Source organism: Tetrao urogallus (assembly GCF_951394365.1).
Source record: "Tetrao urogallus genome assembly, chromosome: 7".
Taxonomy (NCBI): Eukaryota; Metazoa; Chordata; class Aves; order Galliformes; family Phasianidae; genus Tetrao; species Tetrao urogallus.
In genome coordinates, this window is record NC_136820.1 from 6703057 (window position 1) to 6847235 (window position 144179).

General features: G+C 40.4%; 1 protein-coding gene across 1 annotated transcript; it reads right to left on the bottom strand.

Annotated features, from left to right (window-relative positions):
• Window positions 1–26795: 26795 nt before the first annotated feature.
• Window positions 26796–97187, bottom strand: STAC (SH3 and cysteine rich domain; the record flags this gene model as incomplete). Its single annotated transcript, XM_079538607.1, has 11 exons — window positions 26796–26894; window positions 34913–35050; window positions 35181–35232; window positions 39186–39274; window positions 40181–40245; window positions 45177–45249; window positions 49102–49217; window positions 50980–51061; window positions 53568–53668; window positions 74463–74739; window positions 97071–97187. 11 exons carry the CDS (start codon window positions 97185–97187, stop codon window positions 26796–26798), a joined length of 1209 nt encoding a protein of 402 aa, XP_079394733.1.
• Between the last annotated feature and the right edge of the window lie 46992 nt (window positions 97188–144179).

The window sequence follows — 144179 nt, forward strand, 5'->3', positions numbered from 1 at the left end:
CTAATGATGGCTGGCACTGCAGAACAGTCCCGTATTAAATAAGAGATTAATGTGGGTTCCCATAATCTGGTTCAGCACATAAGAATGTAAATCTGGCTTTCTCTCTGAATGCTTTGCACATTATGAGCTGTCGTTTGTTTCTCCATCTGCCTGAACTGCCCTCATGGGATCTGCAGCTCCGTGTCCCTCCTCCCTGTGCTCCCCTGCTCTCTGGCCAAGCGCCCTTTCTCGTGCTGTGCTCTTCAAGGATTATAACCATCATAAATTGCAGACCTCTGAGCTCAGCACCAGAGCATGAAGGTGAAGAGTGAGGACGAGCAGAGGGGGAGGTTGCATGTTACCCTGGAACCTGAAGCAGCCTTGCGGTGCCTCTGATTCCAATGCCAATTCCTCCTTCACACAGCTGCAGGCAAAACATATGCCTTTTCTTTTGCTAACAGCAAAACAAATGGAGAAACAAACCAAAACAGAATATTTCCCTGTTTACCAGTTCATCCAAATCCCATTTTCCAGTGGAAGGATATTTAATTCCTAAAGTTTCCAGCCAACCTTGTTACTGGCTGCCATTTCCAGTTCCCTTCCCATGATATGAGCAGCGTGTGTATTTCACCCTAAAGGTGTGCTTTCATCAACTCCTTAATGTACGTGAGTACATCTTACTGGAAATTACCCAGGCTTTTTGCAATTTGTCTTTTGGAAATGATTTGTAATCTTTTCTGTGTGGCCTCAGCTGCAAAAAAAACCCCTCTTAAATCTTTGTCAAATAGGTAATAATGAAGAGAATACATTTTTATGCAGTATGGACCTGCCTGCAGCATGCTGTAGTCTCTGACTCTCCGATGCCCTTGCAGTGCATTGAAATGTCAATCACTAAAAGACCTGAAGAGCAGAGAAGAGGAGATGGAGAAGAAGAAAATTCTCATATTGAAGTGAAAGTAGATATGTTAGCTAACAGAATTCTAGTAATGTTTCATATCCTAATAAAGATCGCTTCGAAATGTCCTTAATGGCAAACAAAATTAGCAGCATATGCTTAATTTGGATCTGGTTAAATTGACATTTGTTCAGAAAACACAACCCTGCCTTGAAAAATCAACTTACAACAGCATATCTGTTCCAAGTTGTCTATAGAGGAGCATCCATGCATCAATACTTGTATCCACAGCATGAAATTTTTGCCACTTAGTGTTCCTTTAGCCATTGTGTTGTTGAGATAAAGTCTTGATAACAAGTGTGAATGCGCTGTGCATATTTTCATGGCACTTGGTGCACAAAAACTGTGCAGCAACCTTGCCTTTACCTGAAGATGTTGCAGGCGGAAGAGGCACCAAAGAAATAGAGCAGAAGTGTAATGGCAGTGAGAATATTTGTTAGCATTGACTTGCTGGGGGCTACCGAGCTACCTAAATCAGTTCCATTTTGGTGGGTGCCAGCAGCTATGTTTCTGTAATGATGAACTAACCACAAAGAACTGTGGATCCCACCTTGTAATTCATTCAGCATTTCCTGAGTGTTTGCAGGAACTAAAGAAACTCTGCATCCCATGCATGTGTTGTGTATTGAAAGAAGGTGTTCACTGTCAGTAAAATCAGCCTCTTGGCAATACAGGCCAATGCTAGAGACCAGTTTCAAGGCATATTGGTGCATCTTGGAAGACCGGAAGCTTCAGTCTCCAGCTCTGTCAGTAAGGTATAGTGATGAAACTTCATTTTTCTCTTTTCAAGTGTCATATAAAATGGTTCTCACTTGCATGCAGTATTTAATATACAACTTATTGCTTATTGTTATTTCTACATCAGTAGCCATTTAGATTCCCAAACCTGCAATATATAAATATATATATTTCCCCCTGAAAGATGTGCTACTGTCAGTATGATATTTTTGTATTGCAAGGCTTCTCTGAAAGCTTAGGGCTATGGAAAATCTGATTTCTGTGTTAAAAGAAGAAAATGCTGAAGCAAGTGACATGAAAAAGCACACATTATTAGAAGGACATGAAAACAGGGAAAGAAAATATTAGCTCATATTGTGGGTCTTGTAGAGCTGTTTGTCTGTGGTTTCCTTTTCTTGTGCACCTGACTCATCTGTAAATACAAAGTTAATTGCTGTCTTTATATGGATAAGACTCAGATCAATCTCTCTGTTCCCGATCCATCTCCTTGTGTCCAAATGAAAGCTCAGCCTGCCTGTCTTGCATTTCCTCCTGTTGTGTCATCCTCAGCTCCAGTTCAAGGAAGAAAAAAACCTCAGCTGTTCATCCTTCATCACAACTCTTAGCTGTTAATCAGCAATCTCCCCCTCTTTTGGAGCAGCCCTGCTGTTCTGTAAGTTGATTATTTCTCATATTTTTGGAATACTTTAGGGCAGCTTCTTCTCCTTTGTCTTCACATTTAGGAAATAAATGTATGCAAAAAAGCAATCTCGAATCTTTTGTTGAATCCTCCAAAAACACCTTCATTTGCTGTGAACCCAAAAAATCCCCTACCCCCCACCCTAAAAAAAAAGCAAGAACTTAATGAATACTTAAAATATCAAGACTTTTCTGTGCATTTTCTTTCCTAAGATGAGGCTTACATTATTCAGAATTTTCTTGAAACTTGGTTGTATTTCCATTTGAGCAAGAAACTGGCTCTTGTAAAAGCAGTGTGATTTGGGAAAGAGAACAGCCTGCTGCTTTTCACTATTAATCCACCTACTGTTAGAATAATAATAGATGGAATTCTTCCTCCAAGGGACTCCCATGGCTAATGGCAACAAAAGCAGAACTCAAACTGGACAAAACACCAGTCTTTTTTATTAAATCCATCCTTGATCTGATCCCTAAACACGTCTGTGATTTGGCAACCTTCTCTGGCTGGGCAAGGGAGCTGTGTGGTTGCATTAGATCTGCGTCACCTGTCACTGAATTTGTATGATTCTGCCTTGTATGGGGTTTTGTGGCTACAGTTACAATTTGCAAAGATCACTGTTTTCTAATTCATTAATTTGCTTGTAGCTGTTACCATGGTGCTTGTATTTGGCAGGCACAGAGAACTCTTAACAAGTGCACTGAAGTCAAGCTGGAATTAATTCCTGCTTTCTTGCTCTGTCTTTTCCTTCCCCCTCTGGTAGGGTGGTATGGAAGGAGACAGAGATGAGAATTTCTTGCAGTGTATTCCTCACTCAGCCATCAGTCACAGCTGAACCTCTGCTGCCTTACGAGGCACGAGAGCACAGGAATAGCTCTTTTCCATCCAGTGTGCCCTGGACTTTCTGAGCACTCGTAGGAGCAGGATTGAGCACAGCTTTCTCCCCAGCTCTGCCTCCCATCTCTTGCTTTTGGGGCCACCAGGGTGTTTTCCCCAGCTTTGCTACATCACTGTGCTATCAGGAATCACTGTTGTCCTCTCTACCCAAGTGACTTTTCCCAGTTTTTTTTTCAATACTGGAAAAGAAATATGCCTGCAGGCCTGCTCTCATCAAGACATCCCAGCTGTGGTCCTACAGCACGTCCTGGGGCAAGGAGGATGAACCTTCCTTCACTGACCAAATCCTGTGCTAATGGAGAGGAACGGCATAGCTGAGATGTCAGCAAGGAGTGACAGGGAGGAGAGGAAAGTGTGAGATTGAACTGGAAATCAGAGAAGTGCTGAACCAGTTGGGAGGTGAACACAAGTCAGTGCCACTGGAGGGTGGCTGTGCAGCTTCTGCTTCTGGACTGGCTCAGGAGGAGCCAGCTCAGACACCTCTCCAACAATGGGAAGTTGATTAGGCAATCTGGTTCTTACCCTGCTTCATCACCATTCCCAACATCAGAAAATTTCACCTTTCTGGAAGGTCAATTTACTAAAGCATATACTAAAATAATTTAATTAATGCGAATCTTAACTTTTCCAGTTAATTATGGAATTAATTAAGAGGTAATGCTGTCATATTGGAAGAGATGAAATGCCCTACGGTAAGCAAATTGCAAGAGGTCTTAAACCTGCCTCAGATGTGTGTGAATGTTGCACACTGTGTCCAGGAACTGTGACTTTTACAGGAAATAGCTGCTGTTGTTTCTTAGGTTTCTGCCTACTTAGGGCTACCGCAGAGTGAATGTGGGAGAATTAGATCTCCAAAACTTGGCCTGCTTGCATGTGTTTGAGCTACATATGTGGTTTTAATGTGTAGTCACAGCAGACTGCTCGTGAGTAGCAGACTACCAACAGACAAGTATCTGAGTTGGTTTCAGTGCCAGATCTAAACTATTTTAGACCTTATGATCCTTTCTTCTACATCAGTAATTACTATCCAACTGTAAGCAGTCTTCTAAACTCCTTTGGTATCTTGACACCGTGTCCAAGCTCCTAAAACCTCATATTCAGGCAGAATCTGACCATACCCTTCATAATTTGGCTTTGTATTGCAGCTTGCTGTCATTAACCTGCATTCATTGTTGGCTGACCAAGATTTGGTCCAGGTAGCAGAGTTCACATCCAAAGAAACTGGAATTAATGTTGACAGTATGATTTTGTGACACAGTACTGGAGGTTTTACAGAACTCTAGTGTGTCATACTTTCTCTCTTGCCCTTGTCTGTAACATTTTTCTTGGTATTACCTTACCTCAACACTTCTTGATGTCTCTTGCATCTGATGTCTTCCATCCTTTCCATCTTTCCTTTTTTTTTTCTTCTTTTTTTTTTTTTTCCCTGAGAACCTGCCTTGTGGTAATTATAACAGTAGGACACCTACTCCTGTGTTTATTATAATACAGTGGAGTAATAACAATTCTTATGCATCTAGATGTATTGACTTGCTTAATAAATATGTTAATAGAAATTACTGAGTACACGGAGCATGTCACAAAGTTAGCCCCACATCTTGTAGCACAGCCCTTAATTATGTAAACTATCCACACACAAATTGTCCCATTGGGCTTAACAAGGATGCATGAGCAAGTGAGGATTTCTCAGTAGGCATTCCCAATTGAACCCAGTGTACAATTTAATGAGCCTGTATTATGGCAACAATAACTAGCAAGATAAAAATAGGAAGAATAGATGGTAGAGGAAAGAAAAAATGATGAATACTTATCCTATTCACATTTTTGAAGCAGTTTGAGTCTTAAAATGAGGCCAAGGAAGGACAGAATTTCCTGGTAACATCCTTGCTTGTCTTAAGAATCTTTGTTTTCCTTGGGGGATCAGCTTCAGGGTTTTTTGGTCATTAATTCAAATAGCAGCAATGTATCAGCTTCTATTATGGATAACATCACCTGAATACTTACTGTATGGGGTTCTATTTTCAGTTCAGTTCCTATCATCAGATCTTTATTCCAATTCCACATATTTATTGCTATTAGAAAAAAAAAAAAAAAAAAAAGTATAGGTAACCAAAGTCTCCCATTGAGAAGCTAACCTAATTGCCTTTGCTCCTGTAAATTGATTATATTGATAGCAATCTCCATTCTGTAGCCCCTTTCTTGGGCCAGATCCTTTTGGGAGCACTACACAGTTACAAATCTGGAGAGAGTTTTCAATTTAATGTCTCCTGGAAACGGGCATTGTGAAGCTATGTGAGTCTCAGTTAATTTGCCAGGTTTGCTAGTGTTACTGTAAGTAGTGTGGTCTGTCATCTCTCCAAGGTAATTAGCTCAATGTTTAGGGAATGAATGAGGAATCTTGAAATCCAAACTCCCAGTAGAGTGCAAGATCAGTGTGAAAAGGGGCACTGGGGATATATTATTTCCCTTGACTGTAATACTTGAAACAGCATTGAATAAACTGACTGACGGTGAGCAATATGAGACTTCCAGTGCAGCAGCCTGAAGTGTCCAGAGCTCAGAAAAGCAGAGTAAGGATCTTTCCTTGTTTTTTTTCCATATCTTCATGACCACTTGGTTCTTCCTGTCGGATAAAAATCTGGTACTCCTATAAAAGTGAGTTTTGCTCATTCCTATTTAAGTGATTATTTCCATGATTATTTCAGTACAGTGTTGCTTTGTGTTACAGAACAACAAAGGTCTGCTCTCTTCTGGTTTCTGTCTTCCATTCCTACAGGACAGTTCTTCCCTTGCAGTGAGCCAAGTGGCTGTGGCAGAAGATAACTCAGCCTCAGGCAGAACAAGTTTTCTTTTCCTACTGGCCTTGCTTGACTTTTTCCAGTGTTCGCTCAAGGTCCAGCAGGTACGGGACTCATTAAAGTGAGGAACAGCACAGGGCAGGTTTAGATCTAACAGCCACAGTTCTTGGGAAGAGTCAGTCTGAAAGCTTTACCAGAATTTCATCTGAGCTGGGGATTGTGGAATTCAAAGGGAGAATAGTTACTAGATTACAGTAAGAATTATTAGAAGCGAAATAAGAGAATTTCCATTAGACCAAAGGCTGCTTTTAATCAAATTGTTTTTGAATAAGAGGGGTGAAAAATATATCACAAAGCAAAAGATGTGAATGTGATTATTGTGGAAGTATTACAAATAACCTCCAGTCATTGGAAGCTGCCAACTTTCCTTAAGATTCAGGTATTTACAGCTTATGGGAAGGAAACAAGGTTTTCTATTTATTTCTTTTATCCCTTGCACTGTAAGCCAGATTTTCTTGTCATTTATGCAGGTGGAGATCAGCTGTAGTCACAGAAACTGTATTTCATCTAGAAGTTTGTAATAAAATAGTCATTTTAAATACACTTGATATTAAATGAAATCTTTTTCCATACCCAGTCCTCTTGCATTAGATCACACTCTTCTCTTTACGGTCAAATCATCTCCTGACAGCATGTGGATGGATTGTAAATATCTAGTATATTCTGCACTAATTTATTTGATCAGTGATCTCATCTATTTCCCAAAACACTGTAAGGGATGCAATTTGACCTACAGTTTGACTGTGATCAAGTGAATTAAAGTGATCGCATTCAAAATGGCCAAATGTTTGTGCAAAGACCATGCAGCCCATCAGCTAAATTGGTTCTTCCCTGAGATCTTGCATGTCATAATCAATCTTAGAGAAAATACTTGTGTGTCTTTCATAACTTTAAACCACTGGAAATGTACTTTCTCCAAAGGAGAGGCAGACAATAATGGAAGGAATGGAGTTTGGCTCCCTCCAAGGGTCCAGGGAACTGGAGATCTGGATGTTTCATGGTGAGCTGTTGGCTTTGAATTTTTTTTTAGTGTCTTGGTTGTTTGAGACAATGTTTTATCGTCCTTGTTCTTTAAATTTCTTTGGTTTTCCTTTCTTCCCCTTACAAAGGATAAGGGTCACATAGGGCCACAGCTCAGATATTCCATGAGGCAAGTTGTATTAATGGGAGAAATGAACGAGCTGTGCGCCTTGTTCATCAGCTTCATTAAATGAAAATTAAATCACACATATGTTTTTTTTCAATAGCCAAACCTGAAATGATAGATTTCTATCATGCCTGTCTTGTTTACTGCTGCACAGCCCACAAGGCATGGAGGTCATGTTGCAAACAGACTTTGCTTTGAAACAGATGCTTATCGCACACTCACTGCCTCTTTACAGCAGAGAGATGGAAAAACAGCTCCTGAATTGAAGAATATCTCGTATGTCGTGTGAACTGACCCTGTTCTTCTCTGTATTTCAACAGGCTGCAAATCTAATTATAATTACTGGGATTTGTCAAGACTGTGAAGTGTTTGTGGATATGCGTCGTCTTGTTGGACTGAAAAAAGAGGGCTGTGCTCATCTTCCATTATTTCCAGCCCCATGAGCCCCATGGGCTCACCATGACAGGTATATGGCTGTGATATCTGGAAGAACAAAGTGAGAGGATGTTAGCAACAGGTCACCGGGCACAGAAAACTGTGCTGTCAAGAGGCCCAATGATCAAAGTCAAGTAAATGCTAAATTCAATCACAGATGCAAATATTTTATAAAGCTCCGTATATGGACAGTAGTGTTAATTGTGCACCTTAAGAAAATCATGTTACACTTAAGATCCCAAATTCAGTGTTTTCATATGACATGTTGTCATGCAAATATAGAATTGCATACACCTATGGAAACCCATATGCTCATAGTTTGAATGATGTTAGTTCAGGGTCTCTAAGTGCCATGAAGTTAATTTATGGGTAGAAAAACAGTCATAGATTTCTTTTCCCTGGGATCAGCACAACTTCATGGTCAATGATGTTCATTCTTCTGACTTCTTGCAGCTAATGTATTTTACAGTGCTTATGTCCAGAGACCCACGAGGCTGTATTTTCATCCCACTTGCACAAATGAAGATAAATCACAGCTGCTAGGAAAAGATGAGTTAATTCTGAATATGAACAGCAGTATAGTCAATGCAAACTGAGCTACTGTGGAAAGGCAGAGAGGAGAAATGATAAGTATGGCAACTCACAATCATCTTTTTTAGTCATGCTTCAAAGATTTCTGCCACATTGAACCTGAAAGGAAACAGCTATCGTTCCAAAAGCTTTGGATAAAGGTATGGTCATGATGTCAGAAATGTGTGGGTGTTTCAGGGAACCAACACAATTCAAAGGACAGACATTAAAATACATTTTTAACTATGTGGGACCTGCTTCCCCACTCCCATATGTTTCGTAGATCAATATTAGCTCCTCTGCAGTCAATAGAGCTCACTGATGTAAAACTGCTGTGTGCATGTTCTTAATGATTCATAGTTTTGAAGCCTAGCCAGTTCTATAATTCAACCTTCGCAAAGGCAAACAGCCTCCTGCCAATCTGCCCTTTATTCTCCCATCCTGTTATTTGTTAGGCATCTGTAGCCCATTAACTGGCTTACTATGGTATTAGTATGTGGTATAATTATTCATAGTCAGATCTGCTGATAAGAAATCGAATGCTCCGGTAAACAACTGACTGCTTTTTTTCCATGACATCAACAGCAAGTTAAATGGGGTACTGGAAAAAAGATAATTCCCAGGATCATGTTAAAAGATTACGTAGTTCTGTAGCAGAAGGGAAAATCTGTTTCCAAAGCACGCATTAGGAATTTCCAGCAGACACACAACAGCGTGTCTTCTGCTCTCACCAGGGGCAGATAAATACATGTGGCTGATGAGTACGTACTGGATCTGTCTGACTTACAGAAACAGGTGGGACTTCATGGTGTAATCCTCCTCTTTGTTTCCAATCTCCCTCTTCCCCCTCAGTAGCAAATTTGTCTCTGGCCAATACTTCCTCACTCCTGTCCCCTTAAGATAAAAGATTAAATCTATGATGGCTCTATTAGCATAGATCAGTTTTTCAGTGCGATCAGTGATATCCGAGGTTGCAAAATGTAACTGCAAAATTAATATACAGTATACAATCCAAATGTTAATCTCACCCACTCTTGGGTTAGTTGGGGCACACATAATAGCAGTGACAGAAAGACAGGCATGCATCTGACCCATGGGGACTTCTATTCCCCTTGTCCCTGTGCTGCTATAGGCTCACATCTGGCCAGGTCAGCACCTGTGACTCAGAAATGGTGGTTACACCTGCAGGGGTGGTCACAGGGCTGGCCATAGAAGGAACCTGCTTAAGCTCATCATCTTCTGAATAAAACCAGTTCCTCAGTGCCTATTGGATTGGTTCCTGGTACTTCACTTTAATGCCTCTTTTTCAAGTGCTTGGTGCTGCCCACCAGCTATTAGAGCTGGGTTTCTGTAAGCCTGTTGCCTATGCAGAGGTGGCTGAGCAGATGCCTGTTTGCCCAGATAGGAGTGTTTCTCACTGCTCTTTGTCACTGTGCCAGTCATATTGGCATGAGTACAATCCCCCGAGTCAGAACATGCCTTCCCACATGTTTTGCACTACCGTGGCTCTTCTGGCTTTGTTAGGGCTGCTCTGCACCGACACTGGTGTGACATGAAGATCCCTTCCCTTTGCTTCCCATTGGCTGGCTAACTAATAATGGTTTTTGAGGTTGAGATTAACTGTGATTAGACAACTGAAAACTGATTAATGCTGCACACACTTGGGCAACGCTTACTGAAAAAATAAGTGCCATCTTAAGGCTTAAAATAATTTCCAGTCCTTGTTCCTGGATAACACGATTGCTCCTTTTTGTTTCTCTGTAGTGTGGCCAGTAACTTAGTGCAAGGCTACCTCTAATGAAAGATCTCTTGAATACTTTGAGTGATTCACTCCCACTTTGTACTCCACGTTAATGGTGATTTTCAACAACAGTTCAGAGACTTCAAGTCCAGTTTCAGAACCAAACCTTATAACACCTCCCACATACCCTTTTTTTCCCCCTAGTTTTGTAGCGTTACTTCTGTCTTGAAGCTAAAGTTTTGGTACTGGTACTTTTTCTCAGTCATCTCTTTCCTGGATGGAAATTCTGCCATTCTAGCATCTTGTCCAAAGGCCAGCTACCCTTACTTCTCAAAATGCGAGTTTTATTTCTGGTCTGAATTTTTTTCATTCGTCTTTGAGTCCTTGGTGCTTTATTATGTCTGTCTTGGAATAATGACCCTGTCACTGGCCTTGGGCTTGTTCTCTGAAAGTAATAACCCCAGAGGAGGAGATTTCTCTGAAACTATCCTTTCAGTGAGCATCTGAAAGACTGGGAGTCATTTTTAACATCTCCAGTATCATTTTTTGATGCCTTTTCCAGCAGCAGTTTTTTCTCAGCACCTAAATTGCAGGAAGTTCTGCAGCTCATGTTCATCTTATCTGTGTTGTCTGCATGAGTAACACAATCTCCAACACAGTCTCCCTTACAGTTGGCCATATACTCTATTTTTTTTTTTAATGTATCCTTGTATCTTTCCTAAAAATCCCTATCGCATCTCACTGAAGTTTCTTTTGTGCTGTGTGTAAACTCTATATACCTTAAATCCTTTTCACTGTGTTTCGGTATGCAGCTGTCCTGATCTGTAGGTTTGTGTTTTCCCTAAGAGAAAAATGTCTCTGTTCATCAGTCTGGGATACAGCTTGCACCTGTGGGTGCATGCGCAGAGCATATTCAAATTCACACAGGGCTGTCCAGCCTCCCCAGGAGCCTTTCTCAAAGGAAGATCTCTACCCTGTCTATTGATTTCCCCCAACCACTACTTTTCATTGTGTTTTATTGGAAACAGTGCTATTTCTGGGTGGGTAGAACCAAGCTGAATAGTTTGGGGAGCAAACAACTGTACAACAAAGGTTTTGAACCAAACTTGTATTCCTCCCCAGGAATGAAATCAGATTTAATATCCAACAGACTTTTTGCTGCTGGTGATTAGAAAAACATTGCAACTCTCATGTGAGTGAAGTACCTTTTGCCATGTAATTAATAGAATTGTAGAATGATAGAGTCACAGAATCATAGAATGGCCTGGGTTGAAAAGGACCACAGTGATCATCCAGTTCCAACCAACCAGCAGACCAGGCTGCCCAGAGCCACATCCAGCCTGGCCTTGAATGCCTGCAGGGATGGGGCATTCACAGCCTCCTTAGTTGTAGAACATTTCCAAACAAATCAGATGTGCTTGTCTAGCACTAAGCTGAAACTTCAGCATTGACATTAGCTCCAGTTGTTAATAGATAAATATCACTCCCACTCTGGCTGTAGGATCTCCTGAGACAGGTATACATGCATTTCACCAGATCCACTATGTTTTGCCTTAAGGAGAGCGTATGTAAGCATTCAACTTAAAACATTCATCTAATTGTAATAGTGTGCATGTTGCTCATTATCTCAGTACCATGTTTTCTTCCAAAAGCATCACCTCCTGTTGCTTTCTTCTCTCCATCCTCCATCATGTATTTAAATTTGCTCTTAGCCTATCCTGTTTAACCTGCTCCTTAATCCTTTCCGACTCTAGAATGCAGACAGTGGGTAGCTGAATAGCATTCTTACAGGGAGACTTCAGCTGACTTCCATGGGAGCAAGACTAGGATCAGTGCAACTTCCATCCTGGAAGCTGGACCTTTCTGTTCACAGAAAAGCCTCCAATACCACAGGGGATCAATTCACTGGAGATGAAGATAATCATTTAAAACAAGGATGGAGTCTACACATTTAATCTACTCCCCTGGGATTCTTCTGGGATTTCCATCTATAGGAAAGATGGTGACTACTGCTGGTGCCCAGTTGTTTCATGGGTGCTGATGAAGTGCTGTTTACACAGTGAAAGAGACAGTCTTTTTGGTGGTATTTATTCAACAAAAGATGTCTGTCAGGTGGGAGGACATGTGAGTGTGCCAGTACCAGATGATTTCCCCGTGCACCTACATCCCAGCATTACTAACAAGTGTTTCTGACTTGCTTCTGACTACTGAAAGTGATACAGAACAAAATGGCAGATGGCACACGCTGTGCAAGTCTAGTATGCCCAATAGACGACAAATAATACATGAGTTGCATGAATCTTTGCTTGCAGAGCTGTGGCAATTTGAGTGTGAAAGCTTAATGCAACTTACAATAACATCAGATTATCTTTTGCTGGAATGGTGCCCTTGTTCTGGGAAAAGTCATTATGAAGCTATTGTCTTCTTTTAATTTAATTTGAAACCATCCACTCTTTTATAATGTCAGCCGCTGCATCTTACTACCGAGAGAGTCAATTTGAAAGAAACCCACAAAATGATTATGTATGTATGTATGTATGTGTGTGTGTGTGTGTGTTTATCTACAGATCCAGTGCATCAGCAAGACATTTTAGAGGCCTTCTTTCTCTTTGCTCACTGATATCTTCCTGATCTCTTCCTTGTTTTCCTCCCAGTTGCCAGAATAGAAATTTCTTGGGCTCTCAAAGGAAGCAACAGAGATAGTGAAGTGTGATCTCCTCTACTTGTGCATTTGTACAAACAGACATAGACACAGGAATGATCAATCTTTTCCTTAAATCAGAACAGTGTTATCAGGAATGTATTTATTAGTTGTAAGCAGCACCTAGAATCATCCAGCAGTATGAAAGACACCAATTACTAAATATGACACTCGTGTCACAAACTACAACAAAACTTCTCACAAGTCAGACTTGAAAGTAAATAACAATAATAAATAGGTAGGAAAGCAGTGCTTACACTCTACTGAATGACTCTACTGAATGACTGCAAGGGCAAAGCCAGACTGCAGCTTTTGTCCCCACTGTCCTTCCTAGAGTTGAACTGAGTTTGAGGCTGCATGGGGCTGCAGGGACTTTTGGCACAGTGGGCAGAGCCAGAGAGCTACCGGTTTGGCTGTGAGGAATAGAGATGTGTGGGAGGATAACTGACAGCCCTTGAAAAGAACTGTGGGAGAGGTGCTGGGGAAAAGGCTCTGGGAAAGATGGGGAGTTTGGGAGAGAGGTGGATGGAGTCAGGATGCATCTGAATGCACCCTGGATCAGAAGTCCTGGTAGACAACATCTAAGGATCATAGGGGTTAGAAGGGACCTTTGGAGATCATTTTGTCCAACTCCTCAGCTAAGGCAGGTTCCCTTCAGCAGGTTGCACATGAAAGCATTTGGATGAGTCTTGTATATTTCCAAAGAAGGAGACTTCACAATCTCCCTGGGTAGCCTGTTCCAGTGTTCTGTCACCCTCACAGTAAAGAAGTTATTCCTCACTGTCCAATCAATGAATATACAGATGATAAAGTATATCCAGGAGTTGGCTGATGTAATTATTATACTAGAGTAAGAAAGAAGGACACGCACACTATCCTAGGCTTGTGTGATAAACTCCAGTAGAGTGGATCTGCAGAAGAGATCCTTCCCCCCTGGCAGTCAGCTCTTAAACGGGTCTAGGAGAGGTGCAGCCAGGCTCCACCTCATCCTGCAGCGCAGCTGAATTGCCTTCACCTGTGCTCCCGTGGCTGCCTCATTGCTCGCCTCAGGTGATCAATCGGAGGTTCAGGCCATGATTCAGCAGCCCCATACATTCACGTTTGTATGAAATTTCTTGTATTCCAATCTGTGCCCATTGCCCCTTGTTCTATTGCTGCACATCACTGTAAAGAGCCTGGCCCCATCCATTTGACTCCTGCACTTCAGATATTTATTAACAGCGTAAGATCCCCTCCCAGTGTTCTCTTCTCCAGGCTGAACAGTCCCAGGTCACTCTACTTTTCCTCGTGAGGGAGGCGCTTCGGCTTTGTGGCCCTCCACTGAGCTCTTTCCAGTAGTTCCCTGTCTTTTTTGAACTGGGAGCCAGGAACTGGACACAGCATTCCAGATATGTCCTCTCCTGCGCAGAGTATCTGGGGAGGATCACCTCTTTTTAACAAACCCAGGATATCATGGGCCTCCTTGGCCACAGAGGCACACTGCTGTCTCATGGCCAACCTCTTCTCCACCAGGACTCCTGAGACCTTCTCCGCATGGTTTCTTTCCAGCAGGTCAGCCCTGACCTGTACTGATGCATGCAGTTATTCCTCCCCAGGTACAGGACCTTACCACTTGCCACTATTGAATCTCATCAGGTTCCTCTCTGCCCAACTCTCCAGCCTGCCCAAGTCTCACTGAATGGCAGCACAGACTTATGGTGTGTCAGCCATTCCTCTCAGCTTTATATCAGCAGAAAACTTGCTGAGGGTGCATTTTATCCCTTCATCCAAGTCACTGATGTAGATATTGAACAAAACATCACAGATATTGCAGACTCAGCTCATTTAACTGTGGATACAACAAATTTTTCTGCACCTTTCTCTCTCTCTTACAGTGTGATTTTCAATTTAGCTGTAACTCCTGGTTCAGCAGTTAAATGCTCCAGAGCCATGTGGTACATTTACAGCATTTTGCCCTCAAGTTTTCCTTTGGTAGCTGCCCATGAGTGCTCTGTGATTAGTTGCACCACTGAGGTATTGTTGCCTACCATTTTTATTATTCCAGCATACCAGGGACTGACAATAAGGCTGTACTGGGGAATATACAAGTCTCTGATCCTTAGCTATCAGCACATCTTGACTTGAAATCAGACAGCCTCATGCTTCACTTTTTTTTTTAATTATCATCTCACACTTGCCATAGGATATTAGGAAGATAAAGTGTGTCCACAGTCCATTACCAAGGGCTACATGATAGGCCAAAACCAGCTCTGAGACATCTAATTTGTATGCTCTGGCCCTATCTCTCTATACTATTATTTATTGTTGTGGCTTTCCCCCTTTAATCTCAGTTTTCAGAGGTTCAATTTTCCCTAGCTATCATGTGTTGTGATGTATCGTGATTCACGCTCCCTATACTGTGCAGTAATAGTGCATGAGAAGAGAGTTGAGTGTGCCAGCCTCATCTGGAAGAAGCATTGTTTTCAGAAAGCTGAGTCTGCCCTGCTGCAGCAGAGCCAGTGTCAAGTTTCCATTCCTGGATGAAGTTGCTACCTGAAACTCTGGTTTCTTTTGAGATTTATTTTGAACAGATGCCACTGCAACAGCACTGGTATCTTTTATGATGGCAGAATCATTTTTTCTCTGAAGCCAGCAGCTCTGTAATTAGTTTAATGTCCACTAAATAACAGTCCAGTGAGTGAACTTTAATCACAGCTGCTCTGGGTGTTATTGGTCCTTCAGGACTTAGACTGAGCCAAGCCATGCAGAAATGGTGTTAATCTTGCACTGCAAATGTGATTGAGAGCTTATTATGAACTTCTCCAATTTCCTCAAGATTGATGCTTTAGATCAGCCTGGCTAGGTGCTGAACTGGGTATTTATGCAAGGAAATTATCATACCAAATATTGAACTTTGATTAGAAGTCATCAAAGATATCTTAAAACTGGCCTTTTATTCAGCAAGAATGAAAAAAATCAAAACTGGATGCTCCACACATGTGGCACAGGGAGCAGTTGCCAGCTGCAGGAGGTAAATGATTTTTATGTATTTTGCCATCTCTTGCAAAGGCAAGGGTGCCCTTTCAGAGCAGTTTGTTTCAGATGAAGGTGCAAGGGGGGATGATGCTAAGAGGCTGCTAGTTTACCTGGAGACCACCAGCTGGAAAAGACTGTTCCAAGGTGTATTTACCAAAAGACCTTCCATGGCTTGATGTCAGGATTCACAGAGAGGCTGAAGACAATGCTGGGTACCAATGCCCCACTGTGAAGACTGTGAGTTGCTCTGTAATAAGCAGGAGAGAAATTCTGACTTCTGAACGCATGGTTGTCTCTGAAATGAAATTCACTCCTGTTTCCCTTCTTCCCCCACAGAGTAACAATTCATAGCCAGCTGATACTATCAGTAAATTTAATTAATTTTTCGTTTGGAAATCCTTCCTTTCCTCAGTTTTCCTCGGAGATAAAAGCTTGTTTTGACAGCTGCTCAGGTGACAAACTGGGATCCTGTCTGCTCTCTGGTGTGATTGCTGCCTGTAGCAAGTGGACCTCAGCCAGAAATCCAAACGGGCTCCATTGTGAAGCTTGGCAGACCCTGCCAACAGAGCCTGACACGCTGCAGCCCTGCTGTGTTGCTATGAGGTCTGGGTATTTAAGAAGCAGCACTTGTTGCTATTGCTGCTGAACAAGGTAGAGTTCTCCTAATGCCATCTCTCCTACAGAGACTGCAATGTGTAAACACTGAAACGTTTGCTGTGAGATTTTGTTTACCTTAATGAGACTTCAGCTCTGAATGTGTCATGGGGAAACTGTCTCTTGGGCAGATATAGCAAGCTTAACAAAGAGGTAGAAGTAACCCACATGGAAACTGAAAGACTTATGTGTTGGACAAATCATACCTCCCAGAGACTCCAATGAATTCAGGCTTTTCACCACAGAACACCTGTACTCTACTCCTAGTTGTACTGATCATATTATTGCTCTGTGTCAGCTCTTCAAAACAGGTCCAACTTGCGGGGAAAGCTCCTTCAGCAAAGCATCAGAACCTGACGGTGTTCTGGTGGCACTGCCTGCCTCTGTACATCAGCAATGAGTGCATCCTGACCTGAGAGAACAGCGTGGAAGCAGAAACTTCCTGGGATTTCATTCACACATGGGTGTGTGAGGAATGTGGTGGAGGGGATAGTGAGTGCCAGAAGGCCAGGGTGGATTGCATGTGAGCAGCAGCTTGCTAAAGAAGCCTAGTGCTCAAGCAGTGGAGTCTCTGACGCTCTCTGTCATACACAGTACGGCTTTAACGCAAGCACACATCATCAAAAGGATGGCATCCCTGAGAGATCAAAAAACGGATTGAAAACACATTTGTTTATGCAAACAGCGGATTTTCACATCAAAAGAGGTAAGCAGAAACATACAGGCATAACTTTGCTGTGTGGTAGGGAGACAGGATGCACATAACCAGCAAAAACACAATGAGAGCTCATGCAACCCTGCAGCTGCAGCAGTCCAGGGCATATATCTGCACTGACTCCAGAGTCTAGCAGAGACAGAAAACTTTGTCACAGAGATGTATAATGCAATTATTGTCTGAAGCATCCTTCTTCTGGAGCCTCAAAGTGGTTGACGTTCAGCTGATACTGCTTTGTCTGCGCAGTGCCGACATGGCTAACACGGTTAGGAGGAGAGATGGGGCCAGAGGTTTCCATTTGAATAATTTAAAGCTACAAATAAACTGGGCATTATCACCTTGAGCATTTTTCTCCATTTCTGTATTGTTGTTTTTTTTTCTTTTCATAACTCAGTTTTTACTTTTCTTTCTGGTTAGCCAGGATTCCTCACTCAATTTTTCTTAATATCAATCCAAATCTGCTATCTATCACCTGCTACTTAGTTCTGCATAAAGAGTCTCTCTTCATCTTACTCATTTCAATTAATTGCCATGCTTAAATGATCTTTTCCAATCCGTGCTAACCCCAAGGCAACTCTTATCTGCTGTCTCAATAGGTGATTAATGACTTTCCATTCCTGGAACCAATGTGAAAGACAAAAGAGAAAGAAGACAACCCAGAAAAGACTCCTCCTAACCTTCCTTTCATCTCAGTCTTTCAGGAAGGGAGGCAAGAAGGGTAATAAATGTTTCACTCTTCGGGGAACACCGACTCTGCTGGTGCTCAGTGTTAATTACCCAAGGAATATTTAAATGAATGAACACAACTGATAAGAAGAGTCATTTTCTCTTGCCAAGTTGAGCTGATGGTAAAAAGAGATTTTGTGTGTGTTGATACTGTGAGCTTGTTTTGCCTCCTTTGAGGAAGATCTTAGCTGCTCCCCCAACCCAGCCCAAGAGCAGGAACAATGCATCTCACAGGTGTGATTTTATGCCTGTGTCTATGACCCTGAAACTAAAGTAATTTTGGTCTGTGGTGATCTACGAAGTGCTTCTTGCAGCTGCCAGACATCTGTGTTGAGATCATGCTTTGGACTTCAGCACTACCTTGGGTACAAGATTCTCAAAGTGCTTTGCAGACATAAATCACTGTAATGGATTTTTATCCAGACTGCTCATTTGTTCTCAGCTCCTGGATGCATGAACGAAGGTGGATCCAAGCACAAATAAAGTCCAGTTGTTATTATGGTGTTGCACTTGAACTTGCTCCACACAGTCTACCTGGTTCCCTTCATCCTCCATAGTCAAAAGTCAGGTCCCCAAACTTGTTGATGATTTGTCACGTAAGGCTTTACAACAGGTGCCTAGCTGTGATTTCACACAGGTGCTGTTTTTCTGCACTCCTGGTCTCCCTGTATCATTCTGACTGCAGTTCTTGTATCCAATCAGGCAAACATCAGCTGGGACTCGCTTCTTTCAGCAGCCTCAAGCCTGAAGGTAGCCAGCACATCCCTAGCGTGCAGATCAGCATGGAGTCATTGTTCCTCTGCAGCTCCATGCAAACGTGAGTTTCTGCCTGAAGTGTTTACCAGCGCTGACAGAGGCTGTTCCCATGTCCTGACTTGGGATTTCATGCAGTCCCAGCAATGCAAAAGGTGTGAGATCCAGCATCGCGTCCAGAGGAGCTGGAAATGGACTGAGAAGGTACTGGGGTTGCTGCAAAGCCACATGGCTGGGGAGAGGAGGACTCTGGTTTGGAAATAAGGGGCTTGTGATGAAGTACAAGCTTAGAGGCAGAGTCTCATGAAGCAAAAGTGGCATATCTATTTTATTTAAAAATGATTTATGATCTCATTTTCAACTCCTGCTGGGACTCCCACAGTGTAAGGGCAGCCTTAAGGATGGCTTTGATATTGCCTAGAGGGTTTTGGTTTGAGCTGTACCAGCTCATTTTATGACAAGCTGTGTCTGGTGTGGCTAGGGGGGGTATCATGCAAAACGGCTAGCAGGTGTCTCTAATAAAGCAGTGAACCGTGAAAGCAACATCTGTCTCATCCTACTCATGTTCTCAGATGATAATTGCATCACCTGCTCTGAGCCTCATTAGCACTGACAGCCCTTGCTCCCAAGACAGTGGGGGAGGCACTTATCTAGTTTGTGTTTTTGGGGTTCCGCTAAGCAGGCACTGAGCCTTCGCCTTCCATGGAGAGCATAAAAGGCTACAAAAGCACAGGAAGTGCTGCTCCCTCTTTCTCCCAGATCTGTCCTGGCTGGACTGAGGCCAGAACCACGGTGGTGTTGTTTAAAAGGAGATCAGATCATGGAAAGCTGGCTTAATTCAGACAGAGAATCACTCTGTGGGAGTTAAAGCAAAGATTGCCATCCCTGTCTGGACCTGACAGGCAGAGGGGCTTGTTGCAGAGGCTGCAATGCAGGCAGGATGCTGCTCTGCCTCTGGCCTACTGGAGATTGTTTCATTAATTGCTGTCGTTAAATGTGACAAGCGTGCTAAATCTATGAGGGGGGTTAATTGGGACACTGGAGCTTCAAGATATTGTGGACTTTCCTTCTCAGTTAGCAACTTTTGTGTAACAAAAGACTAGGAGTGAGCACAGCACTGTCAGAGAAGGACCACCTGTCTGCTCCAGCATCCAATCACCATCAGCAGCTGTGCTATTCTGAGTTAATGTGGTTTTTTTGTTTGTTTCTTTTAAGGAGGGAAGGGATATTATAGACAGGCAAACTATATTTTTGCAATCTTTACCAGTGTCATGCAAACCGAAATAAAGGCTCCTGGGATTTTGGAGAAGCGAACCTAGAGCACTGTGACCTGGGAAAAAAAAGGAATGTAGAAATGGTTTTGGTAGTCTTCATGAAGAAATCTCTCTTCTGTTTTGGGAATGTGAGACCTTTGGCTCTTCTAAGAAGGGTGGTGGAAAATGTCATTTACTTCATAGTATGGGAATTAAACTGCTTATCCTTTCCTGGGAGTTTTTTTTTCAGGATGTGAGAGAAGCAGGTTTGCCTGTCATTTGTGCTAATGGTCCCTATGACAGTGGCCTCTAGAGGTCACAGGACCATGCACATCTCCAGAGGAAGTCAATCTACAGCAGTTCAGGAGCTGCTGTGTAAGACGATGGCTAGGAGCCAGGGAATAATTTTGAATTGGGCTACTTAAACGTAGCACAACGCAGTAAAATGCTGCAAACTAGGTAAATACTGATGTATGAGTATGATGAGGATGTGGAGTGAGTGCAAGAGAGAGCAAGGGCAATTTGCATTCATGTTGCATTTTTGGAGTGAAATATGTTGACAAAGTAATAAACAACATGAACAAGCTGGTCACAAAAGTTTATTTTGTTTCCCATATTTAGTATGACCCATGTAACACTTGGGCCTTAGGGAACCAGACTTCTCTCAGAGGGTAAAATAAGTAGCATCTGGTTTTCCCCTTCCATTCTTGATCATACAGGCGTGGTCTCTCTCCATCCCCACCTTCAGTGAGAGCTCCTAACCCATCTGCAGAGGGTGCTTCTGTGGGAAGGCTGCTTGAATTTGGAAAGAGAGTGAGTGAGTGTTAAACACTGGGTAGATGGCCCTGAAAGGCTTTTCTCAGTGGGACAGAGCATGAGATACCCAGAGGGCTGGTGACAGAGGTGCTGCAGGGAGGTACCAGGGGGTGGTCACTTTGCAACACATACAGGAAAGACTCAGCTTTGGGGAGCAGAGCCACTCTATCTACTCTGTCTGTCTTCTGCTTGCTAGGGGTAATTTTGGCATTCTTCTTCTGCCCTACGCAAGGGCATGCAGTGGCTGGCCAACACCACGACCATTCCCTGAAAGGAAAGTGGTGGATGGAGCTCTCTGCCAGCTAGGGTTGGGCAGGTTGGGAGGGGCTGGGGCCAGGGCGTGAGGCTGGGGTTGCTGCCATCCTCCCCAGATCCCCACCCAGGACAGGGCTGCAGGAACCCAGGGCACGTTGAAGGGGTTGCTTCAGTGCTGCTATTGGGCTGTGTCCTTTAAGTCAGTTTTCGCATTCAGCTGCGTCTTGGTTTTTCCCTGTTTGTGATGCAAAGCTGAAATAACTCCCACAGTCTTGCAGTTTCATATAGTCAACCTCTGACCCTACCAGCTGGAAAGCCACTGGTAGCATAGTAATTACTCAGATGATGATTTTCTTTATTCTAATGAAGGTAATATATGATCTCTCTTCATAGTGTGACTGACTGACTGCTTCTTTATTGTTGTTGTGTTTTGTTAATTTGAAGCCTCTGGGAATGCGCCCTGTCTCTTCTTCCTGGCTTCCTCTCTTTCAAGTCTTCAAGGAGAAGTTATCCTTTATTTTCCATACCTCATTATTTGGAGGCACCTGGGTCAAAGAAGTGTGATTTACATCTTGTTCTGACACCTTTTCCAGGCTGTCCATTTGTATGCAGCATGCAGCCCTACCTTTGCTGGATAGATCACACACAGTTTGGAGCAGCAAGTGTCTTGACTGCCCTCAGTGCATTGCACATTTGCAGTTCACTTGCTGATAACTCTGAGTTTTTATGCTATATGCTTTGTCTAACACAGCTAATGCTTGACAGGGCTACACTTCTCTGCCTGTACAGCTCTCTGTCTCAGTACCTGTAGGGAGCTGACAACCATCCTAACCTGGTGCTGAGAATATTAAGATAAGGAAAAAAATCAGTTGTGATAGATTTTTAAGGGAATGTCCTCTTGCCTTCAGCTTCACGTTACTAAGTACTATTAGTGAATGTAATGAATATATGGAGAGATGCATATCAACCTAGCCTTGTGTTTATGTAGTGTCTGTTTGTACATATATATGAAATACCAAACGAATGTCATCTTATTTGATAGAATGAGTGATGTTAATTTTACTAGAGCTACTCAAGAAAAGGACATACATCAGAACCTGATGCAGCCTGATATAGATTTTCTAGGCCCCTTTGCAGTGAGCCTGCCAAGCGCTCATTCCCCAGGCACATGGCAATTTTCTATATAAAGAACAGTTTTAAAAATAACTTATATACCCCTTACGTTCAGATTTTTTTATTTTATTTTTTATTTTTTCCTGCTATGGAAAACTCAGCATTGTGATGACATGTAATCCCACGGGGGAAGGAGTATTCACCCTGCTTTACAACTTCAGTGCGCACAGTCTGGATAATAATTTGGGATTACATTCTTCTGAAATAAGAAATGAAAACTTGAACCAACCTTCCTGGGACTACAATCAATGTGTGTTACTTTTGCTTTCAGGACTTGTGGGCAGGCGCTATACTTGGAGGCAGACTTAGAGCCAGGCTAATATTTCCTGTGTTCTGTGTTTAAAATTAAGATGTTGTTAGGATCAGTTCAATATTGTATTAAATGCAACATGTCCTATTGAGAAGGCCACTCTTGCCCACCAGCTACTAAATGAAATTCTATGAAGAGGAAGCAGGGACAAAAATGCAGCTCTTTTTTCATTCCTAATAGTAATGACTAGTAACTTCTGAAGTGTTATAAAAAGCATCAAACAAGCACACAATACTCACATATATGTATTATACCTACATGTCCAGAAATGAGGGCTAGGAATTCCTCTGTCCTGATACAGAACTTTGCTCTGCAGAGGTCTGCATCCCACTGGCTAAGGCTCTCATGATTGTTGATGGGTAGAAACGGGCACTTGAGAGGCACAATAAAACTCAAGCAAAAGCAGAAGGCTTCAGTAGGTCACATGGACCATAATACTGAAGTGCCCATAACTCTCTTTTCTGGGGAAGGAGGAAAGCCAACTGATTTACTAGCTTAGTTGTAGACATTTTCAGTTAGATTAGATAAATTACATCATAGAGTTTTGGAAGAATGATAACAGTGACCAGCCTTTGCCAGTGTAATAGATGAGCTTCACTCCCTGTGGCATTCAGAGATTTTTTTTTTTATGGTGAACTTAAATGAGAGAAGATTGATAAGCTGAGCTGCATTTATTCAGTATCCTTCAGGGAAAGAAATGTAATTTGAGTGCTCAGTAAATCCGACTTGTCTGCATACATTTAGGAAAAACGAGTAGGATTCATTTTCCAAATATTTCTGCTTAATGCCATTTTAGACAACATACACGGTCCCCAAAGGTTTCTTTATAAGGCATTGTTCTTCCAAGTCTCCAGTGTCACTGCCCACCACTCTTGCAGTCTCCTCAGTCTATAGTGGTACTTGGTGCAATGTTTAGTCAACTGAATCTCAACCAGTAATTACAAAGAAAAGGCTGGTGCTAAAGACACGTGGTGTTTGTTGGAGTAAGTGTCCTAGTCCCCCTGGTGCAATGAGCCTGCATCTGACCATGCACTACAGCATCTGTGACTGAAGCAAATGACCAAGACAAAGTGGCCAGTTGTTAGAGCAGGATGATGATACGCTGAGATAGATACTGTGCTGTTTGTGGATGGGAATAAATCATGACTTGGGCAGTTCACCCTCAGCTCACGTTGGTCAATCTCCCTAGCGCTTATGAAAATATTCTGCAGCCAATTTTATGCCGTGACGAGATGCTGAATGGCTTAAAATATAATCTGATCTGCCAGAAACAAATGATTGGGATAGCTGCACTGCAAAACTTCACTCTGAGTCTATGCATGCTACATACATTACAGAAGAACGACTTTAGAAATGGTTTGCTAAATATGGCAAATGTGAGTGCTGTAGATTTGAAATGGCAGTACTCAGTGATGTCTGTTGCTGATGACTGTAGTAAATGCTCTCAGAGGTGGCTGACTGAAAATGATAGCGGCTGAAGCCAAGAAACATACACTTCTATTCTCCTTCCAACCATTGCACATTCTTTATTAAGCAGAATATTGAGTGTGAACAGCATTCATCTCCTAAAGTTCAAATTTTCGGAGGAAACGTCAGATAAATTCCACTCCAGCTTCTTTTAACTGCTTGCTAATTCAGTATCTATTGCAAACTGCATATGGTAGGAAAAAAAAAAATGGGATACTCATCTGGATTCAGAGTAAGGCATCCAAAATTAATTTGAGGAAAATGTCCTCGATTCAGCAAAGTGCTTCAGCTTTAAGCGTGCAAATAGCTAATGAATCACATGCTTAAAGTAAGATTCATGTATGTGCTTCTTGCTAAATTAGGTATAAATTACATCTCCATATCAAACAGCAGCAAATACCCAGTAAAAAGGCAAAACAAAATACACAAAGAAAAGATAACCATGAAAGCTTTGGTTCAGAAGCAATGCTTACTCAGACGTAATGCAGCCAACATAAAGTTTGTTTTGTTTTACTCAATCACTTTATTATTTATTGCTCAGTATCAAAAGGAATCAAACTGACATTGATTAAAGGCCATTGTGAGTTGTAGGTAATATTCATATCTTTGAATTCTTTGAATTCTTTCTTTCTTGATGCACATTGTAGGGATAAATTAAAATCATAGAAGACTCAAATAGGGAATCACAGTATGATGCAATCATGTAAACAATAGCACATATGTATAGATTAATATTAATTAATATTCCTTTGCCCACTTGACAGGTCTGATCAAAAATAGCAAATATTTCAATTCTAACAAACATTTGAGTTTTTTCTTTGAACTAGTGAATATATATATAAAAATCATATAAAGCAGAGTGGATTATCATGACTTTACTTTTTGTCTTGATCTTTAAGGCTTGTCAGAATCCTCCCTCTTCCCACTAAGTTCACTGGTTACTTAGGAGAATGAGCTGAGCAAATGTTTTGTTTGCTCTGTAGAAAAGCCATTTATGAATTGCTGATATTCCCATAGAGGGAGATATGAAATCAGATACTTTTGATCAGCCAGAAGGATGTGAATTATTGGTGTAGACCGTTTGTATTATGAAGGACGATGTTTCAACAGTTGACACCCCTGTAACTTCCTCCTCAGCAATTAAGTGATAAGAGCTGCAAAATGCATCTGGAGAGGCTGCAGCCTGACCTGCTCTGTGAGCTTCTGGTCATGTGTAGCACAGCGCTGGATTTCATAAGGCTTTGCATAAGGTCAGCTGTTGGGCATCCCAACTATGAGACCTGGGCTGTGCAACACAGATTTGAACTGCCTCAATATAAGGAAGCAGACTGGACAGCATCTTTTTAGAAACAGTGTCAACTTTGCAAAGGCGTGTACTAACCTGGCGGCATCTGGATTTCTTCTTGCAGCATTGGCATATAGGACATCCATTTGTGGCTAATTGCAGTAGTATTAAAGACTGGCACTCAATCTCAGGCTGGTCAAATAAGGCGTGAATTCACCAGGGAGCTTTGGGACAGGACTTAATCTCTATGTCATAATATATACTAAGCTGTTTAAGTGTATTTGGTGCAATTACATCCAATTAAATGCTTGGAAATTAGGTTCACTGTTTTGAAACATCATAAGGCCCCTGCTCAGCAACACGATTGGCACCAGCTGACTTGTATAAGTTGGTCAAAATCCACAAGTCCCACAGACTGCTCTCCAGATCTTATACCCTAAACGTATTTGAAGGTGGAGGCTTACATGGACAAACCAGACACGTCTGTGCAGTTGCACTGGGACTGGGAAGGCTTATGGGAGGCTCACAGTTGTTAATGCCAAGGAGGTACTCATGTGAGTGCATTTACTGATGAATCTGCAGAACTATTTTAGCAGATGAAGACGACAACTTTGGTGGGTGACCACAATGCTAAGACACTCAGTGCCTTACTGTCACAAGTTCTGGGTTTAGGTACAGTCTTCACTTCTGTGCGCAGTCTGTCCTTTTCCTAGTGTTTTCAGTCTTCCAGGGGGTTAGTTAACTGTCTTTTTTTTATATATATATATATAAATAGGATTAATATATAAAATCTTATAAGTGCAATAAACACAGAAAAATACAAAACATTTCAAGCCTGTGGCTCTCAGCATTTTTCCCATTTTCTCCCTCACCAGATAAGGATGCAGGAAACACAGAGGGACACTTCCAAGAAGGCTCTTGAATCGCAGGGCAGGCCATTTTTGGGAGCTATGAGAGCAGCCGTCACACCTGGCACACACTGAGAGCTTTTGTTTGTATACAGAGAAAACAAAGGACATACAAGGTCGCTACTCTTTCATAAGGTAAGATTGCACAGAAAGAGAAAGCTGCTGACCTCCAGGGCACAGTGCACTTTTTTGAACTGACGTCCACATGGTGACTCCAAACTGCTTTGATATAAGACTAACATCAGGAATAAACGCTTAAACTGATCAGTTGATACAGGGGACAGAGCTGTAGAACCACAGCCACACTTTACTACAAGCATTGGGCTGTAGTATGAGGACAGTTTGACTGGTATTCTTCCCTCCCTCCCAAACACACATCTCCAACAAGAAAGTAGTCCAACAGTTTTCTAAGACATGAGACTTGAGTTTAGTCCTTTAGAACAGCTGTCCATTTCCATCAGGGTTGCAATAGCCATCTTGCAACAGAAATCACCCCAGACTTCTTTTTCTTACCTTATTCCTATTAGTTTCCAAGGGCCTCTCATTTCCCTAGAGGTTTCTGACTATATTTTCTTTCAATCATTCCACTTTTCTTATTTCTTAGTGTTGCTGCGGCAGTCTAAATGTCTTTTTCTTCTTGTAGTTGCAGTTTTCCCACTGTTTCCCTGAACATCTGCAAGACAGCCCATCTGGATTGACACAGTGTGAGATGAGGCAGACAGGCATTGCCAACAAAGGGCTCCTACTGCAGCAAGCGGGCTGTTGCAATCAGATGTTTTCTAAGACGTCTATGGGGACAAAGCCTTTCTTCTTCCCACTGTATACTTTGATGAAGCCATCGTGTTCCTTTTCTGAAGTCACGCAAATCTGGATGCAAAGAAGGTATAAAAATAAAAATCTCTTTGCTATGATGAAGAGATAAATTATTGAAATCTATTTGTCTGGTAGGCTGGACGCTGTGCTGGTTGCTTCTACAGGTAGTTTAGAATCACTGCTTTGACAAGAAATTCAAAGTCGTATGCTCAGAGCATTACCATTCCCCCTGACTCTCTGAAGTGCCACGTATGAATGAGAAATGTTAAAATCATTAACACCCTCCTACAGGATCAAATATTTTGAAGCTTGAATTACGACTTCAACCTAGTGTTACTATTATGATTTAGTTGTCTGTGTATGAGAGATGTGGGTAATTCAGATCATGAGCTACCAGGCTCCCTCAGCAGTTGATGAAAAATAATCACAGTGCCAAGGTGGGTCACTTGTAGCAGCTGATCTGAATGCAGGCATATTCTGTTTGGCATATTTAAAGAGCCAAAGTGCTTCTCAGATGGACAATGGGTCATGTTATTCACTCAGCTCTCTCACCTACAGGTGCCTGTGTCTATTTTGGATACCAAAGTATGTGACCTGAATACAGCTCAGCGAGTGTGTGTGCACAACTCCTGTGCCTAACAGAGGTAAGCGTGATGGAAACGGTATGGTCTTCACAATAGTGCAATATATCATGTTAAGGATCTGCATTTCCTGAAGACCTTTGTGAAGTCAGGTATTTCCTTCCATTTTAGGGCCCATCTGAGGCTACTTTGGCAGTGGATGAGCCATTTGAAAGCACTAGTACTTTGACTGGGCACTTGAGCACAGAGGCATAAAAATTAAGATTTTTTTTTTTCAAACATCTGTGCTAAAGAAAGATACATTTCCTACTACAATTCAATTACAGTTAAAAAATAGGCAGAAAGCTAATGGTGCTATTGAGATCATCTCGCTGATTTCTCACGATGAAAGTGCCAGGTCTTTTAAGCTCTGTATCTGGATTAATACTCACAAAGGCTTTATCTGATGGGTTTTTACCAGTGTTTAGTTACAAAAATTCAGAGAGTATGAAATGACCCTAAATGGCTAAAAATTTCCTGACTAAATGCATTTCAGCATGACTCTTACAAATTGTACGGTGACACCTAAATAACATATCTCAACTGTGGGTCGTATTGTCCTCTTATTGCTACATGCCTAAAATTTGCTTGCAATACTGATGCTGCTAGTTGGAAATGGAAGGCTATATGAAGGAGGTGAAGATGTTTCATGTTTGCCACCTCCAGTATTTGGAAATGGTCAGATGCATCTCTGTAGCTGAAAACAAGGGTTTGAAAAACATACATGCTCATTAATATTCTTAGGCTACCTACTTAATTCTATCTGAACTGCAATCCTGGGTCAGAATGACTGAGCACACCAATAGAGTTGACATCCAATTAAAACAAAATAATATATTGTTGTTTGGGCTAAATCACACAGAAGGAGAGAGAGAAAAGTATGCAATTGATGCTGTTTTTGTTCAGGTACTGTTGCAAAAGAGCCAAGCTAATTTTGTGTGATGGATCTCTAGCACAGTAGCAGCTCCCTAGGCAGTCACATCATCATTTGAAGCAGAAGTGCGTGAAGCAGAGCTGTACAGGAAGGTTCTTCTGAGTATTATGAGATGTTGCTCTGTCTTTGAGGAAGACTATGAAAACCTCAACAACTAGAGAAAAAGCCTACAAAGAAGCACCAGATTAAGGATAAACGAGCACAGCAGAGTGTTCAAAAGTAGGGAAGAGCACCTTGTTTGAAAGATGCCCATTCTCAGTTGATCCCTGCATGGGAAAATAAACTTTTGCAGGCTCTCTGTAATGGGCCTGGCTTGTTAAAAGGAATGCCTGACTCCATCACTATGTTACCTCCTGACTAAAAAAGTCTGACAGACCTCTTCCCTGATGTCTTGCACTGTCAGCAGAATGATTTGTGGGCAAAAGGAAAGTACAGAACTTTCTGAACAGAGGTTTTCTTTATCTTTGGAGTGGAAAAAGGACAGCAGATTTGAACTTCAAAAATTTTTTTCATTCTGCTGCTGTTATTCAAGCTTTCCCTGATATCAGCAGGAATGCTTTGCTATAGCAAGAACTTTAGATCTTCACTGGGTATGTGGAAGACAAGGTCTTTCTGCAAGATTTTCTCTCGCTCCTCATACTAATACATTGATACATTAATCAATCTGCACTCTCACAAACTCCAGCTGAAGTTCTCTCACACTAATACTCTAAGCCCTGCCTGTGCCAGCCCCTGAATGGCAGAGGCTTTTCCCACTCTTTCCCAAGGAAGGGGATGAGTGAAGGGCAGGTAGAGCCCGGCTGCAATATAACACCCTTTACTAATATGGTACAAGTCAGGAGGTCCCCAAGGCTGTAGCAGCTGCTGGAACTTTGCACAGCTCTGGAGATTCTCCAGATTCTGCACTTTCAGAAAAGGGGGAATGCAACTCCATCTTTGGCCACATTTGTCCTCATTGCCTTTTGTGAGTATTGCCAAGGGTTTCATCCACAAGCCTTGGGATCTGGGTTTCTTAGGTGGGTGTGAATCAGGAGGAGTACGTGGTGGTGTACAGAGTTTTGGGCTCCACCTGATGAATCAGCTGTCGCTGAGGACTAGTCCTGGTGACAGCAAGTGTGGTGGTTGTGAAGGCATAGCATGCCTAGCTGCCATCAGACACCCACAGTTCACTGCACCCAACTGGAAAATGCTTGAAATGACAGCTGCTCAGGCTGGTGTGTTCTGGGGGCAAGGTGGCTCAATTCCTCTGTGAATTCAGCAGTAACACAAATGGAGACAAACAGTGTGGGGTTTTTTTTTTAGAAAGAAAATAGAAAGTGCCCTGGCTCAAGAGATTATGAATGGAGTAAGTCATGGGATAAGCAATCACATCTCAGGCTATTTCTCAGTTATCAAGCGATCTACCGAAATAACTGAAAGTGGGATCTAGTATTATAAAGTCACTTTCTCATTCTTTCATCTCATTTTTCTAAAAAAAGAAAAACCAAACAAAACAAACACATGACAAAAATAAAGCAAACTACTGCTCAGATCCTGATTGATGTCTGAACTTATCAACATCTGCCCTCGGGATTTCTTTATCCCTCAGCAGGGGAGATAGAAGCAATCAGGAAATGATCCTTCAAGCTGCTCTCAGAACTCTCCAGTGCTTCTAAGTCCTGTGGCAAATTCTCTTTGTCCCAGAGTAACTTTGAACTTGCTCTAGTTTTCTGTAGCTGTCTTCTGCTTATCTTTTCCCTTTCACATATTTAACCTGTCAGTAACAGGCTAGTCGTGATGAGACAGGAATTTGCTTATGAGGTCAGCACAGCTTCAAGAGCTGTTCTGGAGCCTGGAGACAGTGCCAGGTCAAGAGGTCTGAAAGCTCATGCCTTCTGTTTGTCTCTGGCAGTGACAGCACAGGGACATGGTGAGTTTCCACATCTGCTTGTGTCTATGCACTGAAATTTTTGCCTAAAAGTAAGCTCTGTGGATAGAAATGGTAGATAACTCAGTTTTCATACTTATTTGGCTACAGTGCAAAGTCTGATGATAGGTTTTATATCAGCTGCTTCACTAGCTTTTGGACCAAGAACAACAGCTTGTTTTTCATATGACATTTGTTCAGGATTTTAAAGATGACCTGGATACAAAATGTGCTGTGCTCAGGTTCTAGACTCTTCCACAACTTGTGTGCCATTCTGAGTCTCTGAATAAATGTCCCAGTTAAACAAGACAAGCATCGGTGCAAATGTGAAATAGCTGGAGAGAAAGACCCTTCTTCCCTCAAGCCTAGCTGTGAAAAGTAGCATCTATTGCAGGGGAGTAAAACTTTAGCATCACTTTCCAATCTGGATTTGTTTCAGCAGTGCAGCCAAGTCATTCTTTAAGAAGTTCAGATACTTCTGGAGTACCACAGAATGAAAGATGTGGGGCCCTAATGTGATTCCCAGGCAGCAAGGTGAAAAGCCAGACACCAACAAAACATATGAATTAATGAGAAGACTTGAGGCAGGTGAATCCCCTGGGACCGGAAACCTGGGTTGCAGTCCTGCCCTGTTGAATCCACTCTCCAGGATGAGAGCCTGGATCAAAGTCCATTTCTGGGCTCTTGTCAGGTGGCTGGATCAGACCTGAATGTAGCTGCTGATATACACATACCTAAAAGTCACTCCTGCTGAATGGGAGCAACAAAAGGGATATGGATGCCGTGGGGACAGCAAGGCTGACAGCTCTGGTTCAGAAGCTGCAGCCATCACAGCTATGGCCTTTTTTGCAGTCACTGTGGAACCCAGATGGGAGATGCTTCCTGCAACAGGGCTACTTTACATCAATGGCATTTATAGAACACATCCATTGCTAAATGGATCTGTTGCACTGACCTTTATGTAAACTCACAGCCCACGTTTGGATGAGGCAGAGAGTTTCTGATTGCTAACCTCATTACAGATGTCGTGGTTTGGGGTCGTTTCTGTTTCACAAGATCACTTGTGCAAGTCAAAATCAATAGTGTTATTTAATCACAAAGAGCTCGGTCCTAATGTGGTTTATATTTGTATGCTTGTCAGAGAAGCTGCCAGTAAAGAGTGTGGGCAGGATTTTCTTAAAGAGGGCATTTCCTTTATTTAATTAGGGTGCTAGAAAAGGAGGAGCAACAGACATACAAACAATAGAATGTTATTTCTTCTTTAAAAACAAGGCTAAGTCTGCCTTTCTCCTGCACTTATCTGATTGAGCCCAGCCACAGAGCTGTTGCAAAGAGCCCAGCCACTTCTACACTGGTTTCAGGCACAGCACACCCTGAACTCCAAGATGTTGCTGTTTCAGAAGCAGTACTGCTTATTCCCACGCTGAATTTCCTATTTCATACTGAATTTTTCAAGGAAACCTTTGTGAAGATAAAGCCGTGCATCTTGCATAAGACGTGCAAATGTGCTGCTTTGTTTTTCCCTCAGTTTTCTCCCTGAGTATTGGCCTTGCCAGAAAGGTCTGCATGAAGCTGAAAACCCAACACACTATTCATAGGACATGAAAACAACAAATGATTCCAGAGAAAGCCTCACCTACTGTGCTTCAAACTTTGAAAATGTCTCTATTCACCTGAAATGGAGCCACAGATTCCTTTGTGTAAAAAAATACCCATCTTTTTTTTTGCCTCTTTCCTTACAAATACAGACTACCAACCTGAGAACATTCATGTAAGGTACAAAAGAGATGGCAACCTGCAGTATAAACCATGGATGTTATCAAGCATTACACTGAAAATTCATATTAAAGGAACAGGATAAGTTTTCCTGTTCGCCTTCATTGTAAGAATGGCTCTGAACTCCTGTAAAAACACTGCAGAATTTACCCCAGTGAATTAACACAATAAAATGAAGACAATCTGCCATTCTATAGTTACACAAATTTATGAGACCAGTTAATGAGTTTTTCTAGCTAAAGTGAGACTTGACAGGAATTGGTAGCAATGAATAATTTCTCCTCCTTGCTAATCTAAAACAAGTCAGTGCTTTGCATGTACTACATATATTGTGCTCCCAGGACTCTGAATGCTGTGAGACAGCTAAAATGGCTGCTTAGACCCCCAGAAATCCCTAATCAGAATGCAAAAAAGAAAGAATTCTGCAAAACTTTTTCCAGAAGTCCTATTCAGATTATTTTCCTTCTCTTTCTGTGCCCTCCCTTTTCTTTAACTCTCTCAATGGGAGAAATAAACACCGGGGAAATAAAGGATGGAAAATAAGAGAAACAGCTGAAGAAAGAAGGAAGGGAGGAAAATTGAGCCTGGAAATATAAAATAAATGTTTGAAGTAAAAAATTCCTGGTAACAAATACATTTTCTTTCACAGCACGTAGTGTTGTTCCTCAGGAAAGGAAGGACTGTTCTGTTGAAAAGAAGAAAAAAATAAATGGTACCCTTGAGGAAGTGATCTCTGAGGCAGGCACACATCCTGTGGTCTGGTCTGGCCCATGGCCCTACGCTGCTACCACATGCTGGCCCTATGCAGGTTGCCAGCTCTCACTAGGAACTGTCATAGGGGGCTCAGTCCCTGCATGGGACTACAGGAGCAAGCAGATGAGTTTTTGGAACTCATTCCATCTCAAAATTTCTCAAAATGGCCTTGAAGTTCTTTGAGCATCCCCTTTTTAAGATAATCTGTGAGAGGATGGAACAGGCTCTTACCACCCTGAGCTCACCTGCTGCTTCAACCTTGTCTCTGCCCCCCTGCTTTAACCAGATTTTCATTTCACATTAACCCTCAGCATTTGTTTAAGATAGATAGGGATAAATAAGAAGGGAAGGGACAGACAAATAGGATGGATTCATAATCCCATTTTTACCCCTACCACAGACAATGCCTCGCTCCTCACTGCAAGCTCCCTTGTGAGCCTATTAGGAACTAGGAAACAATAAGAAGCCATTGTGCTCAGATGCTGCTGCCAGACCTGCCCACTTAACAACTGTGGTCTTGTGAGAAATGAGGCAAGAAACTGCACCCTCACTGCCTGCAGGAGCAGCCAACTGACAGAGAGGATATGGTGTGCCTGCTGACAAGAAAGGACTCAGACTGCAGCCCTTCCTTTGTGCTGGCAAGCAAATCTCCACACTCCCATTTCCTCAAGCTTCTGCATTGTTAATCCTAGAGCACAAAAGGTGCCAAACCTCCAGCCTGGCTTTGGTAATGACTTCTTCCCTGTGTGCACAAATATAAATAATAAAAAGAAGAGCAAGGTGAAAAAAAAAGAAAAGGCACATTATCTCTTTCCAGTAACTTGAAGGTTGCCAAATGTAGTAAGTGCACAGGGCAGCTGAAATACATTCCTGTTACTGTATACTATGCCTTCCTTAAAAAGCTGTGTATACTCAAGGACTGTTAGCATTAGCACATTATGATGTGCCACAAGGCAGCAGCAAAGGCACGAGTTAACCTTACCCACTGCTGGAGTGATGTATTACAAAAGTTCTGAGTGGAAAATGTGTAATCCTGGAGTTCACCCTAATGCTGATTTCTGCTCCACTTTGCTAAAATCAATGGCTTTCCAGGCACTGAAAGGCAAACACCTCCTGGTGACGTTATATAAACTGCCAAAGGAAAGGAAGGTGGAACAAAACTGGGCTTCACAAAATACAGTGATAGAAAGCCAGCTTCCTGTTTTGTGCAGTGTTTGGAGAGTTTAGCCTGTGGGTGGCTGTCAGCCAGCCATCCTTCTATCTGCATGACCCTATGCCACACTGTTTTGAGCCAAATTCTTCTTTCACTTTACCACAGCAAACATTTATAGCAGTATTATCAGATATACGGAAAGACTGGCAAAAATTCTGTTTACAAGTGCACTTAAAATCAGATCAAAGGCATAACATTGGCTGTGGTTTCTACCTTGTGAACCCACCCGAATAACCCAAGCCAGAAGGAACTGCTGAAAATATGCCAGGTGAATGGACTTTGTGAATCTTCACTTTATGTGGTGTACTATAACTCCCACTTGCTGCTTAAATTATGACTTGTAGAGAGAATATGCAAGTAGCATCACAAGCTATTAATGACTAAAGATATTTTACAACCAGTGAATAAGGGATAAATTTAAGATTTACAGTTTTCTCTGTGATGTCTTAACTCTGCTCCTGCTGAAGCTGAAACAATGTGCTGTGTTTATGTTTAGGAAAGGTAAGGTCTGGGAAGGGAGCTACTCTGTTTTATTAGATTAGCTTAATAGCGTGGAGGAGAGCAGACCATGTGTTAGGCACTCAGGCCTACCCCTACAACTCTGTTTTCCAAGCTGTCCTTCTGAGGTGACATATAAATATCTTTATGAACATCTGTAAGCCTGTAAACTTAGGCCACAATAAATAGGAAGAATGTGTTAGCTGGTTAGTACATCATTACCACGTTAATGGTAAATCTTGAAAACAGCTGAACTGCAGTGAACAGCATCTGTCTGTGTCCATTTTGCACCTTCCCTCTGGTCACATCAATTTGACTGTGGGATGCTCAAGTCTGCTGGGAATTCAGCCCAGTGGGTCTCCTTGCATTTACCTGGTTCTCTTTCAGAGTTATCTGCCCCTGCTCCTTGCAGCCAATGAATGTCCTGATACATCTGTAAATCTTCTCATCATGTTGCACTCTTTGAACGAAGTTAGCAGGAAAAAATCCAGTTCTGTCATCAATTTTTCCCTGTGGAGAAAATGTATTGACAGAAGAAAGCTGTTAACACCAGTAGCTTTAATGCAAGCTCAGTATTGAAAATAATGTATTTTTTCCTTTTGGAAATGAGAGAGATAGATGCACAGTAATTAGAACATACCTTCCACCAGTCTTCATTGGAGTCTTCCAGAAGAGTGATCATATCCCCTGGCCTGTAATTAGAAGAGGAAGAGTGGATTAGGATGACTCTTAATAGCTATGCTGCATCGGCTCCCACAGTTACCTTCTAATAGGAAGGTGGTCCTTCCTTGGTCATTTTATCTGAGCATTTATTGCAGGTAGACTCAGTGGGGCAGAAAAGTTTTCTTAAATCATACTAAGTAAAGTAGGAAGAGAATTGCTGTATGTTGGGGCTAGATCTTTATTGTGAGACAACACCTTCTGTGAACAGGAATTTCTGCTTCCTGTTTAATAAGAAACTGTTTAAAATGCAGTCCCTATTTGTTACAGGCATTATCTTGTTACTTCAAGACATTTTGCATTGTTGGGACACACTACTTTATCATCTGTGTTTTCAAGCTGTGATTGCAGAAGGAAGGCAGCAGGAAAATGGTTCTATTTAACTGACAAAGGCAATTAGTCAGCAGGGATATAATTTTGCCCAGGAATCTTTTTTTTTTTTTTTTTTTTTTTTTTGAATGGGACATATTTACCTCTATATACCTCAATGCAGGGTTGTAATTGCTAAGTATCAGCATCCAGCTGACTAGTTCCAAAGCAGAGCTAAGAGAATAATTTGGCTGGAAATGCTAATAGTGAAACATGCCGCGCTGATTTTGTACAGGTAGTTGAACAGTTATTTGACTTCCTTTCCCCATTGGTGGCACTTCATTAATGTTATTGTGTGATCATAATCGCACTGTGTTGCAGAATGTAAGTGGCAGCCCATTTGCAAATGGATTAACCTCAGAAATCTGTCTGCTTGATAAGAGGCATCTCTTTGATCTTAACAAAATTAATGGTTGACCCTTAATTATTTAGCTTTCCTTGCATATCATGTTAGTCTCTTTGTATCAGTGAGGTATCAGCACAAGAGTCTGACAACACACTGAGGACATGTGATAAATAGAGAATTTAATGGGCTCTTGCAGAACGCACATAGAAGACATGCACTTGTCCAGCTGGAGAGCCTCTCTGGTCTATTTGCCCAACAGTTATCACTGCTGCTAACAAATGGAGATACAAGAATTTAGTCTTTCCCCTAACACGGCGGGGTTTGAACCTGAATTTTTAGGTTTCAAAGGTGCTATCAATAAGGCAATAGAGTAGGCTTTTCCCTCTTTGGGAAGCTGTTCCATTGTGCTTGGAATAATTAAATGTTCTTGCTGTGAGAAAGGAAGCTAGAGAAAAGAGATGACTTGGTACTCTTGTGGTAAAAAAATTCTTCCAAAGGAAGAATTCTGTCCAAAGGAAAGGACATACAAGTCCAGTTAATATTTAATATAAGATACTTGGGTTTTGAAGGAGCCTAACGTGTCACTCCAAAGTGAACAGGCTGTAATGTTACTGGCACCCTGACACTGCAAGGAGGAACATCTTCAACAAGAAAGATTTAGAGAATTCCACCTTTTAAATACCTTCCAGCCTGTCGAGTAGAAAAAAACTTTGAAGAAGAAAAATTTCAAGTTGTCAGAGGAAGAGGGCAACTGAACCTGAAGTCTTCCACATCAGTGATCTGAGCACTGAGATTTTACATACAAGACCTGCAAATTTAGCTGATACTTTTTAGTACAGGACTAACATTGATTTCTGTAATCTGAAAGGATTCATAAATAGAAGTTCCAGGTGAACCTCTATTACTTTTCCTGCATAGATTTAGGCTTCAAAATCCCTAATAGGGGGCAATCTGCTTGGTGTTTACTGCTTATTGAAACGGTTCTGTGGACTTACCCTATTTTTTTTAACTCTGCATCACAGCCCTGGACAAATACTCTGCTCTACCTCAGTGTTCTAGACGTCAGTAGGTGCCAAGATAGGTGCTTATAATGCAGTATCTGAAACCCTGTGTGCCTTACTCCAGAACTTACTTCAGGCACTGTAAAATATGGCTATCTCTTAGAATAAGCTTGTTACTGGACTATCCCTTTTTACTGAAGCCAGAGCTCTGGAAAGCAATACTGATTGCTTCTGCTGCTGAGGAAGGAAGAAATCAAGGTTATGTCAAATACGAATTGCTGCTGAAATCAGGACTGTCACCTCTCAGCTGCAGCAGTCTCCTGCCCATTGCATGCCCTCATATGAGTGCTCAGATCTCCACAAATCTCCCTTAACATTTCCTTCCAGCTCACCTCCTTCCTCTACTAGTTCTCTTCCTTCTATTAAGATGATCAGTGTCCAGTCGATCCCTGACTTGGGCTGCCAGGACAGTCCATATCAAATCTTCACAATACTGCTGTGCTGAACTCATCTCCAGAAACTCAACTTTGTTGAACAAAAATTCATCCAAATGACCTGAATCCTGCCCTGCAGATAGCAAACTGCATTACTAGCTATTCAGCATCACTTATGAAACAGTGTTAATCCATGTATTACTGAATTTCTGGTCATGGGACAGATAACTTTGCTGTAGCCTACTGACGATATTCCAAAGCCTGACTCTTGTCTCCATGGAAAGAGCCTGTCACTAATGACCATTCAGGTTGTAGGCCATAGGTTGTTTGGGCCTTCCCTAGGAGGGACAGGGGAATTTTGGAGAATGATGCATTTTCAGGTTTTCTGTGTCTGGCTGAGGATGCCAGAGGATATGTGTCTGAATGGACTTCCTCTCCAAGGGAAAATTGCTCAAACTGAAATACACCTATTAAGGACTAGGATGCAAAGCGGGATCCCTCAACCAGAGTGGCTGGCAAGTTGCACTAATGGTCACCATAGCCTGTGGTTATTTCCTGAAGAGCTGTCATGCCTAAAATAATGATCAGAAAATGCTACTAAAACAGAATGACAGGGAAACTTGTTATTTCTGCCTTACATCCCACCCATTCTTCCCAGAGCAATGAGAAGATACAGCTGGGAATACTAAAAAGGAGATGCTGACAACAGGGGCATTTCTCTGGCAATTCCTTAAATTTTGTGGCAAATGCACGACTGTTATCACGTAGAAAATGCCTTGGAGAGAACCGACACATTTAAAGTCAACAGCTCTGAGAAGGCCCTCAAAATATGAACAGCACGAGTCAAGCTTATTGCACTCAAAGAAAAGTTGCTCTTACACTTCGGTGAGTTTGGATTAGACCATGAGATGCTAGCAACTGATGCAGAACTGAGGCAGGAAGTGTTAAAAACTAATAATTGAGAAGGACACTTTGCAAAGCTCAGGATGCATTTTCTAGTGTGAAAAAAATGCCATCCATCAGCTGGAAATCATTCTTTTTTCTCATCCATAATCTGAATGAGGGGGAAAAATCAAACAGGACTTGCAAAGCATTCAGCATTAGGAGGACAGCGGGCGAGGAATTCCTAGTTGAAAATTTATGTTTGAAAATGACAAAGCAACTGAAAACTGTACATTTTCTAGTGGAAAGCCCCCTTAGTCCTTGTATAGGAACTGCTGAATCAAGGCCTGAACCCCTGATTGACCACCTGAGGCAAGCAATGAGTCAGCCCTGAGAGCACAGGTGAAGGCTGTGCTATTGCACAGCTGTGCTGATGGAAGGGGTGGAGCCTGGCTGCACCTCTCCTAGACCCATTTAAGAGCTGACTAGCACGTGGGAAGGGTTTCTTTTGGAGATTGCTTCTCTTGGAGTCTTCTCAGCAAGCCCGGGACAAAGGTAAGCTTTCTGTTTCTTCTTCTTTGGTGTGATAACCTGTTTAGCCTAACTTTCTTGTATATTTCTTAATTATAATATCTGTATAGTCATTGATTATACGCTCCTGAAGTGACATAAGTGCCTTTTAAGCATTTTATCTGTTGTGCCTTTGCCAAAAAAGAAGTGGTCACTGGATTTGTTCCTATGCCAATAAATTTGTGTCTGCAAGTACTTATATTTAAAAACGTCCAGGAGAAAGTCAGAATAAATCTCCTTTCCTCCTCTCTCAAGTCATATATAGCAATATAAGCCTTAATTTGCATGCATTAAATCAAATAATAAATATTTTGGGGCTTTACCTCATCTCCAAGTCTTCATTTTCTTGTGGTACAAATTTGTACAAGGCAACATAGGTGTTCATTTGTAACGTGCTTTTATAAAATGGTCCCTTGAAGAAAAAATAACAATGAGAAAATGTAAACATCTGTTTGTCAAATATTTAAGTGCAACATATGGCCCCGTATCTGGCGCTTATTGATAATGGAAAACCCAGGGATTTTGCTCACACTGTTACAGTGAGGAATCAAGTTCTGTAATTCCAAGAGATGAGCCAGAATCTCACAATCTTGGAGGACTGTAAATGTCTTCGCGGAGAAATAAGAGTTGTTGAACCCCCAAATCAATTTTCTGGCAGAAATATTAACTTGGTCTTTTGGGTGAGACCGAAAATGTGAGTTTGCTTTTTACTCCTTAACATAGGAATGTTGCAAGCCCAGCAGTATACTGGGCAGCATTATATAATGTGTCTATTATAAAGGTCTCTTTATGGATGAGTTCAACCTGTACAATGCACAAGTCCAATGAATAGAGAGGGAAAATCACTTTCTTAGATAGAAAGTTATTTGCACTGGGCTTCCTGCAGAGAAGACTGGCTACTCTTTTGCCTCTCTGCTGGAAATCTGCAGGGGAAAAAAAAAAAAAGCACTGAAACCAAATGCCAGGTAATCTTCCAAATTATGTCAGGTCTGTGATTTTTATGTTACTGCTGTTCTGTTGGATTGACACAGCCTCCACACTGGATATTTTGTGTTTATAACATGAAATCATAATAAACACAGGAATATAAAAAGGTCCTTTTTTGGTCAACCAAAAAGCAATCCAGTCCTGTATACTGCTTCCAACCAGGGCCAGGGGCCCGGAAATGGAACAATTACGTGACAGGCAGATATTAATGTTTGCTCTATGTAGTGCCCCCTGCAGTCCCACCACAATTTAACAGCTAAAAGTCCTCCCCAATTTATATTATACATGTCTTCCCACCCACACTGCGTTCTCAGAAAGTTTTTAGCCGTACCGGGGAATGTATACTTTTTGGTTCTTCTCCAAAGTGTTCTGTGCCATTTTCGGAATATGTAAACACTAAAATAAAGCAAACACATGACATTTTAGAATAGGTTAAGGCTCTTCACTTCACCAAGGCCAGCTTAGTTTTCGTTAAGCTCTTCCCTCAACAAAAACAGGTATTCCACTGAACTTGGCTGATGGCTCAAAACCATTTCTATCCTGAAGAGTTTATGGTCATGCTACATGACCAATTTTGATCAAAAGACCTATAGGTAGGTGCAGCACAGAACTTAAGTCTCTGAATTGCACTACTATTTAAAGTCCTGAAGCCTTTTCTTCACATTTGATGCTGTGTTTTCGTGTTTAAGAGCAGAAGAATTTCCATTTGAAAAGCAAGTGCAAAACATGATGGTTGTATACAAACATTGAGAGAATTTTGCAGCTAAGAACCCTTCTTCCTGTATCCTCTGTCTCCACATATTCGGTGGGCTTCTTTGCTCTTTCTCTTCAGCAACCTCTGCCTGGGTGCACTGGCTGTGCCCTCTCCATCTGATCACAGAGGGATACTAGAAACACCTCAACCATAAGTTGAGATGGGTTGTCTGTTTGAAAGATATACATATGGTCTGTATGTTTGAAAATGTCCTTCTAAGTTACTAAATCAGAAACTCCTGGAATAAACCAAGAATCACAGATTGTAACTGACCTGATTGGTACCTGATACAAATCAATTATGCTATATTCATAATTGCTTTGTGATATGACAGATATCTGTCCTCAGTTATCTCCTTGGAAAGACCACACTGGCTTTATTAAATTGATTGAATCCCCCTTTATGTTTTAACAATTGCTTGGTGTTTTATGCTTCTGGATAAAGTCTGAATATGATTGTACTACCTGGAGTCCTTTAGCAGCTAGAACCACCAGCCTCACCTCCATCCATTTACCCCTGCAAGTGTTTCAAGTGGTTTAGTAGTCTCTAACAAGAATTTGGAAATCTCCAAAACAGTAATAAGTAGCAGGATGATTGCTAGAGTGTATTTTCTTTCTTTCTTTCTTTGTGACATGCTTTCATGTATTTAGAGAAAAGAAGAGGCCAGGAAATCACTGAATGGCTGAATTCCCTTCTCTCTCTCCTCTTCCACATTCTCACCTTTCTTCCATGAAAACATATTACTGTGGCTATTCTACACTGACAATGACAGCCAGTCAAGGTCTTTGAAGTAGTTTTTTGAGTTAAATAGTAAGGCTCCTTGATTACAGGCAGTTGTTCTTAGCTCTTGTACTGTTCTTCCTTGTAAAGGAGGAGATACATAAAACAGTAGACACAGCATGAGTGAGAGATTTTCTGCAAAGGGACACATAGCTATGAGAACACAAAAACACATACTCTGATAAAATGTAATACAATTTTGAAGTCATAAAGTTTAATGTGTGAATGCAAAGTCTGTATATGAGTTGATGCATTAGCCTGAAACTGCTCCAAGTTGTCTCCAAGTGCTTTTGATTGTGGCTGACCTGGAGGCCTCACTGTGCCTTTCACCAAGTCCTGGGGTGGAGGGACACTGACTGTGCACACTGTCACCAGCACTAGAAGGGAGAACTTTTAAGAAAAAAACACTTTGCAGTATCCTTTAGCATACGGGTATGCATATTCCTGGCATCTGTGTAGAGAAGTCCTACTTATGTTTCTATGTTCCATTTTTTTTTTTTCATTCAGTGGAGAAGGAGGTAAGAAAATTGGACAAGCTCTAGTGAGTGAGTTGAGTAACTAGGAGCCATTTTGACTTGCAGAAGGTCTTTCAGAAGAAGATATAGAGGCATTTCAACAGAGGATGTTTGGGAGAATTTCTGCTTGGTTCAAAAAACAAAGCCTGGTTACTCACGTGTACTTTGTGGTCCATGAGCCCTCCACAGCTCACATCTTTGCATCACAAGGACCATACAGAATCATAGAATGATTTGGATTGGAAGGGACTTTAAAGATCATCTGGTTCCAACCCCTAGCTATAGGCAGGGACACCTCCCTCTACACCAGGTTGCTCAAAGCCCTATCCAGCTTGGTCTTGAATGCTTCAATGGAGGGGCATCCACAGCCTTGCTGGACAACCTGTTCCAGTGTCTCACCACCCTCACAGTGAAGAACTTCTTCCGAAGATCTAGTCTAAATCTACCATCTTCCAGCTTAAAATAATTTCCCCTTGTCCTGTCACTTAATGCCCTTCTAAAAAGTTCCCCCCCCAACTTTCCTGTAGGCCCCTTTTGGTACTGAAAGGCTGCAAGGTCTCCTCAGACCATCTCTTCTCCAGGCTGAAGAGCCCCAGCTCTCTTAGCCTGTCCTAAAAGAGGAGGTGCTTCAGCCTTCTGATCATCATTGTGGCCCTTTCCTGGACCTGCTCCAACAGCTTCATGTCCTTCGTGTGTTAGGTGACCCAGAACTGGATGCAGTACTCTAGGCAGGGTCTCATGAGAGCAGAGTAGCAGAGCAGAATCACCTCCCTCAACCTGCTGGTCACACTCATCTTGATACAACCCAGGATATGGTTGGCCTTCTGGGCTGCAAGCATGCACTGCTGGCTCATGTTGAATCTTTCATCAACCAGCACTCCCAAATCCATCTCCCCAGGGTTGCTCTCAAGCCATTCTCTGCCCAGCCTGTATCTGTGTTTGAAATTGCCCTGACCCAGAGGCAGGACCTTGCACTTGGCCTTGTTGAACTTCATGAGGTTGGAATGGGGTACGCATCCTTGTGTATGTAGGGAAATGCTCACCAAACCTGGCTGTGCCAGGAAATTGTCCCAGGTTTGCTGAAATCCCTGCTGATAACAGGCTTGTACATACTTTTTAAAGTATAATTTGGCCTGGGGGGCTTCTGATACAGATAGCAATTCACAGCAGTGCAGGAGCGTAACTGGCTTAGAAGAAGCTGAAGGGCTGGTGATTAGATATGTCATCTTAGAACTGTAAACCAGTGAACATCAATCATAGAGCAGGGAGAGGGCCTATCGCGTCACATCCCGTGGGGGGGGTCTCACAGTTGCTGACAATATCCCAGGCAAGTTTGCTGGATGGTTTGTGTGCCAGGGCCTGGAATAATCCATCATCCCCTGAAGTTGCTGTCATATGCCTATAGAGTTGATTCCATTGCCACATGTGACGAGTCCTTTCTGCTTTTTCTCTTTAAACAAAGAGGCTCAAATGTGCATGTTCCTGAAATCTTGTTTGCAGAATGCAGGTTTTTATTGGAACAAAAATAACTGGAATAACCTGATTCATCAAGGCATTAATGTGGAACTGCCTGATAAAGAGACAGTGGACAACAGAGGAAAAAGGAGTGGTGAATCACCCTGCAGCAACATTTTGAATTTACTTTGTTAAATTTTTAATCTCTGTTTAGTTCATGGTCTCTGGATGTTTCTAGGAGGCACTGGAGTCTGAAAGCCATACAGCTCTGCTGTTCATGTCTCTACAAAACATAAATCCATCTCCTTTCATATTTGCTTGCCCTAGCAGCAAAAGAGGAAAAAGAGAAAAAAAAAAAAAAAAAAAAAAACCCACAACCAAAAGCACCCTGAAAAACCCAGAGATTTTGACAGTCTGAAAAGGATTTTTACCATTTCCACAGCTTGTGCAAACAGCACGGGCAGTTTATTAAAAATCTACCAAGGGGAAATTTTTGGAGTGACTGATGCATAATTTATACTCTGAGCCTCTGAAGGTTGGATTGTAAAAAAGCCAGTGCTGATCAAAGGAATTGTTAATGTGCCACGGAAGTTATTTGGGGGTTTGACACATGCTGGGTTTTTAAACTAATCTCTTTGAGTAAGTTCCTTGAATGCCTCTTAGTGCATTCAGTGAAGGCAGGTCTTACAGCAAAAAAAAAAGTTTCTTTTGGTTTCAGAAATTAAACTGTTGTTCAATAATGAAGGAAGGTTATCAGGAAACTCAGATAAGGCCAAATTAATCTCAGGTGGTCAGGATTAAAAAATGTGAAGTAGGTTATCTTTAACTGAGTGAGATCAACTCACATTGGTGAGATGGAAAACCAATGGAAAATAAATTGTCAGAAGAAAGAAGGTAGCATAGATGGGATGTTCATAAAACAGAAGGCAGGAGATGACTGAACACTGTGAGGAGAAGTGATAGGAACACTTGAAAAGGAAGGAGTAAGAAGGAGACAGCATGAAAGGGGAATGAACAGTTATAGCTGGCTTCTCACCTACTTGAATTGCCAGCTGCATGTGAGGAGCACAAGGGGTCTAACAGAAGAAAAGCTATGTTCTGTGTGATATATTTTTGCAGTGCACATCTCATGTTAAATTTACCAAAGTAGCCTCCTTGTGCTAGAGAAGACATTCAGGTTTGGGCCTGAAGTTTTATTAAAATGCTCCAGCCTGCTTTGTACTTATTGCTTCCCTTGCCATGACTGAATTCAAAAAGGAGGTCATGTACAGCCATCCCATACCAGCTGAGATTTCATCACTCAGCTCTGGTCTGCTAATGTAAAAGCATTACTTCCTAAAAAGCAGACAAAGGAATTGGCTATTAATATTATGGGGGCATGTTCTGTGGCTGTAATAAGAAGATGCAATTATAATCAGGACTCATTGTGATGTATATTTTACAGACATATGGATATTATATAATTCATTTCCTATACCAAAGAGATTGTGGTATATAGAGAGATGTAGACAAGTCAGACATATGGAAAGAGGAAAAAGTCTTATTTTTGTTCCACTTTACCATTGTGAAACTGAAACTTTTTAAGTGACTAGTCTAGAGTCACAAAGCACAGGAGATAAGGAATAGAACCTGACCAGTGTCAGGTCTGGACAGAACAAATGGTGGAAACCAGTGGCTTGGATCTCCCCTGGCACTCAATAAAGCATTCCCCAAATTTTTTCACTAGCTTGTTGCCTCATCCACCTCTCCCTTCCAAAACCAGGAATAGGTTCTGCACAAGGCCAACGCATGCAAAGATGCCATCCTGGCCTAGCAGCACTCACCACTGTTGCTCCGTTTCCTGCTTATGTCAAGGCTGCTATCGGCTTCCTCAGGAACTTCAGCCAGATCAGCTGTCTGCAGGGACAGAGAGAGCAAATGAGATGGGAATCTGGTGGTGCACAACAAATACCTGCTTCATAGAGAGCAATAAAAGCCCACAAAGGACCCTAGAGAAAATTTCCTGTCTTCAGTACAAAACATTTCTGCAGAGTAAAGTAAAAAGAAAGTTAAGGAATGTCTTAAACAATCTGTCTGTATAAAACAGAAGTTTGGGGAGATTGGAGATGATGAAGACTTTTTAAATAGCTGACTACAGAAGAGACTGGCCATGAATTGAAATTATTGACCAACAATTTATTAATCCTGAACACATTTTTCGATAAAATAACTGTAAGAGAAGTGTGATTTTAATTCTGTTAACATTCTGGGGGGAAAAAAGAGAAATATATTGGAGTTGCGCAATCAGCCTTGAAATATCCACCTTCAATTTCTTTTTAAAATCTGGCTGGTATAGTTAGGGACAAATGAAGCTCAAATATTGTTGTTAGAATTACTATGATTTCTTACGTGTACCATATTAATGTCAATCATGGTTAGGAACCCATTGTTCTAGGGCACAGGAAAACACGGGATGACAAAATCCCAAGCCTCTCAAATGCGCTCTGCGTAAGGCGCTGGATTCCTCAGCTGGATAGTTGGCTTCTCCATGTATATATAGCCTGACAGGAACCAGGAGCCACGCCAAACAGCTCTGTCCGAATCTAACCTTAAGGAGCTTCTCTTTCTGAACTTCCCACCTACGACTTTTGGATAAAACATCACCATACGAACAAACAAAGCTTTAAACTGAAGACTAGGACTGAAGATAGTGTAGCCAATATGAGAAACTGTAAGTCCTCATATGGTCCTCAGCATTATTTACTTCTTGATAACAGACTTTTAAGGCAGACAGAAGGATTTAACTTAATTATTCCATGACACTCTACAGTTGTATAAAATACACACCTCTATCTGGTGTTTTATAGACCTCTGCTTGCATTTCATGAAAAAAATGAATTTGAGGAATATCCACTGCCTTTGTGTAGGGAGTACAGAATCTGAATTGCTTCATAGTTTTTTATATTGTTTTTTCCTTTCACTAGTGTTGGCAGAAATACTTTCATTTTAGAAAATATATTCGCAATTTATTATATTTTCTAGGAATTTTATTTTTTAGCTACTTCTCACTGCAAGCATACTGCTGAATGACAAAGTTAACAGTAGATTTATGCTGTAGGTATCCTGTGATTATCATGTCTCTCTTACTATTTTCATAGCCTTCCACTTTATTTACTTTCATGCAATGTTTTTAGACTTCACTCGTTAGGAAAAGGTCATGCTTGTCTTGCACCCTTCTCACCCCTGGGTGAGAAGGGATAGAAATGATAACGACGAGTCAGAGTAGAGCATAGCCAGGGCTTGTTAGTCGCTGGGTGAGGGAGGAAAAGACTGGCTTTGGTGAAATAGAAAGTTGCAACTATTTTTCAGCCCGCTGTTATGGTATTCTCCTCAGTTTTCATGAACTAGCATCAAAATTACTGATTAGCTTCATACTTTGTTGGATATTACTGTATATAGGATGTGCAGTGACTGTCTCTTCAGTATACAACTAATCCAAAACCTCCTGAAATAACATCACTTACATTTAAGGACTTTTCAGACAAGAAGTATATGACAGTGTCTAGTGGAAATGGTAGAGGTACAGAGCTGCTTTTGAGAAGACTAATAAGAACTGGAATCACATTTATATCACCTCAAGTGACTTTCTGTATAAATGTGGGTTGCAGAAGCACATTTTGAAGGAAGCAGTAGGTAGTAAATCTGGAACATATGGCTACTTTCTTTTAAAGGAAATGCAGAATCCAGGCTGAAAATCACAGTGGGTGCATCCATACCGCTCAGTCATATTAAAAATACCTTGGCTAGTTCAAAGCAAGATGATTTCTCCACTCTGGGCAGACATGAGCTTCAGTCCTGGAAGTTGTAGAGGCAGGGCACGGCTCCTGGGCTTGCTGCCTTTGCTGTTAACTATTCTTGGCAGTTACAGCTATACTGCTCTGAGCCTGAGCTAACCCTCTCATGGCTTGGACACATTTGTGAGGTGCGGTAGGAACCCAGTTATCAGCATGTCCCTGGTTTGTCCCATGGCAGAATGCTGAAGCACTCTTCAGCTGCCAGGGTCGGAGCACAATTGTGCTGCAAAGTCTCAGTGATGCTGTGAGCCTCGCAGGTGCATTACTGCTTCTGTTTCAAGAGGAGAAGAACAGCACAGAAGTGAGCAGGGAGGACCACAGGGAAAGAATTTTAGTCCCTGTGTGTTATTAACTGCATGGGCACCGATAGCTTGCATGCTCTGGTGCATTTTCACCTGGGCTCTAGGGGCTCTTTGTCACCCTCTCCTCTGGCCACTGGTCACTGCCTGCTCCTCGGTCACACATCGCAGTTGTGAAGCTCATCATTTTGATCAAGGTTGGGTCTGTCCCTGTTTTTGTTCTTGACTTAATCCACAGGCTTGCACCAGCAGAATTTGTGGTTTCATGTGCCTGTTTATTCAGTTCTCTAGTGTTCCATATTTCCTGTACGCTGACACGTTTTACATTCGCTCTCAGCCTCGCTACCCTGCAGAAATTCCCATAATGAACCTGCGTTCCTCATTCTACACCCACAGCCTACTTAGTTACGATCACTTCTCTAGGGAAAACACAGCATTCATGATTTCTACGCTTGAGTAGTCATTCATAATTCAATGCAAGGCTTTATTGATTTAGAAAGCAATAACTGCATTTGTAGAACTTCTGTTTCAAGTAAATGAAATAATTGAAAGAAAGAAGTGTAATCACAATGTGACAGGTGGTAAAGTCGCTTTGGGTTTTAAAAAAGAATGAAAATTACCAAATTCCTTCTAAGGCACAAACCAGAGTGGATGAAGGACACGTCCTTTAATAAATCCTTTGCAGATTTCACTTAGTTCTTGGGTAAATTTGTGTTCTTCCCATCTGAGAAATGAATATCTGTTTAGAGACCACCTATGTCATCTGAAGTTACCACTCACTCATGTGAGTGAGTATATTTTTAAATCCTAGGAAGACACTCTACCAAACGTAACTATATTTTAGCTCAAGTTTAACTTAAACATATAAATATTTGCACAGAGGCCTGGAGACCAAGTCTTACCGTTTTCCTGTGCATGGTAAGTTTTTTCTTTGATGTGAGCAAAGGAAAGATTGTCAGATAGCTTGGGTGTAATTTTTAGACATGATAATCAGCTCCAGTCTGTGGAGCATTTAGTTGTGACTGCTTTTTGAGATGTGGGAGAATCTCTTGGTAAAAAAAAAGAAAGAGATAGTCTAACCTCATGGACACCAGCAGTGCTGAAATATTGTTTTTCTCTTTTGTCAAGTGGTAGTGTTGAACTAAGCAGGGATTTACAACAAGCAGAGCTAAAGGAACTCTTTCTTCCCTTGTCCTCATTCTCTGCTCTTTTGCCATGGTCCTGAAGAAACTGACTTCAGTGATGGGGGAGAATGAATGATAAGTTTTAATAGGGAGGTGAAAATCTCTTTGTCTGGTTATAACAGGTTGAGAATACCTGTCAACATTTGAGGTTTGGCGAGAGGAGCTTAAATCTGTGACATTTCTCTCATGAGAATAAAAGATTATTCACTTAGCTTGTATTTTTCTCTTTTTCTCAAGAGTCATCTAAAAGATACTGAGTTTATATAAATAGTGTTTTCTTGTTTCATCTTGGGAGCTGGGAACAGGTTTGTTAGTCTTTTCTTTTTGTGTGTATTCATTTTACAGCTTGAAATACAAGTTCTGTGGACTCTTGTGAATGAATAAGTACTGTTTCTCCACAAAGAAAATGGCAGAAAGATGTGGGATACTTACAGAGTTCCTATTGGGAGAATCAGATCCACTTCCAGAACTGCCTTTCTTGGTTTTCTGGGCTAACGAAGTCCCAAAGCGGAGAGTTTCATACACAGGATCAACCTTATTGCCACAGGCTGCAATGGAAGGAGGAAAACATACATCAGTGCCTCGAAGATATTTCTGCCCTGGTTCCTGCTCCACCTGTAGAAACACCTGCTTGTACTGACGTCTTGGGATACATGTTTAGAAATACAAGTTGAGAGACCATCCTTATAAGAAGCATTTGAAAGTCTTAGTAGAATTGGCTTTTGCTAGTGATTTTTTTTTTGCTGTATCTTTGCTCACGTTAAGGCTATGTTTCCTTCACACAGGCTCTCTGAGTCCCTGTCATTGCCTCATCTCAGTCCGTCTGCAATCCTCATTCCCTAATCTTCACCAATGCTGTCTACATTGACATGAGTGAGTCAACGTACCAGGAGGCTTTAATCCATGTTTCCTGCCTGTTCCTACCACTAACTTCTTAGATTGCTCTCCATGATGCATATTGGATGGAAAAAAACTTGCATCTTCCTTAAGCTTTAGGTGGTGTGTGCAGGCCATTTATGCCATTTATGCCATTAACCCTCACAGTGCTGTTACTGGGATAATGTGGATAAATAAGATGACTTTGGATCTTCCTGGGAAGGTGTTGATAGCACTTGATAGCACCAGTGTGAGACCAGGGGGGATCTGGGGGCAGTCATAAGAAAATACTTGCCATAGGAAATGTGTTCCAGGTTGCTCAGCATAATCTAGGAATAGTCAGAAAGGTCACCATCCCCATTGGCATGTCTGATCATTTTCACTCCCACGCTCTCCCTCTTAGCTAGTCCCAAAGTAATCTCTCGTGAAAGAGAAATGAACATCTTCAAATGGCATGAACAGATCCAGATGAAATTCTTCTATACATACTGCCTTGTTAGACTTCAGCTTCCCGTGTCAGACCAGGCAGTAGATGCTTAGAATACAGCATCTTAGTAACATTATATGGGAGGGAAATCTGAGCAAAATACTAAAAAAATGCTTGGGATTTTGATTTTTGATGGGAACAAAGTACATCTCGTTTTTAAGTCAGAGATTGCTCAGAATGCTTCAATTACTGGTGACAAAAATGACAATGATGGATGATTTTTAGAAAGAGAAACTTAGATGAAATCTATGTAACTGACTTCCTTTTTTCTAAACAACAAAATAAGTGTTCTTGGATAAGCCATTTTAAACTGACTGTTTACTTCTGGCATTCCTCTTTTTATACTGCCAGGTTTGCCTGCTCAGACTACTTCTGACTGGGGAGAAGTATTATTGAGGACCGACTCAATTTCTCCATTTCAGAAATCTTTCTTTTCAGGTATTACAGTGAGCAAAATGTGGTCTTTTAACTGCTTGACAAACTGCAGGAACATTTTGTAAGAAAAAAAATTAGAAAAGTGAAAAGGGTGGGTGAAACAAAGAACAAGAACCTTAGAAAGTCCTATAAGGGCAAGGCCAGTGGTTTAAATGCATCCACTGTATTGATCTTTGTCTCTCACGTAGCTCTTCCCAGCTCCGACCTTCACTTCAGTAATCCACAGTTTCTTCCTAAGTTCCTTACTTTGAGCCCATGTAGTTATTGTTATAAACAGAATGGCTACTAGGAGGTTACATGTAGGGGGTTTTGAGTGAAACACAATAAACACACCCTCTCCTCTTCCAGCTTTGTATCTTTGAAGTGGTCCTTTCCTGAGATGGCAGAAGGACATCCAGTCACTGAAAGGAGCTGGAAGGCAGCTGAGGGCAAATACCATGGCTGGAAGTCTGCCGCTGCTGTTGCAGAGCACTGCCAAAGGGAGACTGAACGGAAAAGCAATCAGAACCTACCAATAGGCATCACTTCTTTGATGCAGCCAAACTGTTCATGAATGAGAAGTGGTGAGCTGTAGTACCGTCGAAATCCCTTTGGCTGGAGGGAGAGAAAGCAAAAAACATGTGAAGCGCATTGCTGCCACGATTGACATAGTAGAAATAACCTCAGCTCCTTGGCTAGAGGCATAGCAGAGCTTTTTTATTTCTTCTGCAAAGTGTGGTGAGACTGGAAATTTGCCTTCTGTTGTTGAGTCACTGTGGGGTGCAGAGATCAGGGTTTTATTTAATTTTTCTCCTGGAAAAAGCTAATTTCCCGTATTTGTGTGGAAAAAGGAGGAGCTCATTTCCAGCCTTTCTTTTCTTTTGTCTTACACAAAAACAGCACTAATTAATTACAGTAGAAGTGCTGAATCATTAGATGTTCTGAGAAGTTTTATGTTCCCTTCTCCATTTCTTCTTATGTGATGTGCATTTGCACTGTTTTGCATTTGCTAAATGTGCATCTATTCTTCCCCGTGTTTTCATGTATCATTTCTTTAGGTTTTTCTAAAATTTGCTGCTGACTGACCACAGTTTCCACTCTTTTTTTTTTTTTTCTTTTTTTTTCCCCAGCTTTACAAGGCCTAAAAACTCCCCAGGTCATCACCACATGCCCCCTAAACATCTGTTTGTAGAGAAATGCACTATAACAACTCAAGCTACATCACTAAAGAATACCCAGCATGGCCAGTGGTGCCCTATATCACTCTATAAACGATTCTAAGAAGACTGAATATTTCTTGTTATTTTCCTGTTTACCATCTCAGATTGGGAATGCTTCAGGCAAAGGCAAATGAAGGTGCTAACACCTAAATCATTGGAAATGCCATTCAAGGCATTAGAGATTCACAGAAGTTCTCTCAGATATCTGATCTCTGCAGGCTGTGAGAACTTCCAGCCATAGTGAGAAGTGGGAAGGCAGCATGAGGATGTGCATCTTTTCTGTAGCTTATATTCAGTATGAAAAAATTATACAGTACTAGTTCTTTCACTAATGAGCTGCAGTATGGAATGAGAAGGAGCAAGGGGGCTGATAAATTTGGTTACTGACAGAAACAAATTCCAGATTCCCCAGCTTCAGTTTAGACCCAAACTAAATTCAGACACCACATGAACTCATAAAACTCCCATGACTCTGCTGGAATTCTTCCTGCTATAAATTTGGCCTCTTGTTTTCTGTTTTTGTACACTGATCTCCACGAGAGTTGAGGCTGGAATCAGGCAATGTGTGAAGCAATTAATGTGATTTAATATTTGGCTTGTCCCAAGCCTGCAGTGAGATGATTCTGCGGATCAACTTCCTATACCAGAAAACACCAAACCAAGACTATGATTATGCTTTAAAAGCATAAAGATTTGCTTCAGGACTATGAACAACAATAGCAATAATTGAATATACTTGAAAAGGCAGTAGGTTTTCTAGTCTTTCTGAAGACAATGCATGGGTTTTTTTTAATCATTTAACATAGCAAGGCTGTTTATGCTTAGTTCAGATTTGCCTTCAGCTGGCATATGTTTGCAGGAGAACCAAAATCATCTGAAAAGCAAACTGGACAATTACCAACCAACAAAGCTGTACAAGAGCAAGTGCCATATTCTGCACCGGGAGTGCAGCCCTGGACTCCCAAGGACATGGGGAGAAGAGGCAGGAGAGCCACCCCCACAGAATGGGGTTTGGGGGGGGGTTCAGGCTGATGGGCAAGTTGAATTTGAGTCAGCAGCGTGCCTTGGCAGTCCAAACCATACCTGTGTCAGGGAAGGGTCAGGGGGAGGTTAGGGGCAGGTTCTTCATCAGAGGGTGGTGGGCATGGAACAGGCTCCCCAGAGCAGTGGGCACGGTCCTGAGCTGCCAGAGTCCTAGAAGTACTTGCACAACGCTCTCAGACATAGAGGGTTTGGATTTTGGATGGAGCTGTGCAGAGCCAGGAGTTGAGCTTGATGATTCTTGTGAGTCCCTTCCAATTCTTGATATTCTACGATTCTATCATTCTATCAACATGTGGACTCAGTTTTTATATTCCAACAATTTTCTTAAGCCATATTGTCATTTTTTAAGTCTTTTTTTTTTTTTTTTTTTTCCCCCAGGAGTAACCAAATGAATCATTTTCCCGTAAAAAGCCACCAAGGTAGAATTTTTTCAAATACAGTATCCTGCCTTTGCCAATAACATAGGTACTAAAGAGCTGTGCTCCATACAGGGCAGGGCTCCTCCAAGCCTCTCCTACGGAAAGACTTCTGCAAGCTCTGTAGGGTCTCACTGTGAAACATCTTTCAGTTTTCTTTTTAAGCTGAATGATGCTTATTCTTCAGGCTCTAACAGTGGAGGAAAAAAAAAAAAAGATTTTTCATTTGCTAAAATCCTCTGAAATATTTTGACTAATTGGTAGCTTTCCCCACAGTGATTTCCACTACAGTAAGTATAGTTCAAATCATGGGAATTAATTCTAATATTCAGCTCAGTTTAGATTATGTAACTGTGTTTTCAGCTAAAAGCCAGCCAGGGGGTCTGACCCACAAAGCAACATGCCCCCAACTGCACTTGCAGCCCTGGGCTGCTTACTTACCAGCTTGCCCATGCAACGCTGTTGTCCAATACTGTCTGCACACTTGTGGTGGATGCTCATCTTACAAGCCTTACAGCGCAGTCCGTGCTTAGCATTTGTCCCTGTGAAATGCAAGGAAATGATTTGATTAGACAAAATCAATAGTTTCCATGCACTTAACAAATTTCCATGCATTTAATGAACGACCTGAAAGAGCTAATAGGGACGTCAGTGGTGGTAGTGTAAATACTGATGGCTAACTTTGCCTCGCTTGCTTTTTAATGCATGTTTATACATGTTCTTTTTTCTTTTTCTTTTAAAGTCTTTTCAGTCACTTATCCTCCAGGCTCCTTCCCAGGCTAGTGCTGCCTTTAGATATCTATTAGATTAGGCTCTGTTGTGTGATAGTGTGAGGATGCTGAGCCAGCTTCCTTAGCGTTGCCTATCGATGTACCCAAGGGACTGCCACTGTTGCTTCTTCAGATCAGCGTCCAGTGGCGTGCAGGCGTTGCTCCTTGCACATGCCTGAGCTGGGCAGCAAGGATGACATAAACCTGATTTCGTTCTCCTTCACTGGCAATGGAAAAATCTGGTGACACGGCAGGGAGCTTCGGCAGAAATACTGCCATGCAGAAGCAGAAGACTTCTCCCAGTACTGGAGAACAGTAGCTCTGAATTACGCTCAGTATGGACCTACTCTGAAATAACACAGTATAGTCTGTCTTCCAGGAAGAAACAGTCACTCTTATTCACACACCCATAAGACTTCCTGAACTATATAATAGCAGTTAAGCTGCAGCAACTCTTTTCTTCTTGCCACAGGACTGTATAAATGGGATGAGTAAACAGCATGTCAGTTCATTGCCATCGACTGAATAAGAAACAAGGTAGTAAAAATAAAAACAAAAAAACCTCTTGACATTTTAAACTGGCCCTCATTAGTCAGACATGATAGGAATATTAGTCAGAGGAGTCAGAAAATCCCACATCTGAAAGTACTCATGTAGATCTTGATTATATGAGTAGTTAACATCATGTACATGTTGCTGACTGAATTCAGCGAAATGCTGCTTCTAAAAGAAGCACTCCAGGGTAAGATGTATCAAGTTGGTGCCAGAAAATGAGTCTTATTGAGACCACTTTCAGGGGAAGAGGTCCCTGAAGTGGCCACTTCCAAGTCAGGTGGAGGCAGGCTGCAAGAGCTGACGACGGCTGCACTGAGACAGGCTTGGACGCATCACTTGCATGTTGTTTGCAGGTCAGGTAATCAGCAAAGTCACTGCTTTCCGGCTGAGACTGTTTAAGAGATGAGCAGTGAATGAGGCTTGGTATTTTGGGGTGCACTCCAAGGGCCCCTGGGTGCAGACTGCATGACCCCTCTTGGCTGAGTCAACATATGATGCCTCACTGCTTGGTTAATGTGCAGTTAGCTTCACCCTGGGCTTTTTTTTCCAGATTTACTGCAGTATATCCCTGTTGGTTTTTATTTTCTTTCCCCCCTCAGTGGTTGCACTTGGATTACTGTGCTCTGACAATTTTTCTTCCTGTTACACTTTCTTTTCAATAACAGATGCTCAAACCAATATTGACTTCTGTGGCTTTGTGCTTGTGTTGCTGAGAATGAAATGCTGTATCACCCTTTCTGATGGTCTATGACAAACACAGAGAGCTATGAGAAAACAGGACTTCCTCCACACTGTTCTATTAGGTCTACAGGTAAGAATGAAAAAAGCAAAATGTCATCATATTTTGCATATAACAGGTACTCAAAATCAATGTTTACACTGAGTCTAATTGTCTTACGCTGATCTGTGATGCATAGCTCTTACCTTGCTTTACATGCTGCTCCTGAGATTCAGCTGGAAGGGCAGTCAGTGCCATAGTCCTTTCTGCCAGCTCTATTACGCTATTCTACCCACATTAATATGTTACAAGCTGGATATTGGTCTTTATATGGCATTACTGTGTGATCACAGGAGAGAGACATTCGATGATGTAGCAGCACATCCAACTGATGCACAAAATGCACATAGAGTGTGCTATTTTCAAAAAAACAACATTTTGGAAGAGGAATCTGTGGTCATGTAAGAATGAGCTACTGTCCGTCTTATACAATAAACTACAAAAAATGTAATATATATTTCCACCTACAGGTAGGTAAACAGTTGCTTCAAAGACAGAATTCAGTCACACATTTCAATCTACAAGAAAGATTTTAAAATCAAAATGAAACTGCCTTTAACCATCAAAAGCTTCAATCATCAATTCATTGTCACTTCTAAATACTTGGTTTACTGTGGGAATAAGCAGCTTGGAAGTAATTTGCGTGTGTCTCCCTGCCTCCCTCTGAGGAATAACCAAAGGGCTTAGAGAAGAAGAGTTAATTCCATATTTACTTACCCATCATACCTCAAGCTCTGAAAAGGACATTTATATGGGAAATATTTTAATTTTCCCTCAGGATAACTCCTTCCTTCTCCAGTTTCTGATCTCCACCACACTAACTCAAGCCTCCTCGGAGGATTACAGCTAAGCTGTTTCAAAAGCATGCCAGAGCTTAGATAACTGCATATTGACAATGTATCTGCCTCTAGATGCTAAGATTCAGAACTGAGGTGGAGCCACAGCTCACAGTGCAGAGAAGGACTGATCCATGTGTTGCACAGGTGTGAATGAGGCTAGGATTTATACTGCGGTTAGGTTTTGGGCTCACATGCATGCAAGGGTTTGCAGTCGCTTGAATGGGCTTGTTTTTTGTAGGCATCTCTGTAGTTTGAAATGAGGAAAAAGCAGGTAGAACATGGGTGTTGTAAACAAGTTAATAAATGTGGTGCTAGGTAAGCATGTTGACAGTCATGCCAAAATAAGAGAGGTGTTTCATTAGCCTAAAGAGGTGGCACAGGAGATAGCAATGTCTTGAAACCCTACTGGCAAATACATCTTCCTCCAGAGAGCATGGAAAATCCCTCGTGAAAGCGAGGGATTTGTTCTAGGTATAATTTAAATAGAAAAAAAATGTAAGAAGTGGTATTAATGACTAAAAGTAAAAAATGATAATAATCACGTTAATAACAATAATGACTCACTGGGGCAGGCTGTTTGAGGGGAACTTGGGCAGTTCCACTTGTCCTCCCAGAAGGTAACAGGGTGTGTGTGAAGTTAAAAACCACTCTGTGGTCTGCTTATTCCCACTGGGTTAATCTCTTTGCAGACTGAAATGTGGGGATCAGAGAGAATTCAGATGGTCATAGCGGTGTCTGGATGTGAAGCCTGGGACACTAAAACGCTCTCCTCTGCGGCTTCTGTTGGCTGTATTGCTCTCTGCTTCCTGTCCCTAAGTAGCTGGCAACCTGACTGCAGCCCACCATTTATTCCCACTAGCAGATACTCCTCTATGCTAATTTTACAGCACAGCAAGAAGCTACTAGTATAAAGTACTCAGTGAAATGCCTTTATCCACATGGAATGTGCCAGTCATTTCCATTTGTGGTGGATCAGAAATACAGGAGCTGAAGGCTTAGCAATTATGCTAAACTTTGAGCACCCTAGCTACAGTTTGCTCCAGTATTCTTTCAAAGGAGGAGGAGATTAATAGCTTTGATGGACTCTTTATCATTACCTTTAAAATATAATTATCTCCATTCATTTCTCCAAAGACCCTTATTATGGTTACTTAATCAAATTATTACAAGTTGAGCACATTAGAACAAAGGTTCTGCTCACTCTGGTTTTTTTTGCAGTCTTGGAATGTGAGATTTTTTTTATTCAAGGCACAGTATTACCTTCAGTGAACACGGCAGTCAGTGTTCAATGAGTGGCCAGCTCTATTCAACACTTCTTCATTGGTCTGTATGCGTTTGCTTACATCACCTCTGGAGTATCATATCTGCACTATTTCCAAACAGCAGATGATTAGTAACGTCACAGGCTTACCTGTGGGCTCACTATTTTTGTCTCTTTACGACTTGTGATATGAACGCATTTGCCAAAACTCAAATAGCATGGACCCCATTTGATGGATCAACGGTAAAATCATCAGAGGCGTCACTGATGGGCACATTTGGCCTAGATAATTGCAAACTGTTAAAACTGGGCTTTAGAATGGGAAAATTCTGGATCATGTTCAGCAGACTCCTACTGCATGTAAACTTAATAGACTACAAAGTCATGAAATACTTATAGGAAGAAAGCACACGTGCATGTGTTTTGTATTCTGTTTATTAAAGCATTTATTCATTTTCTCATAGTCAGTAAAATCTGGTATTGTTTTGCAAATGAAAAAGCCAAAACTGTCAAAAGAAACCACGTTTCGCTGGAAGAAAATGGAGAAATTTCATGTCAGGACGCTTGAGTAGCCCTTAGACTTACAAATGAGGTTCTGTCACACTCATTTTCTTCACATACCAACTAATACATCCAGACTCCCAGTACTAAAAGGACACACTGTTTTGAGAAGCAGGCCATATTTAATAACACCTTGCTAGAAATACTCTACGACTGGGTCAGCTCCCATTTGAATATCTAAACCAGTGGCTAGGCTTTTCAGAACAGGCATGGAAAATTCAATCTTGAACTGTTCTGATAATCTGACCCTGAATATTACCCAAAGGACACACGACATCACTTTCATAAATCTAAGCTTTTTTTGGAGGAAGCCTTAATGGGATCAGAACAATTTAACTCAGGTGAATGGAAGAATTTGAAGGCAGAGAGAAACAGATGAGACAGAAGGGGCAGAATTTGATTTCAAGGCTTTCTGCCTGTCTCTCCAATAAAAGCAGTTTAGAAAGTACACTGCCTTTCAGGAGAGTGGCATTTATCTCAAGGAATGCAAATGAGAATTATATTAGTCACAAGCTTGCAAAAAGGGCACCTTTATCATCCTCTTGGCCAGCACAGCTATGGCCACAACACTGCTGGCTGGTGCTTTTTGCCTGTTGTTTAAAGACTCAGCATAAGATTAATAGCTAGTGAGTGAGAATGATCTCTGCAGCCTAAAGAAATCTGAAAGGAAACCGCAAATGCTGGTAACAGCATGACATTATGCTGAGTGTATAAAGATATCTATATTAGGCACTTAGGCTAAATTTAAAAAGAAAAAAAAAAAAAAGAAAGGGTAAAAATATTCAGGTCTCTATCAGAAAGAAGGGCAAAGGCATAGACTGTCATCTCCAGCTAATCAGCTAATCCAACTGCAACCCAGTGAATATTTGTTGTTGTTCCAGCTGAGACGAATATGCCAGTCAGAAATGGTTTTGATTTAAAGCTTGCATAAATAAACACATTTAAAATTACATATTTTCCACAGAACTTCAACTTCTGCTGTGGGAGGCTGATAAAAATAATGAGTGCGTTGCCCCTTTCTCCCAAAGCACATTTGGAATTGTCACTGGAAAGCTGTCTCTGTGCCAGAATTTCTGGGAAATGGAGGATTTTAGGCAAGCTGGGCCAGTACTATAACAGTGAGAGGTTTGGGATGTCACCTTAGAAGGAGAAAGAGAAGTCCCTGCAATGGCACTGGTGCATTTGTATCCATCTCAGCCTTGGTCCAACCTCCCTTCCTGCTCTCTAATTCATTTTTTCAATTAATTGTTTTTGCGTAACAGCTCTGTTGCTGAAAGGATGGAGATTATCTTTAAAAATTCATCTTTGGCTACTTCCTGTCCTCTGAGCTGGCTGCTGCTCACCTTCCTCCTTTGCACGGCCTCAGAGTAGGAGAGCTGTGGGCAGAACAGATGACAAGAATGGCATTTTCTGAACAGGATACCTTAAAATTAAGAATCTTGATTCTCCCAGCTGACAGTGCAGAGAGGGCAGACATGCAAATACCCAGCTGGCCTACAGACTGGAGCTCAACCCCATGCTTCCCAGACATCCCAGATGCTCACCACTGATATTCATTGGAGCTGTATATTGTTGACTGACACACAAATATTCACATTACAGAAAATTACCAGTACTATTACAAATTGCCCCATTGTGCTTTCCACTGCTAAGCCCTCGACCAAATGGATTATTGAAAAAAGGGATAAGGAAAGGAAATAATCAGTTTGCAGTCTGCTGTGTATTTTTTTTAGATCGCCTACAGATAAATGGATTACAGCAGCTCTTGGCATTTCCATTTCAACAATTCAATAGGATGTTTTCCTTTTCAAGGAGAAGAAATTACACTTTACAAGTAGGCTTCTCTTTTGACCTGACTAGGTGGCCTACACTCATTTCAACACTGCAGCAAAAGCTCTCCATGCTTGACAAGTTAGATGAAAGAGTTCAAAGTACATACAGAAGAGCAGGCAAAAATCTTATTTAGGCTATTTTTCATGAATAACGAGAACATGGGATTGACTTCAAAGATTCTATCTCCTCGTTGGTATCTTTTTTACAGCCAGATTTCCCAGTTCAAAATGTAAAGAGCTGCAAGTAGGTTAAACCTGTAGTTCCTCAGGGATGTGTACAATGTACAGGCAGATCTAAAAACACATAGGATCTAGAAAGGGAATCCCTCCATTTGCATCCAAGCTGCCAGGTCTGGACCTGACACCTCATCTGGTTGGTATGAGCATCCCTTTGTCATGAGTCCAACTTGTGTCAGTCTAAACTGAATTGGGTGGGAGGAGAAGAAACTTGTTTGTAGAGTAGAACTTGATATCCAACCACAGTACCTATTCTGTCCAATTAACAAATTTTAGACTATTATATGCCAGTGAGCAGTATGGGCCTGTTTGAATGCCCACACCACCCAATTTCCCTGTAACAATATCCAATGTTTAAATAGCACAGAAAGTTGTCTCATATGTAGGCAGGCTACAAAGCAGCACGTAAAATTAGAACTGACTTCCCAGTGACATAGTTTTCTTTAGAAACAATGTGCTGAGGAAAAGAATCTGAGGCAGTAGTAGGCAGGTTTTTCTCCAGGGGCTGTTCCAGAACAGAAAAATATGCCTGCTAAAGTAAAGTTCTTCTAACTTCATGGTTTTAAAACATACATATCTGGAAGAGAAAATGCCTTTATTCCTCTTGCAAGTCAACTTTGTAATTCCTTGACAAAGAATTTCCAATGCTGCAAGCCTTCTTATTCTTTGGTAAAGGAACAATGAGATTTACTTACAAGGGAAATAGACTTTCCCTTTGGTCTTTTGGTCCCAAAGAGATTCTCATTCTTAGTGTATAGTGATAAGAAAAGGACAAAATCCACTGCCCTGTACTGAAAAATTTGGCTGTGAGAGTTTCTATTTGCAATGCACTTTTCACATATTCCGCAGCTTAGCTATAAATGTCTGCCCCTGAAAGGAAATATCCACCTCCGTATTTCTTAAAATATTTTCTCATGTTTTTGATCATCTAAATGTTAGTTAAGATGCAGGGACATCATGATAAATAAACTAACAGCTAACTGCATTATCAGAAGAAAAAAAACGCAGTCCTCTAAAACCCAAACATAAATTGTCTCTAGCGTTCTTCTCTCTAAACAAACTGACAGTGATATCTCAATAACAACTGCATTTATAGACTATTGCCAGCAATCTCAAACCTGTGCTTGTGGATTTTTGCACTGGGTTGTTTGACTGAAAAAGAAAATAGTTCAGAGGTGATAGGCATGGACTTGTCAATGAGGGTTGACACTAAACTGCATCAGAGATGATAACTGTACCAGAGCTGAGCAGGACAAGGCAACAGGAAGAAATTAAGCCTGGCATAGTGCCTCAAAGAAAGACTATCAGAGATCAGTGGCTGATCTTGGTCTCAGTAATATTAGCAAGTATAATGTGGTCAGTAACTCTTCCTGACGTGAGGACGATGAAAGTCAGATTTGAAACAGGACTTTCACATTGGCAGGCTTAAGTTATTTCTACCTGTGTTCTTACATACGTTGAAATGAAATCCAGTTACAACTTTCTTTCTGTTTTAAAATGCTTTGAAAAAGGATTTGCATATTTTAGGGCCACTTAGAGATGCTGAAATTGTGATGTTTTAAGGGTTTTGTGCCCTTGAAAGGGCGAAGTTGGAAAGTAGAAAGCCGATATCTGAACAAAGACTGCACTGCAAAATGAAGAGAGTAGCTCTGGACTTGCTGGAAATGTGGGAGAATAGTTATAGAATAAAAGAACAGCCTGCCCTCAGCAAAGGAATTTAATATCCTCTCTGCTCTACTAATGGATTTTTAACATTGCTTGTTGCTTACAGAGCACCATCATCAATAGGCTTGAAATGAGAGGCTGCTGTGTGCCAGAAGATTAGGGCAATCTGACTATAAAAGGTTTAGTTAAAAAAACCTGATATGTAAACAACCAACTGCTCTCTGGCCTTCTGCTCTTTCAATCTTACTGAGGGCTTTGGCTCTTTCATCCTGCAGCTCTCTCATCAGCGCAACCTCTTGTCATTGTTCCTGTTCTTCATTAGTGCAAACAGACTGGCAACATCTGCAGCAAAGGGCCTCACACACAAAACACTGATGTGCAGCTTGCCACAGACAGAATTCTTCTCCCTTCCATCCTCTTTTCCCCATTTCAACTGGCAATGGAGCTGGAAAGCATAGAGACAGGATAACTGTGCTCTCCTCTGCCCAACACCCATTGCACAGACAGGATGTGGCCACAAACAGGCTCCTGCTCCGGAGCCATTTATGCCCTTGGATGCACATGTAGGTGGGGAAGACCTTGTCAGAGGCCGCAGATGGAGGTAACAGCAGGATATGGCAAGGCTAGTGATGACTGAGGGCACGCCGTGGGTAACTGGGCAGCTGTACCAGTTTGGTATGGAAGTTATTTTTGCAGTTAGTCACAATGTGCTGCTTCTTCGTAGAATTTTACAATCACATTTCATAATGAGTTGTTTCAGTTCCTTTCTCACAGCATTTTCATAAGCAAAAAGATGAAATGCTAAACGTGGAGAAACATTCAAATGAAACCTTTCAACTCACGTGCAAATGCTTGGAAAAATCTTTTTTGAAACAAACTTTTGCTTAAACTGACAATTTTCAAGAAAAATTCTTCTCATTTCAGTGACATTGACGTAAGCTGGATAGAAAAACACTTCTGACTACTTCTGTCATCTGCTCAGAGAGGCTCTCGCAGCCTTCACTGTTATGACCTGAGACCAAATTTAGTCCCTGACTCATAGCAGTTCTGGCTTAAAGCACACTCACAAGTGCACCTCTATGTGGTATCAGTTATTATTTAAAAGAACAAGGAAAACATCTGCCAAATGATCATGAATAAGCTCTTGCAGCTCAGTAAAGCAAAAAGAGATCCCAGCAAAGATAACACTATCTAGCAATCACAAAGAAATATGAACATTTTGTTGGAACTTTACATTATTGCTACGTATTTAAAATTTTTAACCAAAAATGCCAAACTGCTAACATTTTACCCATCAACAGGAATAGCTCCAAGGCATCATTTAAACTCTCTGTGGTTAACAATGATTTGCATTAGCTGAATTCAGCCTAGATGCAAGCAGGAAGAAGCCAAACCCATCCAGGTCACGACTTCCCTCATTTACACATGCAACTTGCACCAGCATGACTTATGGTTTTTTTGTGTGTTTTTCCATGACTTTGTTATCTGAAAGTCTGAATTAATTAATTAGCAATTAATTAATTAATTAACAATTACTGACTGTAATTGTTACAGTACCACTATCAGAGATATTGAAAACGACAAGGATAACAACACAATATAGCTACAACCGACTGGCCTGTAGAACAACATGACCTGTAAAAAAAATGCAATAAATTCCAGCAGGCAACTTTGCTTTGAACAAAATGATTTCCAGTGCTGTTTGTTGGGAAGTCTCAGAAGTCACAAACTTTCAGGGGGGATGGTGGCAGAAGATCTTTATGTCAGAAGGCACCGGCAAATATCTGGATCTCACTAATGGGCAGTTGAGTCAATACATACATTCAGATTTAGGAGCTGTCATGAGGAAAACATAGCTGAAATAGTGAACACCATCAGGGAACAGATAACTGCATATGAACATGAATAAGTGTCCAAAAGTGAACTCGTGAACTCTAAAGCTTGTTACTTGCAAGCTTCTACCAGTATGGGCTGCTTGAAAATCATGGTAACACAGACTAAAGCGAAGTGGCACAACCAAATTTCTCCAATTAATAAAAAGACATGTGACAGGCATCTCAGTTAAAAGCATAATCGTGGATTGCGCTTCTTTCTGCATATATGCTACTTGGACTGAAGAAACTGCTGGCTTTTTTTTTTTTTTTTTTTTTCCCCTTCCAAAAGAGCTGCTGCCAGAAGATGGGCTCCTGTAAAGAGACGCTCTCAAAAATAACAAGGTCAACATCCAAAGTAAAGAAAACATCCTGGAGACGACCACAGAATAATGGAATCATAGGGGTTGGAAGGGAACTCTGGAGATCTTCTAGTCCAACTCGCTGCTAAAGTAGTTTGATGAGTAGGTTGCACAGTAAGATGTGGAGATCAATACTGGAGGATGTCCAGGGATCTTGGTCCTAGATCATTCAGTGTGAGCAGTATCACTACAGGAACATCTTTCAGCCCAAACTTCCTGAGCCAACAGTGACCTGACTGCAGGGGAGGGAGATGAAGATCTAGGGAGCAAAACATTGTGGGTGTGGGAAGGACGTGGGGAAGGAGGGAAATAGCAAGCAGGATAAAGGTTGTAACATCGCTGGTTCTTCAGTAAAACCCAGTATCCAGATCTATGTTGGCATTTATACTGCCTTGCGATAAGCAGTCAGCATTATTTCCATTTCTTTGGTTTAGAAACAGCCTAAATTTTACAGATAGGGCACTTTGAAATGCATCTGTAAGAAATGTCCCCAAGAGATGAATTTTCTGCTCTCTTCAGAAAACCTCTGTTTCAGCTAACAAAGAGTTCAATGCCCCTGCAGGCCTGCTACAGTGTTCCTTCAGCTTATCTTGGAAAACAACTGCTCATCAGAGGTCATCGCTCATCTGCTGCTCTTCAAAAGAAACCATCCTTGTTCCCACTCTTGGTGACATCTGAGATTTGTTATACTCAGAGGTTGTCCCATCCAGAGATTACAAATACAAAAGTGGACTTACATGCTCAGCTGCATTGAAAGACAAAGTTTATCAAAACAGATTTTTGGTATAAATTTTCTATATTTGTTAGCTCTAACAGACACTGAGAGACAGATAGCTCAGTAAGCAGCTGTAAACAGACATGCAGATGAGCCCTTCACGATGCCAGTATGCTGAGTTTGTGCTTACAAAGGAAGGCCATGCATCACTTTTGCCCCCCCACTTTGTCTCTCTGTTTCAGAAAAAGACAGAGAACTACAGAGTATGTCTGGAAACTTCCATGTAACTCAGATAATCATGGGATATAAGAGCTTGCTACACTTTTGAGAGGTGCAGCTTGTAAAACAGGCTGTATTAGCACTGCAAATACACATTCCCACACCAATAATCCCAACACTCATTAATGTGAATGCTGAGAAAGCGTAGCAGGGAAATACTGACTGTAATAGTTTAGTTCACAGTAACTTAGAGGTTATAGCAGCCATACTTTATTTCCTCTCTTGGCTAGGAAAGTGGAATTGTTTTGGAAGGAGGATGATGGACACTTTCTTTTTCCTTCCCCCTCTTTCATTAAGCAGGAAGTAATGCCATGGTCTAAACAAAGTAGGGCAGGGGGGTTGGACTCGATGATCTCTGGAGGTCCCTTCCAACCCCTACAATTCTGTGATTCTGTGAAAGTACGTCAGGATTCTCAAGATCATACATCACATGTTACAAAGGAAATTACAATGAAGTCACAATACAGTTGGGGCAGTGTGGTTGGGTTGTTGTTGGACTTGATGCTCTTTTAGGTCTTTTCCAACCTGAGCAATTCTGTGATCTCGCTTCAGAGCTCATCTCCTGAATTAAAAGACGAGGTAATCCATACATATGCAACATGCTTCAAAATATGCTGTCTATTGTACTCACATCAAAGAGGAAAAAAGTTAGACTGCAAATAAATTGGAAAATTAAAGTGAATGCAGCTTGGAGTAGATAATTCTTTGAACTTCTGTTCCTTGCATTCATGTTACAAAAACAGAAGGAAGCTTGCAAAAGTGGTAATTCTCAGCTATCAGTGCTCTATATGAGCCATGAGAATCATTGCTCTCCGAGACAGGAGACAGAGTGGGCAGGGATTTTACTCTGTATAATAGCAATATTCTATTTCTTACAAAGGCATTTCTACCGCTTGCCTCATTTTATGGCTTTTGCAACACTCTGCATGGTGAAATTTCTAATGAGTTTCCTTCCTGATAATGCTTTTGTCAGCTATGTGCCAATTTATTCTCCACATATCAGTGATTCTCTGGTAGAAAAAGACTATAAAAATAATATAGATATATTTCACTAGAAGGCTGGCTTCAAAGATGCATTTAATTTGCTTATCTGAATATATCTGATCTCTCATATGAGCTCAAAAAATACATAGCAGGACATAAAGGTGTTTTGCATTCTTTCTCATCCCCATAAAAACTTAAGTTTACCATAATGTTCTTCTCTAGGTCTGATCTCAGGAGCAACAGACATTACTGAGCAGTCACAAAGACAGTAAAAGAACATAAGAAAAGCATTACTTCAGCTATGTTGGCTTTTCTCAATATAGTCTTGTCAAAATCGTGTAGGCTAATATCACTTTGAAATATAGATTGGATACGTACTGGAAACGTTTACTGTTTTCCATCTAATTAGGAAGTAAATGCTGGTCAACATATTTATATAAGTTGCTCCAAAAGTAATGCCTCCTATTTCTTTCCAAAGAAACTACAATAGATATGAAGAGCACAATCTCAGCTACAAAACTCTGTCTTTCAGCATTGTCAGCACCACTAACTATACATCTTCCCCAGTGATGGACAAGAGCCTGCATGCTGCACCCATAAAAATCTCCGTGAGTGGAGCTGTCCTACTGTTTCACAGCTGCTGTGAAGACATGCGGTCCATCTTTCATCAGCTTGAACAGATGAAGTCAGAAGGCACCAACATATGGTAGGTGTGGTAGCACAGTCCATCCAGGATCTGCCCTCTGCACTTTCATCTTCAAACTGGTATGGGTCCTGGTGTTATTGCATGGCAAGTGAGAGGTTGCCTTCTTCTCCAGCCTAACTCTGGAAGCTTCAGGTTGGTCAGTCTCACAATGTAACAGTCTGAGTTGATAGTTTATTTGGATAACAGGAAATCTAGAAGGATCACTCCTTCCCTTTCCCAAAAGACAGTGCACATCACTTGATCTGTATGGACTGCATCCTGACCATTTTCTTAGATGTAGGAATTCACATGCCATCACTCCATGGACTGTTGTTTTGGCTCTGGACTATAATGGTCACACCATGTCTCATCACCAGACATGATGCAATCCAGGAAACTATCACCTTCAGCCTTCAGTATTTGTCCAGTAGGTCCTGACAAACTTGCACAGTGTTTTCTGTTCCTGTGTGAGCATCCACAGGACCCACCTGGTGCAGACTTCACAATATTCAAACATTGCCACCATCATTTCCTACACACTGAAGCTGATATTCAGCTCTGTACACAGTTTCCTGATTGTAAGCTGTCAGTTCATACAAATGAGCTGACACTCTTTGTGTGACAGCTGCGCATGGCCATCCAGAACATGGTGTGTCTTTCTGTCACCACTGCTGAAATACAGCACCCACTGCCTCACTGCACTCATATCCACTCTTTGGCCTCCATAAACATTCAGCAAGTGTCAATTAATGTCAGTGGGTGCAATTAATTCCACATGGAGGAATTCAGTGACACGCCTGTTTCATACAAACTTCCATGCCAGATGCCATTTGGTCAGACTGCCCCTCTGCTGCCACCTGTCACATGGCAACAAAATGTAATGGAATATGGGTGGGAAGGTTCAACCTCTACTGCCATACCACCAGCATTTGCCTCTGATGTTGTGGGTCAACATAAAAAAAAGGAAGCATTACTTTCAGAGCAGCCCTCATAACATCTCTTTTCACTAAGCATTAACTGCAATTTCACATTAATAGCAATTTTTCAAGAACTACAGTGAGCTTGAAAATTACTTAGTAACAAATGTGAAACACGCTTGATGATGTTCAAGGACAAATTAGAATTTAAAATATACTTCCATCCTCTTTTCTCAACTAAGCAGTTCCTGATTATCCAATTTAGTGTTAACATTCTTGCCTCATCTCAGAGGCGGAAGCCCTCCCAGAGGATAAACAGACTAAATACTTGCCTTTCAATATTTGCTTTAAAGTAAGATGAACTATTTATTACCAAAGAAAAATATTAATTTAACAGATGGATAACATTTAGCCCTCTGTAGCTACTTCACAAATACGAGTCCGCGTGGATAGGATATTTTTTGTCATGTTTAGAAAAAATGGGAGAGGTATCCACAGAGCACATCTATAGTACATATACCTTGTATACATCTACTTCTCTTTCCCTCTCTTCATCCACATCTTCAGTACTTTTGATGTACAAACTGTCCACTTTCTGAAAGTTTTAGAGTCCAGATGTCATTGCCTATGTTTGAGTAATGTAGTTGACCATTTGCTGCATAAATTGATTTATGTGTAACGCTTAATCTCTAATCTCAGCAGAGTTTTGCTTAGCACTTGCTATAAGGTTCCTCCTGGGAAGCATTACTGAGTTAAGAAAGTTGCCAGTGGAGAAGGCAGGCTCAATGTCAAGCTAATAAATAAATTAATTATTTTGCATCATCTTTTTTCCTACATTAAAAAAAAAAATGCACACATTTCTCCTAAACTCTTGCACAGAAGGTCAGAGAGGATTGAAGTAATTTTCATTTACCCACTGATTCTCAGAAGAAGGTTTTGGTGGCCAGAACTATTCAGAATCAATTGGAGTGAGAATCTAAGTCTCCTAAATCAAGGACCATCCTTACAGAAGGGAAGATTGAAGTCCTTGCCTTTTCACCCATTTAGATAGGTCAGCACCCAGTACCAGTCACAACTGCCCCTTTCCCTCACAATCAAAATTAAAAGTCATTGAATTCCAGGGAACCAGATTTTGGAGGGAGGTTGGACTAGATGGTATCTCCAGAGGTCCTTTCTAATCCTTTGATTTGCTGATTCTGTGTCTCAGATGCTTTGAAAACTCCTTTCCATAGGGAAACCTGCTGCCCGCTTGTATCAATAATAAATAATACAGACAATGTTACACTCCACTATAATCATCTGGAAAATGCATCCGGGAAGGCTCAGCTGTGACCACATAAGCCCACTTGGGGAGGTGGTTACAAACTGATCCATGGGCATCTCCTGTATGGTGGTGACAATACACACCTACTGCCTCGGTCATCTATGATCGAGAGATGGTAGAGGGACTGGGAGAAAGGAAAGGTAGGATGAAAACCAATACTTTTTTTTCCCCCCCCTTTCACCTGAAAGAAAACCTTCAGAGAAAAAAAAAATGGAGCTCTAAGGGAGTCTTCTAAACTGCGAGCCTTGAACAACATAACCTGTGTAGATGTCGAGAAGTGGCAGAGAAGAACCACACAGAGAAGAACCTGTGGCTTTTTATTGCATCCTTGTCTACCTATACAGGCAGGTTTTGGTGAAACCAGAATATCTTCTTGAAACAGTAAGTCAGGAAGTTGCAATGCAGAAGTCTTTCTTTCCTTCATTCCTGCATTTGAAAAGCTGGGCCAATTTATCAGTGCTGATGATGCTTTGAAGGGAGAAAAAGGTTGAAGGTTCCAAAAGCTGCAGCAGCACAATGAAATAAAGAAATAAAGGACTTATTTTAAAGATGTGTCCAGAAGGAATTATTCATTGCACTTGGATGGTCGGTTGGAACTCCAAATACCCTGGCTAAGCCAGAACAGACAGTGGCAGAAGTGAATCAGAACTGAAGATACAGCATAATTTCACCATTGAAGTGCACTAATTAGCAGACTGGAAGTAAAGTGTGGCAGGGAGTTATTATTGGTTTTTATCTTTTTGTTGCTCTGTCTGGAACTGAGTTAGCTTCCTGAGAGTGAAGGTAGATGAATTTACATGTAAAGGGGCTGCAGTAGTCTAGAGAATCTGCAAGTGATCTTCTAAATAAGAAACTCATCTGTCCGAAAATCAACTATAAATGCATATATCTAAGTAACAGGTTCAACTTGGTCTCTTGAAGTTTCAGACTAAGTTTAATCTCTGTATTATCTCTATATGTGGACAATCATGGCAGCACACAGTCTGTGAAAAACAAACACTCACCCAAAAAATATTGCCTATATGTATACTTTTAATGAAAACATTGTCCCTGCATTTAATCTGTAGTCCTGTTACTGCTCCTAGTATAAATACTAGAAAATGTTTAAGGGCAAGGTGTCGGTGGCACAATCTAAAAAGACACATTTTTAACCATTGCTGGACATTGCAGACCAGTTTCATTTGGTCATTCTGAATCTTTGTGGTCATCCACCATGTCTTTCCAGACAAAGATACCCCAATAAAATAAGTGAAGTGAATAAGGTCAGAAACGTGTGTCAGTGACAAGATCAAACATAGAATGAACCTGCTAAGTACACTTCTGAAACACAGAGACACACAAGGATGCTTATAAACAAGCAGCAATTCCCTCAAAACACAGTTTTAAAAGGATCAACTTTCAAGTCAGCTATTTTTGAAAGCAAAGTGGCTTACTTTTTTTGCTACACTACTTATATTTGACTTAGATGGAAGCATATTAATTATATGTAATATGCTTGGAATGTGTGGAAAATAAAAATTTTTCCATATGAGTCAGCACAGGAAATGAACTGCAAATGAGTAGAATGGTGAGAAGTCTACAGATGGAGATTTTTTTTTTTAAAATACACCAGAGCAGAGTACTGACATCATGACTTCTTATAGAGCAAAGTACCACAGAAATGACTGATGACACATCAGAGACTGAATAAGAGCAAGCAAGAACTGCCTTCTGATCTGCATAGTTTAAGCTTCTCATCTGATGCAAACATTAATTTAAGAGTTTGTCTCTGTTGATGTCAGACAGCTTTGCCTCTTTTTACTTGCCAAAGCTTACCACATTCTTGCTGAACACAGAACACTGTAGATATCACCAAGCCAAAACATCTCCGAATCTGCCTCGTTTTCTTTTCAGTGATAGGAAATAAACCAGCATCTTCTAAATAATGACCTACTGATCCACTGCATGAGATACTTTGGCTTCAAGATTTTCCCTTGTTGGAGTTAGATATTAAAATCATAATAGAACAGCAATAGTAGGAAATTTAGGAGCAAGAACAGCAACTCTATCAGTTTCTACAAGTGATTCTTCATGCTGTGAGAGGATGTTCTTAAGCAGACATACTTAAGAAAATACATAACCTATCATGGAGCTGAATCCTCAGTCCTAACCCTACCAGTGCCTGGAGCTCACAGTGGCAGAAGTGGGGGAATACAAAGTGGTGTAAGAGTGAGTGACAGAAGTGAACACTTATTCCAACAAATTATTGAGTTGCTCTGAAATTACGTGAAGTATTACTACTGACTTCAGTATTAGAACTGGAGATGGTATCATGGTATCTCACAGTACTGGAAGGCCCCATTAACAAATGGATGTTCCATACACATCATAGTATTGCTTTGGATCCAAAATTATCTCACATACTGTATTAGGCAGCAGATTACTGCTTCTATGGCAATTTTTTCTTCTCTTTAGAGAGGTGGAACTTAAGCCACAGCCTAGTATAGTTAGAAGGAACACAGCCACTCCTGTCTTTAATGTAAGGTAAAAAGCACAGTGTTAATATTAATTAATATTGCTTTTTCTTTTAAGAATAAACCAGAGTTTATGAGCAAATTTGCATTACAGTCATCCTAGTAAACGCCTTCCTTTGAGTGCTTAAACCTATTACATAGATTTGCCCTTTACCTTATGACTGTACTTCTGTCAAAGGAACAAACGGGAACACGTGCTGTGTCCCAATGGCAAAATTCGGCTCCTGGTGTCTAACAACCACGGAGGGATGATGTATTTTTTGTAGGTAGATAACATTTCACACATTTTAATTTTGCTGTCAGTGAGAAGAGCAGCACGGGGATCCTGCTGTCTCTGTTCCAAACGTCCTGCTCTTGTTGAAGCTACAGACAGGCTCTGCCATGCCAGCGAGTCCAAAGTGAGTGCTGCATGCTCGTGCCATGCACAGTTCATCATGCTGCCCCAAACAGAGCTGCTCAGTTTGTGAATTGGAGAACCATTTAAGGTGAACCTGGAATCATTCTTGGTGGCAAAACTGAAACCATCTAAAGTCAAGCTGGGATTTTCCTGGACACTTTCCCCCAGCCTTCAAAACACGCATGTAGCCTTTGCCTTTACTCTCATCAATAAGGAATTTAAAGCCAGAGACACATTACTCTCAAATGTCACTGCCCTTGAAAAATGCAAATAGAGGGAATGAATAGACTCCGTGTTGCAAGCATAAATACAGGGTTCCTGCACAGAAATTACTTTTTTTCCTGTCTGTTTGAGGGAGCAGGCTTGACATAATTTCCTGAAGAGTTGCCTGTTTTGCTTCACCAACCCCATGACCAGCAGTTGCGCAAATCACGTGGATTAACTGAGCTACAAACAGCAACACCCAAGTCTCCCATGCTGCTTAAAATATAGTACAGAAAAGCCAAGCATGACTGCAGTAAGGATCAAAGATAGACAGAAGTCTACTTCCATCGTGTTCTATGAAAATAAGGGCATTTGACTCAAATGCATTATAAGGTAACATTCTTAACATCTTTTCTTCTCCACTGTACCTTCAAGCAAAGATACGCTACAGGAGGTCAGAGAAATTCACCTGACTCAGCCTGCCACCAGCCAAAGTAGGTTGCATTAGCTTCTTCAGCAATTACTAAAAGCTTCACTGCCTAATTAAGAGGCTAAGACAGGGAACAGCAAATGGAAGCCCTCAAATGATACAAAAGAAAAGGAAAAATTTAGAAAATTGGTGGAGTTAAAGCTGATGTTTTGAACGTTAGCAGATATGCTTCAGGATTTTTCTACCCCAGGCAGGACATAGAGAACCTAGCAAGGCACAGATGTTTATGAACTGGAATTGCTCTCTGCAAAATTTGCTGCCAGTAATAATCTGTCTTATGCAGCAGTGTTTTGGAACAGTTTTGCTGAGTCATGCAGATTTGTGATCATATTAATCTCCATACAATTTTCATGAGAAGTTGCCAGAAATGAGAAGCACTTGGATTTGCAGTATATGCTTGTGAAACAGCTATGATAGAATATTCATTCACATTATAGGAAGAGACAAGTTCTGAGCCTGCTTCCATACAAGAAGCTGTTTTGTTTGCCTATCTTCCAGACATCCCTTCAATCTCTGGACTGTACAGTTTCCCTGGTATTGATGCTTTTATCTTTCTCCCTTTGACTTTTTCTACCCCTTAAATGGAAGAAACAAATATATGAAATCAAAACTCCTATTCCCCTGACTTTAGTAAAGCTGGGGTGGACAAAACCAAGACTTGTGTTTGATTATTTTATTTACAGAAGCAGGATTGTCTTGCATTGGATTTAACATCCTGCTGACTGGCAGCGGCCTTATGTAAAGAATACAATTCCTCAAACAAGCAGGGGGACACCAAGCACCCTTGTGTGGAAAATAAGGTACCATTCTTTGAGAAAGGTCAAACAATCCTATCAGCATCTTTCAAGGGCTTACCAAGCTTTCACATGCAAAGCAGTTCCACAACAAGGAGCATTACTTCTTACAGTAAGCTAAACAAACTGCAGACAATAGTTTGCACTCAAAGACTTGCTCTACTCCTATATAAAGCTAAACCAGCATTTCATTCCATGTACTGCCCCAAAACATGGAAATTGTCACTCGCTTTCACACTGGTACACTGCCACTGAGTTTATTTACTCACTGTGCTGGGGCCAGATGATAAACAATGAGGCCAGATCATGTGCATACTAAACTAGCAGCAGAGACACGCATTTGTAGGACTGCGTTACTGAATAGCAGCTCTTGCAGCTTCCCATAGCAGTGACCACACATGTAGTACATCTCTAGTCACCTGCCAGCATTTCTTTCCTGATCTCTACCCATACAGATAACCTGCTGTGTGAAGGATGCCTTTTTTAGATCTTCTGCTCTGTATTGAAAAATACTTTATGAGCAGAGCTCACCATGAAGTTGCATTTTGGAAGCTCAAGAGAATAATAAATGATTAGTTCTGTCCTCTATTTCTGTCAGAGAGTTAGTCCATGGCAGTAACTTATATTGACATGGACACTTTCAGAGATGAGAAAGAGAGATCCTTCAAAGGTATGAGGTTTTCGGATTGTCAGAGACAGCTAGAAGAGACACACCTAAATCAACAAGCCCAAGAAAGCCTGCACTGTGAATTCAGTTCTTATTTGTTCAGTTGACCTACTCTGCCAAAGCACGTGTTCTGAACAGCCAACATGCACACAAGTGGCTCAGAGCCTACCACCCAGCAGATGCTACTTCTTGCTCAGCTGAGGTAGTTGGGCATCATCACCATATTTAATGGAAAACAAGGGGCAGCAGGGTTGGGGCAATCATAAAGAACAAGAGTTAGAACTACTGCTGTATAAGAGAGAAACAGTAGCAAACAAATTTTCAAGATGAATTTCTGCAGTTTCTAGTATAATATATAACAAGGCTTGCACTCGGTGCTCAATATAACCTAAGTGAGCACAGAATTTAATGCTGGTAGAAACCCTCACTTGTTATTTATGACTACACATGTCACCAAGGAAAGAAAATCATGAGTGAATATAGATTTTACATTCGTTTACAGCAGATGTGACTTAAATGCAGACCTTTTTTGTATGAGAACCCTCAGCTGGACATCTGGGCTCTCACGAATTATGGAAAGTCATCCTGCACATTCTAACGTGGATGCCCACAGAGAGTTTGAAAATTGTTTCTTACCAACAATCATGTGGTTGCAGACATCACAGAAGGTGGGCTTTTTGAAGATGTGCTCCTGGAACATGTGAGCCTTGTTGTTTTCTGACAGCTGCTGGGTTCTGGTGGGTGAGGACGCCTGGCTCTCTGAGCTGGGGAGCTGCCCTGTGCTCGTGCTCACCTCCGGCATCAAGTCCACTTGCAGCTTCACATCACTGTTAGTCCTCTGGAAGAAATTGTCTGCACTTTTACTCCGCAAGCTTTTGGTCTTGAAGGAGAGTGATCGTTTGAGTTTCTGCAGCTGCAAGAAAGAAGCCAATCACAATTAGTTCCTCTTTCTTTTCAACAGCAAGGTGAGGCTCTTGGTTTTGGCATTTGCTGCTGCTAAGTAAGCAAAAGACAGTTTCTTGTCCCCCGGGCACCTGGGAGCCATTAGCAAACCTGGAGCCACCTGAGAAATAAAACTGACTCTAGAATTTAACTAGCAATTTCAAAGTTTAAAAAAAAAAAACAACAACAAAACAACAGATCCCTACTTGAAAATAAACCACTCTTCATATATTTTCTGATGTGGTAATAAACTCCATACCCCTAAGAAATGCTATTTTTCTTTCATGTATGACCACCAAGAGATACTGTAGAGAGCTGCACACACACTCCCTTGGAGAATATATTCTTCGCATTCAAGCATAAGAAAAGTTAGAGCCATTGCATAGCCTTCAGCAGCCTTTAAAGCTATTTCAGGAACAGATGTTAAATAGCATTACAAGAAGAGTGAATTCAGTAAATAAATTCGATATAATTAACTGCCTTGAATTTGGCAGAAACAGACTACACACAGTTTTGATGAAGGAACACTTGTTCAGTTTATTTAAAAAAGGTTAAAAGGTTGAGGAGCAATAATGGTATAGTTAACTAGTCAACTGCTAGCTAATGCATTAATTAATTCATACTAATTAACGAGCACCCATATAATTCCTTATAAAGTGCATTGTGCATTCATCACCAGATGTTACATCTGGAAAGATTATTGTGGTGAAAATTGGAAAGAAACAAACAGGGAAGGAATGCTCACCTGTATCAAAAGACCCAGGTTCACAGAAAAGACTCCCCAGAGAAGGGATCTCCAGAACAGACCCTTCCTTTGTGGCAGTCAGCCCTTAAATGGGTCTAGGAGAGGTGCAGCCAAGCTCCACCTCTTTGGTCACACAGCTGAATCGCCTTCACCTGTGCTCCCAGGGCTGACTCAGTGCTCGCCTCAGGTGAGCAATCAGTGGTTCAGGCTGTGACTCGACAGTTCCATACACCAGAATATTAAGTATCAGAATTAGACATAATCAACTCAAATTTATACTGTTTCTTTACCCACAAAGTGTCTTGTACCTTATCAGAGCTCCTCTCATCCTTCCCCCAAAGAGTTTTATGTAAGGCTGAGAAGGGCGCAGAGGTGATCCACAGAAGGCATCAGATTATCAACCACATCATTTTGCAGTTTTGTCAACTCACCCATGAGTAGGATAAAAGGAAAGCATCCTGGGAAAGCCAGCTTTTATCCACTTTATCTTTGCTGTCTCTGAAGTGTAATACCTCCATCCCACCTTTTTCCTCAGCATTAAATCAGCCATCACAGAATCACTTCAATCACTGCTGCAATTATCTGGATATAATGTGATATAACATCTGATGTTTTCCATGCCTCGTTGGCTGGCTGTGGCAAACCAGCAGGAATGGTTTATATTAGAAGCTGTTTATGTTAGAAACAGTGACGATTGGGAATCATAATTCACACTGATTTAAAGGGAAGAGTTCACATGCTTTCCCAAAAAAGCATAGGACTGTCACACTGACATAGTGGCCCCAGAGTACTTGTTCTTCCCAGTTCTTCTTTCTGATCCATCCAGTCTCTTTGCAGTGCAGCCATAAGTGCACTATGGGATAAGAGCCTGCAGGCATCCTGAGGGGAAGCCTCTCTACCACTTCCACACATAGGCAGCTTGCCCTTGAAGAAGGGAGGTTCTCCAGCTCTCTCCCAACTTTGCACAACACCGAACTCCCCAGTCCCAATAAACGGGCAAAACCCATCACCTCTGATTAACAGCATTTGTGTTTGCTACATGGAAGATTTCCCACATCCTGCTAGAGAAACCTTCTGCTCCCTGAGCTGCTTCTCCATAGTGGATTTGAGAGCCAGGGGGATCAAAGCTAGGGGCTTGTCCCACATCTCTCTCTGGGCACAACAGGAGAAGTCCTGGGTGCAAAGGAAAGAAATTCCCACCAGTTTGTCAGAAAGTCTCAGTGGGGAAATGGCTAAAGAAGAGTAGTTAAGTAAGTCAATAAATGCCAACTTCGAGGCAAAAGTGACTTCTGTTTTCTGAAAATCATTCAGCTGAAGGATAAGTAGAGGACTTGCTGAGCCTGAAAACCACCTTACAACAGCACCAACAAAATGTGAGATTCTTCCTCTCCTGCTTAGATGTTAAGTCACTGGCACCCAAAATCACTGTGGTTACTAAGTGCTTGAACTACTTCTTCTTCCCAGTGACAGCCAGAAGCTCAGTAATAACTTGCCCCCTTGCTACCGAAGTGCTTCCCACCAAAGTCAGACCTAATCAGTGCAAAAAAACACAGAATTACACCACCACAGGGTGGCTGAAATGGCATTCATTATTGATTTGCCATCCGTTTCTATAGTGTCACATGAAGTTAATTAAATTTCAAAATACTGCTTCTGCCACAGAAAGAAGAGTAAGCTGTGCAATACAGTATTTGTTATATCATGAATCAACTGTCTTTGAAGCTCAGCAATGCAGTATGTTTCAAGGAGTTCTGCTTTTACTACCTTTATAGCATTCTACCATGCACAGACATTTGCCAGTTTAGATATATTCCAGCACCCTTTTTTTCCCTGGGCAGAAAAGTCAGTAGTTTTCAGAAAAGGGAGGTAGTATAGCATCCAGGCCATGCATGTCCAAACCTATGCATAGGCACTCAGGTGAGTGTGCAGCTGTGCATACATCTACAGCCTCAGTGTTCAGAACAGAACACAGATATTCATGAAAAATTAGACCAAATTACATCTACAGGCTTGGCAGGCATCTCTGCATGAGCTAATAATCCTGAGCACTATCCTGTGTTAAAATCATTTTCAAGGTGAGCGTTCTTGCTGTTACTCAAATGGAGAATTCTCATTGTGAAGTGTGCTACGGCCTGGACCACTCTTTAACTGGATGATTTCAAATGTAAACACTGGCTTATAACAGGCTTGGTTTTGATCTGCCATTAACTGATTTAATGTACTTGTGATGCTACTCCCAAGGGAGAAGCTTGGAATTCAATTGGAACCAACTCTGTCAATAGAGAGAGAAGTATGCAAATTTTAGTATGATTAATTTCCTTCTGCAGAATTAATTTATTCCAAGGTTACGACATAGACAAAAACACTACCAAACTTTGCAAAAATGTAAGACTGTAATTGCTCTGTGTTTGACCCCACTCCAACTCCAGTGAAATATCACAAACAAAATCATGGACTGAACAAAGACCTAAACCAATCACTAAAAGGCTCTAAGAAACACACTGGAGATAATTCTCCTAGGCCTTTCACATTTTCTGTCCTGCAGGGAAGGTTTCAAATAAGCTTCTGCATAAATAAATAAATAAATAAGATCAAATTAAAATTCCCACAAGCACAAGAACTTTTCTAGAATTATGATAGGATCACAAGACTTCACAATACCGATCCTTCAGAAATGCAAACCTTTGGTATCAAATTCAAGATGTTCTGGTGGGTTGGAATTAGATGGGGAAGAGAGTTTGTCTCTGGTCAAAAGCTTTTTATCGGTCACACAACTCAATATATTAAACTTGTGGACAAGGAAGAGATAAGTGAAATAGCTAAACCCTGGATCTTTATTAACCTTTTTTTCAGCATTATCCAACACAATCTCCATCTTCTTCAGAGTTATTGAATGTTCGTGCTTCAAGGAATCAGGAAGCCCTGATGAACTACAGCTTATCAACACCTCCTCTTCTTCTGAATTCCCTTTACTACAGCTCTTCAGCTGCAGGCTGAAAGCAGCAGGCAGAAAAAGAACAGCTACTGAAATTCATTCCTAGTGTGATGTTGTTGCCAGTGATATTGATTTCAATGGGAGTTGCACCTGCCCTTGCTGTGGATTTATTTTACGTGGAAAGCACACAACTCTTGTCTACGATTTTGGTTTAAGAACTTTGAGGTGAAGCTGGGAAGATATCAGAGGTTTGAACTGCTTTATATAACTAACTTTGCAATTGAAAAGATAAATATATAAATTTCCAATTGTCTTCTGCAAAGAATAATTTGTTTGGGCTCCTAATCACCTCCCTGATGTCTAGAAGCTTCTTTCCCAAGACTCTCTGGCTCTGCCTACAACTGCAGACAATGTGGCTCAGTAGGAGCGGATCAGCAGAGTGAAATGGAGGGTGTTGAAATGCATACAGCATGCAAACATTTCAGATCACAGAATACTCTGAAAGAGAGCAGCCCATTAGCCCTTCTGTGCAGTAAGTGCGTACGTGGAGCACAAGCAAATCCCCAAGAGAAGCACTCTGCACTCAATGAGGCTGTGAGTTGTTCCACAACTGAGAGGTTTGCTTTGAAATTGTACTCCCAAACCAAATTAAAATGCTAAGGTAAGTTTCTTCTCCAATTCTCTAGAAGAACTTCTCCATCACACCTTCTTACCATCCAAAGCTCAGAGAAAGCCCCGCTTCTTCCACCTGAGTGCTTCACTCCTCTTTCATAAGCTCTCTCCTTAGTGATCTCAAGGTGAATGGTAGTTAACTGGAAGGACAAGCAATTTGATTATATTGTGTTTGCTTGGACCATTAGCTTTGGCATTCAGAGCAATCCTGATGGGAGTTATTTAATTCCCAACATGCTTAATCTTGCTCCCTGCTCAGCCACTGCTAGCCATCTTTGGCAGTAGTAGAGGCTCCTGGATGGCACGGGGCCAACAAGAAGGTTGTTTTTATAAATTTCCACACTTAACTTTATCTTCCACAAGAAAAGAACAAATGAAATAAGCTTATCCACTGTGCTTTCTGACAGACCACATGACAAAACCCTGATTTTCAGATGTCAGCTGTGCTACTGTCCTAGTAAAAACAACAGAAAAAGTGATTGCTTGCTCTTCTCTATCCCTTTCTTCATAGTAGCGTTAGAAACATCATTAGATGGATTACAAGTAACACGAGGCATTAATGGTGTTGGGATGAACCCTTAGGACAATTTGATTGCTGCAATTCTTATGTACCTCATTTGTTTAGCTATGGAGACTGTAAGTGCCGTCAGTGGTTTTTGCTCACTGCTGTAAAATAAACATCCACCTTCTATAAGGAATTATTTCTTCCTTCTTTCAGTTTCTTAAAACAACTTTCCAAATTATTTCACTCCTGTGTTATTATAAATGAAGGACTTCAACATGCAGAACTGTTGCATTGATTAACTAGAGATCATGTCAGGTGCATTACCAAAAGGGACGCAAACCAAAAGTGTTTCAAAAAAGGGAAAGAACAACAGTGTTGACAAATGAAATCTATTCTACCAAATGCAATCCATTTTTCTGGGCCAAAGAGCATTCATTTTGTACCAGCAACCCCCTGAATATACTTCAGATGTTAAATGGATTTGCTGAAGGACTACATGTTACCAGGGTGTCAGCTAGCCTGAAGGCATTGCTGGACTTCAGCACGCTGCATTGATCAGAGCAAATAAGGAACTTTCTCCAATAGAAATGCTGCTATTGTGAGCATGGAGGCTCACAGTTTTCTTCTTAAAATTGAGGGACACAAAAGCAAGTGATTTTTGAGCACAGATGAGAGTGGGATCGTTGTGTTCTTCTCTAGTTTCGATTTAAAAACGCAATGCCTTGGCATTTCAATGAGCAAAATAAGGTTATGACATGTCTGAAGCCAGTATGCAGTTTTATAAATAACGTGTTTGTCTGTTGATGAGAGAAATACCATGTCTCATGGAATTAACAAGATAAAAGGACATTTCAAACACTTAAGGGGTTGGTGTGTTTTTTGGCAAAGTATCCACGATAAAGTTTGTAAGCAAAGCTGATTCCTTTTCTATTTTCTCCTTTCTAAATAATAAATAGTACAAATACACTGCTAGTACAAACTGCATTAGCTAGATTGACTTCAATTGCTGCCAATTTATACAGTCTGAGAATCTAGCTCTATCATGTATTTGCGGCTGCCCTAGACAGCTTTCTTAGAAGCCTTTAATCCTCTTAATTCACTGCAGACAAACAGAGAATGCTCATCACTGCACAATCTGCTATGTAACATATCTGTGTTTTTTTTTTTCCCAGAGAGATTGCAAAGCCATTAGAACAAATACATTTGTTATTGCTGTAAAAATAAATAAATAAATAAATAAAAATCAATCATCTGTCTTCTCAAATACTGTACTGGACTTCTCAAAGGTAAAATCTTTTCTGTAATACCTAATAATAATATTATTGATTTCCCAGGTACCTCCAGGTATTCTGATTGGCTACTGTTGCTCTGACCATCATCCTTACATTACCCTCCCTGAACTCCACTGTTTTTGATACTCACCCACTGATCCTCACACCAGTTTAGGATATAAACCTTTCCACGCAGGTCTCTTACTGTGCTTTTCTTTGACATGCCGAGTCCTAACTACAATGAGATGCTCTGATTGGCACATCAGAGCGTAACAGCAGAAATTCCTGAAAGAGCCTCAGGGATTTTTTTCAGAGCACGCAATCTGAAGAGATGCTCAGTTGTCACCATTCCCACAAATGTCACTGTGAATCACACGTTCTCAGCCCTCTACTGATGTACTACATCCTTGGCAGCTGTGTGTCTGCATATCTAATTGGCAGACCTCTAAATTATCAAGAGGTACAGTCTGCACGTGTAGTCAAACTGTGTTTGCTTAGCAGTTTTGTCCCTCCTGTACAACTCTCTGGCTTGGTTTAAACCATCCTGAATACCTAGATCTGAACAATTCCTTCTGCTGTTGGTCCAAAAACCTACAGTTCGAGGTACATTTTCTAACATTGTGAAGAACCAGAACTAGAAAAAATGTGAAATAAAATGCCTGACAATATGAAATGGTTTGCCTTTTGCTCTAAACTCCTTTACATAGCCTTGAAATTCAGCATAAGCTGTGACAGGACAAAGTACTGCCTTCCAGGGAGTGGCACACTTGAGGAAACACACACAGTTTATTAACTACAATAATTTCTGTCAAATTTCAAGGAAATTCTTTTTTGTCTTCATTATATTCTGAGCAGGCTACTTAGTCATAAGGCACAAAAAAAGTAAACTCTATGTGAGATATTCTGCAACTGTGACTTACCCTGAGCTTATATTAACTTCCCTGCCAAATATATTTTCATACTAGCTTCTAAAGACTCACTGTTCTTTAAACATTTTAAAACAGCTTGTAAAAAGGAGGCAACATATGCAAAATAAATATAACAATATTTGTATGCATGTGAAAACCAGAAAATTAATTTTTAAATCAAACGCTAAGCAATTTTTTCTCCCCCTGAGAACAGCAACATTAAATACATTTATTTATCTAGCTAAAACTCTCAAATGTTCTATCTAAAATAATTTTTTTTCTGTTAAGTTTTCAAGCAGCCCTATTTCGATGTACTCAACATTTTTTTCTTTTAATCTAGCTACACTAGAATCAGTAATCTAAAAAAAAAAAAAAAGGCTTTATGTTACACTTCTGTTCCCAAGAGATTTCATCTCTATTAGTATTGCTTCAAATTTCACAACAAGTTGAGTTTGAGAAAAACGCTTGTGAAAGAGTGGTTGTTTTATCATTGTGTTTGTGTCACTCAGTCATGGTTTGAGCTAGGAACAGGTATGAAGCCTGTTTCTAGCAGAGAGGAAAACCAGTGAATCTTTCTCAAATCTGAAGCATTACAAGCTCACAACTCACAAGAACACCTTTCAGAGAATCTTCTCATCCAAATCATGAAAATCAGATTTAGAGCCCCAAAGTCAGATATGCTGAATTCACTGTGTTTAGCCCAGTGATAATCAGTTCTTCCTCCTTTATGAACTCATGCACAGATCAAAACATGTTACAGATCAAACTAAGCAATGCTTCATCCATTCCTAAAACATGTTGATTGCTTTTTGTTGGGATTGGAAATTGCTTTTCCCTTCTCTTGCCTCAGCTAGCAAGGAGGAGATGCTTCTTTCCAGAGAAGGCAGCAAGACTATAAATTCTGTATTTAATCACAGGAATATATTCTCCCTTCCACCAAATAGCTGTTTCAACATGGGTGGTATCAGCTGTGGGAGATCTCCTGTAATTCAGGTTATGAGAAGTGGCTGGTGGAATGACTGGCTACAAACTTCTCCATGGCTCCTCTCTTCATGGCCAGGCAATTTAATCTCCAGTCTTTCCTCCTGGTGCTAGCAGACAAGCTTACAACACAAGCAAGAGATGATGAGGAACAGTCCTTCCATTTCTCTAAAATCCTCTTCTAACTTTCGGTCTCCAAATGGATGTTTCCTACTTCTTGGTTGATAACCCTGGGTTCACCTCAGGCATCTGATTGCTAAGCATCTGGTCATCTCCATACTTTGTCCCTATTACAGTGATGTGCACGTGTGGTTATCTCCTAACTTTTGACATAAGAGGAATTTAGACTGTTGTCTCTGAGGTCTCATCCACGAATCCTGCATTTTGCTGCTCCATTTGGATATCTCTTTTCCATTTCACCTTCTAAACAGAACAGTGATTTCCCTTTGGTAACTCCTGAAGTACTCTTGTAATAACCTTTGCAGCAGTGGAAGAGGCACAATGAATTCTGGATATTAAAAGGCTGGATTTCAGAGTAATGTAAATCCAGGCAGCCCTGCTGAGGTAAATGAAGCTACGCTGCACGCACCTGCTGAGTGTCTGCAGCAATAATATTAAGGCCTGAGTTTTGCTTCTTTTTCTTCTCACGAATAATCTGTGATGAATATGATTGTGAATGTAGGATTAATCATCTACGATTGTGCCCTTGTATCTGTCCACCTATGAAGCATGCAGCATTATTTTCCATTATTGTTCTTTTGTGAAATTAAAGCTCACTCAGATCATCTTAAAAAAGACAACTTCTGCTAAGAAGTGCTGGTCTGCCTATGGTATAAATTTTCACCAATTCATTTTGTTCATGTGTTCTTTTTTTCTTTTCTTTTTTTTTTCTTGTTTTTCCAAGCAGAGCTGTTTAGCTGTTCAGCAAAAGCAGACACTACTTTAAATGGTAGTATGTCTCTTGAAACAAGCATGGAAATACATCTGGCAGGGCGGCTGACAGTAACAGAGGGGGACAATTAACATCAGCACCAGGTCCCACATACCATATAATCACATTTGTATTGTCCACAGAAAGGAGGAATGAGATCTACTGGGAGTTGTGATAGTTAATATTTTAGCATATCCACTCCTCCTTCTGGGGTTCCAAAATTAGGCTGTTAAAATTGCTTCATGATGAAAGCATATAAGTGCTCAGCTCTAGAACAGAGTTGTTGTCACTGGGCCAAATCCTAAGGTCTTTGCTCACTCCTAGCTCCAGCTGACTTCAGTGAGCATGGCTCCCAAGTAAAGGTTGGGGATTTGGCAGGACTATTGTTTTGCTTCTTTTGAAGTGAAACTTTTTGTTTTTACTGTTTTACTTTGTGCATTAAAAGCAAAGGATTTCTGCGTGTAGCATGAATAGCCACCTGAACACATGTGGCATCCTGTTATCTGAAGGACCTTATTCATCCTTCCTATTTCTGAAACCCCGTCAGTCAATCTCTTCTCCTCACAACCAAATGCTGACAGACCCATGGAACACCTATGCCTCTTGCTTTTGTTTTTCCCAGATGTTTGTTTCAAATTTGTACCTAGTGTGACTTTATTCTGCCTAGATTTCTTGCTTAACTACTGTGCCTTAAGTCTGAAACAATGCTCTCTCATTTTCTGATCACAGAAAGAGCAAAACCATAATGCCAGGATTTGGTTGCTATATGGCCTATTAGCTTAAAAAAAAAAACTACCCAACACACAAACAAAGCTATTCTGGCTTATTTGATTCCATAGGTTTCTGCACCTCCTTTCCTGTCAATCCACAAACAGATTCACGTCTGAATTATACAGCTTGTTCCCTTCTTTCCACTTCAAACTCTTTAGTGGGAAGATTATGCCTTACAGAATATTAGCAGTGTTTGTTGGCTCATTTTCAGTTTTTCTGTTTTCACAACCTCCTTCCCCTCCAAGTGCTTATTTTTACAACCTGGTAGCAGAATTACTGCCTCCTCTCTTCTTTTTATTCCTCCCAAATCCTGACACTGTCCCATCCCAGCTGCTCTGGAGACCAGGTTACTGGCATGGTTGTTTTGGCAATGTCTGTTCTGAAGCCCAGCAGGACCCCTGCTGTCCTGGTGTGCAGATTTTACACAGCCTTGGCACCACTTGATCTGCAGCCCAGGATCTGGGAGGAGCATCAACAGCACAGGTCGAGCAAAGACAGTTAATGCCTTCTCAGTGCTCTACCTGGGGCCCCAGTGAGTTTCTTTCATCTTGTTTTTCCAGCTTTAGAGTCCTACAGCAGCTACCAGATACATGGCACACACTGTCATTTATAAATCAAAATCTTTTTCCACCTTGGTAACATTTTCCTTGCTATACATCTAATTACTTTACTATCGACCATGGCAGAGATCTGTTTATTTCCAGATCCAGTTCTGATCTGGCAGAGTTTTCTCACTACAGGTCTTCTCATAATGCAATTTAGGGCATGCATTTATATCTTCCAACACATCTACTCAGTCATTTTCTAATTTTCAAACCACACTCCCAAATCATTTGAAGGAAAATTACTCCTGTATTACTCAGTTTTCAAGGAACCTTTTAGTAGTACAGAAAGTTTCCATCTAAGTAAGTCTGTCCTTTGTCTTACCTTCATTCCAGGTAAGTGATGCTCAGCAAAAACTGCATTCAGTGTCATACATAAAGAATAAACCAAATATCCACATGAAGAGTTTATCTTGATGATGATGTTGTTGTATATATGGAATTACAGTTACTTGGCACTTGACGGAGATACTTTCAGGACTGAATAATGCATCAGGTTTATAATGTGAATGTATATATTTGGAGGTGTTAATCGGCAAGTTATGCATGAGATTTATGGTACATCTTTTACTCCTTTTACCTCAGGCTAATCTGTTTCTTTTGTATTTTTCCTAAACTTCCAAGCTGCTGAACATCTTCAGCCAGCTATTGTTTCAAGATCAACCCTGCAAAACAAAAACATTTTATTTTTATCCTCGCCAGCTGCACAACTTTCCTTCTCAAATTATCTCTATCAAAGTTTCAAAACAAAAAAATGACTGACTGCACTGTTATACTGAGACATCTAGCTTCTAAAAAAAAAAAATAGTTATACACAGAACATCACAAACAGAAAGGGAGAATTTAAGACTGTAACTTTGAGGTACTACAGCTTTTACTCAGTATTAAAAGGGATCTTTAAGCCCCTCAGAATCTAAGTTTAAAGTTTAGCTGCTGCTACTGAAAGCCTGTGCACAACGAGCTAAGAATTAAACAATAAATTAATAAAAGACTTGTAACACAGTCACACAGTTAGGCTCTCCAAAAAAAAAAATGAAGCATATTTAAACTTCAGATTGTTGGTGTTGAGAGAGAAAAGAGCTTGGTATTGACATACGATACCAACAGATTTTTACAGTAATTGTTTTTATGATAGGAAAGTGAGGAATTTCAAATGAGTAAAACACTGTTGTCTGACAGAAATAATGGGAGTGACTTCAGTGGGGTTGCGCAAGGGATTCAGGCAGGCAAGAGAGCAGGGGGGAAGAAGAGGAAAGGAAAGCCAAGTGGGGACTGAGCATTTCATGTTCACGTTGAACATGAATCCTGGTTACTTCCATGAAATGCATCACTTTGGCTAGGCTGCTGTCAGAGTAGCTACCATTCTTGTATCAGCAGAGTGGCACTGATCCATGAGGAGTGTGGCGTATTATAGCAGATATCAGAGCCTGAAGAGCAAGCAACCACTGTTGAATTGAAGAGCAAGTGCACTGATAACTTCTAAGATTTATACCTGCTTTTTCTCATCAACTGATTTTTTTTATACGCAGCAGTGACTTTGAGTATGACTGCGCTGGAGGAATGATAACTCATGGAAAGGAGATCTTTTTCTGGAACAGGGCAGCTGGTAGTAAAGGCCAAATGATGTTACCTCACTTGCTACTTCAGGAGTATTGTATTTACTGCAATGAGTTCCCTGCAGAGTCAGAAAAAAAAACAGGCTGGTTTCCTCCTGTTGTTTAAAAAGGATCTGGTTCTTTTTATCTGACCTGAGGGGCTCCTTCTTGTGGCCACCATCTATTCACAGGTGAATTCTCCTCAGAAATTTTAGGTTTGGTTTTCATTTAAAAAAAAATATATATATCTTTGTAAAATGCTTTTAATTCATGTACATTCTAGCAAGCGTCAAGTAGGTTTGTTACAACTGTTGGAATTAATTTTAAATTTGAGTATCTACAGAGACTCATTTGTCCAAACATTTTTCTTAGATGCCAGGTAGGAACTGCTGAAAGAAAAAGTGCAGAATAGGAGCCCAGGGTTGTGTACAGGAGCCTACAATGCTATGGACACAGGAGCTCAAAAGCCCTCCATTGGCAACAGAGTTAAAAGAGATCTCCTGAGTTACATTACTACCTACCTAGATAGGAGACCCAGACAAGTGGAGATGAAGAGGGTTTGATTTCTTCTTGCAAAAGGAATGTTTTCTGTTACCTCATTGTCTGAGTTCTAAATTTATGTATAGTTTCCTTCATATACATTATGAAGAGAGCATGATGTTACATTGAGAGATAAATAGGCACCCACACGCAGAGCCCAGACAGTATAATGCCAGACAACACAGGGAAACTAAAATGCAACTTGAAGAATTTGTGAATAAAACAAGCCCAGCCTGGATACAGATGAAAAGGAAAGTGCAGACAGTAAGGTTTGCTTTTTTCCAAGAGTACTTATGGCATGAGTGCCAGCATCCACGTTAATTCTAAAAGGTCCCTTCCCTGACTGAAGAACCACCATGCATTTTCTTAACTGGCACGTTTAAACTTGGCTAGCCTTGGAAACCTCGAAATCTGGTCCCTAAAGACAAACCTTGCACTGTGTCAGAGAGCCTAGCCCTGGATTAAAGCATTTGGGTGAGAAAAGGTGCAGAGAGAGAAGTACTGAAAGGCAGAGAGAACAAGCCAGCAAAAAAAGTTAAGTGTTCATCTGGATCTTTTGGATGGCCATGAGAGTGAAGTTCATTTGTCATTATGAATAACTACAGGAGGTAGATCTAACTGCTGTGCACCTGCCAAAGACTGCTCTGTGCCCATACTTCATGAAACGAGTACATGATTGATCTTGTAGCTAGAATTTAATAGCAGTGCTTCATATCTTGAAGCCTGGATAGGCTCAATTTTTTTTTCTCTTTTTTGTCATAGGTGCATAACTTTCCATTATAGGACTGGCTGCAAAACAGCAATTCCACATAGCAAAAAAAGTTCTGATTTTGAATGATTTTTTATTTTTCACATTGACATAAAAAAACAACTGCAGCCTTTCAAAATGTCTATGAGAGGACTGTGAGCAGAAGAGTAAACTTCCAGGGAAAGAAACAGTTGGCCAGTTTTTGTCTGTAAGGTTCAAGACCTTGCTCTGACAGATTCAAAGAGGTGTTCACCCTACTTAAATTCAAGCTCTTAACTCAGCAGTAGCTGTGTACTGTTGTAAAAGGAAAGTGATTTCCTCTCAAAGAGGCTAATTCAGAACACATTAGACAGGCTTTTGCTTTAAATTACACCTGTGATAAAACTGCTTCTGTGTCTGTTTGTAACACAGGGAGACTGAACTACTAACTGCCAAAAGTTGGGCTCTAATTACAGGTGGGTCTGTATGAATTTAACCTATGAATTTTTCTCCTCTTTTGACTGTTTCATCTGCAATGAGGGAAAGGTTCCTCAATAAAGTGTACACATTCAGTAAGTACTTCTCCAAAACAAAGGCTTTGACCAAAAAAAAAAGAGCACTTGACAAACACACTTAATCAAAACATTCATTATCAGGCATGTCTGGCACATCATCACAAGTCACGTTACCATAGAATCACAGAATGATTTGGGTTGGAAGGGACCTTCAAGATGATCTAATTCCAACCTCCCTGTTATAGGCAGGCTTTTTTCAGTCTCTCTGCTCAATCCTGAGATATTTTGGTTTTCAGAGTCAGTACCAGAGCTTTTAAACTGGCAGGAGAAAAACTGGCATATCAATAAGGAATATTACACCTATACATATGATGTTCAAGGATTTCTGTGCCTCAGGTCAGGAATCTGACTTGGACTATAAAAGCTGGTCATTCCTCTCCATTTTGCATAAATAATTTTTGCAAAACTCAAATGAAATTAAATGTTGGGGGTAATGGAGATGTGAGTGGAGCTCTAAGACCATATTTAACTATATTTGCTATAAAAAGCTGTCAGGATGACTTTGCTCTCTCACCTGAGCTATGTAATTCTTTGACTTACTCTGAGAAAAAAGCTATATATATTATACATATATATAAATAATGATTTTAGTAGCTTTGCGAACACCAGCTTGTAGTATTTTGCTCCTTTCTGAATCAAACCTAATCATCAGTTACCGTACTTCAGACGCATTTTGCTCTCTTATTCAGAACACTAGACTGCTAAAATGAACTTAATAAAGCAGTGCATGTGTGGCATTTCAATAAAGCTTCTAAATGGCACTCAGAAATGAAGCATATTGTGTCTCAAGAAAAGAAAAGCATTCAAGCAATCACTGTTAACTCACCTAAAGGCCTCTTGTCTGTAAATTCATATTGAACTTGCAGTGTTCTGCAGCTAGGAAACACCCTTTCCTCACAATTATTAATTGATTGGTCATTCGCCTATGCAACTGCAAATTGTGCAGGACAGTCAAGGATATCAATTTGTGCATTCACTACTGAAAATTTAGTCCTCTGCCTGACAAATATGGGGAAAAATATCAAATATGAGACTAATGTAATCTTCTACCCATCATAAGCGTACAGTAATGGCTCAGATAGGCAACAAGAAAAATACTTCTCATAGGACTATCAGAAGCAATAGTTTGGGATCAAGTGGTTATGTGCTACTTTCATTTAAATTAAATAATTTGTGAGGGAAAAAATAAACCTTTAAGCAAAGTTTGGGACTTCAAGAGGATAGCGTTTGATGTGCTTCATTCTCTTAAAAAAATTCAAAGTCTTCAGCACTCTCAGATCCCTAGGGATTTATTTTATACCACCATGGCACCCTGGAGTGTGACACAGAAAGACCCAAGCCAGAGTCTGTCTGAACTAATACGTCCATCAAAAGCAGCATGGAGGTCTTAGCAGTGATCTAGAAAGCAGCATAGCTATGTAAGCAGGTTGCTATGCTGCTGCTAATGAGTGAAGGCTGTCAGCAAGTACTGAGAGCTGATGAATTCCTATGGCCATGGGGTGTGGAATGGCCTTGGCCTTTGTTAGAATAAGGTATCAGGTTAGAGACATGCTTCAAAGAGAAAGGAGACAGAACAGAAACCATTAGATACTTGGACGTGGTCGGGTGTGCAAGAGGTGTAGAATTTCTTCAAAGTAAATATGTTAATGCTACTTGTAATATGAAACAAAAAGGAATAAAAAGATCCCATTGATGTACGTTCCTGGCAAACTGCTTGAAAACAGTTACCTCAGAAAGGAAATTGGGAAAGAGTGGAATCCACAAAAAAATGGTAAAGAGTGGAGTAAGAAAGAAGAGTAAAAAAGAAAACTGGTATGCAAATGAAATTTGAGCTTTCAAGTTGAGCTGCTAAGGTTTAAGCACATTAATTGCCAAGAAAAGCTGAGAGAGCCCTTGCAAAAGGTATTTAAGGAAATGTCAAAGGATTGATGCAGACTAGGGAATGGAAAAGAAGAAACAGACTGTGGTAAAGCAAAGACAAGATAAAAGGCAGACTCAGAATTTATCAAATGCTTCATCTCACATTCTTCCCAGAACAATGATCCTGGGGTAAAATAACAGGAATAATAGGAAAGTATTTGCAGAAATTGATGGTATGACATCAAAAAAGCAGTTCAATATACCTGCTGAGGTGAAAAGGAGAAAAATCTCTATTACAAAATTTTACTTTGCAAGTCTAGGACCAAGTTTTCTTAACAAATTTTATCAAGCAGGAAATGACACAGAAAATTTATTTCAGGAGGGGGGAAGAGGGATCCCAGAAAATGAATATTTATTGATCTGATCTCAACAGTGCAGCCAGCAACAACAACAATAACAAAAAAAAAAAAAAAACAACCAGATCCTCCTAGACTAGTTATCTTGGACAAGATGAAAAATTTTCTAGTCAAAGAAAATTTGGTAAGTCAAAGGAAGATGTGGTCTATTTCAATGTTCTATCAAATAGGAATCTATTAGCCAAGACTAAAGAATGGAAGTAGTGGAGAAATTGTAAGATGTGAAGGAAGGTGAGTCCAACAGATGAGAGTTTCTGCTGAAGGAAGTACTATCTTGAAGGAAGACCATTAGTGGAGTGCTTCAAAGAACGACACCAGTCATTTTAAGGCCAATCTTGCTTTCTGTATTTTCACTACTGAATGTGATGAGATGAAGAACAGAGTTTATTTTATATCAGCCTGACTTGTTTGGCCTAGAAAATGAAAGGCTTGGAAAGAATATAAAAGTCTACTCCCAAATGATGGAAACACATACTAAGAATGGTAAAGACCTGTTTCAACTAAAGTAGTACTATCAAAAGTACAGTGCCACACAAGCTAGCCAGAGATGAAGTTAGACTGGAATTAGAAGGAAGGAGAGAGCAGAGGGCATCCCTTAGCCATTAGAGCATCCAGGTGCTGGAAGTCTTTCAGAAGGAGTAGCAATAAATTCTTAGCATTACTTTAAGGCAAAGAGTACAGGATAATAGGCTGTGATGCTAGATTTGGACTGTCTTCCAGCTTTGAAAACAACTTTCTTTGTTTCAGTGAAAATTCACACTTCTAGTAAATCTATTTCTTACCATGAAGACTTGATTCAAGTCATCTTTACTTGCTGAAAGATAATAGACATTTTCTTCACTTTGGCAAGATAGAAAGTGCAGATAGAGGAGAACGAAGTGATCACTTTTCTGTTTTGCCTCAGATATCTCAATGCACCTAAGAAATGATCTGACATATATCTCAAAGCAAAAACAATAGCAGTGTTTTAGTCAGGAAAAAAGTAGGAAAGAAAGTCAAAATTAATGTAAAAACTAGAACTCTGCTCAAGAAAATATCGATAGACTATTACTTTCTTACTGTTAAAGAAATCCTCTAGTTACTTAATCTGCTACAGAAAGTAGCATCTTCAAAACACTTCAGCACATTTATTTCCCTTAGTCTTACTTCACAGCATGTACTCACCATTTTATGCAGAGGCATGTGGGTAAGATTAAGGAGAATCCTTCCACAGGATTTTTTTAAGCTCTTTGGTATTCCTTTGAAGACTACAGCAGTAGTTTACATACTGGGTATTTAGCAGTAGTGTGGAGGGTGAAACACTAACTGCACACCATACTCTCTGCCTCTTTAAATATTTATTGGTGAGTAACCATCTATGGAGCCTCATAAAGAATTAACTCTTTAAATGGGGAAGATCTCTGCTTAAGTGCATAGCACAAATCCTACATGATTTAAATCCCACACAATCCTATTTAAAATCCAAAGAGTTTCCAGCTGTTTGCGTTGTTCACTCTCTAATATTACCACCTGGTTTTGAAATCCTATGCAAGCAATATTGCTCTATTACACTAGAAAAACAGGAGAAAGTAAATTCAACCTTCTCAATTGATTTGGGGATGTAAGTAAATTACACCTAAATCTTGAACCTCAATGCTGAATCAACTTCTTGGTCAACTACTTTTCAACAACTTCCATCTTATGTATTACGTATCAGGTTATTCATAGAGCTTGAACAATTGAGCTACATCTCCTGAACTGACATTTATGAATTTCCTTGAATGCTGGCTAACGAATAGTATGTGTGCAGAAGTGCCAGACTGAGAAACTCACTTGCGAAATACATATTCCAAATGTCATATTCATTTCGAGGATTAGTTTCTACTTTTTTTTTTTCTCCATATTCAGCTGTTCAACTTACCTAATTGACCTGAGTGTAAGCAATTCGTTAGGCTAATGAAATTGTTGGTGTGAAGCTATTGCATCAAAGATACATGACTGCAGTACATCATAATTATGCCTGAACTTTAAAAAAAAAAGTAGATGGAAATGGGCAAAGCTGTGAAAGAATATTTGGCCTTCATAGATATTGACTACTATCTATAAATAAGTAAATTTTACATGAGAGATTGCTTCCAATGACAAGGGTCAAGGCTTACTACTCCTTCTAGCAAGAATCTGACATGTGTTTTACATACTTTAAATAAGTCACTAATAATCCAAAGACCAGCGCTGACCAATCCTGCAGGTACTAGCTTAACCATCACAGATGCTCAAGCACCCTTAAAACTTAAAAACAGGAAAGGCATTTTCTAAGACGCAGTCCACTGTCTATGAATATCCCCAGCCATTATTCACAATATAGCAATAATGACTTGACTCAAACCTACTCAGAAATCATCACATGGTCTCCTTCCTCTTCATATAGATGTGCAAGTTAAATATAAAAAGGATAAAGGTAAAGGAGTTATGTGCCAATTATGCCAAAACATACAGAAATATTGTCAGATGTGACAATATTTTCTTTACACTCATCTTCTGTCAAATTTTAGCTTTCTTTACTACATTCAAAGTACCTTTATACACAAGAGACATCAGAAATGTGATTTGATTGCTGCCACCACATTTCTGCCTCTGTTGCTAAGTTAGTAGTTGTGCAAGTGTGTAGTGCGTCTTTAATTGCTACCAACAGGAAGAAATCCTTCCTTAGAATTCATTAGCCAATGAATTCCTCACTCCTTGAATTGAAAATACTGAAAATTATTTTGCAAATCGGCTATTTGCCTTTTGGAAGGCAGATGTGAAGGACCTACGCAGGTAGGAGGCGCGATTACAAGCAGATGCACGTAATAGAATTAGCAACAATATGCATTAATTTGGTACCCTCATATTCTCCTAATATACTTCAAGTATCCACTTAAGTCATACTTAGATGTGAAGTAAATGGTTTCAAGAGTCAACAGATTAATTTAATAAGTTCATTATTAGCTTTGCAGCATTCTTAACCATTCCAGCTCTAGGGCGTTTAGCACAATAGCAGTACATGTAGTGCTACAGGATGGCCCAGTTACAGTGTTTACTACCCTCTGGATATCTGTCTGAAGTTGTATTAACAAGGCGTCACAATGGAAGTGCTATCTGTAAAGTATGTGAGGGCAACACAGTCCAAAAGACGCATTCACAGTATACAGTACTGTATCTACTACATGATAAAGCTAGCAGAACATTTGCTGTTTACCATCTATTTACCATCTACTACTTAGAACAAGTAAAATGGGCTTGCTTGTAGAGACCAGGCAATTTCCTTATTCTGAGCAGCTTTGTTGCAGTTCAGGCATGAAAGTGCTCATGATGGGTAAGACATGCAGAAGAGAATGGCCTTCCAGCTTTCAGTGTCTGTGTGGACTCACCAGTAAATACGCTCCTAATCCATAGGAAAATGTGGTGGGAAATGTTAGGTTTTATTACAGGCAAGCTGGTTTCCTATGGCAAAGGTGTGTACATGCAAGTCATTCTTTCAAGTTTTAGGTATTTGGTAACATCCTAAAATTCTGCTTCTCAAACTCATGCTAGTCAGGAATTGTAGCATCTCCCCTGTGTCATCATCTGAGTACAGCCTGGAGTGTGCTAGAAAAAACCCTTTTTCTGGACTTTGTTACTGTAAGGGACTACGTGTCACAGTCTATGATTACGAAAGGCTGGAAGCAATGTCTCTACATTAGCTCTACATTAGTTTTTCAAAATTATCATTCCACTGAAATGTTTCCAAATGCATTTTGAAGGTTGCTGTTATCCACATTGTTTCTGTTTCTATATTTGGAGTCATAATAGTGTTTTACCTCAGAAACAAGCTATTATGAGGTAATTAGACCCTGCACAAACTGTTCTGCAGTAACTGCAGAAGGCATGAACTTGTTAACTTACACAACAGAGGGTACCTGAAGAGAGCAAAGCCCTCTGTGATTGACAAGACAGCAGCCTAGGCAGAAGACACAGTGGAATGAAAGCTAGTGCACAGGCCATTGGCACTCACTGACATATGTCTCTGTCAGAATCTTTGGCTTCTGAAGTACATAAGCTCTCCTGGAAAAAAAAAAAAATCCTGAAGTCATTGATAATTTTTCCATCCCTCTGCTTACTAGGACAGAAAAATCTTATTAACCTGGTCTAGTATTAAATGTGGAGGTTGGTGTCCCTGCATGTGGCAGGGGGGTTGGAGATTCATGATCCTTGAGGTTTCTTCCAACCATGGCCATTCTGTGATTCTGTCAACCTAGTGATCACAGGGCTTTTTTGACTCCATCTCTTGAAATGACAATACAGAACATTTTCTGATCTTATGTGCAGTTGTAAATGTGAATACACAGATTACATGTTTACTTAAAATATTTGTATGCAAGTGATGGCATCAAAAGCACGGTCACGGCTTTTGCCTACTGCAGTGTATCACTCTTAATGCTCACAAGATTGGAAAAATTGATGATGGTAATGTTTGATTAGAAACTGCTTAGTAGTCTTTTTGCTCTCTGGCTAAATGTGCCTAACTCCTGTTGTCATCCTTCTGAAAGCATGCACAAGGAGCAGAAAGGATCCCCACATGCAGCGCTTTGCTTTGTCTTTGTTTGGGATTCCTGCCTGTCTGTTCATTTTGAGAAACTTGGGTGCTCTGTGACCCAGTGGGAAAATCCCTCATGTGAGCAGCACTTTAGCTCTGTAACAGCTTGCTTGGCTGTGCCTGGGAACAGAGGGAGCACTCATTCCACCTGGCCCAGACACAGGTACAGCACAAGTGAGAACCTGGTGCTGGCAGTGCACTGAAGGCTCCAGCTCCTACTGGGACTTCATTGGGGAGCTGAGCTCCCCTCTGGATAAATACCAACAGCAATTCTGGGGAAATGCTCTCTGTGAGAGGATTTAGGTACATATCAACCGGATCCTTTTAGAATCTAGTGCTGAACCAATAACACATTTACTCTTTCCCTTCTCACCAGGGAGACTGCAGCAGTGTCCCAGTAGTGCTGAATGTATATATTGAACAACACGAACAGGGAATGATATTGTTGCTGGGAGAACTCTTCTACAGAGGTTGTTTTACATAGGGGACACCTTAGTTCTCCTCCTTGGAGTAAAGCATTCAAAAAAATCCCAAAGCCTACATCAGAATTCTACCCAGACAGACTCTTGCCACTTGCCCTCTGAAAACCTAGTTTTAACTGCAGACTAACACAGCAGCTTTCATACATTATACCGGGCTCCTAGTGCCTTTTAAACTCAGGCCAACACAGACCTTCCCTGTCAGGCAGCTGATCTGCTCACATGGTATTTTTTAAGCCTCTACCCAGCTGTAAGCTCCAACTGATAAGGACCTCCCCATTTTGATACATTTACCTGGCACATAGCATCACTGTGGAAGTCTACAGGAAGATCTGGCAGCTGCTGTCATGATACTGATCATAAGTAAGTAGCAGAGGATCAGTAAAATCATATTATCCAAGAAAGCTGCAAAGAACATTCATTATCTTCGGATACTACTTTCCTCCCCTTTCTACTCAATCTTCCAAGTCATACTGGCAGGCAGAAAAACTTTTCATGTAGTAGTCAATTAAAAATTTAGGGGCCGTGCCATTTGAGCTGGATGTTGGTTTTCAGTAAGATGCATTGAACCGCATTTAGTAATCAATAAATAAAAGGCTGGGGAAAAAAAAAACAAAAACACTTTCTGGGTAGTGTACAAAAGGATTCTTGTGCCAAAGCTGTCACTTACATCCCATTTCAACTACTGGCTCGTTAAACAGTGAAAGTTCACTGATGGGTCTGCTAGAGGGGAAGAGGGAAGTGGAACATCTAAAGTCTCCCACCAAAATAGTCCTCTCTGGACAAGTCAGAAAATAAATAATTCCAGCCATGAACAAAAACCCTGTGAGTGATCTGATGCTCAATGTGAAAATAGCTAAAATCACCTGTTGGCAGTGATCCCCTCCCCGATCCCCTTTCCTCCTCCAGGTTCCTAGCATAATAAGGAGGTGAAAACACAAACCAAATTCCCCAAACCCAACCATCTCAAAAGGCAAGTCTTCCCCAGTTCAGACCCTGAGCCTCCCGGGTGACAGGGAGAATTCAGTAGTAGGAATGTCAGAGCAGACACTGCAATTGGAGGTGGCTCACAGCACTCCACTGCTGATCCTGCCACGGAGCTTCAAGCACAAATCAGAGCAATACATCTTTTTTTTTTTTTTTTTTTTTTTTTTAAAAATAAAGAAAAGAAAAGAAATAAAAGACATCTAAGTACCTTAGATTCCTGACTGGTGGTTGATGCTGGAGATGGAGGCTGCTCTGTGCTCTCCACTTCATTCTCTTTCTCCACACTGTCCACGCTGACTTCAGTCATGCTGCTCGGAGGAATCATTTTCCCTCTAAGACACTGCTAGTATCAGGAAAACGAGCTACAGACCTTTCTTGCTTTTTCTCATTTAACGTCCTCTTTCTTCTCTGCTCTTCTCGAGCAAATGAACTCTGACCACTCAGTTTCACTACATTTGCAGGACTAGAATTCTCTGGATTTTCTGGGTTTTTTTTTTTCCTTCTCCTCCTCCTCCTCCCCTTCTTTCCTCCCTCCTCCCACCCCTCCCCTGTGTGGTTCTGCTGCACGGGGAGCAAGTTATCCACGGCTCCGCAGGGCAACTGTGTGCCAGCTTCTCCGTTTTCCCCGATCCTTCTCTCCTCAGCGTGAAGCCCGGAGGTGAGGAGCAGAGTCGTGACCATGAGCCCGCAATCAGCTGGGAGTGAGGCAAAGCAGAAAGCCCCAGCCACACACATGCAGGGCACTGGAGGGAGGAGTTGGATTTCTAATGCTGTGAATAGCTTTGGGGAGCATGTGCTGTCATAGTAGTGTAAGAAAGTAATGCGTGCATGCATGCAGACACACACAGAGGCATACAGCATGCATGAGGTGTGGGAGCATTTTACCTTCTAATCAGGCTGAGGAAGGCAGAGTTTGAAGGGCAGCTTTATATTCTTACAGGTCTGGTGATTTTCTGAAGAAGAGCTCTAAGGGAAAAGCAACACTCTCCTTACCTTGACCCAGAGAAGATGATTAAAAATCCTAGCTACTGTTGTCTCTTAAGCACCCATACTTTGCCTTATACCCTAAAGCAACAGGACAGAGCCAGAGAGGGGCACCTGTGGCTCTGAGTGCTTTTTACCCTCCTCCTAGGCAGGGCACCCCGGCTCTGAGCCATTCACACGCAATCAGGGCTTGCCGGAGCTCCCGGCGCTGCGCAGATCCGTACCTGGAGGTTGTCATAGTAATAACACTCGGTTGGGCTGCAGTGGGAAAGCTGTGGGCATCCCCAGGCGTCGTCTTTCCCGTGGATGCAGTGCCCAAAGTCACTCTTGGAGCTGCGGTAGCCCCGGCAGAAGGACGGCATGACTTTGCTGGCAGGCTCAACCCACGCCTCTGGATTAAATCAGCTGCAAAGGCACCTGTATGCTCTCCTCCCTGCTGACTTCAGGTCTGCGTGGCAAAAGGTTGAATGGATGTGCTCCCCAACACGTGTATGCTTTGTGGAGTGGGACCCATTCCATACAGATGGGGGAGATGTCTCTTTATATTTCAGGGGAAGAAAAAATAAAAGCAACCCCAGTGTGCTTCCAATTATCAGTACTTACATCCCATAAAGCAAGAAAAAAAAAAAAAAAAAAAATCTTGCTTTTTCCTGGAGGTACAGGCATACAGGCAAAGGTGTTCGGAGGTGATGCACTGACATCTGAGCCAGAAAGGAGCTCAAGAGAGGGTACCACATTCACTTTGGTCCTACCCCTTAGAAACATTCTTGCTACCTGGGGCTGCCCTGTAGAACTACTCTAGCCCAAATGATATGTGGGTGAAAGCAAAGCAGGATTTCAAAACACTAGGAGGTTGTACAGATGAAAGCCAGAGCAGAAAGTGCCCTGCAGCCTCAATATTCTTTATAACTATGCTGAAGTCTGGAAAAAACTACACTTATCTTTGAATTTCTGGTTTAAAAAAGAAAAAAAAAAAAAAAAAAAAAAGCATTTTTCTTTGAAATAGAGCATATAAGATACTGAAATCTTTAGGAGGCAATAAACATGAAATGCTGCAATGCTATTTGTACCACCACTTTAGAGCAAAAGTGTGTCTTAGGAGTCTGCCAGCAGAATCCATTACTTGGTCTCAGTAACACCATTACAGGGATCAAAACAAGAGCTCTGGTCAGTGTTGAGGCAGTTTCAATGACATCTGAGATTGAAGCAAGAAAACAGAGCTCAGAGGAGCAGATTTGGCAGATAAGTGAAAGAATTGATTTCCTAGGGTTTGATATCTAAAACACAGAAAAATCTTTGGCTGTTCTCTTCAGAGCCAGAGCAACTCTCCAGACACAAAGCTCACTTCTTCTATCCAGTAAGTGAGATTTAGGTCTTAGCAATGACCAAGGACAACAGAGATCTTGACAGCAACAGAATGATCCAGCTCTGACTGTGGTAACCTTCCTGATGGTCAAGCCTAGTGCAGCCCATCAGGGCAAGGGCACAAGGTCTGCCTGCTGCAAGGGCTGCTCTGCCCAATAATGCGATAGGTGAGAATCATGAAGCTGTTTTTCCATCCCATTCCTCGGCAGTGCTGTGGATCAGTCTTTCCTGTTAAGAGACTCAAAAGCATCTTCGTATGGTGAACTGCAGGCCACCTCTGAAGTGTGTCTGGAGTGGCTGGTTAACAGTTAACACTCTAAGCATTGTAAAATCCTGCACACATTTTGTATGAAGTGCCTGCAGCGTCATGACTGTGAAAGTGACTATCATACCACTCTCTACTCCTCTTTTTTTTGCCCCGTTTGTTTTACCAAATTAGTACTGACACCTGCTGCACTCCCTCTCTTCTCCCAATTACTCACTTGTCAACCATGAGTGATCTGTCACTTTCTTGACAATTAGCCTGGGAAAGATGAGTCAAACCAAAAATCTTACCAAAAAAGCAAAAAGGGAAGGAAGCTGGATTTTTTACATTTTTATTTCCTTCCAAGGGAGCTGGCTATTGAAAATCAAATATTCGGTATAACAAAACAGACTGTTCAAATTAGATGAGCTTACATCTCCCTCTCTCTCCCACGCTTCACTCTTGAGAAGTTGGACTTGTGATTAGCACCGATCATTCTCTGAGTGAGGGTGCCCAGCAGAAATGTGAGCGCTGCAGCACGGCGCTAAATGAGAGGAAATTGAACAGATTCTCTAGTGAAGAGATGAGTGTAGTTTTCTGGAGTGGGGAGAGGAAATCTGGATGAATAAAACATGAGGATGGATTCTCCACCCCCAGCTGAAGTTGTTGCACTACATAAAGGTGCTTGGATGCTGCTTGGAGTCACTGCCAAGCATTCTCCTGCTGGGCAGAGCAAGGCTGAGAACATGAGTGCTATGCCTCACCCTCTCTCCTGTGTCCAAGCACACACATGAGGGTGATGCAGAGCACATGATGTGGTGCTGGAGATCCAGTTCTCTAGTGAGACCATCCCAGAAGCTCCCAGCACAGGAAAATATACTCTGATTATTAATACATATTTTTGTACTGCTGAGTCCTACCTGCTCTAAAGCTCCAAAGTGGCAAGGTTAAGTTGATGTAGATGTTTTGGCCTATACCACATTCCTTCACCTTCTTCCTCTAACATATTTAAGCACCTTTCTGCAAAAAGAGTACATAAACACAGCTGTATTTCACTGAGAGGAAAGTTATGGAATCAGCACTTATTTTATATATATATAAATTAAAAAGATGTTATGCCCACTTGGACACACCCCATGTAATTACTAGAGAAAAATAAGAAGTAAAAAAAAAAGGAGAAGAATTCATTATTCAGCAAATAACAAATGTACGTGTCATTATTCATTGCCTGGTGCATCAACCATCTCACAGTCCTGAGCAAAAAGAGTATAAAGGTGCTTACAGAGATGATACTACTAATAAATGGCACTTCTAAACCACTATATACCTCTCCATAGCAGTACAGAAATCAGGAGGAATCAGGATGTCTGCCACCAAAGCAGAGCCCCCAAAGGAAGGAGTATTGAAGTTTACTGAAAGTCCAACATCCAACTGGCTGCAGACTGAGTGCTACAGAAAACCATTAGCCACAGAATAAGGTTGACTTTCTGGCATTTGAAGTGCAACTTAATCAGCCTCTCTCTCAGTCCCTCAGTTCAATTTGTGAGTGTTCCAGGTGAGAAATAGTACCTTCAATTCTTATTCAATCCAATTTTGTCTTTGTGGAAACTGGCAACAGGCTATGCCTCTATTGTTTTTCGTGATGGGAATTTTACTTTTGGCATGGCGCATTTGGCCAGACATACTGGTGGATGTCTTCACGAGGCTGTGCTCTCAGATTTTCACTATTGCCCACAGCTGGCTACCAGATGGCAAAGGCCAGATCATTGTGCTAGCAGAGAATTTTCAGGCATTTCCAGGCTTGTGAAAGCTGTTGCTTGCTCAGCCAGCAAACATTGTACCCACAGAGAAAACAGTGGTAAAATAGCAGAAAGAGGCTGTTTTTGTTGCTTTGTTTATAGTGACATACCTCTTGCTTGCTATCAATACAACCTTGGCAGTTCATCAGGTGGCTAACATGGTAACAACTGCAACCACCTCCCTCAGGATTTTGCTTATGAAAATGCCATCCAAGGGCTACAGTCACCAGCTCATCAGATTGGAAGCAGAAACCAGACAATGCTCTGAAAGCATTCCAAGAGCTAATGGGATAGTGACTTGCATTTTGACTACAGTGATCTCAAAATACATTTTCGAGTCAAAGTAGTAAGCCTCCTATCGCTCCTGGGAGTGATTATACTGCAGCAAGGGAGTAACAGAGGAGGAAGCCAAACCAACAGATTCGCGCTTATACTTAAGCACAGAAAAAAATGGAACCTCTGCTTGAACATAAATTTCAAAACCTGCCTTCTCTCCATACACTGCAGTGCTACAGGGATTGATGCAGAAACCGTGCTGCAGCTCGGGCAACTTGAATTTATCTTTCAGAGTGATCACGACGAGATTAAAATACTGCTACCCAGACATCTAGTTCAGGAAAACGAAGAAAGCGGCATCCTCTTGTGACAACAAAAGTTGTTTGAGAAGAGGAGAAGAGGATGTAATTACAAAACATGGAGTTTAGCCAAGATACAGCATGTAATGTGTTCGGGCTTACAAAAAGCTTTGCAATACCTTTAAATAACTAGCGACAGTCCCGACCTGATTTTACATCTCTGCTAGCAATGAGATTCCTTCTCTCTTTTTATAGGAATGTGATAAAAAAAAGAGACCCATGGAATCAGTAGCACTACTTCATGCAACTCACAGATGCTCCAACAAATTCATGGCATTTAATAGCCATTTACTGAAACAGTCCAATATGACTGTAGTGAGAATGCCCTGACCCAGTTCAGTGAGTGGCTGTGATGGTGATTCATCTACACAAGCACAACGTACTAAATCCTTTCAGAGTATCTGTGCTCCAAATATTTAGAGAAATAACAAAGTTACGATAACTAATGTACTGATCTCTCCCACCCTTTCTGGACTCTGCTTTAACCTCACTTCTGTTCCCCAGGATGAAAGGCTTTATGGAAAGTAGGATTCTTCTTGATAGCTCTCAGAACAACTCTGGAGAGTCTCCTATCACCCTAATCAACTCTTTCTATTCTTTTTTTTTCTCAGCCATTTCCAGGGTGAAATGGGAGGAAATCCTCACAGGGTTACCATCCTGGATCTTGGGGTTATTATTTTTTTTCTAAATGACTTTCAATGGAAGGGAACTTTCAGTCTCTTCTCTTTTCTTTCATTAACCTTCCCCAACCTGAATTCGCCTTGAAATTCCCTTTTCCAGCTCTTACCCTTTCCAGTCATGAATACTACAACTTTCAGGGCTTCACTGGATTTGTCTTACGTACCTGCTTTCTCCATCACTCTGGTATTCAGTAGTGCATCATAATGAGCTACTTCTTAACTAATGCCAGTTAAAATGCACTTAGAGCAATGTTTTGCTTAGTCTGTAAATAGAATCTAAAACAAGCACTGGCAAACATTCCCAGCATAGTTAGTGGTGAATACAAGGATACATGTATGCTTTTTTTTTGTGTGTGTGTGTGCAGATATCTTATGGCTATGCACCAATTCTTAAAAGGCTGTGCATGCACAGTATTTCCTGTCTTAGGCAGTTAGAGTGTGGCTGTCACTGTAATATTTAGGCACAAACATGCATGCTGAATGCAAAATGAACTTCACTGTCTACACAGTTGTGTTACCATAATTTGCATAGAAAAGAAAGAAAAGGATTTCTTAGTGCACCGCTGACCTTTGTTAGAAAAGCAGAGCTTTTCTACAGTGTGGCACAACTCTGTTGTTCACAGCAAATCTCTAAGAGCCTTTGGATCTGGTAGGATGAAAGACTTCACTGAAACATCAGAAATTATCATTATCAAGATTAACATTTTACTCTATCAGATTAGTGCATGTGTCAAATGGAATAGAAGCATGTATGATGAGGGCTGCCTACTATTACATAAGTTATTATAATGATCTATTACAGCTCTTGAACAAGAATAAAGCAAACATTCAGCCTGCTATGAATTGAATGGAAAGGTGAGTATCTTACAGCCCACATATATTGCTTTTGTTTCTTGAATGTCGATAAGATGCAAAGCTTGAAAGATACTGAAGGAAAATGGGCTGTGCTCTCACTGCACAGTTACCAGTTCTAAATAAAAACATGAAGTAAAAATTTAAAAGAGAAAAAAAAAAAAACACCTTACAAAACTGCAAGAGATTATCTGTAATGTTTCATATTATTTGATTTTAAAGTAACTAAAAGTCTTACAATCTAATGCAAAATGGATAGAGGAAGGTAGGTTTGTCTTCCTGACTATTACTATATTACTATTCTGATTCTACCAAACACATTCAGTACCTTTTAAAAGGACTGAGAAAGGTCAATTTATGTAGGTAAAAATTAGGTCTCAATATCTTGTCTAGAAGCAGTGATAAATCTACTGAGTCCTTTAGTTGAGAATCTTCCCAACTAGATTTCCCCATAGAAAGTCCATCCAATTTTTAAAGTGTTCTAGTACATAAAATCATTATATTTTGTTGCTTGAAACAATAGGAAAGCATATGACCACTTGCTGCCATTTGAAATCTCCACACAGAGCACTTTTGAGTCATTCCTCCTTTTATATCACTGCCTCATTATCCAAAGGGGTCAAGCCCAGCTGCAACAATTTCACTGGGGAAGATAATCAAGATTTTTAGAACAAACAGCAGAAAAGAAGAGAAATACAAGGGGAAAAAAAAAAAAAAAAAAAAAAAGAGGGGAAAATGGTGTGAATGACTTTACTTTCCACATTCTCAATTACTTCTATTTCTTCAGAAGATTTAAGAAAAAAGAAACAACACAACAGCAATGGTTTTCTTTCTTCAGTCGTATCGCCCGTAGTAGCACCATGCTGTACATGTAATTCTGATGTTTCAGTGTGGCTGTTCAGGTAGAAAAGGCCTGCAGACCACATCCAGTGAAGACCTGGACTTCTACCACTCTTTCCATGGAATATATTATCCCAAACTCAAGGGCTTAATAATTGAGCATAGTGGTTTCTATAGACTTTAAGTAAGGAAAGTACCTAATTATGTTGTACATTTATTCACGAGATTGGCCAAATTGATTTTAGCAAGAGTATCCAGAATCTAAAAGTTACATGGCTGACAGTTTAGATAATACAGCTCTGTGTAATTGTAAAATTCCATTTTAATTTTGTAGTCCATATTACTTCTATGTCTTATTACTCTTTCTTACTGGTCCATCAGGATAGAAAAGACTTTTAAGCATCATGATAGCTGAAATCTGGAGGAAAATCAAGTCATTCCAAATTTCCAAGAAAGGCTAATATTTGAGATGCTTTAATTTAGCTAAAGGAAGAATTAACAACTCAGAACAAGTGGCTGGACTTATATAAATGCAAGAGACCAACAGTTAAAGAAAGCAGCAATTTATAGCAGAAGGGATAGGCTTCATCAAATAATAGAAGGGATTGTTCCAAACTGGGGCATCCTTCATACCAGAGGATGTGATAGCCCACGTGATCAGAAGTTGCAGACATTATAAAGATATAACCTCAGACAGAAAAGTGTTTTGGTTCATAAGAAAAGTGAAAAGGAAAGTGCTAGCTATTAAGGTGCAGTGTAACAAAAGAGGTTGTTGTTGTTTTTTTTTCCAAGTGGATGTGACCAGTAATCAGATATGAATGCCTACAAACACACAAAGTTTATGCCTAAATTGTGAGCTCTTCAGGTTCAATATTGTCCTTCCATTTTGAATTAGTACAACACCTAGGAGCCAGCTTTGCTTTCTTTCTGGTCTTAATATTACATTTAAAAAAAAACCAAATAATTACGCTGAAAAGTGGATGTGTGCATGATCGATCCCAGGGCACTGTAAACCTAACCAGTGCAACATTTGGATGTGTCAAAAGATTTTATCATCAAAATTTTCCTTTAATTTTTCCCCCTCACTCGCACTCCCATTTTGCTACGATAGACAAAATTCTGCTTTTCTAAACTAATCACTAGAATCCGAAGTATAAAAGCATTTTTAAAAATAAAAAAATAAATCCAGCTATATTTTCAAGACTGAAATCTTAAACAAAGACATCAAGGTAAGGAAGCAGTAGCTAAACAGTAGATTTCTTAATATCTGTGTTCATATGTGGCGTACTTAGCCCAGTGCGCTGAGAGAGAGACAAAACTGGGCAGTAGTGCTCAGAAAAGATGAGGAAAGATCACTGCAGCAAGGACTTCACACATCAAAAGAAAAAGCGTAGAGAATGATCCAATTTAGGGAGAAATGGCTGCTGTGTATTTGTGTGACCCCCTAATGAGAGTTTTGTGTAGCAAATCTATTTTTACCTTCCACATAGAAAAGCAAAGAATGTCCAGAACTGTGAATGATGTATTTTAACTGCAAATAGTTGGAAAGGGTTTTGACTTTTTGAGGGGTATTTTTTCATTCCATTACTACCAGTGGATTTATAAGGGTACTTGTTAATATGTCTGAAAAGCCATTTCTCCAGATCTCAGCTGAAATACTGCTCATATTCTCATAAGTGTGATTTTCAAAAATATTTCATGGGGCTTTATCTTCTTCCAGAGATGTAAAAGCTGTCTTCTGTTGACAGACCAGCTGGACCAAAAGCAAGCAGTTAGCTCTAATTCATACTCCCATTTTTGTCCAAAAAAATTTACATCTGTTTTACTCGTTACTATTCCTTTCAGTATTAAGCACCTAGAAATCACACCTGGACCCTAAGTTCAGGGGAAAAATACATATAATCTAGTGCATGCTTCACCCACCTTATGTTCATATTCTTACTCCTTTAAATGTCACGATTGAAAGCTTTATTCCAATGAACCTAGATCTTATCTGATCTAAATGCAAGAAGGAAGTTGTAAGTAGCATAAAATACATTGTAATAAAACAGCCGTAAGTATTTCTCCCAACCCCTGATTGTTAGGTGCTGTTTGCTTAGCAGATGGTAAATAGGCTATCAAGAAAGACTTGGGGGCAATTTTCCAAAAGACATGAATGACACCAGGGTACTGAACTTTGCTTAACCAAAGATAGATAAAGCTCATTTTATTTTAAAGAGAACACATCTTCCTCCCACCTAGGGAGAATTTTGAGAATTACAGTAAAAGCTTCTGTGCCAATTCTAAAAACCACCGTTCCTGAGAATCTATTTTTTACATGAAATTTCAGCTCTATTATATTACTGAAAAGAGGAAGACGTTCATGTTCGACTACCAAAAGACTACAAATTTTTTTAAGAGAACCATCTTAAGGGGGAATTTTGAGGATGCATGCAGAATTCTTGATCCAGTGAAATTAATAAATGGTTCCAAGATGTCATCCTTACAATCAAATACAGATGGTTGCAGATAGGGATGTCTGGTGATATCTGTTGGAATAAAACAATACTGGAAAGCCAGGCCATAGCAGTTATCTGGCAAAGGGATCAGTCAGTGCTATTATAGTCAGCATGCAAACCTCCTTCCCTGTTAATTACTTGCATCTACTGTCAGAGATCTAATTATTCAAGAAAAAATTAAAATTCCTAAAAGAGCAGAGCTGAAAAAATGGAATACAGCCAAACTTCCCTGAAGTTTTCACTTATGACAACCTAAGTCTGCGTGATCAGCATCAATTTTAAATACGTTAACCTTTTTATTCTTTACTCTAGCCATCCAAGTGGCATGACAAAATAGGAGAGAGCCCCAGATGTATTTCTTTCAAATCCTTACTCGTTCTAGCACTTCTTGTACCACCTGACTGTACTGAATAGTGATAAAAATAGAAAGAAGGATCCCTGGAAACAAAAATTTAGTTTGGAAGGTATGGTTTTACATTTATATTGACTTCATCTCTGAGAAGATTGGTCACAAATTCCTAGAGCCATTGAGCTTATTGATAGCTTCTGTGTTAACCATTAAACCTCGTCCATTGTGATGGATACATTAGACAGAAATCAAGATGAAATTCCTTCCTGAACATGTAATGTTTTTCTCTGTGTACAAATACAGCTTACGGTCTTTTTTATCTTACTTAAAAAGTGGATGAATTAGGAGATCATCTGATGACCCATATTACCAGGCTTCTTTCAAGAAGTGGACACACAAAGGTGAATGGAAGAGGGAAAATTCTGTGAAAATTCAGGTGTTGCTATCAGTTGTGGCTAGATATTGGTTGGTGTTCATTTGGGTTTGAACAGACCCTGCTCGACTCGCTTTAGAGATCTACGTTATTTACACAAACTGGTAACACAAGAGATGAAGTAGCATTAGACATGAAAGATCACAGAAAGCAGGTAAACTCGAATTGCATCTGAAGACGCATTTGGAAGCTACATTTTAACAGTTCTTACACTTTGTTTTTAGATGAAGCCTAAAGCCTCCATTCTCAACCTTCAACGTCTCTACTGCCAGAGGGTATAGTATGAGCTAAGGGCAAATTTACAGAAGAATGCAGCAAAAGGAAGAATAATTATTAACTTGGCATTACAGAAACTACATTAACTGTGCCATCTGGGACCACAGAAGAGACACAAGTTAATGGAATCACTGCTCTCATTTTGTAAGTCTATCCATGAGGGAGCAACTTGACAAAATATCAGTTACTATTTTGAACGACAAAACTGGACCAATTTGTCTTAGCTGTCAGACATTCCTACCCAAAAAGGACAATTCCTGTTTTTAGCTCACTCTTCACTATTTTCTGTATTTTTTCCCCCTATAATCTTTCACACAAAGACATGTAACTATCCCAGCACGTTTCAACACAGTTTAAAAGCCACGTCCCTGTTTCTGCCTCAGGGGTTCTAATTTCCTTCAAATGTTAAATATTAGTTCAATACAAAAGGATTTTCTACTTTAAGTAGTAACCTTAGTTATCATCTCATCTCATATTCCGCTGGACATGTAAATGATTTATATATTCCCTATAGGGCTAGCTTTGATATCAAGGGACTGATCTAACAAAGACTTTGTCAGAGCTCTCCAACCAATTTAATCAATTATTCTTTACTCTGAGAACACCACAACACACTAGTCTCTATCAGGATTTACTGGAAGATGTAGAAATGCAATGCTTGTCAGATGAGGCAGTGCTGTAACCAGCTAGATTTTACCAGTGTGGTGGAGGTGAGCTGCTGCTCAGTGAGAGCAATTCTAATATCTTGGCCTTAATTAAAGACCTACTGCACACCTGGTGGGAAGCCATCAATGAGAAGGCTTTCGGGAAACAGATATGAACATATCTGAGCATGCCCATTTGAGCTGTGGCCAGAGAATCTTCCCTTCTTTCCCAAATGGAGTTATATTGCAATTTGCTCACCCAAAGCACGTGCCAGGGTTCACACATTGTGGACTTGGGATGAGCTGTAGACAAGTTTCACAGTGTGCGGGAGAGAAAGACAGGGTTTGGGCACTGATCTGCTGCCTTCTTGGATGTATTTCCCTACTGAGTTAAGAGGCATAACTGCTCACTATTTCTCAAAAATTAATACCCATCTGCTATAAACTCACTAGCCACTTAGGCTCAATGCTAGCATGAAAGTCTGTCATTCAAATAGAAGAGGAATTTTTTTTTTGTTTACTCCTTGAAATTCTAAATCAACAATAAAAATATCCTATCAGTGACTATTGAGCCATTCCTAGGCTCAGCTTTTCAGTTCTAGTGCTTTAATCATGCTGGCATGAAGACTTTAGGCAATATATTCTAAAGACCTAATACCTATATCTAGTTATTGAACCATTAAATCAATTCCCCAAATCCTCCACTCTTAGACTAGTGTGAACTACTCTCTCCCACCAATGATCTACTTCGACCTTTCATTAGAATAGTTGTGCATAATTTCTTGTCACTTCAGACAAACCCCTCCAGTGTTTATCACCAACGATGTGGCCAAAGCCTTTGAAACCTGTGAATCATTAGATCTTGATCAAGCTATGTGAGCTCATGTAAGAAAAAAATGAAGCAGTGTGCTTGTGGAAATGCTTTGCTTTCTTATCTGTTGTACCCCAAATAAATTTTTTCATGAGCAGAGGTCTTTCTATAAGATATATTTCTATATATTCTCAACGAGCTTTTCATTCCCAGTGCAAAATTATTTTGGCTATCAGCTGTATATACCAAGGAGTATGTGAAATGGAAAAAATGATCAAATGTTGCAGTGCTGCAGATGTATGAGCTCTTTGACTTCCAAAAGGGTATGTCTTGGTAGGTATGTATTTAAATCCCTTACTATTCTGCTCTTTTCCCTTTATTTATCCTTAAGAATTCCTTGATTGGTACGTGGGGTTTGGGTTCAGTTTTGATGGGTCAGGTACGTGGATGGTGGAGTTCACTGCCATGCTTTCAAAGCTAATGGCAGCACTCAAAGTTTTCACAGGAAAATAACCAATTATGAAACACTCTCACATGCAATCAAATGAAACTTCAGAATGTGTCTGTGATTTTGATGTAAATCTGTCAGATGGTTCATCTATTTTAGAGGAAAGCGATTTCTGCAAACTTTGATGCACTTGACATTAACTGTACTTTAGCTTACAAAACTTGAACACAGTAGAGCACCTGGCAGTTTTAGCTTTTCAGACACTTATGACCATTTCACTTACAAAGGTCAACAAAAAAGAACATTTTCCCACGCTAAATCCAATGTTATTGCAGAAATGCTGTATGACTGCTTGTCAAAGTCAGTAGATAATTTAAAGGCTGCAGTGTAAGAGCTATATTTTCTTTGTGAGTAGCACACTTCCACGTTTAGGAGAATATTCAAAATCCAGATATATACATGTGAATGCTACAAATACTTTCCTGGGCATGGCACACTCTACTAATTTGGCAACAAGAATTACACAATTAGCTCCTGGACCACCATGACAGAGTGAATAAGCTTTACTGATCTAAACACCTCAAGGCTTGGGATTTAAAAGACAAACCTATATCTGAATTGTGCATCACATGGTGAAATACTTTCCCCTCTTCAGCTTCCCTCTCGATTTTGCAGCCTGTTAGTCAGACGGTTCATCTCAGTGACAACCCCATCCCGTTCATCTTTCTGCTCCAGTAGAACTTAGCAAGTATAGCCTCTTCACAAGCTTTCCTGCTGATGCTACTACAAAGACTATATCTTATGCAACACTGGAAGCTGCATTTCTAGGATCAGTGGTCCTAAGCAAATGTTTCAGTCCTTAGAAGGGAATTGAGTGGGGTTACGAAAGGTCTGCAAGAGCTAGGGTGCAGAATTACATGTTATTCCCTCAGTAAGTCAAGCACAGTTTTAATAAGTATACCTTCTACTGTGCAGATTTAAGGCACTTTGGGATGGCCAAACAACCTTTAAATGACAAGCCTTTAAATAACAATTATGCCCGTATTTCTGCATACTGTTTACTGTTTTGTGAGTCTTTCTAAATCCTTTCTGCAATATATCTAGTCTTCTTTTTTGTGTTTTTTTTTTTAATCTCTATGCAGCCACAACCTAGAACTATGACCTCAGTATATTTGCGATATAGCTCACCCACAGCACATCAGCAAGACAGGTTTTACTTCTTCAGCATTACACTGGCCATGCAGCCTCACTGCTAGCTGGGAAAGCAGCTTGCAGGGGGGGCTCAGCAAAGTTTCATTTAATGCAAAACAAAACCAGTTAGAAATCAAGACTCTGAGCCAAGCACGTCTCTCAATCAGGTTGGCTTGGTGCTGTGAACCAATCAGCCTAATTAGGCAGACGTGATGAGGAGCAACTGTCCTCTCTAGAAACACCCAACTGTGCATGGGAGCTGGCAACATTAATCAGCCTTTTATCAGGAACTCTGAAAGAAGCAACCAAATGATGCCCAGGTGCAGAGCCTCAAATAGCTGTGTAACTGGCACTTGGGAGTTTTAGACTGTCATGAAACCGTGCTCTGGTGCTAGGCTTTCCAAGAAAGGAAATACAGAAGACTGAGGGATGTATCATAAGTTCTAGCAGAATTAATTAGAAAATGTCAAAACTGTGAAATATTAAAAAAAAAAACTTCAAAAAAAGCAATTATATTCCTGCAGCTTTATGAAGTTATTTCGGCTTTAATACAGAAAGAACTGAACAAAACTTTCTTTTTAAATGTTGAAAGAAGAGATACAATTTCTTTTCATACAGTCGTATCTGCACACCTCTTTGAGTAATTACAGTTTCTAGGCCTTATGATTGTGACTATAATTTAGAAAACATTAATTGGAACACTATACAGAGCAGAAGTGTCTGCAGTCATTGCCTGAAACAATAGCTTGGATGGATATGACTTACTTCATCCACCTTAGCATATATTAACTTTGAAGACCGATAATAACAATACTGTTGCCATTTCACTACTATTCGTTTCATTTCAAATATCCAGCTGAAGAACTTATACTTCTCTCTCAAGCAATAGACCTCCCATTTTCTGTGTAATTCAGTATGATCAGATATTCTCCATCCAATCTATTGGTTTGATGGACTTTCTTTGACAAAAATGTTCTCTTCTGGCAAAAGGTTTCCTTACTCTTTTCAAAAAGGATCTGTTTCCAGGGAAATATGAACTTCAGTAAAACAAAAAACATCTTTCTAAAGCTAAGGTTGGCAAAGTCTCAGTTGGGAGAAGCAGTTCTTTTCATACTAAGACCTGCAAAGTTGTGTACTGCACTTCCCTTCTCCCACAACACCAGCCCTCCACACCATGCCTGAGACTCTAAGAACACAGAAAACTGAGGGTCATCTCTGCAAAGCAGTTGTAACCTTAAACAACATTTCAGCTTAGTCTCAAATGATCTTTGAACTCCTGGTTAATCTAGTTTCATGCTGCACCAAATCTGACAAAAGTCAGAAATCTGAAATCCCAGTGAACAAAAGAGCCAAACTGAAAGACTTTGCTGAGATGTAAGAGGAATTAGGGAGAAAGCAACACTGTTGGGTTTTGGTTTTACCCTTCTTGCACATTTTCTCAGATGCATATCTGGAAAGTAGTTCCCCATTTCTGAATTTGCATTGTAGGCACAATGAGCCAGTGGGAAATGAAGGTGGTGGAATCCCATAGCCCCCCTGACTCTAATTAAAATGAGGGCCAGAAAGCAATTAAGCGGTGAAAATATATATATCTGCAACTACCCAGGAGGGGTGGCATTAATAAAGAGTTTTAATGCTGTTGCCTAATTAGAAGGAGGAGAGCTAAGGTTAGCAGTTTTGCTTGTCGCAGTGATTCAAAGCTTTGCAAAAAAACAAGTGAGAAGCAGTACTTTTAAGGCAAGGGAAGCTTCACATTCAGGCTTGCGGCAACTATGCTTTCATCTGATGACTGCATGAGAGACAGAAGGAAAAAGAAACAGCTCTAAGAAGTTACAGCCTGGAAGAGCATCATAGATTTTGGAATGCTGTATCTTCAAGAAAATGAAACTCATCTGCATCAGCCATTAGAAAAGCAGCCCTCTTATTTTACATGTCTTTTTCAACCCCGCTGCCATCCCATTACACCCCACTCACTGTGTCTCACATTTGGGCAAATGCCAGCTCAGAGTGCATCTCTTTGGGCTCTGGATGCTTTCCAAATTCACTAGCACTTTTGTTCTTTTCTCCATTAAAAAGCAAACAGTTCAGGGGCTGAAACACCTCTTAACATTGCTGGGATTACTGTGAATTGATTTAAAAGGTCTGCCACTGTACTCTTGATAATCAGGCATTCCTCCTTGCACTCACACAGTGAAGTTGCCCGCTGCCCTGACAGGCAGGTGGGCTCTGCCATCTGCCTCATCCCCTTTACATCAACATCTGTATGAAGAGCCATATCTTTGTCTTGGTTGGAGGAGCAATGGACACTGTTTGTCCAAATCCACCTGTGGGTTTGCTAGGAAATTTTTTCTAAAGGTGCTGTGCCTCATCCTGAGCAGAACTCAGCTGTCCTTTTCCATGTGATATAAGTAGGTCTGCACCCAGTTTCCACAGGCACTTATACTGCATCCCTTTCAGTTTGGCTGGAAGAAGAACGTGAATCTGACAGCGTGTCCAGAGGCAGAGGATCCCTTACATCTACTCTGGGCCGTTGGCTTGGTGGTGACTTAAGAAGCACAAGTATTGAATCATCCTTTTCTCTGACAGTCCAGGCTTTCAGAGGCGCAGTAACCAGACTTGCACTGGGTACATTATTAGAATTTATGAGGCCATGGCCCTATGGAGCATACGTGTTGCCTAAACAGAAGGATACAATGGGTTTATATTCAACTAAGTGGCACTGTATGCCATTTATTAACAAAATAACCTCCTCCAATGTGCTAATTATTTACTTTGCTACTGGAAAATATGTCATGGTAACATCAACACAGAGCAGCCAGCAGAAAACATTTACATTGAACTTTGAGTCATTTCAAGTACTGCTTTAACATTTAGGAATGGCAATTGTAGAAACAACTACTACTCTCATCTGTTTAGAGTATGATCAGAAGAAAATCAATTGCTCTCAAATGTTAACATCTCCTTACATACAGTTGGTGTTACTGATGGTAAAAGTAAGCATTAATACATACACAAGCTATACTTCTTCCTTCTTTGCAGCATAATTAAAGCAAACAATTTTTTCCACATTTGCCAAGCAGAAAGAACGTATGCATACATCGCAGTAAAATGGTACAAGCCTCCAGGGCTAACTGGGGGTGACATATTAAAGATGGTTCACAAATGCACATTTGAGCATTGTTTGTCTATATATTGCCAACTGCAAAAAAATAAAAAACCTAACCTCAACTTCCCTCCCAACATTTCTGAGTTGCAGGCTCTTCTTCCCTGCAAGCAGCCAGTTCAGGGGGCGAGCAAATAAGAGCGGTCCCCGTGTTGTTTGTCATTCAGAAACAGTTCCTTCACTCTTACTGTCATCCTGAGGAAGCAGGATGCTTAATGAGGTCTGGAGAGGTGAGCGGGTTTTCTTTCCTTTCCACTGCCCACGCAATAGGTCCAAGATATAGGATGAGGAGAGTGCTTCTAATAGAGTGGCAGGCACTCCCACTGCCTGCCAGGAGCTAGGCACCAACGCTCCTTTTAAAAGCCATCATCAAACTCAATGTGTCAGAGGCTCCTAAGAGGAGCCACACAGGCATGTCAGGATCCCTGCTGTTATTGAAAGCCCTTTCATTAGTTTCAGATGAAGCTTGACATGTTTCACTCATGCTGGCCTGCTAGGCACCCTGTCCAAAATACCTATAGCAATGCCTATTAGCTAAGAAAAAATAAGGGACAGGAAGAAGGCAGCAGAATTAAAAAATAAAAATAAAAAAAGGAAAGAAAAAATATTCTTCTGAAATAAAAACTATATGTAAATAAACAGAATGTGAGCATGTTAAATAAAGATACTGTGAAACTTTTTTATTGGGATAAAGTTATCATATGTCTGAATGTTCCTGAAATGATCCTTCAGACATTTCATCCAGGAACACACAAAGCACTTAGTTACTCCTCTGAGATCTCAAAACATGCAGACTGCTCTTTGCAGCAGTGAGTCTGAGTTGATTACTCAACATCCAGAGGTCTGGACAGCCCATCTAGAGAGGCATCAGGCATGTATGTGGAGCCTGGCTGCTCTGCACAGGACAGACTTGCCTCTGGATGGCCACATAAACTGTAAATTCATCTGATAGACTAAAGTACAGTTCTGGATAACAACACAGATCACAGAATCTCAGGAACTGGAAGGGATCTCAAGAGATCATAGACTCCAATAGAGTCCAACCTCCCTGCTAAAGCAGGTACCCTAAAATAGGTTGCAAAAGTTGGCAACCAGACAGGTCTCTCCACAGAAGGAGACTCCACAACATATCTGGGCACTCGCTGCAGAATCTACCTCCATATGAACAGATATATCCAGTGTTCATTGGGTTCGCTGAGTGACTTTATACTTGACTTTGGCTGATGTAGTCGCCAAGCCTACGTTGATGATATATGATAAGTGAGGGGAAGATCCTGGTGACTGGAAAAAAAGCAACATCACATCCATTTTTGAGAATGGTAGAAAGGATGACCCAAGGAACTACTAACCTGTGGCCTCACCTCTGTGCCAGGGAAGATCATGGAGCAGATCCTCCTGGAAGCTGTGCTAAGGCACGTGAAAGAGAAAAAAAGTGACATGGGATAACCAGCATAGCTTCACCAAGAGCAAATCCTGCCTGACCAACCTAATGGTCATATATGATGGTGTAACTGCATCAGCGGACAAGAGAAGAGATACTGATGTCATCTATTTTGACTTTAGTAAAGCCTTTCACATGGTCCCCATATAACATCCTTCTCTCCAAATTAGTAACAAATGGATGTGACGGGTAGACTGTTCTATAGACAAGGAACTGGTTGCAAGATCATACCCAGAGAATGGTGGTCAATGGCTCAGTGTCCAGAGGGAGATCAGTGATGAGTGGTGTCCCTCAGGAGTCAGTACTGAGACCAGTGTATGTCAGTACTCTACAATATTTTCATCAGTGACATAAACAGTGGGATTGAGTGCACCCCCAGCAAGTTTGCAGATGACACCAAATTGAGTACTATGGTTGACGTCTGAGGAACAGAATGCAATTCAAAGAGACCTAGATAGGCTCAAGCAATGGCTCCAGGAGAACCACACAAGGTTCAACAAACTCAAGTCAAGGTCTTGCACCTGGGTCATGGCAGCTCTCACTATCAGTACAAGCTGGCAGATGTAATGATAGAGCACAGCCATGCCGAAAAGGACCTGGGTGTACTGGTGGATGGCAAGCTGGACATGAGCCAAAAATGTGCCCAGAAAACCAACTGTATCCTAGACTGCATCAAAAGAAGCATGGCAAGCAGGGTGAGGGACGAGGTCCTGCCCCTTTACTCTGTGCTGGTATGACCTCAGCTGGAGTACTGTGCACACACGTGGAGTCCTTGGTACAATACAGATGTTGGAGTCCATCCAGGGAAGGGTCACAAAAATGATCCACAGAATGGAACACCTTTCCTATGAGGACAGACTGAGGGAGCTGGGACTGTTCAGCCTGGAGAAGAAAAGGCTCTGGGGAGACCTGTTGATGGCCTTACAGTATCTCAAGAGGAACTATAAGGAAGAAAGGGACAAACTCTTTAGCGGAGTCTGTTATGATAGGACAAAGGAAAATGGTTTCAAACTAAGAGGGAGATTTAGACTGGATATAAGGGTGGTGGGGCATGGGATCAGGTTGCCCGGAGATGCGCTGGATGTCCCATCCCTGGAAACATTCAAGGTCAGGCTGAATGGGGCTCTGAGCAACCTGATCTAGCTGTGTACACTCCTTTTCATTGCATGGGAGTTGAATCAGATGACCTTTAAGGGTTCTTTCCAACTCAAATGATTCTGTTTATATAGATGATACCTGGGGAACCTTGGGCCAGTACATAGTACTAATACACCATGAGAGACTACAGAATTATAGTGTAGCTGATGCCTTTTTGTACAATGAAGTGTGGAAGATTTTATGATAAAATAATAACACTGCAACTACTCAGCATGTATCTGCACCATATGATTGCTTTAGTTCTAATTTACCTGGCTGATTTTAGCTTGAGGCAAATGTTTCACTACAGCTTTGACTCCATTTTGAAATGCTTGCCTGCTGTGCTGTTCTCACTGCTTGGTAATTCTCTCTTGAGTACCAGGCTTCTTTGAATACTTCTGTGAGGATGCCTCTACAGAAAATTTACTGAAATAATGGCTGCTAGTAGTAGTTATGAGAATGGAAGACAAGGATCCCGAATGTGCAGAAGACTACAAAGAAGCATAACAAAGTCCATAATATGGCATATGAGAATTTCTGATTTTTATTGTTAAGGAGAAATACAGAAAAGGAGGGGAGGGGGAAAAAAAGAGTGATTTCAATTTTCTTAATTTGTCAAAGACAGACTAGACCAGCAATCAGTTCTGGTCTTGAAGTCTTTTGTTTCCATTTGTCACAAATATGCTCTATTTACTCTTCCCCCAGTCCTCATTCCCACTCAGTTGCCTGCAGGACATTTTAGAGACTTGATGGAAGAACAATGTATTTCCTCAGTAAAAATATGAAACCATTCCCTCCCACAGATGGAACTGAAGTGCTACTGTGCTCATTTCTATTTAGGATTGGCATCAGACTCATGCAGTGAGTTACTGAGCTGAGCCTATCAGTCAAGGGGACTCCGGGGAAATCTCTGTAATAGTTCAGGATACAGGTGCATCATGCTTAGTTAGAAGTGATTCATCAATTCCAACCAACATCAACACTTGCTCAGTTTGTTCCTCATCCTGCAGCCTGCTGCCAGCACCCCTCTGGCCTCTGATGCCAAGTGCAACCCTGCTCCTGTTCCAGTGATATAGCTATGCCAAGGCCTTGCCCTCTCAGTGACAAATTAGAGTATTTAATTCTACTTTGTATACCAGCCTCGCTGCTTTTTATTTTTACTGAGCATCAGCAACTGCTAAACACAAGCAGAATATCTGTACAGAAGAAGAGACTTCGATGACAAATTAAAAATCAGGTGGAAGAAAGTGACCACTCCAGGCATTGCTTGTTGTTCATTATAATTAGGCACCAACACCTTTATGAACATGAGTGGTAGCCTTGTACTAGGATAACTGAACAATGATAGATATGTTGATTGCACCTTTAAGCACTTCTAAGTGGGAAATGTCATCACAAAACAACTCTAACCTCAGGTAATCGAAAACCTCATCAAACAAACAAAACCAGCCAGCCACACTCCTTTCAATAAAACTACAAGCGAAAATGAAAATGCACTGACTTAAACAATTACTTTTTTTTTTATATATCAAAGAAGGCTCAATTTAAATTCTGAAAAACAAAGAAAGCTCTGAGAAAAAGGCACACAAACTTTTTCTGTGGCCAGAATACAGAAGACTCTCACAATTCAATTCTCTAGTACTGATAGGAACAACTGGGTTTGCAAAAACTATATTGGGCAATCAGTCCAAGAGTATTTGCAGTCCAATTTCCAGTTACCTGCAAATATATGAGGATTTTCCAAATGATCTATTTCTTTAACAAGACAAAATGCTATTACCTTGAGTGTTTTGAAAACCAAATAATTTTTAGTACCTTCCTGTGGTAGCATTTGTGGTGAAATTTTAAGTACCTACATAATCCAACTCCCTGAGCAATTTTGAAAATCGGTTTTCTTAGCTGGCTGCCTAAGTGCTTACTGTGAATTACGTCAATTTTGAAAATAAAGCCCAGAATGTGAGGACCACCCAATTTTTTATAAGATCTGAGAAAATTAGAAAATTTTAGTCTCAATCACTGACTAAAATAGGCAACAGTTAAAAGCATTTTAAAGATTGATTGATATTTCACTGAAATAAATGGATAAAAAAAGGAGAGAGGGGAAAGTTGAGTTTAAAAAAAAAAAAAAAAGCCTTTAACAAATGTCCAGTTCCTTGCTTCTTGTAGGTGTCTACAGAGATGACTGAATCCCCCCACTTGACTTTAACACCTATTAGGTAGAAGCAGATTTTCTTGAAACCCTGCCTATGGGGAAGGTGATGGAGCTGTAAGTTTGTCATCAAAACCTGGAAGCAGCTCAGAGAAGCAAATGGCCATGCCTCAGTTTAGACAGAGAAGGAATGGTGTGCACAAAGGAAGATGAGAACGGTTTAGCTTTTCTATAGTCCTTAGACGAAAGCAGAACTAGCATCTATCTGAAATTAGTAAGGCTGTCTGGACTGGAGTCTGCTGATGAAGATGAGAAGAAAGGGAGGCAAGACTCAGACAGCAGCAGTCATGGCCTTGCAAAGAAGCTGAATAGGCCCAAGATAACATAAAGTGCATGAGCACATCCGCCAAAAAAAAAAACAAAAAACATGTGGCAATGTCTATTGCCAATTGTGGAATCACACATTGAGATTTTAAGCCCTGAGCCACTGTGGCCTCCGTAGAAAAAAAGGCCTTCAGAGGCAGTTACCATTGCAAGTCCTCATAAGATAGCTCTTCCCTCAAGGACAGCAGCTGTGAAGCAAGTTTGGGTGACATGGGTGGATGGGACATGTTTCTCCTTCAGTAAGGATAGTGGTAAATGCCTGAAAAAGGGTCATAGCAGAAAGCCTGTGGGCTGCCCAGTAAGGGAGAGTGTAGTGTGTCCATCTAACATGACATTTCCCAGAAGGCATGGTCAGCACAAGGCTCTAAGAGCATTTGGCCCCCTGCGGGGGGGGGAATGGTGGTCTGTCTGAGCAAACCATCAGCCGTACTGGTCATGCCAGATCCTACTGACAGCACAGCAGGAGCAACGTGCACCTGAAATATCCTCTGTGGACTCCCAGCATGCCAGGTGAAGTGCTTACATGACAGTTCCCAGAATTTCAACAGCAAGTAGACACTTGAAGCTTTCAGCCTTGAACTTGCTGCTAGAAATGCCTTTGCAGGACAATGTAGACATAGCCACTACAGTGATATATCAAAATGCTTTTCACTTCTAGAGATTCACAGCCAAAAAGATAAACAGCAAAGTCCCAAATAAGCTTCATAGTGTTTCTGTAGTGTTTTGGATTTAGTATGAACGCATCTGATTTTACAGTTTGTTTTGTTTAACATATATATTTTTTTTATCTGACAGCTGATTTATAACCAGATTGGCAGTATGATGAATTCCCTTTATTGATTTCTTTTTTCCCCTTTTTATTCAGGTAGCCAAAACATTTACAAGGACAAAAATATAAAAAGAATATTAAAGAAACAGACTTGATATTATAGCAAGTTTTGGACCACTTCAGAATAAAAATGCCCCCAACGCTTTTGTAAAATGGCATTTCTTTGTAGAAGGAATGGGATAAAACACATGGAATAAATAATTCGAACTTCTCACCAAACAAACAAATGCTAACAATTTATTTTCTTCCCTACAGTGGACTCCTTCTTCTACAAGTGGGAAGAAGGAGATTGGTTTTTACTTAAATGAAGGTAGCCCATCAAAGGTTGGCAGAATTGCAAAGGGTTGGAAGCTTAGGAATCAATCATAGCAAGAAGTTGGAACACTTCTCTGAATGTCTTGCAGGATTTTTGGGGTGTTGGGACACCTCTGACAAGTTCTCTGTGCCTAGTAAAATAGGCCAGCTCATGAATTTCTCACTCGTCCTTCTAGTCTCAGACATAAAAGAAAGACAGACAGCTTATCTTCTGGTATCTTACAAGTTCTGTGTGAAGGCAAAAGTCTACAGCTGTAGGAATAATTAAGGAAAGTCTCAAAACTTTAAAACTGTTTTTCAGCATAGCACTTGGAAAGATGGAACTGCAGAGATAATTGATTTTTTGGCGTTAGTGACTGAAATCACAAACCAGCCTGCCACAAACAAAACCTGATTTAGATGAGGTGCTCTGAACTGTAATATTTCCTCCCTCAACTTCTCACTAGATTTCAAAAAAAGCAACAACATTTTTAAGGATTTAAAACTGTCCTATTCTGTTGGCACTTCATATCTTTCTGAAATTTTAATTTTGTTTATCGGAATCTAAAATGCAAATTTGAAATGGGAAAATGGTTTCACTTTGAAAATGTTACAGGAAATATACGAAGGAACGCTACGATACAGCCCTCCATTTTCCCAAAGGAAATTTGCTTCTGAACTTTCCACTGGTAGATTGTTTAGGTCATGGAGAAATTGATTTTTCAGCTAGCAAGCAATGAAGCTGAAAACTTCCTGAATCTAATTTTACATCCAATTTTGTCAAGAACAGTTTAGTTATCCTTAACCTCAGTTCACAGGATGCCTATCAGATTTATTAGTTTCTTTAAAAGTACCATCAGCTATGCCATTCAATCAAGTAGTAATTGCACATTCAGATAAAACTTATGTATTTCAGAAAATGCACATTTACATGATGTGTATCAGAAGCTTTGGTCATGTCTGATTGCACGTTCTTACAAGTTAACCACACACTAACAGGCATTAACACACTGGGCCCCCTGGTCCTCTAAATGGAATATCACACCACACATGAAAAGTGTGCGATGACTAAAAGAAGAAAACAACAATATTTTGCATGCACAGTATTTATCAAGTATGCTTACAGACAAATGCCCACACTTAACATTCTGTGCACTTTAAAAACTGTGTAGGTGCTGTTTAGGGGCGCACGTGAGATGCATTTTGAGAAGGTGTACAGAGTATCAGAGTAGAAAAAGCCCACCTCCACAGAACTACAATGCTAGGAAAAAAAAGAAGAAAAAGGACAAGGGAATCTATATATAATAATGGACAGAAAAACTACCTGGTTAATAAAATAGGTAGTCCCACCAGGGCCGGGAGAAGATCAAAAAGCATTAGGAAGATAAAATGGACTATTAATGTGAAACAGCTTCTTTGTTCAAAAAAGAGGAGATGAAAAGGATTTAAAACCCAAAGACAGAATCATTAAGGTCAGAAAAGACCTCTAAGATCATCTAGCCCAACCATCCACCTACCACCAATGCTGCCCACTCACCCATGTCCCTCAGTGCCACATCTACACATTTCTTGAACATCTCCAGGGACACTCACTTCACCACCTCTCTGCGCAGCCTGTGTCAGTCCTTCACCACTTTAAGATGACATCTTTTCCTAATATCCAACCAGATTTTCCTAACAGACAATATAAATGGTTATATATTCTGGCTCTGTACTCTATGGCAGGTATACCATAATGCATTTCTCATGAGAAAAACACATACAGACAAACTAGAAACCAATAAGGATGAAATTTCCCTGTCTTCATCTGCAGCTCACAGATGAAGCTAAAGAACATCAACATGTAGCAAAAGTTTTAAAAGTCTGATATGGCTTTAGGGCCAAATGAGCTTCTTTGGGATAAATCATAGCAATTACTGCATCCAAGAGAGCTGTTTTACTTCATTTGCCCATTTGAAAGTGTGAACAATCTCAATAAAACTGGCAATACTAGGCTGAGGTTGATGTTACCAACTCTTGGAGCTAGAGAATCTTCTTGTGGAGATACAATTTCTCACTAGTGCGAGTTACGACAAATTACATGTTGCAGCCATGTCAAGCACCACTAGCAAATTATACCATGTTAGATCATATCTGAAAAAGTCACCCAACTCACAACCACAAGCATGGTTACTGCTTGCATCTGCTGAGAATAAATCAGGTCTGGAAGATCCAAATGCATCGCAGGAGATGCGTGTAACCCATCTTTGATCTGCTATACAGTGGATGAATGAGAGAACTTGTACAATTAACAAATGTTCAGTTAGAGGAGCGGTGTGGTTAGGATGGTATTTTACAGGTTTATAGTCAGAAAGATTACCATGATAGAAAGAGACAATCAAAAATGAAATGCTCATCTGTATCCTAAGCTCACAATAGAAAACTCCAGAAGGAGAGATCTCCAGCAAGAGACCCTTCCCCAGAGGCAGTCAGCCCTTCAGTGGGTCTAGGAGAGGTACAGCCAGGCTCCATCCCTGCGGTCACACAGCTGAATTGCCTTCACCTGTGCTCCCAGGGCTGACTCAGTGCTCACCTCAGGTGAGCAATCAGTGGTTCAGGCTGTGACTTGACAGTTCCTATACAGGGCTGAAGAGTTGTGCCTCCTAACAGCAGCACAGGACATCGTTGCAATTCAGCATCCTGTATCACAGACAGGAGTTTATATAGCTTGACAAGAAACTGCTCAAAGGCAGCTGTTGTCCTCATTCTCCATCTTGGGTTTGGAGTATTTGAATGAATCAGAATCCTGCTTATACAAGCCTTGGGTTTATAGCTTTTTAGCCGTAAATTTAGCTATGACTGATTGGGGCTATTGTTTTCCCATGGTAGCATGTCTCAGTGATTCAGAGGTCTGAAATGAAGCATTTAAGAACTCAGGGACATTCACCAGGGAAACAAATTATTTTTGGAAACAGCCAAAACATCCAACCATTGCGTTAGCATCCTGAGGAGTCCCTTATACAAAGGCAGAGGAGATGACCAGCTGAAGGATTGTAAGCAGCTGAACATACAGCTCAGCTATAAGCCAGTGAGAGGAAATGTTTCTGTGTGTATGTCCCTTTGGCTGCTAATAAGAAACTGGAGAAGACAGTAAGCAGAGCAGTGCTATGACTCATTAGGACAATCAAATTATTTTTTCACCATCTTAACATTTCCCCTTTAGTTTTTCATCATTATATTTCTGTATCATGGCCCTAGTTAAAAAAAAAAAAAAAAAAAAAAAAAAAAAAAAAAAAAAAAAAAAAAACAAAAAAAAAACCAAGAAAGAGAGAACAGACCCAGCTTTTTAGTTTTTTAAATGAGCTTCCCTCTAGGTAAATAATTCTGTTGCTGTTCCCTTACCAGCCCCTGACACCAAAACCACCAACAATCCAGTGCTGTCAGCTTCCGAAAAAAAAGTCCCTAACAATATAGGGGGAAAAACCTTTTATTTCTAAGTCATATGATTCAGCAGCCCTCCCTGAGTGCAATGGACCAGTGCAGCAGGCTACATTCAATGCACCATCACCCCACTCAGCCCCAGGCAGACAAACACTGAATTTAATGGGAGGAACGAGAGCTTCTTGCCTGATTCCCCCTGGTATGAACAAATGAATGGGGACAGCAGTAAACATCGTCCTGGTTTCTCTCTTGTCAGTAGAAGAGAAATAGCTGTTGGCAGCATGAAAGGGAAGAGTGTGAAGAAACCACCCCCTCCCTAGGCTGAAAGGGAGTTTCTCACACTCATTGCTTGTGATTTTATGATGATCTGTAGAGTTGTAGTACATTCACCTTCGTTACAGGCAGCTGTGCAATCTTAGCCATCACCAGGCTGATGGCTCCCCACAAAATTAAAGGACCAAATTACCTGAGATTTACTGTAATGAAAAACCAAAAAACTACCAAAGAGATGAAGGAAGCAAAATGAAAAAAAAACTGAACACTTCATGCAGATTCATTCTTGCTCTCAGGATGATGATGAGGAAGAAGATAAAATAAATTTGCTCCGTGCTTTCTTGCATGAGCAGATGTGGATAGAGGTGAAAAGTAGGAGAAAAAGTCTAAAGCGACTTTGGGATACAATCTGGCTTTCTGTATTAAACACATTCTTGGAGTAGAGCTGTGTTTCTTTGCATTCAGTTTCTGCAGCCAATCCTTTGAATCTCAAGTCCTACAAAAAGGCAGTATATTATCACCTCATTTTCCATAGGTACCTACCTTCTATTCAGGAAATATAGTCTTAAAAGGTTGGACATCCTTCTGTCCTATTTAGAGCTTTCAGCTTCTGTCCTATTTTGTTTAAGAGCTCCAACCAAAGAATAATAAGAGTTTCTGAAAATGCTGGTTCCTTTTTTTCTTTCTGGCAAAGTTTGGGACTCTTATGACATTACATAAACAGTGATTTTACACTCACGGTAATTATAATTTTCTCACACTTTGTTTAGGAGTTTGTGACTGTTATGCAGTCTGTCCACCTTCACCTTCTATATTTAGATTCATAGAACTAACATTCTTTGCTCAGAAAATATCACACACTCTCTGCTCAGATCTGCCCCTTCATCCTCCAAGCATTTCACAACTCTACAATAGTACAAATGAGACAGAAAGGCTTAATTTTCCCCCGTGTTTAGCTTCATGGGACAATGCTGTAGTCTGAGCTCTGTTTTTTTCCTAAGAATTATGGCTTGTAGTAAGAATCTCAGTTGCTTTGCCCCTGATCCTACAGGAGATTCTGCTACTGATTTCAGTACAGGAAGAGAAGTTTAGCTTGCTATCTCTCTATGCAATACGGACTATATTTAAGACACAACAATGATGTTCCTTCTACTCTGTTACCTTACTTGCACAACTGGCAAGCAGGCTGACATAAAGAAAAAAAGCATAGATCTTATGGACTAACAATCTTTTGTATAATTTCTTCTAGACTATTAGACTTCAGACACTTCATGACATATTGGATTTTACCCAATGAAACTGAATGTGCTTTTTTTTCAACCTAGATGGAATGGCAATGGAAAGCTATTTTCAATGTCATTTTGCAGTGATGAAAAGAATGCAAAAGTATTACTCTCTATTAATTGCTTTGTGGGTTGCATACACACTTTCTGCGAGCTTGGATCAAAATCTTAAAGAATATCAGCTAGGGTTAAATGAGAATACGGATAATTAGTTGCAGCATTGATTTTCCTGTTTTTAAATACCAGTTTATTTGCTGATTGTATATTTTTCATCAGGCTGGCTGCTTAGCATATGGCAAAGCTCAGAATACATTATCTATGAACATGAAACAAAGGTAATCACAAGAAGTGGAAAACAGAGACTCTCTGCTGCAATCTACCTAGAGACAGCTACATATTGTGCCTGAGAAATAATTCTTATTTTACAAAAAAAGAAAAAAGAAAAAAAAGTAAAGCAGGGAGAAAGATAATGACGTAGAAAAAGTTGCTTAATTTGAAGGATATCCACTAAAATTAAAGACAGAATATCCAAGACATGAATTCCAAAGGATGTGTGTAGAAGACAGGGAGGTGTCTATTGCATGAGAGATCTTTCTCAACCAAGTGAGGTTATGTATGGATGACTTCTATGCATAATTGAAGCACAAAGCCTATTTTCACACATGAGCACAGCTGGAAAAATACCTGCAGAGAAAAGAGCTGAAACTTCCCACTCCTTTACATGTCCTTTACATGACATATGTGACTGATATTTACTGGGGATCAAATCTGTTAGCCACTCAAAATTGCACTCAGAGTCTTCTATGATGTGGGAGAAAATTGAAAGAGCTCAATAATGCTCATACATTGCAAATCTAGCTGCCCAGAAGGAATAATGTCCTAATTTCCTGTTTATTGCTCCATGGACTAATTTTTACTATTTTAGATGGATAAGAGCTTATAGCAGAAAAGGCAAAGCAGAACAGTGGAAGTGAGGCACAGAAGAGGAAGATGTTTCTAGGAAAACTAAAAGTGGCACACAAAAAATTACAGAATTACAACTCATCTCTACCAAAAGCAACTTCAACTCAATTTTCAATCCATCCTTAACGGGTCACGCATCTACTTGTGACTTTTCAATACACTCCAAAAGGTTAAGAATCACTTTGTGCATGTGGAAGATGATAATATTCAGAGGGATATATCCAGATGGCTTTATCCTTGAAGGTGGATACAGCTGCATTCTCATTTAGTACATTTGCCAAGAAAATTTTGATTTAATAGTAAATATATATATATATTCTCAGTACCTGTAGTTATTGAGAAATGACAAAACATGATTTAGCAATTGCTAAACATGCCTTGGAATTGGCAGTGAAGAAAAAATCACAAGGAAAAGAAATAATTTTAAGTCAATAATCCTGGCCCTTTGAACACAGCAGTAGGGGAACAAGAATTGCCACAGAGGACAACTTTGAAAACAGCAAACTGTGTCCATTTGATATTTTTCTCAGTACCTGATCTGAAATATGGGCAAATAAAATAAGAGTTATATGATAAGTAGCAAAAAAAAATGGACTGGTGATTCCTTTGTCAGTACCTCACGAGACAAGGTCTGATTTCCAGCAGATCTGCACCTGAAGAGCAAGAACTTATAAAGATGTGGCTAACATGGAGCAAAATCACCATCACTCCCAGAGGGACACAGTTTTGCTTCTGGCAATATTTGTTAAGATTTGTTAAGTGTATCAATGCTAGTAGGGAAAGCCAAAGGGGAGAAAATAAACATTACTGAGGGCATATTTTTCCTCTGGACCAAATTGACAGGGTCAAGGAGTATATTACAGCTTCAAATGAGGATGAAATAGTAATATCACAGGCCATTAAAGATCTTGGTTCAACTCCTGCTTGCTAAGCCAAAATGGCAATTGTCACACCATCATAAATTATGCAAGAAGAGATCTTAGGAGTAATCCTGGCAGCTTGCTCTACTACCTCATTCTTAATATTCTATTCAGTAAGTTACAATATCTGTCAAGTGGTTATTTGATGAGAAATAAATCAGAACCTGTAGGATCAGACAAGCAGAAAACAAGAACAATGTGGTTTCATCTTCAGAGAGGATTTAGGGAGTGGGCATCTCAGAGAGTAACAACAGTATATGTGCACCTAACTATCAACTTTAAGTTCTTTTTCAAAACACTGCTTAATATAGTTTGACTGACCAGAAACAGTCATACATAGGAGATGTTTCTCTAGAATATGCCCAGAGAGGCTGTGGATGCTCCGTCCCTGGAGGTGTTCAGGGCCAGGTTGGATGGGGCCCTGGGCAGCCTGGTCTGGTATTAAACGTGGAGGTTGCTGGCCCTGCATGTGGCAGGGGGTTGGAGATTCATGATCCTTGAGGTCCCTTCCAACCCTGGCCATTCTGTGATTCTGTGATAATACCATACGCATGAGACAGAAAAAAAAACCCCTAACATTTCAATATATCTTAATGCTCCTGCCTTTGTGCCCTTATAGGTGTTAATATAACAAAACAGGAGATTTAAAACCCTGAGCATCTAACCATACAGCAGCACTACTGGAGCATTCCTGGGTTTTTGCAAAATTATTTGGTAAAATCTCAATTAAAATGCAGATCATTAAGCTGTAATTATATAAATTTATTTCCATATTTTTCCTGTACTTTCATGCAGCAAGCTGTAAACAAATATTTATAAAACATACTGTGTCTGTAATTAAACAGATCACAGCTTTAGTAGAGAGGACTAAATGAATTTATATCCAAGTCTTCCTCTCAGAGCCTCCACTAATTTAAGAAAACAAGTCTATCATCATATTTCCTAGTTTTTGTGAAGATCTGAAAGCGCTAGGAAATAAGAGAAAGGCTCTTTCTTTCCCTTAACTCCAAAAAGGTGTAAATGCCTAGATTTTAATTAGCTCTGTTAAACATCCACATTTCCAGTAAAGGCTTTACATGAAACTAATCCCCATGCTGGTGAGTCCTTTATCATTGCTATGGGCTTCAATTTTGGCACTGTTTGTCCCAAGCTTGGGAACTTGCTTGCTCCACAGGGGACTGAAAGGATGCCTAAGAAAACTTCCCCACTGCTGTGCTCAGGTAGAGAGTTTCTAAATGGAAGTTTGGTCTTGCTGAAACAGAGCAGATTCTTGCAGTGGAAAATGGTCACCTCTTCTCTACAGGACAAAGGGTAAAAGGGATCAAATGGACCCCATGCTGCAATGGAGGCTTCACAGACTAATCGTCCAATCCCAAGCTTTGCTGCCTTTGTAATCTGCCAGAAAAAAAAAGCCTCTAAAGAAGAGAATCAATGAGTGAAAAATGAATGGATGAACATCCTCCATGATAAAAATGCCCACTTAAAATATCCACATGTGTAGAGTTTGCTGCTTCGTGTCACTGCACTGCATGCCCTAAAACCCTCAGCAGGCATCCACAGACAATTTAATGAGAATGCCAAGGGATGTGCTTGCTCTGTTTTTGTGCAGGAGACAAGCTGAGGGTAAAAAATTGCAGATAAACTGCAGGAGTCGTTTCCCAAAGCTGTGTGCTCAACCTGGAGCCATTTTGGCTTTACAACTGCACTTCTCAGGGGTGTAACCTGGGGAAACAATGAGACACCAAGCTCCTTTTTCTCAAGTCTGTGCAGGGATGAGACATCTCAGTATAACGTTCATCAAACTGATACATGGTTAATGCTTTTAGATGAAGTGAATGAATAGTTTTCTGCCCTGCGTCTCCGAGGTGTGCTCTCCATGGAAAGGGGAGCTGGGCACATGTGTCACATCCAGCTGGATTGCATCTGACTGCAAAGCACAACAGGGAATGAGGCAGCCCTGCATAAGCCAAATGCCTGCATCACAGGCTGGCCACTAACACTCCTTTTCTGCATCACACTCACCACAAAGCACTGCACCGATATAGCTGAGCTACAGCTGCAGAAATGTGCTACGCAAATTAAATGAGAAATTGCTTTAATATTCCTTTTTCATGCTCTCTTTTAAATGCTAAGGTCTCATTTTCTCTGTTTCAAGAAGTCTGCCGCAGTGCTTTCTGCTTCTGAGGCACAATATTAGATTGTGTCCACAAGTGAGAGCTAAGAAGAGAATGTGATGACTGCTCTGTCCTTTGTTCTCATTTTCCATAACATGACGTGAAAAAAATCAACAAAACAAAACATTTTGACTGACATACTTGCGGTTTGTTCTTTCCTGCCTGTTATAAACAATGTTGTAATGAGTTCATTTTAGTTCATTCCCATTTTAGGGGTATTGCAAATCGTGGCACTTATCTCTGCACTTAAAATGGAGAACTCTTTCTGGATCTGACAAGGGCTTCACAGACAAGAAAAACTTTTAAAATGTACACATTATGCTTTGTATTTAGACTACTTAACTAGAACGAGGGAAAAAAATTGTACTGGAACACCTTCTTGGTGAAAAGTGTAATTTTAGAAAAAAAATTAGAAGTTTTTCAGTCTGTTCAACCAAGAATATTTCCTTTTATTCACTTCAGCTATCTAAAAGCAGCAACTATGTACCAGTTTGATAAACATTACACTGAGAAATCCCATCACTGCACAGACTTGAGAAGAAGAAATTTAGTGTCTCATTGTTTCCCCAGATTACACTCCCTAGAAATGCAGTTCTGTCAGAGGAAGGTTATACAATAATCTACCTTCCATACAATAACATGGTGGGTTCCAGCCTCTGTCTACTGCTCTCCTTCTTCTCCTGTACCATCTGCCATGAGATCGCACTCTTATCCATATCCATGGGCTGATCCAGCCTATGATTGCAACTGTACTGGAAACCTATTTTTAATCGTGATCCTTGAAATACACATCATCATAGGGCAAGTGGAAAGAGCATTTGTGGACCCATGGCATTTTAGTCTGGCTGTAGCCCCATGTCCAGCATAGCCTCGGGCTGTTGACAGGTAATGCCCTCTGTAGCCACCTATCTGCCTGTTGGTCCACTACATCCAAGGAATGCGAGTCTTATAAGAGATGTATCCTTGGGATGGGTGCACTGTCTGGATGCAGATACAGACTAACCTGCATTTCTAACTACCCTCCTTCCTTTTTTTTTTTCCCCTCTATTTTTTCTTTCATTTCTTTTACTGAGAAAAATGTACTGTAATGAGTTACCTCAAGGCATGGCGTGACATCCACAGAATCAGTCTAAGATTTTTTTATGTAATTTAAACCAAAACCTCCAGAATATTTTCACACAGGATGACTTCTGAAAGTTTTTATGATACAGCTATCCCAACTTTCCCACTTTCATCAACTGATAAAATATCTCATAGTGTTTCATAAAATAGAATTTTTTTTTTTAAATTTTCCTATCATTAAAAATACCACAGAAATACCTTGCTAACACTGTTACATTAATAAATACTCAAGGAGTATAATAAAATATGCAGCACCTGATATAAATTAGTATACACATTGAAGGGATGGCCTTAGCACTCAGCTTTGCCTGGGGCAATTAGAATTTTACTGTGGGAGTACAGGAAACTCTGTAGTATGTAAAACAATTTAAAAAAACCCCACTCAAGTCCTAGGTTTTATCAAAGAAAGCATGTTTTCTTCAATATGTTATTAATGGTGGAATAGTTTTAGACATGTAATACAACCACCTTGGAAAATATCAGTGAAAGAAGCACCAAACAAAACATTATGTCCCCCTTTTGCTCTTCTAGGCAGTTCAGTAAAATTGACAAATATGAAAAAGAAAAGTTGCCAAGTTAAAGATATAATTTTGAGTGGAAAAACAATCTTTAGGAAAAAAATGCTTGCCCTTCTCTACTCCAGCTATTATTTGGTAATCAGTGTACGTGGCTGATATATTCACTGCTGAGCACAGGTGTTGATGATCCACCAAAATAAATACAAGATGGAAATGGAAAAGCACTTGCTGTGCTTAGTGGCAGGGCTTAAATTCCAGTGGTTCCTATTACTGCAAGATATTAGCATTATAATGGAAGAATAAGTTGGTTTTCCTGCTGGGGCAGTCAGAAAGATGATTGTTCTTCTTGTCCCTTTCTTCGCTATCCTAGTATAGAGGAGTGAGCTTGATTATAAGTCATCTTTTGCATACATAAGCTTACAGCACTCATCAGGTTTTGACATAATGCGTCCCTAGGCATCAAAAGAAAATTTCATAGAGGACTGACTATATTGCATTAGAAAAACTAATTACCAAAAGTACAATCTAATTAAGATAGGGCATTTAGGACACTGGATACCAAAGCTCGAAGTGCTAGGGGACTGTAAAACACTGAGCAAAGTTTCTATGTATGGTATTATAAATTCTCTATACTTCACATTAAACCAATGTTGGTTTCCAACAATACACTTGAGGAATTGTTTCCTGCATGTGGTCTTACAAACTATGTCATTTCAGTATGCAACATAATGCTTAAAAGATATGTGTATTAAGCATAATATGAGGTTTTCATTTTCACATCCCAAGGACCTGTGTTCTTCTGTTAAAGGTAATATAAGTCAGACATGAGCATGGATATAATATCAACAGTCTGCACAAAGCCAGCCTAAGGTTATAAACACTCTGCAATTTCTTTTTAATACCTTCCACAGAACTACCTCAGTGTATCTTAGAAAATATTACAGAAATGAGTCATTTTTCATGCTCAATCGGTAATGGCTCAGGAAGACCCTGATTGCTCAAGCTTCTCCAAAACCAACTCCCCTCAACAGTTGTCAGCTGGGTACCCAAGTAATCAAAAGTCTCATTCTTTATAATGCATCATAAATTGTATGTCAGAAGAATGAAACAAATGTACAATTTAGATACTCACTATTTTCTTTTTTTTCTTCTCCTGGGGGTGAAAAGAAGGCAAGACAACACCAGTTGACTTGTCTAAAGCTTCAAAGATCTTTGGATGGACTCAGTACAGGAAAAAACAGCAGGTGATGTCTCAATAAATAAGTAACTTCAAGCAAGCAGAAATGATACAATTAATGGGAAACGGCTCAAGAGCATGGATTCTAGCACTTGCGAGAAGACAGACTTTACTTATTTATTAAGAAATGTAATTTCTCTTGACAGCTCAACCAAGATACCATCCCAATATAGCAGTTGAGATTAGTTATTTAAAACGTATCTCAGAGTTTAGGCTGAGAAAAGAAATGCAGGCAGAAATGATACCAAAAAAGTAATAATAATAAATCTAAACTATCCATGAAGTCCTAACTGAACAAGACTTTATGTGAAGAGGCATACTTGTACTCCCAAGGTTTGTTGTTTTCATTGCACTGGTCCTTTGGGATCAATTTACTGTATGTCAGGACTTGGAAACATATTGACCACAAACAGATGTGGAGGGAAGACTGGTCTTGACCCCATCAAATATTTCTAATGCAAATTTTGGGCAAACAGCTTTAAAAAAGTCTTGAAGTTGGTCTACTTTGTGGCAAGGTCAGTCTCCAGCCAAGCAGGGAATCACAGAGCTGTCAACAATTCCTCTGTTGCTTTCATATTTGTTGACAGAGGAGATTTGGGTCCTGCCAGAGAAACTAGCTTGGGGAAAAAAAAAAAAAAAAAAAAAAAAAAAAAGAAGGAGCACGGGAGAGAAAGAATTATATAAACTAAAGAAAAAAGGAAAAAAAAAATGTCTCTGGAGACTGGTTTCAATAGTTAAACATGGCTATAGTAAGATTAAAACAACTGTTATCCACAGGTACTTAAGCTGCCACACTGAAATGCAAATCAGACTTCAGAGGTTACTTAAATTGCAGTGTACAATAATAGAAAAGCAGAAAAACATCAGGCTCATTCCATCAATCTAGAATGAGCCATAGCAGTCAATAAGAACATTCGAAATAGACATTTTTAAGGTAATTGCATTAATGTAGCTGTTATATTCCCTAAGCCCGGTCCTGAGATGCTCATGTTCCCTAGGGTCGTATGTAGCGCTTCATGTAACTACTTAATTGTCTTGCAAACTTTCACTGTTTGCAATAAGCACTGCAGTTCAAAACTGCAGTTCATTCTTGCATGTAAACACATTATATGCTCTGGAGAAATTATTGTGGATGAGCTCTGACTGCGTATCTGTGTACTGAAAGTCACTATGCTTTCTGTGGATATATGGAATACAAATGACATTTTAAATGATACTGAAAATTTGCTGGTGTTCCAAGTCTATCGAGAAATGAGACTTATTATCTAAATGACCTAGCAGCTATCTAGTTTCCATGCCGTTCTACAAGCAAGTTGAACAGAAGATGTTTTGTGTAAGCAACACAGTCTGCTTTGGGAAGCTTACAAGTCAAACTGAAAACAAGGGTTTATCACAGTGCACAAGTACACCTGTACTGTACTATACTCCATATTTATCATACTTAGAGTAACATATTGGTAGGAAACTCCTGTTGCCAGAACAGAACCCTGATTAGTTACATCTGCAATTCAGCCATATACCTTGTCCTGAGAAGCTCAGTCTAAATATGCTCCTGTAAAACACAGTACAAAAGGCTTTTTTTTTTTCTAGCCTATTTATTTTAGTATGCCACCTTCCCAAACCTTGTAATATCACAAACTTTATGGTTTTGTGTGTGATCTTGCCTGCCTGCAACTGACTGGGACTTCCCCAGATTTCCAAGATCATTAAAAATAATTTAGAGAGGTCTCACAATGACATCAGCCAGCTCTTTCATTTCCCAGGGATGAATCCCGTCAGGCTTCATAGACTTATGCACATCCAGCTGGAACAGCAAATCCCACAGGTTGAGAGTTAGCTGGGAATTTATAATTCCCACAGTCATGATTCCCTTGCTCAGGGCAGTGGGCCCCCAGTGCCTATCACTGGTCTTGAAGACAGTCTAAACTCTGATGATTATAAAAAGACAAATTGGTGTCCATTTCTTTTCTGCCTCCCAGACATTCGCAGTTACATATGAACACTAGGCCACAGAAGTGCTAAATCTATTAATCATTATCCAAAAACTTCAAACTCCAGGGAAAATATATTTCTATTTACACTACGGCTGCTCTGAAAGTAATGCTCCCCGTTTTATCATCTCACAGAGTCAGAGGCAGATGTTGGTGGTATGGCAGTAGAGATTGAACCTTCCCGCCAATATTCTTCAATAGAAAGAAGCAGAGGGGCTGTCTGACCAAATGGTGTCTGACATGGAAGCGTGTCTGAAGAAAAGATGTGCTACTGAATTCCTCAGTGCAGACAAAATGGCTCCCGCTGATATCCGTTGATGTTTGCTGGATTTTTATGGAGAACAAACAGTGGATGTGAGCGCAGTGAGTTGGTGGTGGTTGTGTTTCAGCAGTGGTGACAGTGACGTGAAAGACAACCCATGTTCTGGACCCACGCACAGCTGTCACATCACAAAATGAAGAGTGTCTCGATCAGGTCATCTGAATGAATCAGTGGATTACAATCAAGAAACTGTGTATGGAGCTGAATATTGGCTTTAATGCACCGGAAACAATGGTGGCAGTGTTGCAATATCACAAGGTTTGCACCAGGTAGGCCCCACGAATGCTCACAAAGGAACAGAAAGACCACCATATGCAAGTTTGTCAGGGCCTATTGGACCAGTAGGAGACTTAATGTGTCCGTTTCCTGGATTGCATCACTTCCAGTGACAACGTGTATTGTCACCACTACAAGATAAAGTCAAAACAGCCCATGGAGTGGTGACATATGAATTACCCCATAAAAGAAAATGTTCAAGACAGTCCTCATAAGGTAACGTGATGTACACTGTCATTCGGGATAGGAAAGGGGTGATCCTTCTGGATTTCTTGGAAGCCAGACAAACCATCAACTCTGACAACCACGCTGCAATGCTCTAAGCTGAAGGCTTAAAATTCTAAAGTCATGCCAGACAACAAGAAGACAAACTTTATCTTGCAACACAATAGCACCAGGTCCCATACCAGTTTGAAGACCATGGCGCACACTGTCAATCTTGGTTGGACTGTCCTACCACACCCACTGTACAGTCCAGATCTGGCACTTTCTGTCTTCCATTTTCTTGGGTAAATGAAAGATGGACTGCATGGGTAACAATTTCCCAGCAACGATGTCATCATAGCAGCTGTGAAACTGTGGGACATCTTTGCTGGTGTGGATTTTTATGAGAGCAGAGTGCAGGCTTTTCTTTGTTGCAGGTGCAAATGCATAGCTTAGTGATGACTGTATTGTAAAATAGCATTTTGCAGATGAGAATTTATTCCATCAAATAATGTTATTGTGCTCTTTGTAATAGCTGTAGTTTCCATGGAAATAAACAGGAGGCATTACTTTACCTACATTTAGAGCAATCTACTTACAAGTATGCAGTATAAGATGCACCTATTTCATACCTAGTGATTTTGGTCACTTGAATTATAAGTAATATCCTTTAATCCTGAGATTTCTTCCTACAGTTAAAATACCAACAACAACTACAGCAACAGCTCAGTATTTCCTCTGTTAGGCATTTCCTGTCTTCACTTCAGTGTTGTAGTAAAATGCATACAGATTTGAACAACTATTTATCATACTTAGAAAACACCTGACCATCCAAGCCTAAAGGACTTAATCAAACCTAATTGGTGATGGACCTCTAGTATTTTTTGAAATGCCAGAAGGAAACAGTTAAGTTTTTTGGAAGAGCTCACCGTGGTAGCATAGTAGATACTGAATTAATCTAGAAGTATGGCCACTACTTACAGACTTAAAAAAAATTTTCCATTGCTTTGCAAACCTTGTTCTGTACACTTTAAGCAGTTTTTTTGTTTATGATAGGCTCGGCCCTTTGGCAGGTTCTCAAAATGCAAGGTTCTGGAACAGTGCTACTTAAGCTAAACCAAACTTCTCTATATACACACTGAGGACAATACTAACAACACAGGAGAAAAAAAAAAAAGCCAAATAAACAGGTAAAATGACAAAGATATTCTTTATAGTCACTGCTGTCCACAGTGATGCCACAACATTATTAGAGCAACATTAAGGGATCAAATGGAAGATGAAATGAAAAGGAGAAATGGCAGTTTTCTTTACAATAAATATGTCTAGAAATTAGAAAAAAAATGCTAAGGAAAAAAAAAAGAGGTGCAAAATAAATCTAAAATAGTATAGCACTATTGAGAAGTCTCCTTAAAAGCGCTATAATTATATACAGAAATGATGATCTCATGATTAGGAACTTTTAAAAACTTCCATTTCTTTGGAGAAAAAACAATACTACTTGAACACTGCACTTCTCAGTTCTATTACTCCTGGAAGTTAAGAGCAGTTAAAGGGCCAGATATTTGATGACATTCAAAGACAAGTATAACAACAGCAAAACTTTTCCTACACAGTTTGTTGGAACAGCTGTGTCCTAAGGGTTAGATCAAACATGCAGAATGTCCAGAGATGAGCAGGTGTAAGAAAAAGATCTTTTTAAATAGTTCTTACATAAGTTACTTAAGTTCTAACAGAAATTAAATACTGAATAAGCTCCCATGAAGTGTCCCACTTCCAGTTTAAAAATAACCATGTTTTTTTTCACATAAGGATAGCACTGTGGTGGCCATCAAAACATACCAGCAATTAACTCAGCGTGGAACCAAAAGACCTAAAAGGCATTGCACAGAGCTAATTGTTTGTATACGTCGGGTGCCAGCAGGAAATGAAATGATCTTTAGATGCAATCTGAATTGGCAGGCAATGGATGAATGGTAGAAGACATAAGCATTTGGTGTGTCAATTATCTGCCATGTCATTCATTATTCTAATTAATGTCATCCAAAATGCCTATGCCTACCACAAGGCATTTTTCAGCCTCTTTATAGAAAATTCCTTGCTGCCCAGTGCTAGTTATCAGTCATGCTATCAACCTTGGACTTACAAAGAGAAACAAAGCAGGATTAAGAACCACAGAAGTTGCTCGTTTACCATTTTGGTTTTTCTTGTTGCAACCATTGTAACAAAAGCCTGTTAAAAATCTGCAGTTTCCTCAAGGAAGTCAGATGATCTCCCACCCCAGTTCAAACTCACACAAGGTTTCATACAACATTTCACATCTCATTTCTAGAAAGAAGCTGTTTACCTACAAGCACATTTAAAGACAGTACTGCCCTGCTTGCATTGCCTATTTGCATTGTGAAAACTTCAAGATATTGTCTCTATGTTCTAATTCATATTTTAACAAATAGCAAAAATTGAATGGAAGGAGGAGGACACTGTATATACTTAGTTGAAATCATCTCAGAATGAATACATTTTATCCATCTATATGCTCTTCTTAGTCCTTTCTCCCAGCAAAGGAAAACAGATAAATTTTCAAACACTCATCTCCCCGTTGTCCCATGTGCAGGTTTAAGGAACCAAATCTCCTTCCTCTACAAGAACCTTAGTACTATACTATATGTTGTCTCATGTATTTAGTCTTTATCAGAATTTTAAGACTATCTGAATGATTTGAAGTTCACAGAAATCCAATAGTATAAGAAACAGGGACACTCTAGTGTTTACTTAAGGTTACATTTTTCATTCAAGTGATTCAAAATCCTCACAGTAAGCAGTTGAAATTTCATGTAGTCCTCATAGGAATCACTGTAAAGATGGCCACTACCATTAACCCATTCTAGATCATAGGAGTATACTTGCATTTTAAATCCTGGACTGCATTTTCCTCCTTCCTTCCCAGTGATTACTCCCCCTCACACATTGCACCACAGCATCGCATTCTTAGCACAGGCAGCACCTTCCTGCAACTGGCAGGAATAAGTCAATGCTTTGTAATAGGTGTTACCAAATTCGAAGCAATAGTTCCTCACCAGACTGAGCTACATTTGGCTTGATCTGCTACTTCTCACAAGCATCAAGCCAAGGTTTAGTGCCTTGCTCCAACTATCTATACTGTCAGCAGCAGAGATCAAGTCTAGTCTTTTGCTACAACTTCATGCATGGTGAAACTATAGTGAAATCAGCACGAGTGCAGACCTCCTCTGGATTATAATGATAAAAGGAAGATGTGAGAAAGTGACAACAACTTGCTGATTTTTTTGAGGGATATGGTATCAAAATCCATGCTCACCTCTTCACAATACCGGATAATTTTAAGAAGCATAGTCCATGTTTTCAAATGCTTTCCGTCACAAAGTAAGTCAAAATGTGAAAAGGAGATGGAGACTATTCTCTAGATTAAACTGTCACAAAACACGCTTCAGAACTAAAACTGTTTGTAGGGCAAAAAAAAAGAAAAAAAATGTTCTTTTTATTATAGTTACTGCCGTTTCAGTCCTGTCACAGAGGTTTAAAACTGTGGTGGGAGCCAGTCACGTAATCTCCTGCAACCAGGGCAGGTGATGGTAGCTCAGTGCTACCGGCATCCGTATGGATGCAGATGAGCCTTTGTCTGGCAACACGGCTGCCATTCTCCAGTTATCTTCTATCTGCAACAGAGGTGAATCTTTTGTGTTTTATTAATTGTAAAGTGGCAAGAATCCTTAATGAGATAAAAGCAGTGTTTCCCAGAGGGCAGAGCAGTTTGATCTTCACAAGATGACTCCAATTGCACGGCAGTCCTTTATTAGGGCTGAATTTTGTCACTGTGAATCAGGAAGCTTATCGCTGGAATGTCTACAGCAAGAATTTGGATTCTGTGGCTTTCTCATTTGGAGAAAAAATAGGTTTATTGCGTTTTCACTTTCATTTATTTCTCCCTGATTTAATCAACTGGCTACAGAATAGCCCAGAAACTGAAAAGAGTATTATCATGATAACCACTGCAAATATTTCAACCTCTGTAAATAAACCCAAAATAAAATTGAGCCTCTTGGACTATAAGTCTCTATTTCTAAGCTTTCATTCAAACCACAAAATATTTTCCAGTTTTCACTCTGAACTCTTATGAAAATCAACTCATGCAGAACTATCATAAGATGCAGCATCCATCCTGCACCGAAAGGTAACAAAAAGCAGTTAAAATATATATCACTTAGATTTTTAAGATTCAAAGCATGCAACAGAAGTGGAATATAATTTTGGGAGAGTTTTGCAGCATTATAGAAACAGCTGAAGAGGAAAACACTAGAACAGTGAAGCCAACAATCAGTCTCCTGCTCTTCCACTGGGGCCTGCATCAGGCTCAGGGGTGAAGAAGAATTCCTCACATCTATGGCAACATCAAGACCAACCAGGATTATGCCTCTACAGCATGAATTAATGCAGCCAGAAAAGAGCTCTGACTCCTCATGGACCCAGAGTTGGTCTTGAGACTGAAGACCTGGAACAGCTCTCCAAAGCTTCCCTCCTTTCTTTCTTGTAAGCTTGGGATGGAAAGGTGATAGCATCCATGCATCCCCCTTCCTGTGGCTGTTTGTAATTCAGTAGTAGCAAAGTTAATACTGCAAAGAGGCAGAGATTTAAAGTCTTCTGAGATATAAGCTTGCACAGTAAAATGAAATCTACAAACAACACAATCCAGAACTCAGAGCTTTCTACATCTTACTGAGGAGAGGAAAATGAAGGAAGAGAATGAGATTTGAAGATAGCCAGGCCGCTACCCTGACCTGCAATAGAAACCTCTTTCCTGTTCTTTCCTTTGTCCACCATGTAAAACTAGTAAGAAATCAGCAGAAAAATTATTAAGGAATTACTTCTGAGTTTCAATCCTCAGTGTATTTTTTCTTAATAAATATCATAGGTGGTGGAAAAGAGTAACAAGAAGAGATTTTAACAATTAATGGAAATGTTAGCCAGCACACACTATTTTCAGATCTCTGCCACACTGGATGCTTGTGGAAACACACAAAGTTTTGTCAAATAAAGTGTTATGTACTGCATATACAAGTTATCAAATAAAAATAGCAAAAACAATTTCTGCTCCACACAGAGCACTGGAAACTGGGAGGTGGGGATGGGGAGAAAATGGAGGTAGATAGAAATATTTGCGGAGTGGAGAAGATAAGAATTATTCAGGGGTAGGAAAAAATGAGGAAATATTTATATAAAACCTCTGTAGAAACTGCTGAGAAGACCAGAAAACAGTGAATTCAGGCCTGGTGTGAGTACAGTTTTTGTGAGAGTTTGCCAATCTATCCAGATAACGCTGAGTTTGCTGCATACTACATACCATCAGTGCAGGTTCTGTAGTGCATTTCTACTAAGGGCACGCTTATAGGCCTTGGGCATATGAATCTTATACATATACTCTCTTCTGCCACCCTAGTTAGAATAAATAATGTAATTAATAAGTCTATGATTAACTGATTTTAGAGGCTGGAAAGCAATCACATGGACTACTCAGCAGGAGAATGATGAGATACATAACAAGCAGCCAAAGATTCAGCCAGCTAAAATGATGAAAACAAATTACATGACTTCCTTGATGGGAAAAAACTTGGAGTGTTCTACATTCAGCTTTCCTTAAAAGGGTTGTAAAATGAAACAAGCTCAACTTCAGCCATTTGTTTAAGCAAGAAAAAATAATAATAAAAAAACCCACAAATATAATACAGTTCAGCTGCAATACAGTTACAGCTTATCTGAGTTCTCAGTAATAGAAATAGGCAATTCATAGTGCTAATCTTGGCCAAAAAAAAACCTCATACAGGAAGACAGATGCTTTCCTCAAACAGATATCCTTATATATATGGGCCCTCCATCTGAACAGTTTAAGAGCAATTTCCTCTTTCAAATGAAAGTCTATGACAAAATAACATATGCTGAATTATTACAAATTCTGAGCAAAGCAGATTTTCCTACGCTTGATATTCATAAATTCGATGAGGCAGAACTTTGTATCACACAATCTGTGTTTTCAGCAGAACCGTCCTCAATGCAGCCAAATATGTCAATTTGCGGGGTTTAGAAAGTATTGATTATAAATAACCCTAACAAGCTGAAGAAGATTTTAGTCGTTATCCAAAAAATTTTTCAACTATCTTGAACCAGTAGTGCACTGTCTGGGGTGTTACCCAAGAACTCCATTATTTAATGTAGCAGAGAGGTGAGACTTTGTGTTCACAGTCATCCCATGACCTGCCAACTCAGTACGTAGTTTCTTCAGTGACCTAGAGATTGTGGCCAACTAATATGAATGCCACAGTCACTCCAACAAGACAGTGAGGACATCTCATCTGGCAGCAAATAAACAGGGCAAAGTCAGAGACTGAGAAACACTGGTCTTTTCTGCCCTCATAATAATCCATACTATCTCCTCATTTCCTTACTAAAAAGCAGTAAAAACATCATGTTCTTTTCAGTTGAGGTCAAACCTGCACCCTCACCTTCCCCAGTGCTGTGCATTTGGGATATACTCTCAGGATCCCATTTATAGATGTACACGCTGTTTCTTCTTCAGTTATCATCAAACTTATGGTTTCCCTGAAGGCCTCAGGAACAAATCTGAGCTTCTGTGGGGACGAAGCTAATGCTTGTGGCATCTTTATTTCCTGCAGGAAACTGAGCTCAGACAAGTGTCAAGCTGAAGCACTGCCTGCTTGCGGGCAACAGTGGCACCCCTAAATGCAAAGTAACAGAAAGTAATCCTCTGCTTTCTCTCACCTTCCTGCCAGGTCTCTTTGCAACATACTTTCAGAGCACCAGTCACATTCAGTAGTAATGATCCAAAGGAAATGCAAGTAGGAAAAAGATTCTGCAACAAAAAGAGTTTGAAATAAAGGTGGGTTTAAACAGAGCGTCACCCAACAGCTTTTCTGTAATTCCTTTTAAGACTGCAATCTCTGTGCACTCAACAAAATCACCTTGCTATACAGCAAAGATGAGCAACCCGGTCCTTTAGCTTATACTTCTCCTTCACTTCCCAAACAAAGCCCTTCCAGACAGCTGCCCAGTCATGCTAGAGGCTTTCTGTAACGCATCCCACAATGTGCTCTGTTCAAAGACTGTGTAACATTACTCTGCTTTCTCTCAGGCTGCATGAACACAGCTGTCACTGGCTGAATTAAATGAAACAGTGACTCATACTACATCTTTGATATTGAAAAAGGTGTGGGCAGTATTTCATAGCTCACAAAAAGCTATGATTTCACATCATGTTTAAATAAAGAACGGCAATGACTTCAAAACGTATAAACTCAAGATGATAGATGATGTACCATGTATTAAAAATTTTTGGCAATATTTTACATGGTTCTGTCATCATCCATCAGCAGGAGAATCACAAGGAGAAGAAAAGTTCAGATGAAATTTTTAATGTACGTTTTAATATATGCTACGGGAAGAGAAAATGAGGGCTTAGAAACAAAGTATGGCACTTCTCACTCCCTAGGTCATATTTTCTGAGGAAGGGCAGGAAAAAATGCAAATACAAAGGCTCAAGCAATCACATGTGTGCAAAGTGGATATTAAGCACTGCTGTTCTTGCATGGTGGCATTCTCACATTTGCTTTTAAAAATAAGAACACTGCATTCTGGTGATGGAGAATTATAGATAATTTATGGGGTAAGAGACATCTAAATTCTGATTCTCCACTCCTCTTTTCTTATGTTACTTGCCATGTGTACTTTTGAAAGTAGCCTAGGCATATTTTCTCTCCATACAGCTACAAATAAAACTGAGCTTGAAGAAAAATCAGTTGGCAACAGAACTACACTGTGCAGCCTGCCATGGGAAATATCATGCTCTCAGTGATCCAACATGCTTTTAGAAGTTACATCCTTCATGAGACACCTGATTCCATCCTATAAACACTAGGAATGGTAAGATGTGAGGTAGAGGTTTGGAAATAAGGAGATTGGCAAAAGAAAAAATTTCTATGGTGAATATAGATGCCAGAAACACTTCCTCAACTTCTGAAGGAAATAAAAGGATAGGAGACAAATCACTCTTCTAGGAACACCACCAGGTGTACACACTGTGTGGTACCAAGAGACTACTTTTCCTTTTTGGAAGCAAGACAGGATACAGAAAGGTCTATTTGGTAGTAAAGCCAGTTAATTATTTGATGGACACTTTCTTTACAGATACTTTAAACTGCAATCTGACTGAGAATCATCTTAATTTTTGACATCGTTCCCTTGTTATTAATGATTCCAAATCGATATTTTTCATTTCAAATAAGATGCCAATGTAGAAGCTGACTGAAGTAACCTGGGAAGTATTAGCCAGCTGATACCCTGGGGGCGTTTGGAGGACTGCATTCCAATACTTCTAAGCATGATTCTGAAGACCTATGAAGACCCACTTCTTCCCTGTAGCAAATAAAAGAGTAAGTCAACCAAGAAAGTTTATTTAATTACACATTCTTTGAACACACCTTTCTAAGCAACTTGCATAATATTCTCTCAATTGCTTGCTTCAATCTCCAGCCCTCTGCTTTGTTGTTTCTACGAGTACCAACGTAAGCTTCAAGTTCTCTAAGGTCCTATAAAGTACTGGATAAAAAATAAGATTTTTCAAATATTCTCTCAACTTTTCCTTTTTCCTCCTAACATCCCAATAAATCTAATTATATCCATGGAACATCCCCTCAGCCTCTCTCCATCTGTCAGAACAACTGGCAGTACCTTCTAGAGAAATGCGCTTCGAAGTCTGCCCGTAATTCAGCTCCCACAAAATCAAAGATCCAATTACAGTTTTACTTCTTCCACTGGAGCTTATATGATAAAACTGCTCAAGAAAGGTTTACAATCCCAAGTGCTTGTTTTCTAGCCTGTCTCCGCACAGTATGGGAATTAGAGGAGGAGCTACAGTCAACACCTACTACACACTTCAAACCACAATGTTCTTTCCCTACTACCTCACAGCTACCCTTGGATAAAACACAACCATGCCAGACTTCAAAAGGCTTTACTTGGACTGAATTCTAGATTCACACCTAGAGCAATCTGTGCCCCTTGGTCCTCGAAAAGAACATGTAGGTATTCAAAACTCTGGCCTAAGCATTAATCTTCTGCAGT